This window comes from Rhamphochromis longiceps, linkage group LG6 (genome assembly GCF_057381845.1).
Source record: "Rhamphochromis longiceps isolate RC_006_pf linkage group LG6, R_longiceps_female_GT1.1, whole genome shotgun sequence".
NCBI lineage: Eukaryota > Metazoa > Chordata > Actinopteri > Cichliformes > Cichlidae > Rhamphochromis > Rhamphochromis longiceps.
Genome location: NC_140562.1, coordinates 6026705 through 6170883, shown reverse-complemented (window position 1 = coordinate 6170883; position 144179 = coordinate 6026705). Strand labels below are relative to the sequence as shown.

The 144179-nt window shown below is 43.0% G+C and overlaps 1 protein-coding gene and 2 long non-coding RNA genes across 6 annotated transcripts; 2 read left to right on the top strand and 1 right to left on the bottom strand.

Annotated features, from left to right (window-relative positions):
• The first annotated feature begins 15004 nt into the window (after positions 1 to 15004).
• Positions 15005 to 17932, top strand: LOC146667330 (uncharacterized). Of its 2 annotated transcripts, XR_014912042.1 has the most exons (5): positions 15005 to 15044; positions 15166 to 15781; positions 16139 to 16291; positions 16663 to 16748; positions 17353 to 17932. It is a non-coding gene; the product is annotated as an uncharacterized LOC146667330 (long non-coding RNA). The 2 variants fall into 2 exon arrangements; XR_014912041.1 differs by lacking the exon at positions 15005 to 15044 and having other exon boundaries at positions 15059 to 15781.
• A 9722-nt stretch (positions 17933 to 27654) lies between these two features.
• Positions 27655 to 29433, bottom strand: LOC146667329 (uncharacterized). Of its 2 annotated transcripts, XR_014912040.1 has the most exons (4): positions 29319 to 29433; positions 28509 to 28621; positions 28312 to 28423; positions 27655 to 28231 (listed from the first exon to the last, which is right to left on the bottom strand). It is a non-coding gene; the product is annotated as an uncharacterized LOC146667329 (long non-coding RNA). The 2 variants fall into 2 exon arrangements; XR_014912039.1 differs by having other exon boundaries at positions 28509 to 29355.
• A 136-nt stretch (positions 29434 to 29569) lies between these two features.
• vegfc (vascular endothelial growth factor c) lies at positions 29570 to 136961 on the top strand. 2 transcript variants are annotated; one of them, XM_085409017.1, is made up of 7 exons: positions 29570 to 29918; positions 65668 to 65908; positions 66272 to 66462; positions 91301 to 91440; positions 112744 to 112799; positions 120076 to 120382; positions 134063 to 136961. In XM_085409017.1, the coding sequence occupies exons 1-7, from the start codon at positions 29802 to 29804 to the stop codon at positions 134169 to 134171; spliced, it is 1161 nt and encodes a 386-aa protein (XP_085265143.1). In that variant the 5' UTR covers positions 29570 to 29801; the 3' UTR covers positions 134172 to 136961. The 2 variants fall into 2 exon arrangements, with proteins under 2 accessions (XP_085265143.1, XP_085265142.1); XM_085409016.1 differs by having other exon boundaries at positions 112744 to 112886; positions 134063 to 136957.
• Positions 136962 to 144179: the final 7218 nt, after the last annotated feature.

The window sequence follows — 144179 nt, the reverse complement described above, 5'->3', positions numbered from 1 at the left end:
AGCCACTCTTTCCATTCATTTGGCAAAGGTGAGTTGCCAAAATTTATGAGAAGGGGATCTAGCTCTCTCTGATCTTTCCCCTTTTTTGAACAGACTTCAACTGCTGCAGTTACAGTATCAACCGTACACAACTGACCCATAACGGTCCCTTCTGGGAGAACGATATCCCGGGAGGACTGGTTCTGCACTGCCACAACAAAATGGTCTACCTCCAACGCAGAGCTAGGCAACACCATGGGCTGCAGCAGCACGCCAGCTGGCAACGGAATGGTTGGGGATGCTTCCACCATTAATATGCCTTTGCTGAGTGGTTCTTCTAGCTCCACCCGGCATATAGCATGACAGCTTTGACCAGCTGGGAGTGACAGGGAGCTGGGAGTGACAGGGAGCTGGGCCCAACCCACTTCACCCAGCCTACTCCACCCTCATCCTCTACAGGGGTCTCCACAGGAGCTGGTGGGGTTAAAACTCCAGCTGTTTGGCTTACAGTCTGCACGCTACTCACGCCTACGGTGTCCTGGCACAAGGTGGCCAATCTCTGGAAAAGGGAGGCATTGCTGCCTATGATCATGGGGGTCTGGTCCGGACCTCTGGAGTTGGGACAGATCAAAGCTAAGACCGAAATGGTCTCGTGACGTCCTTTGACTTGCTCGGGAAATTCCACATCCACAACGACATAGCTGAGATAAGGGTAACTAGAATCACTCAAACCCCAGATGGCCAGACCTGAAACTGGGTAAATTGGGACACCTGACAAGTGCTCCTTATACCAGTTCTCAAAAATGATGGTTACTCTTGACCCACTGTCTAACAAAGCATTGCACGGTTCACCATTCACTCTGACTTGCTTTACATTAGATGGACCTATCAAACCTTTAGGGATCGCTCTGTCCTCTAGCATGACTACTTCACTCCTCTTAACTGAACACACGGTATCACCTGCATCAGGGGGTTTGGGATATGATTCCCGTCGTTTGGGCTTTTTCCGTGACTGAATGAACCTCTGGATAACCTTGGCCTTGTTTGCGGCATTTCCACACTTACTAGCAAAATGCCCATTTTCTCCGCAGCGGTAACAAAAGTTGCTTTCTTTATCACTGGTGCTACCTGTCCGTGCAGAGTTCAGACCAGACCTGGACGGCTCCACTCTCAAAACTGGAGAGGACACAACAGACCTTTGCTCTCTGGCGTCCAGCTTCTGCTGCAACCTTTTAACCCGTTTTCTCAGCGCAACCACTTCGCCATCTGCTGAACTCTCTACACCGTCAGTCTTGCTTGTTGGAACAGGCTCTGCAACTTCTCTTGGTGCGGGGCATGACTGGTATACCACGGATGAAACCATAGACTTCAGTTCTCGAATCTCAGTTTTCAGATTCTGAATTTCAATCTGTCTGTTATCCTGTTCTGATTGTGCTTGGACTTTGTGTGCTACCAGATGCAATTTAGCCCGGGAGGCTTCATACTCCTCCTCACTTCTGATCTCATTTAAGAGCTCTACAAAACTGGGTGGGGTTGCACTAACATCATGTCCGAGTACATGGCACCCCTAAGGAGCTGTTCTACTCTGGTCCTATCAACACGGTGGGCTTCAATTCCACCACAACTCACTACCCTGCTCAGCGACTGCTCTAATCGCCTCAGAAAGTCGGATAGTTTTTCCTGCGGTTGCTGTTGTAGTAACCGAAAAGCAAAGTACAAATCCTCACCCGTCTCAGCACTGCCAAAAGCTTTTGTAACAGCTTCTAGACATTGTTCTGGGCTAATATCAGGATCAGCTGTCCTCACAGCTTTCACCACCGCTAGTACTGGACCTTTAAGACTCTCAATGATTCTGCGCCTCTTTTCTTTAGCAGAACTGTCACTCTCCTCCACCATTAGGTGTGCTTGTTCAACCCACTGTTCGAATGTCTCTTCTCCAACCGGTGTTGGTACTGTGCCTGAGAACATTCTGAGTCTACGATAACTACTGCCTTCACTGGAGTGTCTCTCCATCTTTGCCAACAAATCGCCCACAGCATGGATTATCGACTCTGCAGAGTTACCATTCTCCTGTGCCTCTGCCCCACGTTTCGATTTACTCTGGGAAAAATCCTCACGAGGCGAAGCTTCAGCTGTCACTATGATGGACCACGGCTCACCAGCCCCCGTAGGATATACTTCAGGTGGGATTCTTGTGGCATCTACTTTCTCTTTGGTCTCACACAGGACAATTAGCCTATCAAGCGCTTTGTTGTATCTCCGGCCTCTCACCCGCACTCGACCCAAAGCTTTAACACTCTCCAGAGTGTGCTCTATTTGGTCTATCTCCACTCCTTCGGGAGTAAGCACCATCAGTGTGTGAGCCTCATCTAAGGTCTCTCCACAACTCCATTCCTGAAGCTCCTCGAACAACTCAGAGTGCATAGATTGAACATCCATGACCAAACAATATCAAAGTTACTGCTTTTATCTCAAAATACACGTGCTTGGGAACTTCAGACTGAAACAACAAAATATCCCAGCGGTGCCTCCATTTTATGTAGCGCCCCTGACTGTCTACTCCACTATAGCCGGGTACGCCCTGAGTTCTAGTTATCTTAAACTTACTTAGTTGCCCTCAGTGCAAGTTCCCCTGATTTACACACGTATAACACACAGATACACTTTTACCTTACTTTGAAATATAGATAAGAAACAGTACTAGACACAAGCTCTTATGTTTAAACCAAGCAGGTTTACTGAAGGAACTGGTAAACACCCAATAAATCAATAAGGTAAGAAGTCTCTTGCAATGACAAAATATAACAATAATAACAGTTACACAGTTCTTTACTGTAATGGGCCCCACACACACACACACTCTCACACCACCCAGTTTCCCAAGTCCCCTCGGTGCAGGCCTGGATCGATGCTAGGGTGCGTAGGAACCAACGGTCCTAAAAGAAAACAAAATGGTGCTCCTACCTGGAAACCTTAGTCTTTTGTCCACAATACACTCACGGCACGCCCTTAGGTCGCCGAGCTGCACGCTTACTCCTTTTAGGCAGCAAACCTGATCGGCCCGCCTTGGCAGTCAGTAGCCTCCCACTCTGTGCAGGTCAGGTGACATCCAGCGAAGTCCGCCTTCATGGCTAACTCCGATTAGCCAAGTTAGCACGCCGCTAACTAGGGATATTTCGAGGCAACAGTGCAAACCAGTCCGGGCTGCACCACCTCACAGTCACGCTCTGTTACTCAGCCGTGGGCGTGGGATGATTTATCCTCACTGTCCATTGGAAAAAAGTCTCTGTAGACCCTAGCCGCATCTCGCGCACGCTTTTCTCTCTCCTCTCTTCTCTCGTGGCTGGCTCCGCTCTCTCCTCTCTCCTTCCGCCCGCTCCCTTTCAAAGTAAAAGCACCTAAACACACTTCCTTATTACTACTACAACACAGTAGAACGAACAACAGAACTATTCAGATATATCCAGCTCACACTCTCATTACACATACATATAGGATCTTGGGGGTGGGCACGATACACGGAATCCAAAGTACCATCAGGGTGTACACCCCACCCCTGGCGTCGTTGCCCACCTCTCAATTTTAAATACACGTAGACATTGAGGGCTAGCAGGAGGGACCATGCGCTTACCTGCTGCTCTCTGGCAGGTAGCTCCATGCCCTCCTGGGTTTTAAATGCACCTTAGAACACACATGCATCAACACTACAATGAGCGGGTGGAGGGAGGTTTGGAGTCTTCTCTCACCCCCATTCTCTGCGACCTGCTGGAGCGGGGGGGCTAGGAGGAGGAGTTGGCCGTCTGACTGCGGTCTGGAGTGTGGGGCCTTCCTGCTGCTGCGGAGTCGGGGCGGTCTGCCTCCCCCCACCGCAGGGAAAAGGGTAACACCACCTGGGTCTGCAGTTCCCCCCTCCAGGGGCAAGGGTACCTAGACCCGGGGCTTAGAGTACACTTGGGGAGTGTGATCGTGTGTACAGCGTCTCTTTATGTCTGTCTCCACGTTGGTTGAGTGTGGAGTAAGTGCATATGAGAGCATGAGGGTGGGAATGGATGTTTGTATATGTGTGTGCCTGTATGTCTGTGTCTATATGTCAGGTTGGGTGTCAGGTGCCACCTCTCTGGGGACATCTCAGGCCCTCCAAGGTTTGGAGGCCTATCTCCCCCTACCACCACTTCCCCTGCCAGTGGCGGACTCCCTCAGACATCGGTGCGTTGGTGGTTCTTTGTATCCGGGGACGGGCGTCCAGGTACACACCGGCTCACTCCTTGGCGGCCGCTTATCGGGGCCTGGAGCCTGGGGCTCGCTCGGGCCACTTCGGAGGTGGGGTGCCCCCGGCCTCTCGGCCTGGGGCTCGGTCACTCAGGCACAGCTGGCTGCCGGCGGAGCTCACGGGCGCGTCACTGCAACTCCCCCTGGCTTCTGCTCCGCGGCTGCTGAGTGAGCCCTCATCTGGGACTCTCCTCAGCTCTTTCTGGGACAGTGGCGCGGCTGCCCCTCTGTTGGTCTTCCTTGGTCTCTTGTGTTCTGGGGGCCTCTGGATGTCTGGAGTTTTGATCTCCTCCATACCTGCTTCATGCTCTGGAGGACGGGGCTGTGGCCCCCCCACACCCTCTAGCAGATCATTACATGAAGGAACCTTTTAAAAAAGAAACAAGCGCGTCCATGCTCACAGGTGTACACACGGGTGATCACACCCACAAACGATACCCTTTTTGGCTCCTAACTCAAAGCACACTGTGTTCTGTTGATCTTATGTGCTTGCACAATAATGTTTAATATTTAGTATTTACTGTCATATTCCCATATATCATTGTGATGTTGTTTATTCTATTACTCTTGTTCTCTTCTGCTTGTTTTCTTTTTTCTTTCTCAGCAGGTGATCCAGGTGATTGATATATGCATTTTTTTTCCTTCTGCTCATTCTGTTGGTTTTTGTTTTTTGCCCTTCTCCCCCGTCCCTCTTCTCAGCTGTTTCTCTTTCCCTCTTTCTTTCTCCCCTTCTTTCCCCCAGTCAAGTCTGTCCCGTATTCAGTAAGTGAAAATAAAATAAACAATAAAAGGTGAATCAAATGGACCATTACGGCAAGGCTGGGATGGTCAATTTGGTAAAGTAAATCCGTTGGGCATCTTTGTTTGCCTTTAGACAACAATTCTGATGGTAAAAGAGCCAAACGGGACAGGCAAAAAAAAAAAGAAAAAAAAAAGATATATCCAACTGGAAATAAAACTTAGCCCCATAAAATATACCCGGGCTACAATTACCTTAGCTTTAGTAATAGTGTGAGTCACTTGGAGCATTTTTTGAACAAGATATGTCTTCCACTGTGCTTCGCTAGCATAGCTATAACCTTAGCTATTAGCTGAGGCTTCTAAAGTAGTGGTTTCTAAGCCACCTGTTTGGTGGTTGGTGGTTGTTTAAATATTTTTGAGACGTTTAAATTGAGATTCTGGTGTTTCTGGGAAAATACATGTATATTTAAAAATCAATTCAGGATTTTAATGAATCGATATCACCTTATTAAAGCTAAAATCTATTTTAATCAATAAATCAATATTGAAACCCACTCCTAACTCATAGTGAAATGTATCGCTGCATGTTCTCCTTACATTGCTGGCTATACCAGTAGTATCCAAGGAAATATGTGTTTTACAGATAATTCAGAAAATTTCTACCAAAATTGTGGTCATGTTAGGAGAGATGGCATCCATCGCACTTTAAAACAGGCACTGAAGATGGCGCCAGCAGTATGCACGGCGACACGTCTGTCAACTCTACTAGCTTTGCTTTGGCTTTTGCTAGCCTTATCCTTTTCTATTTTATATTAAATGCCCTCGCTCTGCGTGTGTACTATCGCCAGTTACTGTACTCTTAGAAATCAAAGCATCGTATGACCTGGCTCTTAAACAAACGGAGACAGGAGATGATTATGGGCCTCCTCCACCACTTTTTGAGCCCTGTATCCCGGTTTATCTGTGCCAACACTCCTACACCACTTCCTGGAAGAAGCGCCCGAGGAAACGAGGAAAGCGGGCTGGTACACTCATTAAAGTCCGAGCTCTTCTCCGTGCTTCTCGTGGAACTACTGGACCAGCAGAGTGCATCTTTAGATGGATCCTGCCTGTTGTCCCTGGAGCTCCCACGACACTTGATCTCCCGCTCTCAGCATTCTATTTCCCTAAGCGGCCCCGGACCCGTGGATGCAGTGTGGACCACAGAAATCTTCGCACACTTAACCGAGCTGGAACATCTGATGTTAGGATCTACACACATCAAATGGCTCTACTAAATGTAAGATCATTAGCAAACAAGATGTTTGTATTAAATGACTTCCTAAAGTCACAACAGTTGGATTTTCTGTTTCTGACAGAAACATGGCTTCAACCCGGTGAGTCTGTAGCTTTGTTAGAACTGGTTCCTCCTAATTTCTCATTCTTCAGCCTCCCTCGGTCCTCTGGTAGGGGGGGAGGCTTAGCCACCGTGTTCAATGCTCGATTTCATTGCCATCAAACATTACAGCACGACTCATTTTCTAGTTTTGAACTCCAGCTGTTTGAGTTACACCTGAACTCTGCTGCGCCTTTGCTGTGTGCCCTCATATACCGCCCTCCCAAGTTTAATAAGGATTTTATCAAAGAGTTTTCAGGTTTTATGGCTGGAATCGTTCTTAAATTCAACAGTTTTTTAATCCTTGGTGATTCTAACATCCATGTCTGCTGTGACTCTTAACTTTTGGTCAAGGACTTTTTAAATATTATTGACTCTTTTAACTTGACCCAGTGGGTTACCGGTCCCACGCATGAAAAAGGTCACACACTGGACTTGGTGCTCTCCCCCAGGCTGGATGTGTGCATCACGGAAATATCTGAGTTGCGCATCTCCGATCATCTTCCTGTGTTGTTCACTCTAACGCTGCGCTGCTCGGTAGATAAGCCGTACATCCCAGCGCGCAAAAAGCGAGCGCTTAATACTCTAACAGTGCCCGCTTTTTCTGCTGCCTTTATGGATTCTGGAATAATGATCTCCAACTGTAAAAGTGTTGAGGACCTTTCGGACATTCTTCATTCTACCTGCACTGATATCTTGGACTCTATTGCTCTGCTCAGGACTGTGTGCGCTAAGCATTTATCAGAGCCGTGGTTGAATGAACATACGTGCTCCCTCAGACGTGACTACAGACGTGCTGAAAGGAGATGGAAAAAGGACAGATTGCACGTTTCCCTACAGATTTTAAGGACTCGTCTTTCTGCTTACCAAGAAGCTTTAAAAACTGCAAAGACACAGTTTGTCTCAAACTTAGTGTCAGTAAACAGTCACAGGCCTCAGGTACTTTTTAACGTTCTTAATCGCTTTCTTAGTTCACGTGATAATGCTGGAGTCATTTCTTCACCAAGTATGTGCGATGATTTTTTAGCATTTTTTAATGACAAGATCCTATCGATTAGGGCCCTTGTCTCATTGTCTGCTGCCTCAGATCCGAGTCTTTCTCCTGTGTGCTCAGCTGTCTTAGAGCAGTTTGATCCAGTCTCACTTAATGACTTGACCGGGGTAGTTAGTAACCTAAGATCATCACACTGCCCCTCTGATTGTCTCCCCCCCGAGCTTGCTTAAAAGCACTTTTTTTTTTTTTTTTTTTTTTTTGAAGTGAAGCTTAAAAGCACTTTTAATACTGTTGGGCCTTTCATCCTGAGATTAATTAATGCTACAGGCTGCGTCCCATCATGCTTTAAACAAGCAATAGTTTAGCTCTTCTTAAAAAACAAAACCTGGACCCAACTAATCTGTCCAACTACAGGCCTATCTCAAAGCTTCCTTTTCTATCTAAAGTCTTGGAGAAAGTGGTCTACCTACAGTTGCAGGCCCACCTTGATTTTAATATGATCTCTGAAAAATTTCAATCTGGTTTTAAATCACTACATAGCACTGAGACGGCACTTTTAAGGATTTTTAACGATATTCTTTTAACTCTGGACTCTGGCAGCCCTGCTGCCCTTTTATTGCTGGACTTGTGAGCAGCTTTTGACACGGTTGACCATGACATCCTGTTATCACGGCTAGAATTTCATGCTGGCCTAAAAGGATCTGCCCTACAGTGGTTTCGGTCCTATTTGTCAGAAAGGTTTTTTCATGTCAATATGGGCCCCCACAACTCCAAAATAGCCCCTCTTAAATACGGTGTACCTCAAGGCTCTATTTTGGGTCCTGCCCTGTTCGCACTTTATTTGTTGCCATTGGGCTCCATCTTCTCGCGGTACAGCATTTCATTTCACTGTTTTGCTGATGATTTGCAGATTTATCTACCTTTAAAAGCAGGGTCAGACCATCCGCAGCTCCTATTACGCTGCCTTGATGATGTCAAACAGTTGTTGTCATTAAATTTTTTAAAGCTAAATGAAAATAAAACTGAGGTTGTCATTTTTGGCAACTTTAATCATATTGACACAACTCTGGGCGCCCTTTCCTCGTATTGTAAAACACATGTAAAAAACCTCAGTGTCTACATTGATGGTTCTTTTAAATTGAATAAGCAGGTGAGTGCAGTAGTTCAGTCCTGTTTTTTCAGTTAAGACAGCTAGCCAAGGTAAAGCCATACCTCTTTTTCTTACTTGCAGATTAGACTACTGCAAATCATTGTATTATGGTCTAGATCAGGCCACCATCCATCGTCTTCAGATGGTTCAAAATGCAGCTGCTCGCCTGCTAACTGGTACCAAATGGAGAGAGCATATAACCCCAGTTTTAGCTTCTTTACACTGGCTTCCTGTTTCCTACAGGATCCAATTTAAACTTTTACTTTTTGTTTTTAAGTCACTTAATGCCCTTCGAGCCCCTCCTTACCTGTCTGAGCTCCTCTCTGCCTATGCTCTTGGAAAAACCACGAGGTCTAGCTCAAGACTAATGCTGTGCATCCCACGGACTAATCTCAAATCTTGTGGTGATAGATCCTTCTCTGTGGCAGGTCCCAGACTTTGGAATAGTCTCCCCTTAAATATTAGATTTGCACAAACACTTGAGCAATTTAAATCATTACTAAAGACACATTTCTATGCCCTGACTTTTAACACACTATGACCCAAGCATTTTGGTCTTATTTGAATTAGTTTAGTTATTGTTTTAATTCTTTTATTGTCCTTTTATTGTTTTTTATTGTTATTATTGTATTACATTATTGCTTTTTAATACCATTTTTATATTGTTAAGCACTTTGTGCAGCATCGGCTGTTTGAAATGTGCTATATAAATAAATTTGACCTTGACCTTGACCTTGACTTTTAGCTAGAGCAGCATTCATTTCTAGAAATCTGGCCAAATTTATTAAATCCCCCAGTATGTGACAATGATAAGTGGAAGAGATTGGATGGATGGATGAACCAGGAAGGAGGCTTCCATTCTTTGCACACCAGGAGCCTAAAATCTGTGCAAATATTTCATGTGTTAAAAAAAATTTTTCAGAGTCAACTGTTTTTAATGCAGCTTTGATTTCACTGGATGAATATGTGGCATTTATTTATTTATTTTTTAACCTAGCCTGATTTTTCAGATCTGTGTAAACAGATCTGACTACACAGACGGCTGTATTTGGCAACATTTGCACTTGTAGCTCAAAACACACTCCAGTACTCAATACACATACCTCAGATGCACAGCTAGACACAGCTCTGGGTCAGTGGGGCTCTGAAATTATTTCTCTGTGTCCTCAGATGTGGTCCCAACACTTCCAAGAAGAGTTCAAAGTGCCCTCTGACATCGTAAAATATGTATGAAAGTGGTGGTGATACAGCTTGTCTCAAACCACCAGCTGCTGCCTTCTCCTGAGATTCAGATGAACTCAGACTCACAGTTTCTTCCTTTCTTGTTTAAACAGAACAGCAGGACCATCTCATCATTGCTTGATATCAACTTTATTTTTATTTTCCAGCTTATTTTTTATTTTTATTTCCCCCCCTAAAACCTCATGCCCTCAGGAACTGTGTCTGCTCCCAAATCACCAACAAAGAAACCAAAAATTTGCAAAAAATAATTAGGGAACAAAAGTTCACAAAAAAAGCAGTAAAGCATTCTCAGCTTCACCAAAGAGTAAAACTGTCCAGTCTGAATTACTAAATATTATGTCACACAGGACTGAACGGACTCAGGTGCAGACACAGCTTGGAAAACAAAAGTTCACAATTTATTTACACAATCATCCGGGTGCAAGAATATTTACAAGTGGGGTTCCAGGGCTCCGGGGAGGAATGGGGAAGGAAATCCACACACACAAATCTTCAGTAGTTGCTGATCTAATCTCTTCTCCGCTCAGACATGCTCCGTAACTCTCTCCTCAGACAGCACTCCTCTTCTGCCACTCACACCTTTCAGCTCTCACACTCCAGTCCACATTACTGCACAAGGGGTCCAGGGAAGGAAACACGAACAGGTCCAGGGAATCTACGCACAGAAGCGAGTGTTAACACTACACCAAGCAATCGCAAAAGGAAACTTACACTTAGCCGGGCTTTACGAACTCAGGGGGTTCAACATTCCATTGATGAGCTGCTCCAAGCTGTAACCTTAGATAGCCATCCATCCATCCATTTTCTTCTGATTTATCCGGGGCCGGGTCGCGGGGGCAGCAGCCTAAGCAGAGAAGCCCAGACCTCCCTCTCCCCAGCCACCTCCTCTAGCCTATCCGGGGGAACACCAAGGCATTCCCAGGCCAGCTGAGAGATATAATCTCTCCAGCATGTCCTGGGTCTGCCCCGAGGCCTTCTCGCGGTGGGACATGCCCGGGACACCTCACCCAGGAGGCGCACAGGAGGCATCCTTATCTGATGCCCGAACCACCTCAACTGGCTCCTTTCGATGTGGAGCAGCAGTGGCTCTACTCTGAGCCCCTCCCGGATGGCCGAACTTCTCACCCTATCTCTAAGGGAGAGGCCAGCCACCCTTCGGAGGAAGCTCATTTCTGCCGCTTGTATCCGTGATCTCGTTCTTTCGGTCACTACCCATATCTCGTGGCCATAGGTGAGGGTAGGGACGTAGATCGACCGGTAAATTGAGAGCTTCGCTTTTACACTTAGCTCTCTCTTCACCACGACGGACCGGACCTTGCGGAGCACATCACCCACCGGGAATGAGTCCGACTTATTGCCGGCAATGCAACGGTTGTACAGTGGGGCAAAAAAGTATTTAGTCAGCCACCGATTGTGCAAGTTCCCCCACTTAAAATGATGACAGAGGTCAGTAATTTGCACCAGAGGTACACTTCAACTGTGAGAGACAGAATGTGGAAAAAAAATCCATGAATCCACATGGTAGGATTTGTAAAGAATTTATTGGTAAATCAGGGTGGAAAATAAGTATTTGGTCAATAACAAAAATACAACTCAATACTTTGTAACATAACCTTTGTTGGCAATAACAGAGGTCAAACGTTTACTATAGGTCTTTACCAGGTTTGCACACACAGTAGCTGGTATTTTGGCCCATTCCTCCATGCAGATCTTCTCGAGAGCAGTGATGTTTTGGGGCTGTCGCCGAGCAACACGGACTTTCAACTCCCGCCACAGATTTTCTATGGGGTTGAGGTCTGGAGACTGGCTAGGCCACTCCAGGACTTTCAAATGCTTCTTACGGAGCCACTCCTTTGTTGCCCGGGCGGTGTGTTTTGGATCATTGTCATGTTGGAAGACCCAGCCTCGTTTCATCTTCAAAGTTCTCACTGATGGAAGGAGGTTTTGGCTCAAAATCTCACGATACATGGCCCCATTCATTCTGTCCTTAACACGGATCAGTCGTCCTGTCCCCTTGGCAGAAAAACAGCCCCATAGCATGATGTTTCCACCCCCATGCTTCACAGTAGGTATGGTGTTCTTGGGATGCAACTCAGTATTCTTCTTCCTCCAAACACGACGAGTTGAGTTTATACCAAAAAGTTCTACTTTGGTTTCATCTGACCACATGACATTCTCCCAATCCTCTGCTGTATCATCCATGTGCTCTCTGGCAAACTTCAGACGGGCCTGGACATGCACTGGCTTCAGCAGCGGAACACGTCTGGCACTGCGGGATTTGATTCCCTGCCGTTGTAGTGTGTTACTGATGGTGACCTTTGTTACTTTGGTCCCAGCTCTCTGCAGGTCATTCACCAGGTCCCCCCGTGTGGTTCTGGGATCTTTGCTCACCGTTCTCATGATCATTTTGACCCCACGGGATGAGATCTTGCGTGGAGCCCCAGATCGAGGGAGATTATCAGTGGTCTTGTATGTCTTCCATTTTCTGATGATTGCTCCTACAGTTGATTTCTTCACACCAAGCTGCTTGCCTATTGTAGATTCACTCTTCCCAGTCTGGTGCAGGTCTACAATACTTTTCCTGGTGTCCTTCGAAAGCTCTTTGGTCTTGGCCATGGCGGAGTTTGGAGTCTGACTGTTTGAGGCTGTGGACAGGTGTCTTTTATACAGATGATGAGTTCAAACAGGTGCCATTCATACAGGTAACGAGTGGGGGACAGAAAAGCTTCTTACAGAAGACGTTACAGGTCTGTGAGAGCCAGAGATTTTCCTTGTTTGAGGTGACCAAATACTTATTTTCCACCCTGATTTACGAATAAATTCTTTACAAATCCTACCATGTGGATTCATGGATTTTTTTTCACATTCTGTCTCTCACAGTTGAAGTGTACCTCTGGTGCAAATTACTGACCTCTGTCATCATTTTAAGTGGGGGAACTTGCACCATCGGTGGCTGACTAAATACTTTTTTGCCCCACTGTATAGGGATCGAATGGCCCATAGCAATGGGCCAGACACCCCATACTCCCGTAGCACCTCCCACAGGACACCCCGAGTGTCACAGTTGAATGCCTTCTCCAAGTCCACAAAACACATGTAGACTGGTTGGGCAAACTCCCATGCACCCTCAAGTATCCTTGAGAGGATAAAGAGCTGGTCCAGTGTTCTGCAACCAGGACGAAAACCGCATTGTTCCTCCTGTATCTGAGGTTTGACTAGCGGATGAACTCTCCTTTCCAGCACGCTGGCATAGACTTTCCCAGGGAGGCTGAGGAGTGTAATCCCCCTGTAGTTGGAACACACCCTCCGCTCCCCCTTCTTAAAGATAGGGACCACCACCCCGGTCTGCCAGACCAGGGGTACCGCCGGCGTGTCAACCAGGACAGCCCTACAACGTCCAGAACCTTCAGGAACTCAGGGTGGACCTCATTCATACCAAGGGCTCTGCCACCAAGGAGTTGTTTAACTGCCTCAGTGACCTCGCCCCCGGAAATTGGCTGGTCATTCCCCTCATCCCCAGACTCTGCTTCCTCCTCAGAAAACGTGTCAGTGGGATTAAGGAGGTCCTCGAAGTATTCCTTCCACCACCCGACAATTTTCTCAGTCAAAGTCAGCAGTGCTCCGCCAGCACTATACACAGTGCAGGCGGAGCACCGCTTTCCCCTCCTGAGACGCCTGACGCTTTACCAGAATCTCTTCGAGGCAGTCCAAAAGTCTTTTTCCATGGCCTCTCCAAACTCCTCCCACACCCGAGTTTTCGCTTCAGCCACTGCCCGAGCTGCATTCCGCTTGGCCTGTTGGTACCTGTCAGCTGCCTCCGAAGTCCCACAGGCTAACCAAACTCAATAGGATTCCTTCTTCAGCCTGGTGGCTCCCTTCACCTCTGGTGTCCACCATTTGGTTCGGGGATTACCACCACGACAGACACCAACCACCTTGCGGCCACAGCTCAATGCAGCAGCTTCGGCAATGGAGATGCTGAACATGGTCCATTCCCTCGGAATGCTGTTGAAGCTCTGCCGGAGGTGTGCATTGAAGATCTCATGGACTGGGGCCTCTGCTAGGCATTCCCAGCACACCCTCACTACGCGTTTAGGTGCACCGGGTCTGTCCAGCGTCCTCCCCCGCCACCTGATCCAACTCACCACCAGGTGGTGATCAGTTGACAGCTCAGCCCCTCTCTTTACCCGAGTGTCGAGAACATATGGTCGCAGGTCCGGTGATATGATTACAAAATCGATCATCGGCCTGCGGCCTAGAGCATCCTGGTGCCACCTGCACTTATGGACACTCTGTGGCACGTTATGGCCAAACTGTGATTTTGCACAGAAGTCCAATAACAAAACACCTCTCATCCACCAGGAAGAACCCCAAAGTACAGGCAGCAAGCCGAGGGGATATTTGAATACCCACCCCAGCCCGCCGCCTGTCACCAGGGGCAACTCCAGACTGAGAAAAAGTCCAGCCCCTCTCCAGGAGACTGGTTCCAGAGCCCAAGCCATACGTAGAGGTGAACCTGACTATATCTAACCGGTACCTCTCAACCTCACTCTCAACCTCACGCACTAACTCAGGTCTCCTTCCCGACGAGAGAGGTGACATTCCATGTTGCAGTTGCCAGTCTTGGTAGCCGGGGATCAGTCCGCCAGGGCCTCCGCTCCTGGCCGCTGCCCAGCACACAATGCACTCGACCCCTACAGCGCCTCCTGCGCGTGGTGGGCCTGTGGGAGGATGGGCCGATGTCCCCTTTTCGGGCTGTGCCCGGCCGGGCCCCATGGACTAAGGCCCGGCCAACAGACGCTCACCCTCGGGCACCCTCGACGGGCCTGTCTCCAGGGCAGGGCCCCGGTAACCCTATTCCAGGCAGGGTAAACTATTACCTTGATGTTTTCCTCATAAGGGTCTTCTGAATCGCTCTTTGTCTGGTCCCTTACCCAGGACCAATTTGCCATTGGAGACCCTACCAGGGGGCAAAAGCCCCCTGACAACATAGCCCCTGGGATCCCTGGGACACACAAACCCCTCCACCACGATAAGGTAGGAGAGGACCTTAAATAGCGGCCAGGGAAAACAGGAACTAATTAACGGCAGGTGCAGATCACCTGAGTTCTGCCCAGGCAGACAGAGAAGAGTGAAGGAAAGAGAGGAGGAGAGAGAGGTATGGAGAAACAACAAAAACAACACTGTGGCCTAACGTGAGCCAGCTGGAGAGACATGGGGACCATGACAGTACCCCCCCTTCAACATGAGCCTCCTGCACTGAAAAAAAGGGACTGGCCATCTCTTGGATTTATGTAAGCATCTTGCATGTATTTAACACAATTGCCTCATGTTTTAAAGTTAAATGTAACTATATAGTGTAAAAACTACATGATATGCAGAAAGGGTGTATTAAATTGTTCATATCATGTTCAGGTGAAGTAAGTCAATAAGATAGCAACGTTAAATCTCGTGAAACCACGCGTGATTTCATCTCGCGGGCTTTGGATCGTGGTTTAAAAAAGGCATCCATCTCAGTCAAGTCGAGCAGCCAACTCTACGTTTTTGGTATGTCTTGATTTTTTGAATTAATATTTACCATATTTCAGCCAAATGTAGTTAAACGTCTAGAGTGTCGCCATGTAACATGCTAAAAAAGAGCCGTTAGCTTATTTGCTGTTTTATCTGTTGTCAAAGAATTGGCGCTTTTTCATTTGAATTTGTCTTTGGCACAAGAGCCGTAATATCACATTAAACCTAATTACGAGGCACTCATAACATAATTTGGTTTTCTGTGTGAATAGATTTGCCAACTGACTCTTCAGTTACATTGTGTATTTACTGCACCGTGGTGTTAGTGAGATTTTGGACATTGAACAGCTTTAGCTAATATCATCAGCGGCATTATGCTAGCTTACATCCCTACCCCTCCTGCCCTCACCTGCTGTCCTTTTGTTTTTGTTTTTGTTTTTTTTGCTGCACATTGAGAGACGACCTCTATTCTGCATTTCACCAGGAGTCAGCTGATGGATTGTGGGTTCAAGGTGTTATGGTAAGAAAGTATATTCTATTTTCGTTTCTGTAACTTAATTATAATAGGTTTTTTATAATTATTAGGTGCATGCATACTCACCCTATTAATACAACTGAGAAATCCAAAATCTGCCATAGGTTTAACTTATACCTGTATGTATTGCCAGAAAGGTGATTACTGGACTCGCATTAATGCACACTTGAACTGAAATGAGGTTGTAACTTGTGGGTTGTTGGGTTGCAAATCAGAAACAAACATCTTTGGATATTTTTAATCCCATAAGATCTGGAAACACAGTTTTTATTCAACAAAACATTACTGATTAACCAAGCACAGTGCCTGCTGTTATTTCAAAATAATTTTATGTCATTTCAGATAAAATGCAGCATTCCAGTGCATCCCAACCATGCCTTTACAGTCAAGGTTTCTGACGGAGCTGAGTTTCTCTCTGACAGTCTGCTGAAAGTGTTTGCAAAGTGATCGGGGGAACAGGGCACAAAGCTAAAGGATGTAGCTGCCATTATGACAGTAAGAACTTTAAAATTCTTTAACTACAAAGTGTATATGTATTGCATTAGGTCAGTAAAAGATTTTTATGCTACATCCATTGAAACAGTCAACTATTACCTGTGAGTAATGATTCCACTAAAAGGATGCCATAATTTTCGTCATGCATTTACTGGCCCACTGAGAAAAAATTATCTTTTTTTAAAAATAAATGTTCTGGAAACTATATATCCATAAAGTTGATGTCAAACAGGAACTTTTGATATTGCTTTGTAGATGCTGGTGTTGCATGTTGACTGGTTTAAAAAGTCAAGAGTTTTTGTCTGGGATCATTTTCTTCTGTGCTACTGAAAAGTTCACAAATCTTTGTTTTCTTTGTTATAATACTCAAGGATGACATTAATGCTTGAAGTCCCTCATCAAAGTGCTCCGCATCTGTGTGAAAGACAATTGCAACATCTTGGTGCAGGAGTTCATGGTGAGTGTTTTATGAGTAGATTGTGGATTTGCAACATTTAAAAATGCATTTAGTTATCCACTTGATCCTCATTGGACTGGTTAGGACCAGTAGTCCTCTTTAATAATTTGAAGTTCACATGAGGCCTGGTAGTGAACTCGGCCGCCGGCCCTTGAGGCCCCACCCCCACCCCTGTATTAGGGGTCACATCAGTGTGAAAAAAACTTTAAATTTGTCATTCTAATGAACAAAGGAAAATCCCACCAGTATTTACATTAGCTTTTGTTTGAAAAAAAAAAAAAAAAGACCAACTGACCAACAGCTAACCAAATTGTGGGGCTGAAAGTCTAAATTCTAACATCTTCTGAGTGACATAACCTGGATTTCTGATGGGCCGGTGTCTTTCTAACAAAAACTAATGTAAAGCATTTGAAATTATTATGTTTTTCACCCTCTCTTAGAAACTCTGTTAGACCATGAATGGCAGCATGGCAGGCCACTCTTTGGCTATAGCTATTTACTATGTTGCTTGCATTGGTTTAAATTACTCTAACATTAGAACTGGTAGATTCAAAAGAGATGAGCTTAAAAAGGAATCTTAAAGAAATGTTTTGTGTTTAACCAGGACTTGCCTGAGGCCACTGCACAGATTGAGAAAACCACAATGAACATCTGTCTCCAGAGATGCGCCAGGCAATGACTTTTCTGATGTTGTTCTTCAAGATCTGGATAACGTGACCTTTGCAGTAGCCATGCTGTTTGGACCTTTTTTATTCCTTCAACATGAGTTACCCATCACAACTCTGCTACACTTTTGAGGTGATTCAAAGGGTGGTAATGGAGTTGGATGCAACTCAGCTCTCAAGAAAAGCTCACAACTAAGACAAAACTGCTCCTGCAACGAAGCTCACTGTTATGTATGTGAGGTGACCAGCTCTAGGTGAGAGGACATTTAAATCTCACACTTGTTCTGCTGCATTTTTGAAGCTCAATTCCAGGAACGGATCGCAGGGTTCATTTTTATATACTCTGCAACTGCCATGAGGACGAGCTGTTTTTTGTTGTTGTTTGTTTTTCCTTTTGCTCTGTACAAGTTCTGTTTGTCTGTTTGGCAGCATTTTTAAATTTCTCTTTGTATTTTTTCTTTCTTTTACTAGTGAAGAGATGTAGCGTGAACAGTTATACAGTCTAAATATCCCATATGGGTCGTGTGAAATGGTATTTTCAGTTTCATTCAGTTGAAGTAAAGAACGTTGAATATTTCTAAGTGTGCTGTTTTGAACCAAGATGTCACAGTATGATCAGTGCTGTATTTTTTGACAGTCACTGTATCAATGTTATTTTTGCGTCTCTTGAATAAAGGTTTTGACCTGCAAGTGCTAATTTCTTTAGTTATTGGGGTAAAATGGGTAGTGTTAATAGGAAGGTGTTTGCCAATTCAGTAACCTAATTTAATGCTAATGGAAACTAACATTACCTCAAATTGTTTAGTTATAATTGTTGTTTAACTGAATCTTGACGTCAGAGGCCTTAAATAGAATGTTTTGTATTGTTCTTTCCCAACATTTTTCAAAAGAAACAGTCTAATTTCTTTGCTGCGATTGATTCCAGAGAACACGGAAGAACTGACATTATTTAACTGTTGATTTATATAGATTCAGTAGAGGAGTAATGTCAGTTTAATTCTTTACCTACTGCAGTGAAATTAGACATGTTGTTTTGAAAGGTTACTGGTGGATGCCAGCAACCATCTTGGAAGAGAACAATACAATCTGTTATAAGGCCTCCATTTGAAAATTGTGTATTTGATACTAGAATATAATAGCAAAATGTAATTTGAAGATAACATGTAGTATTTAAGTGACCAAGTAGTATTGGGTAAAAGTTATTGAATGGTGTTGGGATAAAGTGAGAAAATTGTGAAGGATTAAAATATTTCAAGAGCTCAAATTACTTCATCAAAACATGTTTAAGTCACATTTTATCAACACAAATTGCACAGATTTATTGAACATGAATAAATTGTGTTAATTTAACTCAATTGTTTAAGTTGCTGCCAAAGCAAAACATCTGTGTGCAACAAATGTCCACCATTGAATTAAGTAAATCCAACAACATATTTTTTTCAGTGTGGTGACCCAGGATGGAGATGTGTTGCACCTTGTGAGGCAAATGGTGTGCAATGTGCAATCGGAAGGTTGCCGGTTCAAGCCCCGGCTCGGACAGTCTAGGTTGTTGTGTCCTTGGACAAGACACTTCATCTACCGCCTACTGGTGATGGCCAGAAGGGCCGATGGCACAATATTGCAGCCTCACTTCTGTCAGTCTGCCCCAGGACAGCTGTGGCTACAACTGTAGCTTGCCTCCACCAGTGTGTGAATGTGTGTGTGAATGGGTGGATGACTGGGTGTGTAAAGCGCTTTGGGGTCCCTAGGAGGGACTAGTACAGGCCATTCCATTTACCATGCAAATTGATTGTTGCTGCAGTTGTCCAGGTGGCTGGTCTCCACCTGGTCGACCATCCTGGAGGTGAACATGCTGGATGTGGGCGGTCTTGGGCTGGTGTGGTTACATGTGGTCTGCGATTGTGAGGCCAGTTGGATGTACTGCCAAATTCTCTGAAACGCCTTTGAAGATGGCTTATGGCAGAGAAATGAACATTCATTTCACAGGCAACAGCTCTGGTAGACAGCAAATTGCACGCTCCCTCAAAAACTGCGACATCTATAGCATTGTGCTGTGTGATCAAACTACATATTTCAGAGTGGCCTTTTATTGTGGTAGTCTAAGGCACACCTGTGCAATATTCATGCTGTCTAATCAGCACCTTGACATGCCACACCTGTGAGGTGGGATGGATTATCTCGGCAAACGAGAAGTTCTCACTAACACAGATTTAGACAGATTTGTGAACAATATTTGATAGTAATGGGTCCTTTGTATATGTAGATAATGTTTCAGATCTTTAAGTTCAGCTCATGAAAAATGGGAGCAAAAACAAAAGTGTTGTGTTTATAATTTTGTTCAGTGTATAGGGAGTGCAGAATTATTAGGCAAGTTGTATTTTTGAGGAATAATTTTATTATTGAACAACAACCATGTTCTCAATGAACCCAAAAAACTAATTGATATCAAAGCTGAATGTTTTTGGAAGTAGTTTTTAGTTTGTTTTTAGTTTTAGCTATTTTAGGGGGATATCTGTGTGTGCAGGTGACTATTACTGTGCATAATTATTAGGCAACTTAACAAAAAACAAATATATACCCATTTCAATTATTTATTTTTACCAGTGAAACCAATATAACATCTCCACATTCACAAATATACATTTCTGACATTCAAAAACAAAACAACAACAAATCAGCGACCAATATAGCCACCTTTCTTTGCAAGGACACTCAAAAGCCTGCCATCCATGGATTCTGTCAGTGTTTTGATCTGTTCACCATCAACATTGCGTGCAGCAGCAACCACAGCCTCCCAGACACTGTTCAGAGAGGTGTACTGTTTTCCCTCCTTGTAAATCTCACAGTTGATGATGGACTACAGGTTCTCAATGGGGTTCAGATCAGGTGAACAAGGTGGCCATGTCATTAGTTTTTCTTCTTTTATACCCTTTCTTGCCAGCCACGCTGTGGAGTACTTGGATGCGTGTGATGGAACATTGTCCTGCATGAAAATCATGTTTTTCTTGAAGGATGCAGACTTCTTCCTGTACCACTGCTTGAAGAAGGTGTCTTCCAGAAACTGGCAGTAGGACTGGGAGTTGAGCTTGACTCCATCCTCAACCCGAAAAGGCCCCACAAGCTCATCTTTGATGATACCAGCCCAAACCAGTACTCCACCTCCACCTTGCTGGCGTCTGAGTCGGACTGGAGCTCTCTGCCCTTTACCAATCCAGCCATGGGCCCATCCATCTGGCCCATCAAGACTCACTCTCATTTCATCAGTCCATGAAACCTTAGAAAAACCAGTCTTGAGATATTTCTTGGCCCAGTCTTGACGTTTCAGCTTGTGTGTCTTGTTCAGTGGTGGTCGTCTTTCAGCCTTTCTTACCTTGGCCATGTCTCTGAGTATTGCACACCTTGTGCTTTTGGGCACTCCAGTGATGTTGCAGCTCTGAAATATGGCCAAACTGGTGGCAAGTGGCATCTTGGCAGCTGCACGCTTGACTTTTCTCAGTTCACGGGCAGTTATTTTGCGTCTTGGTTTTTCCACATGCTTCTTGCGACCCTGTTGACTATTTTGAATGAAACGCTTGATTGTTCGATGATCATGCTTCAGAAGCTTTGCAATTTTGAGACTGCTGCATCCCTCTGCAAGATATCTCACTATTTTTGACTTTTCTGAGCCTGTCAAGTCCTTCTTTTGACCCATTTTGCCAAAGGAAAGGACGTTGCCTAATAATTATGCACACCTGATATAGGGTGTTGATGTCATTAGACCACACCCCTTCTCATTACAGAGATGCACATCACCTAATATGCTTAATTGGTAGTAGGCTTTCGAGGATGATGATGTGGACAAAATACTCATTTGCCTAATAATTCTGCACTCCCTGTATATAGTGCTTTCTACGCTACCTAAGCACACATGCTTCATTCACCCATTCACACTCGGTCATACAAGCTTTTTTTTTTCTTGGCAAGTGCTCTCTATCTAACATTCACACACATTCATACTCTAATGAATGCAGCAGAGAGCAATTTGGGGTTACCATCTTGCTCAAGAATATTTGGCATGTAGAATGGAATAGCCAGAGAAGCACAGTGTTGCAAGCCGTGTTTTTTTATTCACAGTGTTGCTTGGACTTCGAGTTTGCCCAGCTTTTCAGCTGCCCTCATCAACCCCTCACAACACACGGCTCTCCCATCAGGCTCCAGCATCCAACTTAAATGGGGAGATACAAACCACACACTGTCACAATGTCAAAGGCTGCAGGTTTGGGAGATTTGCTCCTTGCTGGCGCACATGTAGTGGGCCTTTATCCAAGCCAATGACAGGTACCAACCAGGAGTCCACAGAGACAGATGTGAGAAACCAATTCCTTTTGGGACAGGGAATCTTTGGGAGAGTGGGACAACCAGGCCTTTAGTTTCACTACCCACCCACCTCGCTTACCCCGGTATCTGTGAGACGTCCACCTGGTGAGAAGGAACATGACCCTGGACCTCGGTGGAGAAAGTTTTGCATGCATTGATCTAAAACAAAGCGTACTTATAAATATGCATATGCAGGAGTCTGTATTTCTGTCTCAGTCTTGACCCCAGCTAACTGTTGCTTCGTATGACTCTAGTCTGCGGTGTGTCTCGCAATACTTTGGAATGCTGGCCATGCTGAAGTATTTCATATCCCCTAAATGTCTGTAGAGTGGCCTCTCTCTCTCTCTCTCACACACACACACACGCACACGCACGCACGCACACACACACACACACACACACACACACACACACACACACACACACACACACACACACACACACACACACTATAAAAGAATCTTGGCTAGACTTCAACATGGAGACAGACCTCCTGCACAGTACTGCCTTTACCCTTCACCAGAGTTTTAAGTATGTGTGTATATGTGCTTCTGTGTCTCTGTGTATATGTCATTTTTGGGCCTAGAGCCTGAGGCCTGTATAATAAGTGTCACTCTATCTGTCAATGCTATTCGCCAAATTTGAAGCAGCTCATTTTGTTCACTGTGGACTCTACACTTCTGCAGATATAATCAATTATTTTTTAAATCAAGTAATTCATTGCATTACTTTTAACATAACTAACAACTAGGGTTATAAATTATTTTTTCCATAATGACCCAGCCACCTTAAGAGTTTGAGTTGGTTGATAAGTGCTTTTTGAAAAACAGTACATCAAAACTACAATGCCTGGCTCTATTTGCCTCATAAACTTTAAATACCTACTCACCTAAGAGGCACCCTATTCAGACACCTGACCCACCACAGCTAGGTCTTTTTGATGCTGAGGAGCAGTGGTTCTGTTATGAGCTTTTTTTAAGCCTTAATCCAGAAACCGTTCAGGAGAATCTTATTATCAACGCTTTGAAAATAGCTACTCGCCGCTTGTGGCCATAAATGAGGAAAAAATATCAACCACTAAATTGATAATGCACCAATCTATTAAAAGGTAGATCTGCATCTATTATAATGAAGCTAATTACACACCCAGTGACCAGACTCAGAAAGCAGTGGATAGATTTTAAATGTTTATTTACTGTGCGCTGGCTGAAAGTTAGTGGGCTGATACAGGGGATATTCCACAGCTCCAAAGAATGATGCACAGGAGCTCTGCCAAAAGACACAGAGAGTTAGCAAATATCCAGCGGTGATAAGGTGCAAACAGAGGCGGGGGGAATTTACTGAGTTGGTCTTTCTTAAATAGCTGGCTTACAAAGGCATGGAGAGAGTGCTTGTGCAGCTTTTGACTGAACACAAATCTATGAATGATCCAGAGTAAGAGTGGGCAGGTCAGGGAACAGGTGAGTGCTTACTTTGAGAGCGTGCAAAGTTTGGATTCAGTCAAACATTTACAGTCTTGACTGAATGACTGGAAGCAGGAAAATATGAAGCAGGTGTAGGAAGGATGACACCCACAGAAGATCCCACTCAGGGGTGGGGCCAGTGCATTGTTAAAGAGACACAGTTAAAGATACACAGAAAACCAGTCTTCAAGGGCCACCAGCCACACCACAACAGCAGCAAAGGAGACCACAGACCAGCATAAACACCAGCAACTAGTTTAATATAATGGGACTGTTGACCACTCAAGGCACATTTTTGAAGTCATTATACAATATTAAATGATATACGATATATCGACTTGCTTCCTAAATCATTTGGTGTCCATCATTGACAATAAGCAGAGAAGTCTTTGTCCTGCTAGGTTTTTGTGGCAGTAGTCTTACCATGGACCTACAGACTATTAAAAAGTTTGCAGATGAATGATTTTGTAGGTTTTGCATGCAGCTGTGATAGCACTGAGGCTCTGCCAAGCTCAACACACACAAGGAATAATAATTGCATCTTCATAAGTACCAACAGAATGCTGAGGTGTACAATTGTAAATGGCTTCATTAAATGCAACGCATGCATGAATTCACTCTAGAATGCCCGGAACAATGATACTCTGTTTTGTTCAGATGTGGGTGATGTAGGATTGAAGACATATATTGCATCAACATAATTGATGGCATAAATGACATATTAATGTAATATGTCATTTAGAAAAAAATAAGAAAAAAGTGTGATGATGAATGAGCCAGTTTAAAAGGTAGCTGGTTAGTTTGACAGGCCACCAGGGTCAATGACCTGCAGTCCAACAGTATATAATGTTTATGTGACCTTCAGTTTCAGTTCCTCATCAAAATGTGTTGTAGCATTAATAAGTTATGGCAGATATTTTTCCTTTGTTTTCTTTCAATCTAAGGGCAAAATGGTTAATAAGAGATAAGATAAACCTTTATTAACTCCTGGAAAGTGGGAAATTTTTTGGTCAAGGCAGAAAGTACAAGTTAAGAGCATTAAAAATGAATAGCCCTGAAAATGAAACATTAAAAAATTAGATCCCTGCCTCTGCTAAATTATTTATATCCCCACTGGGGATAGAAACATACCATAGAAACATTCCCACTTTGTGTTGACCACATACCTGATTGCTGAAGTTAGGTTATTCAAAACCCAACTTGTAAAATACATTCAAACCTGTGCTATCTCACTGTTATTGAATGCAGTGAAATTACCATAAATGCAACTTACTTTTTTGGTGTCATTTTGATTTTCCCACGAACAACTGCAAAATACTGCATTACTGCAGAAACCCATGCTTAAATTATAGAAAATATTGTCAAATCTTGAGACTAAATTAGTTATCAAAAGCTTGCAAAACAACTTTTTCCCATCAAATCATAATTGAGTTTAACCGTGATAGCACCACAACAACCATGAAAGAATGAATATGCTAATGTTTTATTTTTGGAGTAAGAGTTTCAGCTGTGACTCTGTCCATAATTTCGTCGTACACGTACAATAACAATAAAGGGCTGTTCTTCCGTTCTTCAGTACTATTCTACACATATAACTTATTTGTATTATATAGCATTCTACAAAAGAACTAAAAACCAAACAAAAACAAAAACAAACTGTTGATGCAGTTTCTGTCACCTGGGGCCCGTTCTTCGTACCTCGCTAAGTAAGTTAGCTGGATTAGATTGTTGACGATTTCGCGTGATCTTGGATCGTTCGGTTCCCCGAAACTCATCCGGGACTTGCTGTCATAGCAACAGAGCCGTAAGCGTAAACCTGCTCGGGAGCAGGTTTACTTTATGTAAACAGGATTAGATCGCGGCCACGCAGGTATGTCCGCTTCATTTATACGAAAGCAACAGCGATATTCCACCACTGTTTCACCATAAATAAATAACATCAATGTAACTAAAGATAATGCAGCACTTGATCCTTTTATTGATGTCACACAGATACATACAGGTCATTTCCTAAAAAAGGGAAATGTACTATTAACATTCTATTACATGTATGTGATTATTACAGATGTAATTCATATTTCAGAGTAGTAATTGCAAATCACTTCGTGTAATCAAGATGAGAGACCACGGCTATAAAAGCGAAGGTGGATTTGGGAAGTCTGTCGCAGCCATGTCCTGTCCGTTTACGCGAGCAGCCCATTGCGGAAGGTGCAAGATTGATAAGGAGAGTTTTCAGAATTCAGCGTATATTGCGGGACAGACAGGATCCTTTAGCTCAGCGCGACAGTGTGCTCATTGAGAGATATCGATATTCCCGTGAGGGTATTATTTACTTAACCAACTTGTTGACGAGGGGGTGCAGGACCACCACCTGTCTTTTTTTGCTCTGCCCTTTTCTTGGTTGCTGTTATAAACAAACAAACAGATTATTCCAGGGTCTCTTTCCAAGAGACGAAAAGCAATATAAGTGATAAATATTACCATTCTGTAGAATATTCTTATATTCCACTTTTACTTGTTCCCATGTTCTAGTGGGTCCTGTTGTGGCTCTAATGTGAAAGGGGATATAATATAACAATATAATATAATGTAATATAATATTGGATAATATAGTGTAATATAATAAATCTATGAATAAATAATAAAGTGACTGAATAGTGGTATTGTCATGCGCTTTGGGTGCCTTGAAAAGCGCTATATAAATCCACTCCATTATTATTGTTATTATTGAATTACTTACGAGTTTAATTTGTCAGCAACTTCCTGCCAGCCCTCTCTCCTTGCTTTTGCAGCCTTTGCAGTGTTCCCTTGCGTTTTGATTAAACTCTGAAACTCCTGAAATCCCTCAATCAAGAGTTCTTGCTCTGCTGCCGGAAAATACCGAGCGCGCCCCTTCGACATTTTCGCCGACCAATCAGCGGGTTGCCGATCAATGTTTCTACTATCGATGCGTAGCCCCTTTTACGACACCCAGTGATGTCACATTACTGCGTCCAGCTGTACTAATCGTCAACAACAGGTGTGTTCGGGGAACCGGATTAGCGAGCTCACGGTTAGCGCGATGGTTTGGTCTTGGATGTGTCATTTGATCTTGGATGTAGTGAGCGACGTACGAAGAACGGGCCCCTGGGCCCTATTTCAGGAAGCCGGTTTAGAAAACTCAGAGTGAAAAACGATACTCAGGGTTGAGTAACCCCGAACTGTCCAACTTGGAATATTCGGTTTCAGAAAGGCTGATAACAATTAGTTCAGTCAACGCGGAGTTGCTTTAACCCCAAGTTAAGCGCGCGGACGAGGACACATAAAGCCCTGATTAGTGGAGCACAGATTAAGCGAGTCACCATGGAGACGGAGGGAAAGAAGGCGCGGTCAATGTATTTTACAGCGCTTGACGCCGAAATACTGATGGCAGTATATGCCGATAACATGCAAATTCCGCGGAAAAAAAGTAACACAGCCTCAGCTGCAAAAGAAAGGGAGCATGCATGGCAAAACATAGCCGACAGAGTCAGTGCGTGAGTGTTAATTTAAACATTGATCTGGGGATTTCCACCCATTTAACACGTTATTTTATTATATTTTATTTTATTTTTTATTTTATACATTTTATTTTGTGACGTGATGTGAGCACAGGTGCAACCCAACAGGCCCCAAATGTTCCTGGCAGCAAGTACAAATGAAATATAAAAATATAGTCCAAACAGGTAAGGTGTAATTGTATTATGAGCCATAGTGCTTGGTCTGTTTGTCCGATGTAAATCAATTGCAGTTAGAGGCTACATTAATTTTCTTTCTGTAAGCACTTATTGAAATTATCTGAGCACATTACAAGTACATATTTGCTTACTCTGTATGCTCAAATGTGACCCGTTATAGCCAACAGAAAAAAAGCGGAGGCCCGAAAATCAGGTGGGGGTCCTCCACCACCACCACTCACAGAGGCTGAGCAGTTGGCCCTCAGCCAAAACAGTGGGCGCCCTGTGGCTGAAGGCATCTCTGCGGGGACATCCTCTGAGTCAATAACCCCGCAAGACACAAGTGCCTACATAGGGGGTAAATTCAAAATAATACATGATGTGCATACATCCTTTCTTCACAGTCACCTTTGCAGTGCTGCTCATTCATTTGATAAACTCTTTACCATAATGGATTATTTTGTAGTGAAGTTATTTTCCTATTGATTTTGCCTTCCCTCAGTCTTGGTTGTCTTTGAGAGCATAATGACAATGAAGTGTAAGGTGATTGGTATATGTTTGTTAATTGCCATTTGGTCCCTTGTAAGTTATAAGTGACCTGTATAAACCTCATATTCTATCAGTTGATGGTGATGGTGTACTGCATCTGGTGCAGCCTCCTGTTGAGCCAGACCAACATGCAGTTGTGAGTAATACTCCACAGATTATATGAGTTTACAGTAGAACAGCAATGTTGTTAATTTCTTTACTGCAGGAAAATAATGAAGAAACATTGACAGCTGTTACAGAGGAGGAAGCAACAGAGACACTTTATGAGGTTTACATCTTTTAATACTTTGTGTACAGGAAACACAGGCGACCAATAAAGCCAGTTGAACAAAACATCTGTTTATTCTTCTTTCAACATGTTGAGGTGATGGGTCAAAAGAAATGATTGTGACATATGGTGTCTCTGACTGCGCTTCCATCTTGTATGTCCGTGGGAGGGTCAGGATGTTCATGGTTTGGATCACTGCTGATGTCTGGTTCAGAAGGACAGTGTTCTCCTCTAATTGTGGCAATGTTGTGAAGAATCACACATGCCACAATAATGTCACATGCCCTTTCTGGGGTGACCCTGAGTCTTTGCAGGCACTGTAACCGGGCCTTAAGCATTCCGATAGTCATTTCAATTCTGGCTCTTGTCCTGCAATTAGCCAGATTATATCGCTGCTGTGGGCCCGGTTCAGGGTCAGGGTAAGGGGTAAGCAAATAGGGTAAACATGGATACCCCCTATCACCAAGCAAGTAGCCAGTGAACTCTCCTAAGACAGAAGGATACACTTCAGTTCAAATGTCCCTGAAGCAATTGGTCTTTATATATTTTAAAGTATTCTCAACTCACCATGTCCAAATTTTATGCTCAGTGTACATTCACGGAATATTTGTGAGTCATGGACAGAGCCTGGCCACTTGGCTTCCACATTTGTGATAATGTTGGCAGCATCATATATGATCTTCACAGTGCAGAAAACACAAATTAGCATCCATTACTATAATGAAATAATTTGTTAGTTTGAAATGCTACAGGGAACTATGTACCTGTACATTAATGCTGTGGAAAGACTTCCTGTTCACATAGTCTCCTTCATTTACTGAAGGAGCAATGATTGGAATGTGAGTGCCATCTGTACAGCCAATCACGCCTGGGAACCCTGAAAATAAATGTAAAATTTAAGTAGTAGTCCAAGCATCACCACATCATAAATTAAGTTTTGGTCATCCTGATACCTGCAATTTTGTGGCATCCCTCTTTGATAAATCTTGTGGGTCTATGACCGGGGAACACCACAGACGAGTACAGGAGACGTTTCAGTGCAACTGTAACATTCCTGACTGCCCGACAGACGGTAGCCTTGGAAACGTGCTCAGCGTCACCAATATTATACAGAAAGCTCCCGTTTGCAAAAAACCGAAGTGCAATACAAATAATATGTACAGAACTGAGAGCATGTCCGCGATGTGTCACATGCGTAATATATGGCCTGAGGATGTTATCCAAATAACTTATAGATTGTGCTGAGAAACGGTAACGTTCGCACAGAAAATCATCAGGTAATGATAAAATGTCCACACGCGCTCTGATCACACTCTCCCGGCGGAGAGCTCTGCGGAGAATTTGGGCTTCACGATCTACTGGCTCTTCAAGGACGGGGCACGCCATGTCCGACACTTCCTACTGTCAGGTTTCCGACAAAGGGGCGGAGACAGTCAGGGTTAGTTGTAGTAAACCTGCTAGGGGGCAGGTTAGCTTCACGGCGTGTGTCGTCATAGTGACTCACTCAGGCTGCAGCTGAACTCGCTTTGTGAAACCGAAAACCCAGAGTTTTCGTTAACTCACGGTATACTTACTCAGATTTTGCTCTAAACCGGCTTCCTGAAATAGGGCCCTGGTGACAGAGGTCAGTAGAAATGATCGATTACTGTTGCCATCCTCTGAGCTGTATTTTCAGAGACGTGGTTACTGGTATGCTCTTATTTTGAAGGCAGCCTATTTTCCTGTAATTGTGCGCCTTGGCGTTCTTAATTGCCGGGACAGCCTCTGTTGACCCTCCGGATTTATCAGTTTCCATGTGACCGGGCTTTCATCCACACACACACACACACACACACACACACACACACACACACACACACACACACACACACACAGGCCCTCCAAGGAGAAAGTACTGGACCTTGCCAAGAAGACAAAGGAGAGCGAGAGAGAGCGAGCGTGTGTTTTCAGCGACAGAAAGAGGGGAGCGCAGATACTGGGGAGCTTTCTTTTTTTTTTAATTCCACATTTTTTACGATTCTCGGATCATAAACACTTCAGGAGTTGCTCATATAAACATGCACTTACGAGGATTTTCTCTTTTACTGGCATACCTTCTCAACACCACGCTCGGCAGCGCATTGAGTCTCAACGACTATTATGAATACTACGAGCAGGAGCAGCTGGATGAGCCGGTGAGTGTGAAGCTGTTTGAAAGGAGCGCACGTCTCTGCTTACAGTAAAGTTTCAGCTGATGCAGTCACTGAGGACGTCCAGTGACTCAGAGATGGCGTTCCCACTGAATCACAGTATATTATCAACTTTGTTCACGCTGTGGATATTTAGGGATTAACGTGATCAGCTGAATATCTCATTCATTTTGCGTTCATGAAGGGATCAGGAATGAGGTGCAGGGTTCCCTATGTGACTCTGGTTCCTGTTGCTTAAGAATGCAGACAGTTGTCTTCACTGACATTTTGTTAGTTTAGAATAGACAGAACTCTACACAAGTGTCACTCATGCATGAAGATGTGTATCCGAACAATACAGCAATATCTAAAAAGTAAAATCGAGAGTGAATATAGAAAGAAAACCTTGTTGTTGCATTCTTTAACTGTGTTTTAAGCTAGGGTGGGAGTGGACTTCTAAAGACTATGAAATAATCCCGCTGTTGTCCAACTGAAAGTTAGTATGGATGAAAGATGGACTGGTGATCTCTCTCTGTCTTCTCTTGCCCCTGTTTTCTTAAAGATTCTGGGACCAAAAATCAGGAGAAAAGCAAGTTTATGATTTGCAGCCATTCAGACTTTGACTAGTTTAGTATTAGTATTTAAGAGACCTAGAATAAAGTGAAAGCTTAGAGGAGTCAATAATGTAAGTCTCACATGTAACTTTATTTACTGGTCTCTTAAAGGAAATAACTGCTCATCATAAGAGTTAACACCAATACTAACTATCCCAGCTGTTCACGCTGGTACAGCTGTTTTTCTGTTGACAACTATCTATATCCAACATAAACTTCTGCCAAATCCCAAACTCAGGGAGCAACCCACTGTGGTGACCTCTTGTGAGCAGCCAGAAGTAGCTTCTTCTCTTCTACGGTATGTGGGATATTGTTTGTTAGCCTAAAAGTTCACTTTTATTTTTAAATCAAGTTGAAGTCTTTGCATATTGCAGAGAATTTATTTGCACAAGTAACTGAATGGACAAGAATATTCAAGTTTTTTTGAAACACAAATGATCTCTTCATCTATTTGTGGGTGGGCTATGTTAATAATAATAATAATAATGGATACTTTATTGATCCTCATGGGGAAATTACTTGTTTTTCTCTGCATTTGACCCATTCACTCAGTGAAGCAGTGGGCAGCCCACTAAGCAGGCGCCCGGGGAGCAGTGTGTAGGGACGGTACCTTGCTCAGGGGTACCTCAGGGTAGCCGTTAAGTGGATTCGAACCGCCAACCTTCCGATCATGGGGCGACCACTTTACCTACTGAGCTATCCCTGCCCCGGGACAGTGGCAAACAGTAGTGAACCAGCGACAGGGACAAGGCTCATTGATTTCATGTGGGGGTGAAGGCTGGCTTGCGTGGGCCAGTCCAATTGATTTGACAAACTTCATGCTGGTTCTGATAGAAAGGTGTCAGAATACCCAGTGCATTGTAGTTTGTTGCGCATGGGACCGCACAGTGGCAGACCGGTCCCATGCTGACCTCTGTCCACAACCGAAAGCAACAGTGGAGGCAGTGTGATGTTTTGGGCTACGTTCAGCTGAGAAATCTTGGGTTTTGTGGCTGTTACTTTGAAATGTACCACCTACCTAAACATTGTTCCACACCATGGACACCCTTTCATGTAAACAGTATTTTCCGATGGCTATGGCCTCTTTCATCAGGATAGCGTGTCCTGCCACAAACCAAAAATTCCCCAGATTCCACAGATATCGATTGGATCCCATAGACATTTAATTGAGCATCCGTGGGATGTGCTGGAGAAACAAGTCCGATCAATGGGGGCCCCACCTGGCAGGAGTTCAATGATCTGTTGCTAACATCTTGGTCCCAGGTACCGCAGCACACCTTCAGACGTCTTGTGGAGTCCATACCTTAATGGGTCAGAGAGATTTTGCCAGCAAAACGGGGACCAACACAGTATTAGGCAGGTGGTCATAATGTGCGTGATCAGTGTATATAGTTCATTTCATCTTGATTCAACACTTTTTCCCCGCATCTCAGGTCAAGGAACACAGAAACACTTGATTTCAAGCATTGGTTCATGAACCAGCATCTTTTTTTTTTTACATAGAGGATCTTAACTGGCTTGTGTTAAATTTCTATTATAATAATAATGGATTGCATTTACAATTCCACTATTCATTCACTCTCACATTCACACACTGGTGGAGGCAGCTACAGGTGTAGCCACAGCTGCCCTGGGGCAGACTGACAGAAGCGAGGCTGCCATATCGCGCCATCGGCCCCTCTGACCATCACCACTAGGCGGCAGGTGAAGTGTCTTGTCCAAGGACACAACGATCGAAACTGTCCAAGCCGGGGCTCGAACCGGCAACTTTCCGATTATAAGACGAACTGCCAACTCTTGAGCCACGATCGCCCTTGATCATGCATACATACCTGTTGAGTGTTACAGCAATAGTTGGACTAATACACCACCAAAAAGCTGCCAGCAACACAGATTGAACTGAATGAACAGAGGAACTGGAGGAGAGGAAGGGAACATTTTTCAGGGCAGCAGGGGTGGGTAGCAGTAGGGATTAGGAAGAGGTATTTTCAAATTAGCCACAGAAAAGAGCCAATGGAGGCAGGTGTCACAGGGGTCAAGGGTGTTTGTGTGTGTGGGTCTGGGTGGGGGGCCTTTCACTGTGTCTGATGAGGGTGAGGTGGCAGAGATAAATGCTGAGCAGTGGCATGAAGTCATGTGATCTCAGGGTATTGTAAGCTGCAATGATGAGTTTCTCTTGTAGCTCTGGCTGTTACTCTGAGAAGTTTCACCAAGTCATCCCTGCTGTCAACCTTTTCAAGACAGACTGGCTTCTTGCGTTTTCTTTCCCTTGCTAGTTGCTGCTAAGCACCAAATTTAACATAATCAGATTTTTGATTGCTCAGACTTTAACTGAGCAATGTTGTCCAAGTAAATTACCCCAAGCTCTTCCTTTCTTCTGTTTCCTTGAGGCTGACAATGCTGCTCGGGTGGCAGTCCTTAAAGTCATTCAGCTGTTGTCAGTGAGGCAAACTCCAACTCCACAGTGCTGGACTGCAGCTGGCACTGCTATTTCTTATTATTTTCTGGAAACTTGCCATGGGTTACTTTAAGTTGAACCTTCACCAGATGGAGAACTAGTTCATGTTCACGTGCAACTTTGCAGTGCCCACTGAGCCTATAGAAGAAGGACTGCTGTTGTTTCCTACAGTTTTACACATTGCTTTGGAGCTCATCCATGGGATTTATATATTAAGCTATGAAGCGTAATGAATATTGGAGCCTCTATTGGAGCGCTCCCTACTAGGTATCTTTTCTTCTAAGACAGGGGTGTCAAACTCATTGTACACTGTGGGCCACATACAGCCCGATTTGATCTTAAGCAGACCAGACAAGTGAAACTCCTCTTATGTGAGTGTAAACAAATGGCCTATTTAACTGTTTTTCTACATGTTAAAGAAAAAGCTCTTAAAATTCTGGTAGGTCATTGCTCAAACTTTCAATTTTTTTGTTGATATTGTTCTTTTTTAGCTGTAGTCATAAAACAAACAGATTTCTGTTGTAGAAAGTGAAAAACATAAACTTTCCTGAGAGGTAGAGCCGTGAAGGAAGTGCAATTTTATCGTGGTGGCAGCAAGACAGCCAAAGTAAGATCTTTTTGCAGAATCTGTTTACCTGCTCTTTAATTGTTTGCTGTTTTTGCTGTTTGGTGGTCGTTGAAATGGCTTTATGAGCTTTTAGCTGAGATTCTGATGTTTCTGTGGATACCATACACATCTGTATTTTAAAAATCAGATCTGGCGGTACATCACGTCAAACTAGAAGTTCTCCCTCTTGCCCCTGCTACCGGGGGCATTAGGGTTCAAACAATCCAAATGCATTTTGGGAGATGTAGTTTATAGTCAGTGTGCGCTTTTAAACACCATATAGTAAACTTATTTTAAGACAATCATGCACATGCTCTCATGGGCCACATAAAATAACATGACGGGCCACATTTTGCTGGTGGGCCTTAAGTTTGACACGTGTTCTAATATGTGATCTAGAAGAAAAAACATGTTTAACTCCTTGCAAGGAATGTGCGCGTGTGCGTGTGCATGTGTGTGTGTGTTTGTGTGAGACATTATAATGCACACTTGTGTATCATCCTTCCCTGATTCATTTGACTTACTACATTTGGCTTGGTCTTGAAGGAAGGATTCCCAGTCAGCCTCTCCAGTGAATCTTGTTGTCATTTATCTTTACCAGTTTCCTGTTAGCTCCTCTTTGTTTTTACCTCTCCTCCACGTTTTCATTGGCCCACAAGATTTTAACTTTATTTTTTTTTGCTTGATAGCTTTATATGTATATTTTTAGTTAAACCCTATCAACCTACTGATCACAAAAACAATTTCAGAATATAAATAGTGTTGCAGGGTAATAATAACACATTACACAAACCCACTCCTGGAATAACAGATGAACGTTTGTTTTTCGTTTGTTTTTTTTTAACCACAAATTGAAATACTGCATGTGCTAGGGACTTTTAACAAACACATTAAAGGCCAAATTTGTTGTTACTGGCAGCATACTGGGCATTAATTTACAGCGTGCTAAATGTTAGCACATTGAAATGAGTTTTTACTGAGACTTTCAGTGGAACTACTCTCACTGTGTGGTTCTGGCTAGAAGGCATTCAGTTGCTTTTATATTAAGTAAGGGTGCAATTAAAGTTTAACTTGGTAGTCAACTAATCTGTCAATTATTTTTCTGACTGGTCAGTGAGGCGGTGATTAGGTCCGGAACGTGTTGACTTTCATTTTTTGGAGGTCATCTCCTTCCGCCGAGGCATACTCGTGGGCCCGGTGTGAACTGCAGTGACGCCAGCGACCAGCCTAAGCAACCAGACTGTCCAACACCTTTGTTCAGGGCTCATACTCCTGCAGCTGTTCAAACTGGTGGCAAACCACTGCAGCCTGCTCCTGCTGCATGTCAGCTCGGCCACCATCTGGGCCTGCGCCTCAGCTGGCTGATTGCAGGTCCACCACACTGCAGCTTGGGTTTTGGCACCAATGTGTCAATAAATTACCCATGCACACATGGGTCCTTTATTACATGTGGAGGTTTTTTTTATTTTTTTTATTTTTGAACAGTTTCTGCAGCAGCTGAGAAGACAGCTGGAAACCTGTTGCAGATGCTCAAATGGGGAGATGTGATCAGATGATAAAGGTCAACTATGTGTATTAGCCTCCCCTGACACCACACCCTGAACCCACTGCTCCACCCCTGCCACAGTGGACTTCAAAGGCCCTCTGATAAGAGGAGGCAGGCCAGAGACTGTTACAACTTTAACCACTCAAGTAGACAGTGGCACATTCAAAGACTCAGTGGATCCTACCAGAGGAACTGGCAAAAGCTCTTCGATTGTCTTGAGGTTTAGGTATTGTTACCATAAATCAGACAGAGTTTCAGTCAGTTGCCACCTCTGTTCCAACATCTTAGAATAGTTGCTGCTCTGCCTGGTAGAGGCTAGAGCTGTACTATAGCATATTGTCCACGATAATACTGATAAACTATTTTAAGTGTCATTGTGATATCATTGTTATAGCAACAATACGGGACAACCCCAGACATGTGTGACAGTCAGAGCCATAGGTTAACTTCCAGTGAAGATTTAATAATACAGGTAAGCAAAAAATCAGAGCCAAACTAAGATGCGGAGATTTTTAAGATACAGTAAAATGCTTTGTATTCATATGTACAATTAATCACGTCGTTAGAAGTTGAGCTACATTTGTGAAGAGATTTGTAATTCAAATCATTCTAACTGAAAAGGCTTTGACATGTGGGCACACTCATGCTTGTTTGCCTTTTTTGAATTCACATTAAATCTAAATCTGGTGGGTGTCTGAAGATCCTCTCCTTTATTTCTGTGTTTTGAAAGAAGGTGAAAGACCGCTGGTTTGGCAGCATTGCTAAGGTATAAGTCAGTCATCATCGAAGAGCTGACTATTATGAGCAGGGCCACAGATTGTGCGTAACTCTTGAAGTTGGAAAGATCAGTGTTTTCATAGATGTTGTAGTAATGTAGTTGTAAGTTTACATGAATGGCTATTCATACTGCCACTATGAATGCTGACAAGTTTGGCTAATATATCAATAAATAAAAAGATTTTTTTGTTAAATATTGAAAAAGTAACCACAGGATGAGCCCAGACAATGGCATTGTGGGTGTCAAAGTCATATGTTTGTGTTAGAGATGGGCCGATCCGATATTACGTATTGGTATCTGTCCGATACTGACCTAAATTACTGGATCTGATATAGGAGAGAAATAAAAAAATTAATCCGATCCATTAAATATCACTAAAGCACCTTAGAAAACTTGCGACATGGTGTAACTCAGCTCATAACCTTAGCATGTCGGAGCAGTATGCGTTAGTGATAGAGCGGCTGTGGCGTGTGAGACGTGTCTAATTGAGCATTTTGGAGCCTCGCTACCAAACTGGCATTTCATCTCAGAGAAAGTTATCCCATTATCCCAGAGAGAAGTAAAGCAAGTGTGTAAGTTCATCTCTGAATGTTTGTAAAGCATTCCAGCGTTAAGCTTAACAACTGATATATGGAGCGACTGCCTCTCTCTCTCTCCCTCTCCTGTTGCTACTTCAATCATGAAACTGATCACTGATCAGCTGATCGGCTTTTCATGACTCCGTCTCTTTTGTTTGTTTATTGCCCACTTTGTGCCTGAAAGAGGAAGCCAGCGGCTAAACAACAGCAGCACGTTTAAGCTTGATACGCTGTTGTTAGAAAGTAATATTAAATAAATTCTACACCAGGATCCTTTTCTACGTAGCTGATAGCTGGTAACTGTGCAGGGGCGGATCTAGCAAAGTTTTGCCAGGGGGGCAAAAGGGGGGCACAAAGAAATACTTTTCTTTCTTATTCTCATTTAAAATGTCTAGCTTTTAATAAATAATTATCTGAATCTTACACCCAAAGTTTTAATCTGATGTAAAATGTGTGTCCGTTACTGTATATAGTAACTATTAAGTCTAATATACCCTAGTCAGCTATAGTACTTTTTCCTTTGGGAACCATCTGTGCAGTCTGCAATTCTGTTGAAGAAAGATGTTGAATCTATGTAATTATTGTAGAAAAATAATTGATTTCTGTGCATTTTTATTTATTTATTTATTTATTAAATTTTTTTTACACGTGCATTAAATTAAAGTTGACTACGTCGATTAAGCATCACGAGGCGGGGGGTGGTTCCCTATTTTTTTTTTTTGCTGGGAGTTGGCAACCCTATTAGTTAGGTTGTTTAATATTTCTTTACTCTTTAAAATACCAGAATAGGGTGGAAGGTGTAGGGTTTAAGTTTATTAGCTCCGTATTAGGGCTGGGCGATATGGCCCAAGATTCATATCTCAATATTCTTTAGCTGGATGGTGATATACGATATATATCTCGATTTTTTTTTTTAGCCATAAAGTAAGAACAAAAAGAGAGTTCTTATCAAAGCTGTGTCCCAGATCTCACACATCTCTGTAGTAACATACAGTGTAGATGTACATGAAAGATTACTCAGAAATAAATTATCAGCATTTATTAAAATAATGATCCATAAATAAAAAAAAATGTTGTTTTTGTCCATAACAAAAAGCTCACAATTGTGCAGTCGAAATGTAAACTAAAGACGCTGAGCATAATAACAAAGACTACTGTGAAACTGACAGCCTCGAGTGACGCCATCCAGCCCCAGGCACGGGGCGATCCGTGGTAACTCGTTAACGGTGATTCGCCGCATTATGGCATTAACGTCATTTTAACAAGATTAATGCTAACAGCACTAAAATGGTAACCTCCAAATGTTTTCTTTTTACCGACCAGCTAATCTTTGATAGCTGCCGTGTCCATCTTGTCGTTGCCTGCAGGTGAAGCGATGGGGGAGGGGGAGTTGTGTTCAGTGCAAGAGAGAGGCGAGGTGGAGAGTAACGTTGCGTACAGACAAAAGTGGACGAAAGAGATGCAAACTAGCTTGCTTGCTGAACTATGAAATATTTTGGGTGCAGTGTATTTTTTGCATACAGGTTTAACAGAATAGCTTTAGTGTTTGTTTGCTTTTTTGTTTTTTTTTAAACTTGAGTATGAACTTATACAAAATGCAGCAAGATATAAAAAAAAACACTTTTATTGATTAAAAAATACACTATATCGGATTCATGTCAGTATCGGCAGATATCCAAATTTATGATATCGGTATTGGTATCGGACATAAAAAAAGTGGCATCGTCCCATCTCTAGTTTGTGTTAAAAGTGAAAAGGAGTGAGCTGAAAGATGCTGAAACACTGTAGAGCTGAGCTGAAAAGGAGATTGAGAATGGGAATTCTGTGTGGGTTTTATTCAAAAAAAACATATTTTAGCTACCACCCCGCATTTGGCCTTATATTTGCTACTGGCACATGTTTGCACATGTTTGCCAGAGCATTTTTGGCATATGCTGTCAAATTTTTCCATGCTGTTCTTATCTTTCCTCTTTGAACTACTTTATTTTTCCGTTTCTTGGCCTGTTTTTGCCTCTTTAGACCTCAGATGTTGGCATGGTGGAGCTTTGAAAAGTCCACATCACAATAACGCCTGTTTTTAAATCTGATGTCTTCAATTAATAATGTTTATCTTCTGTCTCCTCATGTGCTCAAGAAACATTTTCTTTAATTATGTATTTTTGACCTTCTGTGTGGACAGTTGACCAATTGTTTGATGTCTATACTAGAGGTAATAAGTGGTAACTTATCGGTTGCAGTAAGTGAAAAAGAATTATTAAAGTTGACACATGGTTTAAAAATTGGTTTGTATAATGAAACGTGAACATTTCTGTTAATTAGGTAGAAGTATAAAACTTGAAATGAACACTAATGCACATCCTGCTATTTTCATTAGTATTTTCTTCACCAATAGACTGATGAGTGGAGGTTTTGAAATTTAAATTTTCCAACCAAAGTCTAAAGCTGTGTTAACATGCCAGTTTTTTACATAACAAAGTGGTCTTACTCAGGAGTGTCTTTAGAGTATGTTTCCTGCAGAGGTCATTACACAACATCTCATGCTTATATTACTACACTTGTTCATGCTGAGCACTAGATTTTCCATCTGACTGAACAGAAACAGTGCAAGTTGTGTTTCTGGTATTAATTTTCACTCCAGGAAATCTTGACAAATTGAGAATAGAAGTAGGGATGAAAAAGCAAGTCAAATATTGCTGTTTCTGTTATCTTTTAAATGAGTTTATGGTTTACACTGATCTGTAACATAGAAACTGTAAATGACCCTAAATTCTGAAATAGATGTGGTGAATTAACAGTGTATTTCCCTCACTCTCTCACTGAATCTGTCTCAGTATCATCCTGTATGTGGGTTTATGTTGGTCCATCACTTACTTCATCTTATAGGACTAAGGATAGATTTTAAGCTTTTATCTTGAACCAGTTACCACAAAGTTTCTCTTTCATCTCTTAGTTTCTGTCTAGCCTCTACCAATCTCCCCCCTACTGCTGTCTGTCTGTATCTCTCACTCATATTTCACAAACCCCTGGAGTCTGCAGAAGAATGTAGTGTGTAATTAACATCCATTTTGAAGGAATGTTTTGTGATTTATCCAGCTTAGGCTTACTACTCTGCCTCAGTACAGAGATATGTACCCTTTGGTTCCACGTACTGCCTGCTGAAAATATACATAACCTTACCACTGTGAAAAAATAAAATGACTGTGGTCGATTTAAAAAAACACCCAGAAGACATTGTAGTCAGATGTAGTCATAAACAATACTTTGAGATACTTAAACTTCTCCAATTAGGGTAAACCTCCTTTCCAATTCTACACCTAGAAAAGATCTTGGGGACTGGGGCCTCTGCCAGGCATTCCTAGAGTAGTGTCACTATATACTTAGGTGTGCCAGGTCTGTCCAGCATCCTCCCACACCACCTGATCCAACTCACCATGTCCCAATCACTAGTTTTGGTAGTCAGGGATGTTCGCCAGGGCCTCTGCTCAACAAACATTGCACCTGACCCCCTGTGGGTGGTGGGCCTTCAGGATGGGACCCATGTCCCTTTAGGGCTGTGCCCACCAGCACCACACGCTTACCCTTTGGCACCCTCTCCTGTCCTGGCTCCAGGGCGAGGCCCTGATAACTCTATCCTGGCAGCGTGAACAGTTCCGTCAATGCATACTCATAGGGGTATTTTGAATTAGTCTTTGTCTGGTCCCTCACCCAGGATCAGTTTGCCATGGGTGACCCTACCAGGGTGCAAAAGCCCCCCGACAACATAGCTCCTGGGAACCCTGGGGCACACAAACCCCTCCACCAAGGTTTTGATTCATGGAGGGAATACATTTTTTTAAAATTTATATAGCACCAAATCACAACAGCTGAAATGTCAGTCCTATGTCACATAGAACAATGGTGTAAAAGAAGTAGGCATTATGCTAAACCAAATACTCTTAAGACACCCATTCTGTCCCGCCATATCACATAGTGACTCTAGGCAGCATTCAGGGACGTCACACTATCACATGCTATGACACACTGGGTCCATCTTTCATTATACTACATAGTACACTGAGCTAGTTACCCCAAGCACAGTTTGCCTCTGTCAGTGCGCCCCAGGGCAGCTGTGGCTACAATGTAGCTTGCTATCGCCAGTGTGTGAATGTGTGTGTGAATGGGTGGATGACTGAATGTAGTGTAAAGCGCTTTGGGGTCCTATGGACTAGAAAAGCGCTATACAAATGCAGGCCATTTACCATTTACCATTTCTTAACCCATGCCAGCTAAGATAGGCAGTGAAAAAAGAAAAAAAAAGGGGTCCTAGATAGCATGCAAATTCATATCAAGGTTGTGAGACTGCCTCATAATGTGGATCTCTGTAAGCCTATGTTGTTCATCATGTTAGAAATCAATGCTAAAAGGGGGAGGGTATGCCAGTGTGGCCAAGGAGTATCCTTGAGTTAAAACATGACAAGAGATTTCTGTCAACTCTTAACAAAGTTGCATCTGCTCTTATATAACTATCATTAGCTTACAATTTTAAGTGTTTAAGGTATGTGCTAACTAAAAATAAAGACAAGATGATAGTTTATTACATTTTAATAAAATTTGCAGATTGTTTTGGTGAAGTTTAATAAACTCCTTGCTATCTAAAATATAACAGGACACCGGAGTATATTCTCGAGCATCTCACACTTCTGATAATCAGCTGTCTGCTTGATGTTTATTCAGCTGTGTAAAAACTATAACTTTAATCTCAGCCAAGCAGATTTACTCAGGAACAAATAAAATACTACAAAAAGCCAAACAGTAACATTTTTAAGTTATCTACGTGACTTATATATCATGTTTAACCTGAGTAGCGAAAGACGGCGGTGGGTTTAAAAACGATTTGCCGGGAGTCCGGTGTTCTCACGGCTCTAGTGAGCCTTGCCCCCGGCTAGCTGTCGAGCTAGTGGGTAACAGACGTCTCCAAAAACATCGGAGCGCTTTTGAAAATATGTGGTGTCTTGATAAACTGAGCAGATATTTGAGGCTTACACAGCTACATTCTCGCTTGAAAATATGTTAAACGTTTATTTTGTGACCCAGAAAGAATAATAATGTCAGGGCTCTGTGTGCGGGCAGGCAGAGATGAGGATCCAAATGCAGGACTCAAACACAGAATTGAAACTCAAAAAACCTCAGCTTTATTGCTGGCAGAAAAACAAACATGGAGTGAGGATGGAACACTGAGACCAAGGACACACAGGCATAATTCTGAGGGTACGACGCGACACTGAGCATGGGAAAACACAGGGCTTATATACACAGGGTAGTAACGGGGGAATCGGCAACAGGAGGGAGACACAGCTGGGAGAGATCAGGGCTAACGAGACGGGGGAGCTAAGCTGCACACACTAACATAAGACAAAGACTTTCACAATAAAACAGGAAACATGAATTACAAAACAAGCATGCAGACTTTACACTGAGAGACAGAAAGAATGACACATGGAATCTGAACTAAACTAAACGTGAGATATAACTGAGAACATATCCTTAAGCACAGATAAACAGAAACAATAATAATCATCATCATCACTACGAGAAGAAAACAATCCATGAAGCAGAAATAAACCAAAACATAATAAACTCAAAATACTGGGTCCAACGGACCCAGAACCGTGACAAATAAGAGTAATATTAAAACTAACTAGCTGCCGCCATTGTTGGAAACTAAGCAGGGCTGCGCTATGAATTCTGGGACAGAGCTACTTCTTCTTCGGGGTTTAACGGCAGCTGGCATCCTTGTATATGCGGTGCTGCCATCTTCTGTTTCAGTCCATTATTACACTCTTAAATCTTGCTACTTCAAATCAAATTCAAATTTCAAATTTTATTTGTCACGTACACAGTCATACACAGTACGATATGTAGTGAAATGCTTGGACAACTGCTCGTGACCTAAAGAGAACAAAAAAGGAAAAGGCTATGAATAAGATAGGAAATAAATATGAAAAATTAAAAAGGGTAAATTTAACTAGGAAGGAATAAAATATAAATTAAGGTTAAAAATGAAATAACTGTACAACACAAATTAGAATGAAGGGTAAATTTAACTGGGAAGAATAAGATAAATATATAAATTAAAGTTGAAAATAAAATAACTGTACAACAAAATACACAATACACAATATAGAACTATATAAGAATGTATGAAGGAATCTAAATATAAATAAATATATACACAATAACAGCAGCTGTACAAGTATTAACCGGAAATGAAGAATATAGTGACCAGTGTTGTGCAAAAACAATGTCCAGAAAGTCCAGTGTGTGTGTAAGAACCATATGTGTGGGTCAGTACTGTGTGGTGGTGTGATTGAGAGACCGTATCGCCTGCGGGAAGAAGCTCCTCCTCAGTCTCTCTGTGTTGGTCTTCAGGGAGCGGAATCGCTTTCCTGACCTCAACAGAGAGAACAGTCTGTTGTTGGGATGGCTGAGGTCCTTCACGATCTTCCTGGCCTTGGTCCAGCACCGCCTGCTGTAGATTGAGTGCAGGTCAGGGAGCTCGGAGCGGATGGTGCGCTCAGCTGACCGCACAACCCTCTGTAGAGCTCGTCTGTCCTGCATGGTGCTGTTCCCGAACCAGGTTAAGATGTTTCCCGCCAGGATGCTCTCTATGGTGCACGAGTAAAAGTTCCTGAGCACCTTGGAGGGCAGTTGGAAGTCTCTCAAGCGTCTGAGGTGGTAGAGACGCTGTCGGGCCTTTTTCACCACGGTGTTGATGTGACAGGACCATGACAGGTCCTGCGTGATGTGAACTCCGAGGTATTTGAAGCTGTCCACTCTCTCCACTGGGCACTCGTTGATGACGGGGGTCTGGTAGTTCCTCTCCTGCTTAGTGCTGAAGTCCACTATCAGCTCCTTTGTCTTACTGACGTTTAGAAGGAGGTTGTTCCTCTGGCACCAGTTCTCCAGATTCCTAATCTCCTTCAGGTAGGCCGTCTCGTTGTTATCAGAGATCAGGCCCACCACGACGGTGTCGTCAGCAAACTTGATGATGGTGGTGGAGCTGGTAGTGGCCACACAGTCATATGTGTACAAAGAGTACAGCAGGGGGCTCAGAACACACCCCTGGGGGGCTCCAGTGCTGAGAGTGGTGGAGGCTGAGACATGTCCGCCCATCCTTACTGCCTGTGGTCTGCCAGTTAGGAAGTTGGAGATCCACTGACACATAGATGAGCTGAGTCCCAGATGCTCCAGCTTGGTGGTGAGTGTGGAGGGAATTATGGTGTTAAATGCAGAGCTGTAGTCTATGAAGAGCATTTTAACATAATTCCCCCTTCTAGTGTCCAAGTGAGTGAGTGATGTGTGGAGGAGATGAGAGATGGCATCGTCTGTGGAACGATTTGGACGGTAAGCGAACTGTAGTGGGTCCAGTGTGTCTGGTAGTGAAGAAATGATGAAGTCTCTGACCAGGCGTTCAAAGCACTTCATCACTACTGAGGTGAGGGCTACAGGGCGATAGTCATTGAGAGAAGCAGGGTGGGGTTTCTTCGGGACAGGAACAATGATGGACTCCTTGAAGCATGTGGGGATCACCGACTGAGATAAAGAGATGTTGAATATCTCAGTGAACACAGGAGCTAGCTGGTATGCGCAGTCTCTTAGGATACGACCTGGGATGCCGTCTGGTCCTGCTGCTTTCCTGGTGTTCACTCTCTTGAAGGCTCTCCTTACTTCATGCTCGGAGATGACGAGCACGTTTCCGGTGCTGGCAGTATCTTCCTGTCTGCAGCCGTTAGCGCCGCTAACACTAGCATTGTTGGAGACCTTAGCTGCAGCCTCGAAGCGAGCATAGAAAGTGTTCAGCTCGTCTGCCAGAGTCACGGCCGTGTTCGTCATACCGGTTGTTGGTGCTTTATAGTCCGTTATTGTCCTTAGTCCCCGCCACAGGCTCCTAGAGTCAGTCTGTTGGAGTTGTGACTCTAGTTTCCTCCCGTAGCGCTGCTTCGCCTCTTTCACCGCCCTCCGCACGTTATATGACGCGGCTTTGTACGGGTCCATGTCCCCCGTCATGAGTCCCGTGTTGTAGGCAGCGGTGCGGGATCTCAGAGCGTCGCGGATGGTTTTATCCACCCACGGCTTCTGGTTGGGAAACGTTGTGATAGTCTTTGTCTCCACGGTATCATCCGCTAGTTTCCCGATGAATCCCACAACCGCTTCCGTAAACACGTTGACGTCATCGTCGGAGCTGTTTCTGAACATGCCCCAGTCTGCGTCATCGAGTGCATCCTGTAACGCGGCCACCGATTGATCCGTCCAGCGCGCGACCTTCCTCTGAACCGGAACTTCCTGTTTCAGCCTTTGTTTGTATTTTGGCATGAGGAAGATGGCGGCGTGATCAGATTTGCCAAACGGGGGGCGGGATTGTGCCTTGTAGCCGTCCTTGACCGTAGTGTAGCAGTGGTCCAGTGTCCTTTCACCCCTGGTGGGGCAGGTGATGTGTTGATAAAAGTTCGGCGCTGCGCGTTTGAGGTTGGCGCTATTAAAGTCCCCCGTCACAATAAGCGCAGCGTCCCGGTGTTGTGTCTGGTGCTGTGTGAGTGACTCATGCAGCTCGCATAAGGCAGTGACCGTGTCCGCTTGTGGTGGAATATAAACGGCACTTACAATGACCGATGTAAATTCCCGAGGTAGATAAAAAGGACGACACATGATGGACAGTAGTTCCAGATTTGGTGTGCAGGAGCGTGTGAGAGGAACAACGTTCGCACTGTTGCACCAGTTGTTGTTCACCATTAAACACACGCCGCCTCCCCTTGACTTCCCCGAGTCCCGTGTCCTGTCCATGCGGTGAACCGAGAAGAACTCGGCCGGCTGGATGGCGTGGTCCGGCACCGCTGGGTTCAGCCATGTCTCGGTGAAGCAGAGGAGATTGCAGTCCCGAATGTCTCTCTGGAACTTTATCCTGGCCCTGAGGTCGTCAAGCTTGTTCTCCAGTGACTGGACGTTGGCGAGCAGGATGCTAGGCAGAGGTGTGCGGTGTGCACGAGCTTACTTAGTCCTGCGTCTTTTGGGATCTTACAAAGCTTCAAATGACGCGTCGACTATTAAATCAGTCATCGACGATTTTGATAGTCGACGTAATCGTGGCTAATATTTACAGTGTTGGGGAGTAACGGAATACATGTACCGCCGTTACGTATTTAAAATACAAAATATGAGTAACTGTATTCCGTTACAGTTACAGTTTAAAAAGGTGGTATTCAGAATACAGTTACTTTGTTGAAATAAATGGATTACACTGCGGTACTTTCCCGTTTCATTTTGTCGCGGGTCAGGACTGTTTGGGTTTTGTTTGACAGCTACGTTCTGTTGTTCCAGGCGGCAGCGTTATGGTTGCCATGGTTACAGGGCGACACTCTCTCTCTCTCTGCGACTGTGTGTTTCCTGGGTGAGAGAGCGCTTTTTTGTTGTTGTTGTTGTTGTGCTAAGCTAACAGGCAGAATGCTACAAGCATAGCTCTAAAGAATGTAGCATCATGGGCAGTGTAGTCCGTGCTGCAGGGAGAATGGACTGCCATACACGTTATGGGTCTGTGAGCGCGAGGAGGGAGAAAAAGGGGAGTGGAAAGGTACGAGTTGTCATCGAGGAAAAACGGGAGCTGGAAGCATGTAAATATAATAATAACCACTGCAGCCAAGAAGAGTGCCTGACGAGCCCAGTTGTAAGTAAGCTATTAAGACTCGACTGTACACTGTGTTCGTGTTTTCCTCCGAAAACAATAAGCTCTGTTGGAGCAGCCTTTCAACGCCTGCCTCTGTCTTTCGCAAGAAAAGTTGACCCACACAACAAAGTAAAGCTATTTTTCGGCTACGAGCTGACAGGCACCCCGCCATATTAGTCAGAGGTCCCTTTACTACAGTTCGGAGTCACGGACCTTCAGTAATAGTAATAAATCACACAGCAATAGTACATTCACGTTGTTGTAAAAACCACGATAATATATTAAGTAATCCAAAGTATTCAGAATACGTTACTGTCATTGAGTAACGTAACGGAATACGTCACAGAATAAATTTTGGGGCATGTATTCTGTATTCTGTAATGGAATACATTTTAAAAGTAACCTTCCCAACACTGAATATTTAGGTATACACACTTCTATCAAGCAAGCAAGTTTTGATTGTAACCCTTTTCTTTAGTATTTACTTTTAGCACATATTAATTAAACATCTGAAAAATCCCATTAACACAACATAAAAAACATAATGTCACTAGACAATCATTGTAGACATGAAGATAATTATTATCGAATTAAATTGCTCATATTCTTCATACCAACAAACTATCCAGAGTAAATGTGTGCTCAATAACAATGTTGATCCTTCAGATGAAAGTTAACAGGTGTTAGTTATACAAAATATTTGTTAGATACTGCTTTTGGTGTTTCAATGGGATTTGGTGACATTAAGAAAAAAAAAAAAACAACCCAAAAAACAGCCTTATCTTAAAGAATGCAGTCAGGGCATTTTCTAGTACTATATAACATGCTGCGTGCAACTCTCTGTGGCTATTTGAGTTTCATAGTACAGAAAGTGTACGAGTGTATGACATCTGACACAACTTGAACAATATCAGAATTGTGTGCTGGACATGGTTTAGTGAATAACTGTGAATAACTGTCTGGAACAACAGAAGTCTTTACTAACCGAATACCAGAGTAACTTCTCTGTGATCTCTGCATTATAAATATTATTATTCTTAGGTGATTTTCCCTGAAAAGTATCTGGAACTTGTTCTGTCAGTAAAAGTTCCAGCTTCAAGGTTTCTTGAGACTGCAAATTAGTAATTAATAAAGCAATGGCAGATAGACATAAAGCAATGGCAGCAGACACAATGCTACTGGACTTCGAAGATTAGGCATCACAAGAGATCTTAACAAACTGGAGTCGGAGACATCCACCTCCCCTATGAACAGCGTCGTCAGTTCAAGTTGAATGAGGCAAAACACAGTTTGCAGCTGTCAAACGCTTTTGGAGGCAGAGTTGTTCCAATGAAAAACAAGTTGGTCAATGGTAAGGCAATTTTATAGAAAACACACCGGCAGCAGCTTTTTCCTCCAAGTACAGGTTGATAGGCTGGTGCTGCATAAGCCGCTTGTTGCATTCCTCTGACTCACTTCCTCTAAGGCCATGTTCTCTGGGGGCAACCCATTCAGTTCTTAAAATGGTTTGACCTGATGATCCATGGTAGTTACAGTCTCTTCGTCTTCTATGCTTCCGCACGTTGTCATCCATTCTGATACACATAAAAACTAAGACAGGCCTTTGTCTGCCTGTGAGTACAGCTTTCAGCAGCTCAGCATTACATGTGTCACACATTGTTGCTGCTGTTTCACAGCTACTACCCGCTAAGAAAGCACCACATAAACTGCCACTCACCTGCTTTATTTCTACAGTCACTGGAAGGTTCACATAAAGCCCACGCTCCCTACTTTAATGACATTCAAATGCAAATGTAGTTAAAAGTAACACTGATGAGCTCTTTTTGACTGTCTGTGATATATTCAGATTTAACCTATACTTTACTAAAACTGTGGCTGCTGTGTTGTATTCTCTCTTTTCTTTTTTCAGCTAGAAAATCTTGAGCAGAAAAGCAGCATACTCAATCTGTAGCCACTGTGTGGGTTGATGAGTTTTGGAAAGCAGATGTTATCTGATTTATCTTTTTTATTTTTTATTTTTTTTAAATAGTGTGACAGACTTTTAAATGTGACATATTTTTTACGTTTGGGAAGAGAAATTACATGATTGTTAAAGTGAGATGTACTTTATCCCAGATTAGGGAAACTGTTCTGTTACAGCTGTTCAAGATAAATTAAACAATTAAATAATTAAATTAAACACAAAGAATAAATTTGAGAATTAAGCACACTTAAGAATAAATAGACAAATAGTGTAAATAAAAGCTTAAATGTATAAAAACACAATTTAAAATGGCTTACTAAATTAAAGTGAACAAACTTAAGTGTGTAAATTTAAGTCTAACTTGAAGTGATCCCCTGCTGAATATCAAAAAAGTGCAATAACATGTCTTAGTGTGCAGGGTGGGGAAAAAACTATTAAGATTTCAGTGTTGTGTGTGGTCAGGATTGTCCATGTTGGACAGAAATTTGTTCTGTGGCCTCCTTCTGTGAGCCAGCTTTCCTACCCAATTTATTTAGTCTGTTGATGTTACCAGCTCCCAAGCTGCTCCCTGGCACACCACAGCAAAGTACTTTGTGCTCAGGATTAGTGACTGAGAAAAGATCTTCATCTTTTTGCTGCACAAATTGAAGGATACTGGCTTCCTAGAGAAATAAAGCCTGCTTATCCCCTGTGTTTGTCCTCCTGTTGTCATTGAGGATGCCAAGTTACTCGTATTCCCATACCACATGAGAATCCTTTCTCAGAATAGACGCAGGCTGAAGTCAATCACCATCTCTCTGGTCTTATTTATATTGAGAATTTTCCCTTCCCAATCCACTCAACAAAAATCATACACTCAATGCTCTGTACCCCTCCTCCTGTCTGTGACTGATGCATCCAAGCCCTACAGAATCAGAGCATTTTTGTAAGTGGCATGACCCAGAGTTATACTAAAAGTCTGTGGCTTATAAGGTGAACAGGAATGGAGACAGCACAGTCCACACACTGCACAAGAGCAAATCAGAGCACTGCCAAGTCTCACGTACTACCTGACTTACGTAGTCAGTAATCCATAAGACAGTAGGGGAAAGTGGGGTGCCACCCACCATTTCTAGGGAACCAAAGAAGAAATTGGTCATGTGACCGCTCATTTTTGAAGAGTCAGCCACTTTACTCATCCTGCAAAGAAGAGAGCCTCTTTGAGAATTAAGCATACTTAAGTTCAAAAACTGATTTTTGCCTTTCAGTGTGGCAGTGGCACAACTCACCCCAACTTATGAATATTTTAAACACATTTTAATGTAATAATATGAAAAGAAAAATAATGAAACTAAAAATAGATCAGAGTTTTAATTGGGAGGACAGGCAGGGCTTCCACTCCTTTAGAGCACATGGAGAGCAGTGAATGAGGTGGAGAAGGGGAAGTCCATTCATCAGGTGGCAAGGAAAATGAACATATTCAGGATGACATTAAAACGATACATGGAGAAGAAAAAGCTAGTTGGAAAAGAAATAAGACTAAAAAGAATATAGCCTCATTTCTTTTCCAACTAGCAGAACTAAAAGAACTGGACTTGCCAATCAAGTCTTTGACAAAAATATGAAGAAAGCGCTGGCAGATCATTTAAAAGCACTAGCAGCTTTTATGTGTTCTTTACTTTGTGCATTCTCAAAAGCCAGTTCACAGTATTTGAGTATGCACAAAGAAATGATATTTTGATCCAGCTGGCAGAGATATCAGAGGCAAAATCAGGTTGGGTTAAGTGTGCATTTAAGAAAAAGTAGTAGAGAACATTAATAATTATTTACCCAGGAAATGCTCATTATCAGTTATCAAAATGCAGATAGTTCACAGAGAAGCAAAATTGGGTACTTGGAGCGTAGAGCTTCAACTTTTCTAAATCTGAAAGTAATTGTGATTATCATTGTGAACTTTGCAGGCAAAACCAAATCCTACAACCGCGTTGGATTAGTTGAGAAGGTTGATGGTGCCGACACTGGTGCAAAGTTTTTAAGGTGAAGTAGTAATAGGTTTGTGAATGGAAAGCCCATTTTCACTTTCAAAGAAAGTGATGGAGTCATCCCAAGAGAAGATGTGCATAAAAAAAACAAAACAAAAAATAAACAAACATAGGTGGCTGTGGCTCAGGTGGTAGAGCAGATCAGCTACTGATTGGAAGGTTGGTGGTTCAATCGTTGGCTTCCCCGTTCTGCATGTCAAATATCCTTGAGCAAGATACTAACCCCAAGTTGCCCTCCGATACGTTCATCGTAGTGTGAATGCAGATTAGTTTGCACTTGTGTTTAGAAGTGGGTGTGAATGGGTGAGTGTGGCATGTTGTATACAGCGCTTTGAGTACTCTGGGAGAGTGGAAAAGCGCTATATAAGAATCGGTCCATTTACCATTTACAAACAAAAAATAACCACACCACAAAAACTTTGCAGTACACCCAGAAGGGAGCAGTGGGTAGCATCAACAAGTGGGATGCTATGGAGCTGGCCAGATGTGTGAAGAGAATTCCAGTTAATTTTGTCTTCATTTGAATTTCATTTTGTTCTGAACATGTGTTCATGTGGTGCTAGGCCTTGTTTAAGAAAATTGACTTTTGATGTGCTCACGTGACACAGTTGGCCTTTGATGTTGTAAAATAACTTTAAATAAACCTTAAGTAATTTTGTGTTGATTTTGTCTAACTTTTATATAGCTAGACAGTTTCTGAGATCAAAATCTACAGTTTTACTTTCATAATCAATGGCACAATTTACCCAAAGGTATTCTCTTTGGGTAAATTGTGCATATGCAAATCACCGTGTGAAAGAAAGAAAGCAGTCCTACATATTTGTTAAATAATCACATTTTAGGACATGTTCTCATCAAAAATGACTCAAAGTGTTACAGGAGGCCAAGAAAGGCCATAAAATGATGATATTTACCAGAGGATGAGAAAATATAAACTGACTTTCTTTATTTTAAGTGAACTTTGCACTTTTTTGTTTAAGTAAATCATCAATTAGTTTCCATAGCTTGCTGTCCTTTGTTTTACTACATGCACATGTACTCAAGTCTATTTGGGATTGTTGAGTTGGAATATTTGACACAACTAAATGCATATACAAAAAGAAATTTTGTTATTTCATTTGGGATTTCTAATTGTACAGTTTTCAATTCTCTGACTTCTCTAAGTCTCATAATTACAAATATTACCTCAGGTCTCTGACACGCATGCAGGCCTCTGGCTTCTCAACTGATTCTTCTGTGTTTCTATTCGTATCAAAACTCCTGCTGTCTTCTGTTTCTGTTCCACAGGGTTCGGTGCTAGGACCAATTCTGTTTACATTGTACATGCTTCCCTTAGGCAGTATCATCAGAAGACATAGTATTCATTTTCACTGCTATGCAGATGACACCCAGCTCTATCTATCCATGAAGCCAGATAACACACACCAATTAGTTAAACTGCAGGAATATCTTGAAGACATAAAGACCTGGATGGCCGCTAACTTCTTAATTCAGATCAAACTGAGGTTATTGAACAAGGCCCTGAAAATCTTAGAAATATGGTATCTAAGCAGATTCTTACTCTGGATGGCATTACCTTAGAATACTCACAGAGACTAGCAAGGGCGTATTTCTCCTGTATTGGCTCCATTGACTCCTTGTTGAGAACCAAAATTGAATTTAAAATCATTCTCATCACAAACAAGTCTCGAATAGTTTGGATTCAGAAGACAGAGACACTCTCTACTAGTTATTATCAGTTATTATCGTTAGGTATTATTAGTCTTTGGCTCTCTTCTACATTGTCTCCTTGTTCTGCCTTGGGATGACTTTTGCCATAAATTGGATCTTGTGAATGAACTCTTGTTGTGAATAAACTACACTGAAATGCATTTCGAGGTCATTAATTTGAAAAACTACAGCTTATTCATAAGACATGTGCGTACTAAACACAGTCAATCACACAAGTTCTTTTACTTATTTTTCCCAGGGTAGTTGGTTTGCTTAAAATCTTGGAAACTGCATTGAACTCTTGGTTCAGCTTTAGGTCAACAAAGTGGAGTGTGATACTTCAAGGACATCTGGTGTAACAGAAATTTGGAACTTTTAGAAAATTTGAAAAAGCTTGCTGGTAAAAGCTAAAGAGCCCCTATCTGTAACAAAAATCCGTGCTGTGAGCTGTTCACTTTGCTGGATAATTAACCTCAAGGATCCAGTCAGATATGAATGATTGTGTTTTGATATCTGTCTAAGAATGTATTCCACACTCGGGAAAATTACAGCAGTTTACTACATGCACATTTAGAAGTTAATAGGCTAACACAAGTAAAATGATCAATAGGGTGCTTTAATATAATGCCAACCATATTAAAATGTTTGGCTGAATATGGCAGTGTCTGTGTTAATTTTCCAAAGTAGTTGCTAACCATCAAATGTTTAAATCTTCTAAAAAAAGTAAATAGCAGGAAAGGCCAAAATGGTGGCTGATTTGATGTCAGTTCTATTGAGTTCCCAGTCAGCTTTGTGATTCCTGCTCTGAAGTCAGAGCAGGAAACTGTGCCCTTTATCAGGTGACAAACAAGTCTTATTTAGGAGTATTTTGTTCTCAATTGTTTTGGCTTCCAGTCCTGCAACCCTGAACTGGGTAAAAGTAGGAAAATAGATGGATGGATGGAATTCATGCGACAGCTGGGAAAAGTTTTTCCCACGTAAAGGGTCAGAGTGTGTGTGTGTGTCTGTTTGTGTGTGTGTGGAGAGGGTGGGTGGTTTGGGGATTTAGACAAAAACAAAACAATAGTCAGACATATGGAGACATAAACATTAGGAGAAAGGAAAAAAAATCTGTACGGAGAAACTCCAGTAAGTATATAGAGACATGTAAGATAACATTACTACATTTTTCTAGTAGGAAAGTGTGTGCTCCACTTTCTGCTGTGTGTTCCTTCTAATTATTAAATGACAACATGTATAAATGCATGCATGTCTGTGTGTACAGTGTTGCTTGCACAAAACAGTTGTATTGTTACTGTCAGTCTGATTCTTTACATTGTGATCATTCATAAATATTATTCTAAACACACACACACACACACACACACATCAGAAAAATACCCCTCTTGCTCCTGTGGGCAGTCTATCCTTTAAGCTCAGGTCCTCTACCTGAGACTCTATTATATCTGTATATTATAGGTGGGAATCACCAGACACCTACCGTGTCCCACCTGGAGCAACAGGGGAGCTACACGTTGTGGAAGAGAGCTGGAGATTCATAATAATTAATAATTAAATGTAGAGTGGTGTAGGGCTGTTCAATATAATGATATATATCGGCTGACAATATAAAAAAGTCTATCGTTTCATTTTATGCTATCGTTTGTTTTGTGGTGCCGCAAAATAAACTGTTTATGGCAATATTTTTTCATCGTTTTGATGGTCACTGTAGTGGCTATATTAATTTCTTAAAGTTCTCTCTTTCTCTTATATTTAATATAACCACACTACAGACGGACAAGCGCCTGCTTTTATGCGTTGTCGTTAGCAACAATGACGGTAACACCATCGCGTGTCCGCTTGTTTATGTTCCACATAAACCTTTCACAATAAAGCTCAAGATCCTGTTGAGACTTTTCAAAATAAACTGAATCACGTGAAAGAGCAGATTAAATAATAAATACTCACAAGTAGTGGTAGATACAAAGCCCTGTACTGCCCTATAGATTACATTAGATTAGATAAAACTTTATTTATCCCTCGGGTGGGTTCCTCCGGGAAATTCAGTTTCCAGTAGCACAGCACCGACAGAAGTTGCAGAATGTGAGCAGAAATATACCATATATACACAAATATAAATACAGAGAATACAAAAGGGATAAATAGAATAAATAGGAATAAGAATACAAGGGAATGGCACATTTCAAGTATTGAAACTGTTGGATATGAACAAAAACTATTGCACAGTGAAAAGGCACTACAGCTTACTTGTTCCCCCCTCCTTTGTCCCTGTTTCCCCTCCAGCGAGGAGTTAAACAGTTAGATGGCTGGCATGTGGGACAAAGGACTTTTTAAGTCTACTGGTCCTTGACTTTGGGAGAAGCAACCTTTCACTGAACAGACTCCTCTGGTTGTTTATGGCTGTGTGCAGAGGATGCAGAGGATGCCCAGCATGGTCCATAATGTCCATATTGCACCTTAATTTGTTTTTATATAAGTGCCTGGAATGAGTCTTCAGTTGAATGTTTTTTAATAGGCAAAAAATATTTAAATAAGGAAATGGCGAGTCGAATTTTTGTCTTTTTTTTCTATTTTTGCTGATCCAAAAATTGATCCAATCAGTGACTTAAAACCGTGATCTGATCTGAACCGTGAGATTTTTGATCTGTTGCACAACTAATACATATGTATGCATATGTATACATATGTACTGCATATATATGCATACATATGTACTGTGATTGCATGATCTCTACCTTATAATATAAAGAGCTTGCTGTTGTAATTTAAAGCTATATAAATGAAATTGAATTGAATGAAATATGTATGCAGTACAATGTGTCTAAGACATTGTAGAAGTGAATTTGTGAACCCTCATGTTTTCTGATTCCTATGATTCCCGTCAAATATGAGCCTGATTTTACATATTTGTTGTCATCGCATCAGCAAACTATTAAAATTAGGAATAAAACTCCTGGAAGCCCTGATAAGTATGCCCAATAATAAGGCTCGAGGTCCAGATGGCTTTCCTGCAGAATTCTACAAAGAATTCTGGACGATTCTAGCCCCAATTTCTTACAGAACGTTGTTGGAAATCAAAGAAAAGGGCAGACTTCCATCAAATATGCTTTCTGCAAACATTAATCTACTGCTAAAACCAGGCAAAGACCCTCAAGCTATCGTCCAATATCCCTTATAAATGTAGACCTTAAAATAATCTGCAAAGCTCTCTCAAAGAGACTGGAGAAAATAACCCCCCTCTTAATTCATCCTGACCAAACTGGTTTCATAAAAGGTAGGCACTCATCAACAAATACACGTAGACTACTTAATTTGATAGACTACTCATACAGTAAAAACATCGAAACTACAATATTTTCTTTAGATGCAGAAAAAGCGTTTGACAGAGTTACTGGACATTTCTATTTGCAACTTTACACAAATTTGGTTTTGGATCCTCTTTCATAAACTGGTTAAAAATATTATATAATTCCCCAACAGCTTGTGTCAAAACAAATGACCAGACATCCTCCAGCTTCTGTCTCCTGAGGGGCACCAGGCAGGGATGCCCACTCTCCCCTTCACTGTTTGCAATTTTTATTGAGCCACTAGAAGCAGCAATTAGACAGAATACAGTAATTAAGGGCATAAAATGCAAGAATGTGGAACATAAAATCAGCCTTTATGCGGATGATGTGTTACTTTTTCTCCAAAACTCACAAACCAATATCTCTGGGGTAATTGCATTGATAAACTCTTTTGCAAGAATATCAGATTACTCAATTAACTGGTCAAAATCTACAGTCCTTCCGATTAATTGCTCCTTCCATAATTCTTTGTCACAGGCTGGGTCTCCGACCCAGCACTTTGAGCTTTCTTTGTATTGTTCTCATTTTTTGAGATGTTGTTAGTTTTGTGTTATTTCCTATTTGCCTTTAGTTTAGGCAGTTATTGTTCCTGGGTTTTCTATGTTTTGGGGTTTTCTATTTATTTCATCACGTATTAGGTCTGTTAAGTTGTGTTGTCATTTCCTGTTTTATTCTGACAATGTCATGTGTTCTTTGTTCATTGTATTTAGCTTTCCTCTCCTGGTCCTGTCATTAGGTTTATGTCTGTCAGCTGTTTTCCCCCATGTGTCGCCACTTCCCCTGATCACCTCATGTCTGTATTTAAGCCTTTTGTTTTCTTCATGCCATTGTCAGTTCGTCTGTTTATTCTCACCAGAATCATGGTCATAGTCATAGCCTGTTTATTTTCCACCTCGGTCATAGTTATAGTTTTTGGTCTTAGTACCTTTAGTGTTTTGTTTCTTAGTGTTTTGTCAGTTCAGTGTTTTGTTTCTTAGTGTTTTGCCTGTTTGCTTTGGTCTCTTGGTTTATTTCCTGCCGTCATCGCAATAAAGGTTCACTTTTCTGTTAATCATTACTATCCCTCGTCATCATCTGCTTTTGGGTCCTGCTTCCGCACACATCGGCGCACCCCGCCGTGACAGAACGAACTGACCAGTCATGGACCCAGCAGACTCTGCTCTCACCGAGTGTCTGGAGGAGATGGCTCAGATCCAAGCGATCCTCAACCGCGTCCTCACAGCGCCCGATTTGAAGAGCAAGCTGGTAATGATTAACACTGCTGAAGCTATTATGGAGAGGGATCCCCGCCTTCTCCAGCTCCCGGACTCACCTGCCATCGTTGATGCCTTTACGAGGATAAAGGAGATGCTGCAGGCCCAGGGACTGTCGAGTCAGGAAATGGCTTCCAGCACCCACCAGTCACAACAACCCCACAATCAGTCATCTCCATTGCTGCCTCCGGAACCTGAGTGTGTTCGTGTCGGTTCGCTGAGATTCGCCGCAGCGTCACCACCTCTCAGCTCACCAGTTTCCACGCCCTCATCACAGTCTCGCCATACTCCTGTCACAGTTCAGCGCGAGGAAGCGCCGCACACCATAGACTTGGACGACGACGAGCGCCAGTCTATATTCTGCGCTCTCTTGGAGGAGGAGCTCCGGTGGAAGCCGTGGCTCATTCCGGAGCACGAGCACTCTTTCCGGGGAACTCGACTGGCTCTCGGGGGACCTCGGAGTTACCAAGGACTTCCACCCATCGCTCCGCCGTCTTCCACTCCTAAGAAAAAGCGGCGTGCGCGCCACCGACGCTCCGTATCACAAACGCAAGTGAGTGATTACATTTTGGCTCCTCATGTTTTCTCTCAGGAAGTTGTTGAAATTGACACTACTTTTCCGGTTAATGAGCCCGGCTATACAGAGACTGTTTGCCCTGGAAAAGCTAGCCATCAGGCTCAGCCAAGCTGCTGTGGTACTGCTATCCAGGCCGGTTTGGAGCCGGAGACGGAGGTACAGCTGGTGCAGCCAATTTCAGTGTCAGCCGGAGGGCCCGGGGAGCCCGTCCGGCCTCATGTTTCGTCTGCTGGAGGTTCAGGAGAACCCAGCCAGCTTCATGCTTCATCTGCTGGAGGTTCAGGAGAACCCAGCCAGCCTCATGTTTCGTTTGCCGGAGGTTCAGGAGAACCCAGCCAGCTTCATGCTTCGTCTGCTGAAGGTTCAGGAGAACCACACCAGCCTCATGCCTTGTCAGCTGGAGGGCCCGAGGAGCCCATCCAGCCTCATGCCTCGTCAGCTGGAGGGCCCGGGGAGCCCATCCAGCCTCATGCCTCGTCAGCTGGAGGGCCCGAGGAGCCCATCCAGCCTCAAGCCTCGTCAGCTGGAGGGCCCAAGGAGCCCATCCAGCCTCAAGCCACGTCTGCTGGGGGGCCCGAGGAGCCCGTCCAGCCTCACGCCACGTCAGCTGGCGGGCCCGAGGAGCCCGTTCAGCCTCATGCTTCGTCAGCTGGAGGGCCTGAGGAGCCCGTCCAGCCACCTTCTGCTTCACCACCTGTGGCTGCCTCACTGTCACCTGGTTCTGCCTCTGCTACGCCCGGTCCAGCTCCGGCCTCGTCAGAGTCTTCAGCTCCGGCCTCGTCAGAGTCTTCAGCTACGCCTGGTCCGGCCTGTGCCTCTGCTTCGGCCTCGTCAGAGTCTTCTGCTACGCCTGGTCCGGCCTGTGCCTCGGCTTCGGCCTCGTCAGAGTCTTCTGCTACGCCTGGTCCGGCCTCGGCTTCGGCCTCAGAGTCTTCGTCCTCGCCTGGTCCGGCCTCGGCTTCGGCCTCAGAGTCTTCAGCCTCGCCTGGTCCGGCCTCGGCTTCGGCCTCAGAGTCTTCAGCCTCGCCTGGTCCGGCCTCAGAGTCTTCAGCCTCGCCTGGTCCGTCCTCGTCAGTCTTCAGCCTCGCCTGGTCCGTCCTCGTCAGAGTCTTCAGCCTCGCCTGGTCCGTCCTCGTCAGAGTCTTCAGCCTCGCCTGGTCCGGCCTCTGCCTGTGCTTCAGCCTCGCCTGGTCCGGCCTCTGCCTGTGCTTCAGCGTCGCCTGGTCCGGCCTCTGCCTGTGCTTCAGCGTCGCCTGGTCCGGCCTCAGCCTCTGCTTTAGCGTCGCCTGGTCCTGTGCCCTCCAAGCCTCGGCCGGTACGCCTGACACTTGGGCGCCGCCGCCGCCTTCCGCACGGTCGGCCGCCTGAACTGTCTCTACGCCGTTGCCGTCCGCACGGTCGGCCCCCTGAACGGTTTCCGTGTCGCCGCCGTTGCCGTCCGCACGGTCGGCCCCCTGAACCGTTTCCGTGTCGCCGCCGTTGCCGTCCGCACGGACGGCCCCCTGATCGCATGAACTATGACTTTCTGGACCGTCACCCTCCGGGTCGGCCCCCTGAGGAGTCATGAACTGTTCCCTGCGCTCCTGTGATTTTGATGGACTTTTTGTTTTTTTGGCCTTGTTTCTGGCCCTCCGACCTGGACCCCCGCCGCCCGCCCTTGGTGGGTTGTTTTTGGTTTTGTTTTTCGAGGTTTTGGGGCGTCTGGAATCCGCCCTTAAGGGGGGGGCTCTGTCACAGGCTGGGTCTCCGACCCAGCACTTTGAGCTTTCTTTGTATTGTTCTCATTTTTTGAGATGTTGTTAGTTTTGTGTTATTTCCTATTTGCCTTTAGTTTAGGCAGTTATTGTTCCTGGGTTTTCTATGTTTTGGGGTTTTCTATTTATTTCATCACGTATTAGGTCTGTTAAGTTGTGTTGTCATTTCCTGTTTTATTCTGACAATGTCATGTGTTCTTTGTTCATTGTATTTAGCTTTCCTCTCCTGGTCCTGTCATTAGGTTTATGTCTGTCAGCTGTTTTCCCCCATGTGTCGCCACTTCCCCTGATCACCTCATGTCTGTATTTAAGCCTTTTGTTTTCTTCATGCCATTGTCAGTTCGTCTGTTTATTCTCACCAGAATCATGGTCATAGTCATAGCCTGTTTATTTTCCACCTCGGTCATAGTTATAGTTTTTGGTCTTAGTACCTTTAGTGTTTTGTTTCTTAGTGTTTTGTCAGTTCAGTGTTTTGTTTCTTAGTGTTTTGCCTGTTTGCTTTGGTCTCTTGGTTTATTTCCTGCCGTCATCGCAATAAAGGTTCACTTTTCTGTTAATCATTACTATCCCTCGTCATCATCTGCTTTTGGGTCCTGCTTCCGCACACATCGGCGCACCCCGCCGTGACATTCTTCTTCTACACCACTGCAATCGGGAAATATAAAATATTTAGGTATTAATGTTTCTCCCAAGCTTGCAGATCTAACTAAATTAAACCATATCCCGCTTTTAAAGAAAGTAGAAGGTGATCTGGCTAGATGGAAATGTCTACCCATATCACTCATGTGAAGGGTTGCCACTATAAAAATGATGGGCTCGAAAGCCTACTAACAATTAAGCATATTAGGTGATGTGCATCTCTGTAATGAGAAGGGGTGTGGTCTAATGACATCAACACCCTATATCAGGTGTGCATAATTATTAGGTAACGTCTTTTCCTTTGGCAAAATGGGTCAAAAGAAGGACTTGACAGGCTCAGAAAAGTCAAAAATAGTGAGATATCTTGCAGAGGGATGCAGCAGTCTCAAAATTGCAAAGCTTCTGAAGCATGATCATCGAACAATCAAGCGTTTCATTCAAAATAGTCAACAGGGTCGCAAGAAGCATGTGGAAAAACCAAGACGCAAAATAACTGCCCATGAACTGAGAAAAGTCAAGCGTGCAGCTGCCAAGATGCCACTTGCCACCAGTTTGGCCATATTTCAGAGCTGCAACATCACTGGAGTGCCCAAAAGCACAAGGTGTGCAATACTCAGAGACATGGCCAAGGTAAGAAAGGCTGAAAGACGACCACCACTGAACAAGACACACAAGCTGAAACGTCAAGACTGGGCCAAGAAATATCTCAAGACTGGTTTTTCTAAGGTTTCATGGACTGATGAAATGAGAGTGAGTCTTGATGGGCCAGATGGATGGGCCCATGGCTGGATTGGTAAAGGGCAGAGAGCTCCAGTCCGACTCAGACGCCAGCAAGGTGGAGGTGGAGTACTGGTTTGGGCTGGTATCATCAAAGATGAGCTTGTGGGGCCTTTTCGGGTTGAGGATGGAGTCAAGCTCAACTCCCAGTCCTACTGCCAGTTTCTGGAAGACACCTTCTTCAAGCAGTGGTACAGGAAGAAGTCTGCATCCTTCAAGAAAAACATGATTTTCATGCAGGACAATGCTCCATCACACGCGTCCAAGTACTCCACAGCGTGGCTGGCAAGAAAGGGTATAAAAGAAGAAAAACTAATGACATGGCCTCCTTGTTCACCTGATCTGAACCCCATTGAGAACCTGTGGTCCATCATCAACTGTGAGATTTACAAGGAGGGAAAACAGTACACCTCTCTGAACAGTGTCTGGGAGGCTGTGGTTGCTGCTGCACGCAATGTTGATGGTGAACAGATCAAAACACTGACAGAATCCATGGATGGCAGGCTTTTGAGTGTCCTTGCAAAGAAAGGTGGCTATATTGGTCGCTGATTTGTTTTTGTTTTGTTTTTGAATGTCAGAAATGTATATTTGTGAATGTGGAGATGTTATATTGGTTTCACTGGTAAAAATAAATAATTGAAATGGGTATATATTTGTTTTTTGTTAAGTTGCCTAATAATTATGCACAGTAATAGTCACCTGCACACACAGATATCCCCCTAAAATAGCTAAAACTAAAAACAAACTAAGAACTACTTCCAAAAACATTCAGCTTTGATATTAATGAGTTTTTTTGGGTTCATTGAGAACATGGTTGTTGTTCAATAATAAAATTATTCCTCAAAAATACAACTTGCCTAATAATTCTGCACTCCCTGTATCACTTCCTATTGCAAAATGGGAAGCGGATTTATCAGTTAACTTAGACCAAAACTTCTGGTCTCAGATACGCTTAAAAACCTTTCATTTATTTAGAAATCCCAGTCTTAAAATAATTCAATACAAAATACTACATAGAGTACACTATACAGGTCATCGGATGTTCAAGATGGGCTTTACGTCTACCAACAACTGCTCACACTGTCAAACCAATACACCGGACAATTATATCCACGCTCTTTGGTTCTGTCCACCAGTTCAGAAGTTTTGGCGCGAGATATGTGAAGACTTATCAAAGTGTCTGAAGTGTAACGTTCCAACTTCCCCTTTAGTGTGTTTGTTGGGCAGCTTAGATTATGTCACTACAGAAAAAAATATAGCCCATATGGTTTTCAGTGCCCTATGCATAGCCAAGAAAACAGTCCTCGTGAACTGGAAAAATAAAAATAATCTTAATTCTAACCAATATAGAAATTATCTAATAGATTACATTAGTCTTGATACAGCCTCTACCACCACATCAGATCAATTGCTCTGGGCTCCTTTGATCAGCTCCATCACCTATTGGGGTAGGGGGTCATAGTTTGGTCCCACCTTCACTGTTGTGATTGGTGTGAGGGTGAGGACAGGCTTGGGGTGTCGGGGGATTCCCCAGAGGCGTCTTCCTTGGAGGGCTCAACCCGGGGTTGTGGTCATGGCCTGTTAAGGGCTCTGTTGGCTCTTAGGTGATGGTTTCCTCGTGGCTGCGTGCAGCGGGGCTAGGGGATGGTCTGTGCTGACGGACGTGGGTTACTGACCTGGGAGCCTGGCTGTCCCTGGGTGGGTCCGGGGCAGGTGGGGGGTTCTGGGGATGCTCCGTCTCCGGGCTGGGGCCCTGGCTGGGCCTCGGGGGCTTGGGAGCTTGGATCCTGGTTGGTGTGTCACCGGGGTTGTGGGCGGGTGGGTGTATGGGGGCTCAGCCCTGGTGCAGGATGCCACCGGTGCATCGAGCCACCTGGTGGGCCCTTCAACTAGTGGGGGAGGCTGTTACATCTTGCAGGAGGTCTCCTCTCTCCAAGAACTGACTCTGCAGGTGGAGAGAGATATAGGAGAGGTGGAGGAAGAACTCAGCCTGGGTGTCTATGGTCTTGTGTAGTCTGGAAGATAAGTGGATGATGGGGTGGGTGCAGTTTTCTCTGTGGTGGGGTCGGGTGGGCTGTCCTGGGCTCTGTGGGGCCGGGCGGCGCTGCTGAACTGGGCCCCGGTCCGGATGGGCCTGGGCCCCCTTTCCCTACTGGGGACAGCGGGGGAGCTGGCCCCAGGGAGGGGTCACCTGCCTCCCTCTCCCGCTCCACCACAATCACCCACACATGCAGGACCTTAGGGCAAAGGTGTGTCACCAGGGTGCAGGGGGACATCTGGGGGGGATGTCCCCCTCTGTCCCCTTCTGGCTGCCTGTGCCTTAATTTTATCCCACAACTTAGACATTCACATTACTCACACTCTCATAACACATACATATCGGACCTTGGGGGTGGGCATGCTACACGTCGTCCAGAAGACCATCAGGGTGTACAACCTCACCCCTGGCGTCGTTGCCCACCTCTCAATTTTAAATACATGTAGACATTGAGGGCTATCAGGAGGGGCTATGCGCTTACCTGCTGCTCTCTGGCAGGTAGCTCCATGCCCCCCTGGCTTTTAAATGCACCTTAGGACACACATGCATCAACACTACAGGGAGGTTTGGAGTCTTCACAGACCCCCGTTCTCTGTTGCCTGTTGGGGTGGGGGGGCTGGGAGGAGGAGTTGGTCATCCAATTGGGGTCTGGAGTGTGGTGCCTCCCTGCTGCTGCGGAGTCGGGGCCGTCTGCTTCTCTCCACCCCAGGGAAGAGGGTAACACTACCTGGGTCTGGTGCAGTTTCCCCCTCCAGGGGCAAGGGTACCTAGACCTGGGGTATAGAGTACGCTTGGGGAGTGTGATTGAGTGTACAGTGTCTATTTATTTCTGTCTCCACGTTGGGTGAGTGCTGAGTAATTGCATATGAGAGCATGGTGGGAATCGATGTTTGTATCTGTGTGTGCCTGTATGCCTGTGTCTATATGTCAGGTTGGGTATCAGACGCCACCTCTCTGGGGACATCTCAGACCCTCAATGGTATGGAGGCCTATCTCCCCCCACCACTCCCCCTGCCAGTGGCGGACTCCCTCAGACATCGGTGCATTGGTGGTTCTTTGTGTCCGGGTACGGGCGTCCAGGTACCCACCGTCTCACTCCTGGTGGCTGCTTGTCGGGGCCTGGAGCCTGGGGCTCGCTCGGGCTCCTTCGGGTGTGGGGTACCCTCGGCCTCTCGGCCTGGGGCTCGGTCACTCTGGCACAGCTGGCTGCCGGCGGAGCTCACGGGCACGTCACTGCAACCCCCCTGGCTTCTGCTCCGCAGCTGCTGAGCAACCCCTCATCTGGGGCTCTCCTCAGCTCTTTCCGGGATAGTGGCGCGGTTGCCCCTCTGTTGGTCTTCCTTGGTCTCCTTTGCTCTTGGGGCCTCTGATGGCCTTGATCTCCTCCATAACTGCTTCATGCCCAGAAGGACGGGGCTATGGCTCCCCACACCCTCTAGCAGATCATTACATGAAGGAACCTTTTAAATATAAGCTCGCTCACGCTCACAGGTGTACAGACGGGTTCTCACAGACACAAAGTACACCCTTTTTGGCTTCTACCTCAATGCACACTGTGCGCTGTCGATCTTACGTGCTGCACAATAATGTTTAATATTTAGTATTTACTGTTATATTCACATAGATCATTGCGATGATGTTATTTTTTATATTGCTCTCTTTTTTTGCTTGTTTTCTCTTTTTTCTTTTTCAACAGGTGATCCAGGTGATTGATATTTGTATTTTTTGTCTGTTTGTTTTGTTGGTCTTTGGTTTTTGCCCTTTATCACCGTCCCTCTTCCCCTCTCTTTTTCTTTCCCTCTTTCTTTCTCCCTTTTCTTTTCCCCAGTCAAGTCTGTCCCATGTTCAGCAAATGAAAATAAAATAAACAATAAAAGCAAAGGTGAATCAAATAGACCAATACGGCAAGGCTGGGATGGTCCATTTTGGTAAAGTAAATCCGTTGGGCATCTTTCTTTGCCTTTAGACAACAATTCTGATGGCAAAAGAACGAAACGGGACAGGCAAAAAAAAAAAAGAAAAAAAGACTAAAGACTGTTTCCAGTCTGTTTCCACCAATAGACTGGAAGTCTTTAGTACCCCACAGAGTAAATGAAAAATCAAAATATGTCATCCATAAACAGCATATTATCTGCAGTAGAAGATGGGATCTGCACAGACACCCAAGCTTGGAGAAGCAGCCAAAAGAATGAGTTAACCAAACACTTCTGAAAAGCTAAATGGAGTTTAGCCATTTAAAATGGGCTCACCTGTGGACTAATGCATTGATATGTCAAAGTCACCCAAAACGCACAAACTGACTGACGGAGTAATGGACTAGCAGCTCCAGTGTTATTTGAGGTAGAATTGATGTTCCAGTTCTCCGTTAATTATTATTATTATTATTTTTTTGCATTTTGTTTTGTATTGTTTCTTTTTTCAGTGGGCTTTTTTAAGTTGTTTTAAATATGTTGTATGGCTGCCTACGTTCACAGCAGTAAATTGCTTTATCTATTCAATAACTCCATCAGACTGGAAACCTTATAAGTGATGCATACTGTAATTCTTCCCACCCTCCTGCCCTTTGGTTAAGATCCTCGTCATACTGACAGACATTTGGCAGTGAGTAACCACTTGCACGTGTTCTTCATTTGTGATATCCAAAGCAAGTGTTTGCTCATGGTAAACCAATAAGATGAACTGCCTCACTGATCTTGCACAAACTTTATTTGTTGTTGATGCAACAAAAATGTCTTGTTACTTCAGATACTTTTGTAGTAGAAAAGAAAAGTGTTTTTTCCCAGTGTTCCTGTGGTTTCACCCTCGAGTCTTCCAACTGGCAGCAGTAAGAAAGCTGCAGTGCTGAAGAATGCTGAAGAATCCTTTTCTATATTCATAAAAGTCATAAAGTCAAAGCCATTTAAAGTGCTCCCACAAAAACAGGTGATATACAAAATGAATAAAGGTCCCCAGTATACATAGGTTACATAGGAAAAGGCTTTGAGTCATTAGGCTGATAGTCTTGTCAGAGTCATATTTCTGAGACTCTGATTAAAGATTTTGTTGTGAAGAATTTAGGGGTATTTAACATTGACATTAAAAAGTAGGAAAATTTTATTTGCGTTTAAGAAAATAACCTTTAAGTTTTAGGGCATGCTTTGGACAATTTGAAATGAATTAGTTTGGGATGTTTGCCTTAACTCCAATATTGATTTGAATTGTGTTGATCCAAACTTGAAACCAGTCTTTGGCCTTGACTGTTACCTCATTGAAATTTCTAGCTTGCAAAAATACAATTTTACGATCATTCATTTAGGTAGAAAAGTGTTTCTAGCCCTCTTCATTTGACTATTATAAAATATGTAATAATTCTCAGTGAAAGCAGTGTTCTGAGTAAAGGTGTCTGTTTTCACTTTTAGGACACTTCACCAACGCCAGACTTGGAACAGAGTTTGCGTTCAGCCTCCAGTGTAGATGAGCTGATGAGTCTCATCTATCCTTCATACTGGGCTGCTGTGAAGTGTAAATCCAAACTTTCTGCTGCTGCATCTTCATCCTCCAAACTCTCCCAGCAGTCACAGGTCCGTCAGCTTAGGCCACTGGGTGATACAGAAGAGCCAACATTTGCTGCTGTCTACCTCAACTTGGATATCCTGAAAAGTATGTTTATGTTTTGTTTATTATGTTCTTTCTTCAAATTCTACTTCTTAATTCTTTCAGTTTCATAAAGAGGAGAGTGAGTCTTCTTTGATTTTGGATCATCTAGAATTACTATAATTAAGCTTTAGTGAATGTATCCAGTTCTAAATCTAATCCAAGGCCCATGCTCATTTGAGATTGAATGAGTCAACTAGGATTTGACATCTTGCACAGAAATCATAGCCACTGTAATAAAACAAAATGTATCTATTCAAATGATTGTTATTAGGTCTGCTTTTCTCTCCACAATATACATGATAAATACTACATTAGGAAGAACAACAAGTCACCGTAACAGTGGTCTGACTGTCTCTCTGTGTGCAGGTATAGAGTCAGAATGGAGGAAGACTCAGTGTTCTCCCAGAGAAGTGTGTATTGATGTGGGGAGAGAGTTTGGTGCTCCTACCAACGTCTTCTATAAGCCACCATGTGTGTCCGTCTACAGATGTGGAGGATGCTGCCACTCTGAGGACAAACAATGCAGGAATATCTCCACTGGTTACCTCAGCAAAAATGTAAGCACATTGTTTTATATCTTTTAAAATGTTTCCTTCTATTATTATTATTGATAAGCATTAGTAGTCCCCAGTCAGCACACCTTAAGACCACTTTGTCAGTCCGCCCCAGGGCAGCTGTGGCTACAATGTAGCTTGCCATCACCAGTGTGTGAATGTGTGTGTGAATGGGTGGATGACTGAATGTGTAAAGCGCTTTGGGGTCCTTATGGACCAAGTAAAGTGCTATACAAATACAGGCCATTTACCTACAATGTTTGGACACAATAGACAGATTCAGGACACTGATAGTGATTTAAAAGCTTTATTGAGCACTAAGTTAATGGCCTTGGGAACCGGTGGGCAGCATGGAAGTGCTATCTGTGAGAGAAAAGAGGCAAGATTACTCAAGGTCAACGTTGGAATGAAAATGTTGTCAGAGGACAAGGAATGGAGTTATCCTCGGGGGGGTCCAGGTTTGAGTCAATGGGGGAGTCTGGTTGGCTGGTGGATTACTCTGCCTCTCACCCTGTGATAGACTAGAGCACCCCCAAGGATAAGCAGAAGAGAATGGATGAATGGCAAAGCATGTAGTGCCAGAGAGTGGGCAGTCAGGTGAGGGAGGTTGATGATGGCTACTGAGCTCTTCCGACAAGCAGGTAAATCAGAACAGCAGATGAGCTTGATTTCAGGAAACGAGGAGCTGTGGAACAGACTGAAACAAGGAGTTAAGGAAAGCTGTGAAGTGATAACAGGTTTTCATTGGGATCCACATAGTGCCAAAGGAGGTTAAATGATCTGATGGAATTCTGCCATCTACCCAGTAAAGTACTGTACTCAGATTCAGCAGAAGTGCAAAAGTCATCAGTGCGGTCACAGGGCAGGCTGAGATGACAGCTTCAGCCATGACTCTGCCTGCGGAGAACAAAAAAGATATGGAAGTACAAGTGTGGAAATAGACAAAAACAAAACCCAAATCCTTTGAACTGCTTGTGTAATGACAGTTTTCTTTGATACAAAAATAACTGAAAGTTAAGGTTTTATTATACTAATTTTATAATAAATCACAGATTATCCCGTATTGTAGTTTGTCGCTGCATTTTTGGTTTTTTACTTTAAACCTGCTTTCATAATGAAGAAATAAAGCCTGGTGAATCCAATTTTAACTGGTTCATTATTTGGTGGCATTTCTGTGTTAACATCAGGTACATCTTAACCTGCTTCTATGTTCTATGTTTGTGTATTGTCAAGGGGTAACTAGGCAGGAGGCACTCAATCGAAAGGTTTACTGAGGACAGAGTGAAGATAAACCAATAATTCAAACACAATAATAATATAGAAAAAGTCCTGATTCCACAGGGCCTCATGGCGACACTCCAACCTTGTTGGGATGCCTACGGTGGAATTCCCTGACTATCTGTGACACCCAGGAGTGTTCTTTTGGACCATAACCTTCCCAGTCAACCACATATTGGAAGCCTCTCCCATAGTGTCTGGGATTCGTGTTACAGGGAAGGCTGGCTGGCTGTCATTGAACTGGGCTCGTGGGGGGCCTAGACATAACAGAGTGGTTTTTACTGAGAGGCATGGAGAAATGTATGAATCGTCAAGTTACAAGGCAGTTTCAGGTGAGCAGACACTGGGTTGGTCATGGATTTAATTTCAAAAGATCCAACGAAGTTGAGAGATCATTTCTTTGACTCAGTATGCAATGAAACATTTTTTGGTAGAAAACCAATTTCTGACCTGGAGGATATGAAGGTGCGACTGTGGTGAAGGTGGTGCTGCATGGAAGGGACAGAGAGCTCACCTTTTGTAGTGGGGAATAGTGGAAGATAATGCCCAAGTGATGATTCAAATGGGGACCGTCCAGTAGCCGAAGTGACACAGCAAAAGCTGGCTTCCAGCTCCTGATTTACTCACTCAGTTTGACACTTACTCTGAGGATGAAAGACTGACCTGGCTGCAATTGCTGAACAGTGTTGTTTCTATACCTGCGAGGTGAACCAGGGCCAACAGTCAAAGATTATGTCCAAGGGGATGTCGTATAGCCAGAGTACATGATCAGTGAGCAAGTGGGCAGTGTTTCTTTCACTTAACAAACATCTCTAAACTGCGACATATGGTCTCGTCAGCTGAACTGGAAAAACTCATTCATGCATTTGTGTCATCGCGTTTAGATTACTGTAATTCCCTGTTTACCAGCTTGGATAAATCATCTCTCTCTCTCTCCTCCAGGCAATACAAAACGCAGCAGCCAGACTACTAACCCGTTCTAGCAAGCGTTGTTTTATCATACAGAGCATTAAACGGCCCCAGATTATTTATCCAAGCTTCTTACAAAATACACTGCTGCTCGTCGTCCCCGCTCACAGACTCAGAGTCTGTTGGTTGTTCCCCGAACACGACTGAAGACAAAAGGGGATAGAACCTTTCAGTCTGTTGCACCAAGGCTGTGGAACAGTCTACCACCAGTTACGTTTGGTTGACTCTGTGGATTCTTTTAAAAAGCAGTTAAAAACTTTTCTATTCAAACAAGCCTTTTGTTGATCTACGTATTTTATATTCTTCACATTATTTAACTTATATTTGACCTTTTACATTGTGCATAATGTCTATTGATTGTACTTTTTATTTTAATCTTTGTGTACAGCGCTTTGTGACTGCCTTTCTGTGAAAAGCACTCAATAAATAAACTTTACTTACTTATTTACAGTCTTGAAAGTAGAAAGAAGATTTGGAAGAGCAATAAAATGAGCAGCCTTCAAAAAGCAATCAGTTATGTAAGTACAACAGTATTAGGGTTGTTGAAAATGGAGGAACGCCGGTAACAAAGTCCAGGATAATGATGAGAGGTAAAATAATTTCTTTCTCATCACACAAAAAGAAAGAAGAAAACAAAAATATTCAGGAATTAGAAAAAAACACCAAATCACTAGAAGAAGCCTACGCGTGCGACCAAGATCAGGAAACATTGAACAAAATACGCAAGACAAAACTAGAATTAAATGAAACTATTAATAAAAAAAACACAATTCCTTATACAAAGACTTCGCTTGCAGAATTTTGAACACAGTAACAAATCAGGTCGATTTCTAGCTAACCAGTTAAAAATAAAGAAAGAAAAAACAACTATATGTGCTGCTAAAGATTTATCGGGGAACACAATATATAACCCTGGAAGAATAAACAACATTTTTAGGGATTTCTATGAAACTTTATACTCACCACAAATAAACCCATCTAAAAATGAAATTGATCTGTTTCTTGACAACGTAACTCTTCCAAAATTACTAGAGAGTCAAGCAATGGAACTGGATTCGCCACTGACGCCAAGTGAACTCCAGGAAGCCCTGATAAGTATGCCCAATAATAAGGCTCCAGGTCCAGACGGCTTCCCTGCAGAATTCTACAAAGAATTCTGGACAATTTTGGCACCAGTATTCCACGGCATGTTGCAGGAAATCGAGGAAAATGGCAGACTACCACCAAATATGAATTCTGCCAACATTAGTCTCCTGCTAAAACCAGGCAAAGACCCTTTATTTCCCTCAAGCTATCGTCCAATTTCTCTTTTAAATGTAGACCTTAAAATAATCTGCAAAGCTCTCTCAAAGAGATTAGAGAAAATAACCCCCCTCTTAATTCATCCTGACCAAACTGGTTTCATAAAAGGTCGGCACTCCTCAACAAACACTCGTAGATTACTTAATTTAATAGACTACTCATACAATAAAAACATCGAAACCATAATATTATATCTAGATGCAGAAAAAGCATTTGACAGAGTTAACTGGAAATTTTTGTTCGCAACTTTACACAAATTTGGTTTTGGAAACTCTTTCATAAACTGGATAAGAATATTATACAATTCCCCAACAGCTCGTATCAGAACAAATGACCAGACATCCTCCAGCTTGTCTCCTGAGGGGCACCAGACAGGGATGCCCACTCTCCCCTTCACTTTTTGCAATTTTTATCGAACCTCTAGCAGCAGCATTTAGACAGGCTACAACAATTAAGGGCATAAAATGTAAGAACATAGAACATAAAATTAGTCTCTATGCGGATGATGTGTTGCTTTTTCTGCAAAACACACAAACCAACCTCTCTGAGGTAATTACTCTAATAAACTGGTTTTCAAGAGTTTCAGATTATTCAATTAACTGGCCAAAATCTACAGTTCTCCCCATTAACTGCTCCTTCCATAATTCTTCCTCTGCCCCACTGCAATCCGGAAATATTAAATATTTAGGTATTAATGTTTCTCCTAAGCTTTCAGACTTAACTAAATTAAACCACATCCCACTTCTAAAGAAAGTAGAAGGCGATCTGACTAGATGGAAATCTTTACCCATATCACTCATGGAAAGGGTCGCCACTATAAAAATGATGATCTTGCCAAAAATAAATTACTTATTTTTGATTATCCCTAACAAACCATCACAAGATTGGTTCAGATCTCTGGATTCATATATTTCCAAATTCCTTTGGAAAGATAAACCCCCGCGTATCAGCTTAAAAATGCTACAAAGAACCAAGGATAGAGGAGGATTAGATCTGCTTAATTTTCACCAATACTTCTTAGCCAACAGGCTTCAGTTCATCTCAGAATGGTTAAAACATACCTTCTTAGATGAGCCCTGGCTAGATGTTGAACAGGCACTATGCAAGGATCTAGAGATTTCAGACCTACCATTTATTAGCTCAAACATCAAAAGACATGAATGCTTTAAAAGTATCAACATCAGCTTTTCTCTGACAGCATGGTGGGAGTTTCTAAAAATAACGGAGTCTTCATTAATCCCATGCAAACGTACACCTATCTGGAATAACCCTGACATATTACAAAACAATAATATGATTAATTTCCATACATAGAGTGCACTATACAGGTCATTGGATGTTCAAGATGGGCTTTACATCTTCCAACAACTGCTCACACTGTCAAGGCAATACACCAGACAATTACATTCACGCTCTTTGGTTCTGTCCACCAGTGCAGAAGTTTTGGCGCGAGATATGTGAAGACTTATCAAAGTGTCTGAAATGTAACATTCCAACTTCCCCCTTAGTGTGTCACTTCAGAAAATAATATAGCCCATATGGTTTTCACTGCCCTATGCATAGCCAAGAAAACTGTCCTCATGAACTGGAAAAATAAAAACAATCTTAATTCTAACCAATATAGAAATTATCTATTAGATTACATTAGTCTTGATACAGCCTCTACCACCACATCAGATCAATTGGTCTGGGCTCCTTTGATCAGCTCCATCACCTAGTGGGGGTGGGGGGTCATAGTTTGGTCCCGCCTTCATTGTTGTGATTGGTGTGGGGGTAGGGACAGGCTTAGGGCGTCGGGGGGTTCCCCGGAGGCATTTTCCTTGGGGGGCTCAACCCGGGGTAGCGGTCATGTCCGGTTGGGGGCTCTGTTGGCTCTCGGGTGACTGTTTCCTTGTGGCTGCGTGCAGCGGGGCTAGGGGAGGGTCTGTGCTGACGGACGTGGGTTACTGACCTGGTAGCCTGGCTGCCCCTGGGTGGGTCCGGGATGGGCGTGAGGTTCTGGGGGCGCTCCGTCTCTGGGCTGGGGCCCTGGCCGGGCCTCGGGGCCTTGGGTCCTGGTTGGTGTGTTGCCGGGGTTGTGGGCGGGTGGGTGCATGGGAGCCCATCCCTGGCGCAGGGTGCCGCCGGTGCGTCGAGCCACCTGGGGGGCTCTTCAACTAGTGGGGGAGATTGTCACATCTTGCAGGAGCTTTCGTCTCCTCAGGAACTCTCTGCAGGAGGGGGAGATACAGGAGAGGTGGAGGAAGATCTCAGCCTGGGCGTCTATTGTCTCATGTAGTCTGGAAGATGAGTGGATGGTGGGGTGGGTGCAGTTTTCTCTGTGGTGGGGTTGGGTGGACTGTCCCGGGCTCTGTGGGGCCGGGGGGCGCTGCTACACTGGGCCCCGGTGTGGATGGGCCTGGGCCCCCTTTCCCTGGCGGGTCGCGGAGTATGGGAGTGCCTACTGGGGTCAGCGGGGGAGTTGGCCTCAGGGAGGGGTCACCTGCCCCTCCCTTCCTTCCCTCCCCATCTCCAGCTGCCTCCCTCTTCCCGCTCCACCACAACCACCCACACATGCAGGGCCTTGGAGTAGGGGTATGTCACCAGGGTGCAGAGGAGGCTACCCCCCCCTCTGTCCCCTTCTGGCTGCCTCTGCCTCAATTTTATCCCACAACTTAGACATTCACATTACTCACACTCTTATTACACATACATATAGGATCTTGGGGGTGGGCACGATACACGGAGTCCAAATTACCATCAGGGTGTACACCTCACCCCTGGCGTCGTTGCCCACCTCTCAATTTTGAATACACGTAGACATTGAGGGCTAGCAGGAGGGACTATGCGCTTACCTGATGCTCTCTGGCAGGTAGCTCCATGTCCTCCTGGGTTTTAAATGCACCTTAGAACACACATGCATCAACACTACAATGAGCGGGTGGAGGGAGGTTTGGAGTCTTCTCTCACCCCCGTTCTCTGTGGCCTGCTGGAGCGGGGGGGGGGGGCTAGGAGGAGTTGGCCGTCCGACTGCGGTCTGGAGTGTGGGGCCTCCCTGCTGCTACGGGGTTGGGGCAGTCTGCCTCTCCCCACCGCAGGGAAAAGGGTAACACTACCTGGGTCTGGGTGCAGTTCCCCCCTCCAGGGGCAAGGGTACCTAGACCCGGTTCGTAGAGTACGCTTGGGGAGTGTGATCGTGTGTACAGCGTCTCTTTATGTCTGTCTCCACGTTGGTTGAGTGTGGAGTAAGTGCATATGAGAGCATGAGGGTGGGAATGGATGTTTGTGTCTGTGTGTGCCTGTATGTCTGTGTCTATATGTCAGGTTGGGTATCAGACGCCACCTCTCTGGGGACATTTCAGGCCCTCCACGGTTTGGAGGCCTATCTCCACCCACCACCACTTCCCCTGCCGGTGGCGGACTCCCTCAGACATCGGTGCGTTGGTGGTTCTTTGTGTCTGGGGGTGGGCGTCCGGGTACACACCGGCTCATTCCTTGGCGGCCGCTTATCGGGGCCTGGAGCCTGGGGCTCGCTCCGGCCACTTCGGAGGTGGGGTGCCCCCGGCCTCTCGGCCTGGGGCTCGGTCACTCAGGCACAGCTGGCTGCCGGCGGAGCTCACGGGCGCGTCACTGCAACTCCCCCTGGCTTCTGCTCGGTGGCTGCTGAGCGGCTGCCCCTCTGTTGGTCTTCCTTGGTCTCTTGTGTTCTGGGGGCCTCTGGATGTCTGGAGTTTTGATCTCCTCCATACCTGCTTCATGCCCTGGAGGACGGGGCTGTGGCTCCCCACACTCCCTAGCAGATCTTTACATGGAGAAACCTTTGGAATGCAAGCATGCTGATCCACACAGGTACTGTATGCACACAGGTGTACGCACGGGTATTCACAGACGCGGACTACAGCTTTCTTGGCTGCTGCCTCAAAGCACATTGTGCACTTTCTATCTTGCGTGCTGCACAATATCGTTTATTATTTAGTATCTACTGATATCTACTGCTAGCTAGTTTATTGTGATGGTGCTGTTTTTTTTTTATTATGTTGCTCTTTGTTGTTTGCTTTCTCTTCTGTTTTTTTTCTCCATACAGGTGACCCAGGTGTGTTGTTTGTTTTGTTTTGTTTTGTTTTTGTTTTTTTTCTTTCTTCCCCCCCTTCTCACCGTCCGCTTGGCATCTTTCTTGGCCTTAAGACAACAATTCTGATGGCTAAAGATCCAAACGGGACACAAAAAAAAAAAAAAAAAAAAAAAAAAAAAGCAATCAGTTATGTAAGTACAACAGTATTAGGGTTGTTGAAAATGGAGGAACGCCGGTAACAAAGTCCAGGATAATGTATGACCACAGGCAATCATGCATGAGAAAGGGTCTTAGCAGCCCTGCAGGAAGAGAGCTGGAGGATTTATTTCTGCACACACAGAGGCAGAAATATATTCTTGGACATGTTTAGCAAGAAATGGCCTCCAAATAGATGTTGCAGAAAAAAGATGGTGCGGTTTTTCTCAGGGTGACATGTAAATTTTACGTTTGTGTTAGCTCAGATTAGTGATCAGTCTGCCAAGTGAACAAACCAGTGATACAGGAGGATGGCAACATTGTCAGGAGTTGTCAAAGGTGTCGAATTTCCGGGACAGGACTTTGTGCTTGACATGACGGGAACTGGGTCTATAGGTTAAGATAAGGTTGAATCTGGTAAAAAATAGAGCTCACCTGATTCAATGGTAATGTGACTTTACTGAAATCACCAATGAAACAGCGCTAAAAGTTTGCAAAACCAAACCGTTTCCTGTTCAAGAGAACTAGCCACACAATCACTGCTTGCACCTTCACGGCATCTACTTTTAACTGGCATTTTTCAACAATGAAACCCAAGGAATGACACTGATTCGACATGAATTTCACATTTCTCACCTTTTACATACAGGCGGCTCTCCAGAAGCTGCTGAAGGCAGACATCACATTCATGTTCTGTAACTGACTTAGAAAAAAATCAGAACGTTATTATGGTACACAAAGAAGTGATTGATGAAGTCACACAGGACATCACTGACTAGGGTCTGAAAGACAACTGGTATTGTCCCAAACGGCAATACCAGTTACTTAAATGGACTGATGACACCTGAGACTCCAACTGGAGATACCGTTTGTGTTCCATCAATGTTCAGGTTATGTGTGCTGAGCCAAGGGTGTCTGAGAACCAGGGCAGTGTTGCCTGCCTCAGTGTTGGGTGATTGCCAGACAGAGAGAGAGAGAAACAGGTTGAGTTTTACGGGTTATTTGTGGGAGCCACGTGCCATTTATTGCAGAAATTTGTAATCCTTTGGGAAGTGTGATCAGGGGAATGACTGAATCATTACCCAGAGTCTGATCAATAAAAGTCTGTTCGGTGTCTGAGTCAACTAATGCTTCAAGTGAGTGGGTCTGAGAGTTGACAGTTAGCTTTGTTTATTTTACCCACCAATATCCCTACAGTTACTGACAGGCTCTGCTTTTTTGGTGGCACAGGTCAGGCATCAATGAAATGTTACAGAATTCCTCTGACTCATTTCTTGTACGGCCAAGCTTTTGCAGGGCAACCCCTTCAGTTCCAGAAATGGCTCGGCCGATGATCCATGGCAGTTGCAGTGTCTTCTCCTATGCTCCCATATATGGTCATCCATTCTGATACATTTACACAGAAAGTAAGGCATCAAGTGAGTCATTAAGATCCTTTGTAGCTAATTTGCCTTTTACCACACTCCTCGACTCCTTGATCAGGGTTCAATCCCTTGTCAGAAATTTTATACTCTGCGATGAAGTGCTCAAAAAAGAGTTTTCGATTAGACTTGAGGACAGCTTGAGCCCATCTCAGGGCTTGTAAATGGTAAATAAACTGGTTCTTATATAGTGCATTTATACTCTGCCTGAGCTCTCAAAACACTTGCAGGCAATAGCTCAACCATGCAGGCAATTTTACACAGCCTGAGGAAAAAGTTCTACTGCGTTCCCGAAAAGCTAAAAAACACTGTGTGAGATATCCACCACTATTTTCTAGCTCGCCAGAAAAAGTGGCTTCTGTGGAAGCTCCAAATGCAGTACCTGTGTGGAACTCAAAGATGGAGTAGGGTTAACATTTGGTTCAAAATTTGGAGGTTTCATCATATCTTTTAATTTGGCAAGCTTTTGAACAATTGTGCCCTGCTCTCCAGAGCATTTTCATGTTTTCTGAGCTAAGCTTTGTGAATTGAGAGGATCCTACAAACTAACTCTGATTCCATGTTGCTCTTCCTCTCTGGAATACCTTTTTATTCACTGCAAACCGTTTTACTCTCCGCGCTAGTTTGCTTCATTCATCTTGGCCGCTGTTTACATCCCGCCAGATGCGGATGTGCAGGCAGCTCAGTGCGCACTCGCGGAGCAGATACTGCACATGGAGCGGACATTCCCGGACTCTCTCATTATTGCTCTTGGGGACTTTAACAAAGCCAATCTGAGCCATGAGCTTCCCAAATACAAGCAGTATATTAAATGCCCGACCAGAGAGGAGAGGACATTAGACCACTGTTACAGCACGATCAGCGGGGCCTATCGTGCGGTGCCCCGCGCTTCACTCGGACTTTCTGACCACGTCATGATCCACCTAATCCCCGCGTACAGACAGAGGCTGAAGCTCTCCAAACCTGTTGTGAGGACCAAAAAACTGTGGAGCAACGAGGCTGAGGAGGAGCTTCGCACGTGTTTGGAGTCTACAGACTGGGACACAATGAAGGCTGCTTCTAAAAGCTTGGACGAGTTTACGGACACCGTCACCTCCTATATCCACTTCTGTGAGGACAGCATTGTGCCATCACGCACCAGGGTGAGTTATAATAATGACAAACCCTGGTTTACTCCTAAACTCAAAAAGCTGTGGCTGGAAAAGAGAAAGGCGTTCAGAAGCGGAGACAGGGACTGCTACAGAGAGGCCAAGTACAGGTTCACTAAAGAAGTGGACATTGCTAAACATCAGCACTCTGAGAAGATGCAGCAGCAGATCTCAGAGAATGACTCTGCCTCTGTGTGGAAAAGTTTTAGGAATATCACCAACTACAAGCCTAAAACCCCCCACTCCACTGATGACTTGCTCTTGGCCAACACCCTTAACGACTTTTACTGCCGTTTTGACGAGCCATCAGGCAGCCTTCACACCTCCAACGGCCCCAACAATAGAGACACTTTGGACACTCATTCCCCCACCTCTCCCCCCTCCATAGAGCCATCACCACCTTCAAACTGTTCACCTACAACACCCCCCTCCTCACCCCACACAAAAGAGGATTTCACACCACCTCCTCCCACCACAACTCTTCATATTCATGAAGCAGGTGTGAGGAAGCAGTTTAAGAGTCTGAATGCTCGAAAAGCTCCCGGCCCAGACGGTGTGTCTCCTGCCACCCTCAGACACTGTGCAAACGAGCTGGCCCCAGTGTTTTCTGGCATTTTCAACTCCTCACTGCAGGCATGTCATGTGCCTGCCTGCTTCAAGTCCTCTACCATAATCCCTGTCCCCAAGAAACCAAGGATCACTGGACTAAATGACTACAGACCCGTGGCTCTGACATCTGTGGTCATGAAGTCATTTGAGTGCCTGGTTCTCTCCTATCTCAAGACCCTCACGGCCCCCCTCCTGGACCCCCTGCAGTTTGCATACAGAGCCAACAGGTCTGTAGATGACGCCATCAACATGGCCCTACACTTCATCCTGCAGCATCTGGACTCCCCAGGAACCTACGCCAGGATCCTGTTTGTGGACTTCAGCTCTGCCTTCAACACCATCCTTCCAGACCAGCTCCGAGGCAAGCTTTCCCATATGAATGTGCCTGATCCCATCTGCCGGTGGATCACTGACTTCCTGACCGACAGGAAACAGCATGTGAGGCTGGGAAAGAATGTCTCGGACTCCCGGACCATCAGCACCGGCTCCCCTCAGGGCTGTGTTCTTTCTCCTCTGCTCTTCTCCCTGTACACCAAATGCTGCACCTCCACCCACCAGTCTGTCAAGCTAATCAAGTTTGCAGATGACACCACCGTTATTTGACTCATCTCGGACGGGGATGAGTCTGCCTACAGGAGGGAGGTTGAACGTCTGGTGTCCTGGTGCAGCCACAACAACCTGGTGCTGAATGCCCAGAAGACAGTGGAGATTATTGTGGACTTCAGGAAACACACAGCTCCACTCCCCCCCATCATCCTGACTGACACCCCCATCACCTCTGTGGACTCATTCCGCTTCCTGGGTACCACCATCACCCAGGACCTGAAGTGGGAGCCCACCATCACCTCCGTCATTAAGAAAGCCCAGCAGAGGATGTACTTCCTGAGGCAGCTGAAGAAATTCAACCTGCCAACACGGACGATGATGCAATTCTACACTGCAATCATCGAGTCCATCCTCACCTCCTCCATCACCGTGTGGTACGCTGGAGCCACTATCAGGGACAAACAGACTGCAGCGTGTTGTGCGCTCTGCTGAGAAGGTGATTGGCTGCAGACTTCCATCTCTGCAGGACCTGTACACCTCCAGGACACTGGGGCGTGCAGCTCGGATCTCAGCTGACCCTTCTCACCCTGGACACAGTCTGTTTGACCTGCTCCCCTCAGGCAGGAGGCTCCGGTCCATTCGCACCAGAACCTCTCGCCATAAGAACAGTTTCTTCCCCTCTGCTGTTGGACACATGAACAATAACCGTATGACTGTTCCCACCACTAACACATGACCCTACGCTGTGTTCACTGCATCATTCCATGTTTGGCACTGATCACCACCTGCACTCATGTATATATCATGTATATATCTATCTATCTACGTAGCACTTTTAATTCTTATTCTTATTTTTATTTTCATGTCTATTTAAGCGTAATTTATGACAGTATGTTTGCACTGAAGCACCGCAGCAATTTCCTAATGTTGTAAACCTGCTCAACATTTGGCAATAAAACCCTTTCTGATTCTGATTCAGATTCTGATGTTAATTGCTGATTTGTTCTATCAACGGACCACTAGGTCAACAGGACTCAATTGCAGAATGTTTATTTACAAGGTGAAGGTAAAGCACAATCCAAAACACAAGAACAATATCAGGGATGGTCCTGATTCCACAGGGCAAGGTTCTCCAAGGGTCCAGTCTCTCCACAGAATCTCTCTCACAAAAACAGATCCACTCACCACTCTCACTAACAGTTTTTGCCACAGGAATCTGTGCACAGGTAGACAGGGGTATTTATTCTAGAGAAAAAGACGACCAGAGTGATCACAGATGACAGAACGGGGGCCTCACTAACTGTTAGTTCTCCAATGATTCTCCAAAGATGGTGGAATCCCTTAAGTAGTGGCAGCCAGGCAAGGTTATCAGGAACAGGTGTGTGATCACTCCAAGCTGTGTGTAGATCGAGGGGGGGAACCTGGTATGAGTCCCTCCACTGTCTCTTCTTGCCATTTTACTCCAAAGGTGGCAAATGTCAAACTCCAACAGTCTCCTCAGTTCTCCTCAAATGTTCTTGTCACATGCACAGTGAAGGTGCAGCTTGTTGGAAACACAGTGCCATTCATCCAGTCAGGCAGGATGGTGGGTTTGCCCTTCTTCTCTGATGCTGTTTGTCCACACTGCTGCTGCTTGCTGGGTCTCTTTGCTCAGGACTTTGCTGCTGTCTCTTTATCTGCCATGTTATTGCTCTTTGGAGCTGCATTCCTTGTCTTCAGGGAGGAGTGAGAGCTCGCTTGTGAGGTTGAGGGACACATGGAGCTGTAAATAATAAACTTGGCCTGAACGTTTCCAGTGATGTTAAACTATAACTTTCTTCCGACCGCTGCATGTGGAAAATTGATTCAGGTCTGCTTTTCATCTGAAAGTGACAAACTAAGACATCACCGCTCTCACAATCGGAGGCAATTACTTTTACACAGTGCACAAAGACACTGTGACGTCAGACACATTCACAATTTTTTCATCTATCACTTCACCTCATATGTCATTGTACTGAATTTGAGCAACCCTAAGCTTAATGCAGATTACTTTTAACAACTGACACAGACGTACACAAACAACACAAATAGGCCTATAACTTTCCCCAGCCTGCGTGAATCCGCATGGCCGTTGAGCTCCTGGACTCGCGTGTACCCGCGCAGTCACTGAGCTGCACCTGCCTGCGTGAAACCGCACAGCATAGGCGTTGCTCTCTTTTGTTTATAAGCCTGCGATTAACCGCACGGCTCAGGTCCGCGTGAACCCGCGCAGCTACAGCGCTCTTCTTTGAACAGTACTTACTTGGTGCTGTTCTTGCATTAATCTCGAATCCCGTCAATCACCATCCAGCGAGGAGAAAAAACAGACAGCTAATCCACCGGCCCGATGACAAATTCTCATGTCTCGGGACTTTACTACAGGAACTTCTATACGTCTTGGCTGACGTCTTTCGGCATGTCTCCTTTTCCCCTCGGTGAATGTCAATTCTAGGGATCCGGCTTTGAAGGACCAATTAATGTTGGGTCTGTCTAGCACAGGCCCACCGCTGGAACGAGACAATTTAAAAACGCAGCAAAAGCATTGAACACCAAGTAGGCAAAGTTCTTCGTGTTACTCGTGCATGAGGGAGACCTGCCTGGAGCCAAGTGTCGTTCCACCACTTGACCTCCGTCAGACTCTCAGCCAGGTTCCCCATAGCGCTCCTTTTATTGTGGTTACATGAATATGCATAGGGTCATTAACATATAACATCTTACATAGGTATACATGTGAACAATACTAGTGTGTGTGTGTGTGTGTGTGTGTGTGTGTGTGTGTGTGTGTGTGTGTGTGTGTGTGTGTGTGGTCAGAGTGTGACCCCATAAAGACTTCCCTAAACCTGCTGGTCTGGAAGTCCAGCAGTTCATCTAAAGAAAAGCACTTAGACTAAAACAGATATAGCTACGTTTATCCTACCATAAAACAATAAGAGAAGGTACGACCTCTCCCATGCTCCCAGAGTGCTCTCTAATGCACACAAAGTTTGCAGACTATCAAGGATCAAACCTCTACCAATCTACAACTAATTATAAAACTCTAAGCATGTATAAGTAGATATTTATAAGCATAAATGACAATCAACAATACAAAACCTAACAGGCCTCTCACTAAAACACATTTGTTCCCATTTCTTTAATTGAATCTAGGAAAAATGCAAAACATAACACAGCTTGATAGGCATAAAATAGTCATATTCAAAGCGCTGTTACCCCAAACCTTGCCAGCATAGTATAAGGTGTGAATTTAAAAATAGTGAGGAAATTGAAAAAAATGCAAAAACGTGGTAGGCCTAAAAAATATCTAAAGTAGATGAATAGTATCTGAAAGTCATGGTCTTAGTAAAAAGGAAAAATTCCAGCAAAAACCTTACATAGGAACGGAGAAATCTGGGAATCTGAAACCGAGAATCTCATATTTACAGGAAAACAACAGGGAGAAGAAACTGAGGTATGCCAAAGAAGAACTGGACTTAAAATCAGTGGCAGCAGGTTGTATGGAGTAATGACTGAAAAATATTCCAGCCACTCACTTGTGGTTTAGGGCTGCATTTCAGCCAGCAGTGTTGGGGATCTTGTCAAAATTGAGTATTGTCATATTTGGATCCACTTCCATCTGGAAAGTGTGTGATTTGTTTTTTTTGTTCTTTTGTAACGTGACAGTGATCCCAAACATACTGCCAATACATTAAAAGCATATTGATGGACCTTAACGTTATTTAAGCAGTGCAGGATCATCCTGACAGGGATCGAAACCAAAAGTCAGCCAACATCCAAAGAAGAGCTTTCAAATGTCCCTCAAAAAGACTGGAGAACTGTTTTCATTGCATATGCCAGGAGCGCGTAGGAAACAAGCTTTCATAGCCAGCTGTTGCATCTCTCTCTCTATCTCTTGTGCGTAGCAGACAAATGTTTTCTATTCTGCATTTCCCCATCGAGGGCACTAAACCTGTGGATCTCATTTCTTCCATCTTCTTAGAATGACATCCAGAGTGGCTTGGGTCAGCATAAGATATTTTCTCAGATTAACCTGTTCTTATTGATTATTATAGAAATCGATTATGCATTGATTATGGTAGGGTAGGTGGAAGATGTCAACCAGCCTTTTGGGACATTTACAAAGTGACTTGCTTAATTATTCAGTACCACTGTTAAATTCCGGAAGTTCCAGTTCAGAGGAAGGTCGCGCGCTGGACTGATCAATCGGTGGCCGCGTTACAGGACGCACTCGATGACGCAGACTGGACATGTTCAGAAACAGCTCCGATGATGATGTCAACGTGTTTACGGAAGCGGTTGTGGGATTCATCGGGAAACTAGCGGATGATACCGTGGAGACAAAGACTATCACAACGTTTCCCAACCAGAAGCCGTGGGTGGATAAAACCATCCGCGACGCTCTGAGATCCCGCACCGCTGCCTACAACACGGGACTCACGACGGGGGACATGGACCCGTACAAAGCCACGTCATATAACGTGCGGAGGGCGGTGAAAGAGGCGAAGCAGCGCTACGGGAGGAAACTAGAGTCACAACTCCAACAGCGTGACTCTAGGAGCCTGTGGCGGGGACTAAGGACAATAACGGACTATAAAGCACCAACAACCGGTATGACGAACGCGGCCGTGACTCTGGCAGACGAGCTGAACACTTTCTATGCTCGCTTCGAGGCTGCAGCTAAGGACTCCAACAATGCTAGTGCTAGCGGCGCTAACGGCTGCAGACAAGAAGATACTGCCAGCACCGGAAACGTGCTCGTCATCTCCGAGCATGAAGTAAGGAGAGCCTTCAAGAGAGTGAACACCAGGAAAGCAGCAGGACCAGACGGCATCCCAGGTCGTATCCTAAGAGACTGCGCATACCAGCTAGCTCCTGTGTTCACTGAGATATTCAACATCTCTTTATCTCAGTCGGTGATCCCCACATGCTTCAAGGAGTCCATCATTGTTCCTGTCCCGAAGAAACCCCACCCTGCTTCTCTCAATGACTATCGCCCTGTAGCCCTCAGCTCAGTAGTGATGAAGTGCTTTGAACGCCTGGTCAGAGACTTCATCATTTCTTCACTACCAGACACACTGGACCCACTACAGTTCGCTTACCGTCCAAATCGTTCCACAGACGATGCCATCTCTCATCTCCTCCACACATCACTCACTCACTTGGACACTAGAAGGGGGAATTATGTTAAAATGCTCTTCATAGACTACAGCTCTGCATTTAACACCATAATTCCCTCCACACTCACCACCAAGCTGGAGCATCTGGGACTCAGCTCATCTATGTGTCAGTGGATCTCCAACTTCCTAACTGGCAGACCACAGGCAGTAAGGATGGGCGGACATGTCTCAGCCTCCACCACTCTCAGCACTGGAGCCCCCCAGGGGTGTGTCCTGAGCCCCCTGCTGTACTCTTTGTACACATATGACTGTGTGGCCACTACCAGCTCCACCACCATCATCAAGTTTGCTGACGACACCGTCGTGGTGGGCCTGATCTCTGATAACAACGAGACGGCCTACCTGAAGGAGATTAGGAATCTGGAGAACTGGTGCCAGAGGAACAACCTCCTTCTAAACGTCAGTAAGACAAAGGAGCTGATAGTGGACTTCAGCACTAAGCAGGAGAGGAACTACCAGACCCCCGTCATCAACGAGTGCCCAGTGGAGAGAGTGGACAGCTTCAAATACCTCGGAGTTCACATCACGCAGGACCTGTCATGGTCCTGTCACATCAACACCGTGGTGAAAAAGGCCCGACAGCGTCTCTACCACCTCAGACGCTTGAGAGACTTCCAACTGCCCTCCAAGGTGCTCAGGAACTTTTACTCGTGCACCATAGAGAGCATCCTGGCGGGAAACATCTTAACCTGGTTCGGGAACAGCACCATGCAGGACAGACGAGCTCTACAGAGGGTTGTGCGGTCAGCTGAGCGCACCATCCGCTCCGAGCTCCCTGACCTGCACTCAATCTACAGCAGGCGGTGCTGGACCAAGGCCAGGAAGATCGTGAAGGACCTCAGCCATCCCAACAACAGACTGTTCTCTCTGTTGAGGTCAGGAAAGCGATTCCGCTCCCTGAAGACCAACACAGAGAGACTGAGGAGGAGCTTCTTCCCGCAGGCGATACGGTCTCTCAATCACACCACCACACAGTCCTGACCCACACATATAGTTCTTACACACACACTGGACTTTCTGGACATTGTTTTCACTTCATTACTTAAATCACGCTGCTGTTATTGTGTATATGCTGCTGTTATTGTGTATATATTTATTTATATTTATTCATACATTCTTATATAGTTCTATATTGTGTATTTTGTTGTACAGTTTTTTTATTTTCAACTTTAATTTATATATTTTATCTTATTCTCCCAGTTAAATTTACCCTTCATTCTAATTTGTGTTGTACAGTTGTACATTTCATTTTTAACCTTAATTTATATTTTATTCCTTCCTAGTTAAATTTACCCTTTTTAATCTTTCATATTTATTTCTTATCTTATTCATAGCCTTTTCCTTTTTTGTTTTCTTTAGGTCACGAGCAGTTGTCCAAGCATTTCACTACATATCGTACTGTGTATGACTGTGTACGTGACAAATAAAATTTGAATTTGAAATTTGAATTTGAATTTGAATTTGAAATTAAAAGACACTCAGGACCAGATATGGGCAGCAACGGGTTACTGAGTTTTAGTCTGTAAAAAGTGACAAAACATTAGTGTCTGCTGTACACTCTGCGTGGGAATAAAACTTGTTTCCAAAGTGAAAAATTAAACTTCAAATCTGAGCGAGCACCCTGCACGCTGCCACGGGAATGTGACGTTCACAGAGAAACCCCCGGATCCCCCACTGACATGACCGCAAAGGGCAAACCTCCACCCACCGGCCCCACTCCTGCTAAACAGGTGACAATAGATTTAAGAGTGACAGGACTCAGTGCCGCTGAGTCTTTGATTTTATTTATTTTTTTGCTGTGTTTTACTTGCATCTATTTGAAAGAGTGAGTGTAAACAAAAAAACATTATTTTATTTTATATGCTGGAATATGCAGAACATAGGTTTAAATGTTAAACACATTTCTTCAAGTCAGAGACTGTTGCATATGAATTATTTTTTGCTTGATGCAATGTGCATAAAGTTAAAAGATTCAAATTAACATTTTTTTTTTAAAGAGGCTTTTTCATTTGATTCAGTTTTATATACTCAAATATGCAGAAAAAATAGAACTGGGTTGAAAGGTCTATTACTTTATTACCTATTCAGGTTTTGTATCATGCTTTTTAAAACTAACTAAGTAACTAGTTACTTTTGAAAATAAGAAATCAGCAATTAGTAACTAATTACTATTTTCAAGTAACTTGACCGACACTGCTCAGAACACAGACAGCTGTGACAGATAACAATGATGTTTCGCATGGAGAATGCACACAAGGAGCCGAGGCATGCAAGCAGTCGTTCGAGGCTGATGTCTCATATAACATGATAATGTTTCATTTGGAGTAAAGTAAATGTTACTGCTTGCTGCTGATCCAGGCCAGTGTTTCAAAAATGTGGAAGTTGTACAGATTAGATTATGTTGTCTTTAAACATTTCCTGAAGAGGCAGATCATGCAGTATGTAGTTCTCTAGCAGCTCGACAAGGAGCAGAGTGCAAAACATTAGAACACCATGAGGACATGCACAGCTAAGTACATGATGAGACTGTACAGGGTGGGCCATTTATATGGATACACCGTAATAACATGGGAATGGTTGGTGATATTAAAGTCCTGTTTGTGGCACATTAGTATATGTGAGTGGCAAACTCCTCAAGATGGGTGGTGACCATGGTGGCCATTTAGAAGTCGGCCATCTTGGATACAACTTTTGTTTTTTCAATAGGAAGAGGGCCATGTGACACATCACACTTATTGGTAATGTCACAAGAAAAACAATGGTACTTATGGTATTTATCATTCGAACTGATGTATTCAATCAACTTATTTAGGACTTCTGTTGTTCCTCCGTTGGGACTGAATTAATCACAACAAAAATTGGACTTTTGTATGATACTTAAATGTCCATTGATTAATTGCACTTTGCAAACTGAAAAAAGCATAGCATAAATATGTTTCTGATGTTGTAATTTTGAGGCGTTCCTTCCTTCAGATTCTAAGATTCTGAAAAGTCAAGAAGAGTTTTATATTTAAAAAATGTGCCAGAATTGCAAAAGTTTACCTGAACTTGTTTCTCCTTAACCATAGCAAAGTGGGTGCAGTGGGTTTGTATGCAGACATGGAAGGGCAAAAAACCCCAAATAAAACAGAGGGCTTGCAGCTGATCAAAAGTCACACAGTTTGTGTTAAAGCAGAGGCACCAAGTGGTTCATTGGATTTTCACTTACCTTGAAACAAAGAGTATATTCCCTCACCTTCTAATTGTCACATAGCTGTTTTTATGGACTCAGTTATGAATTGTAGGATGGCTTATTGTTTTAAGTTTTAAGTTTTAAGTCAGCTGTGTTATTCATTTCCTATTCATTACTGCTTGAATGAACGGGGGGTAGCATTCTGAGTCAGATGAACTGTTTTAGTGGATTCACTCAGCACAGGAAGTTAACTATTTAAGTTAACTATGTTAACTAAGTTAACTATGCCACAGAAGAATGTGAATGTAACTGTTGCTCACTGTATTTGGGTGTATATTGTATGCCATTTTTTCATGCAACTTTTCATTAGTTTATTTTAAGCCCAGATGAATGAATAGTTGTCATAAATATGAAAGTAAATTGCTTCTCTGTTATCACTGCAAGTATGATAAATTTCATGTTGACATAAATCATTTATTCATTCTCTTCCGCTTTTACTTATCAGGGTCTGAGAGGTGGAGTGGGGTGGAGCCTATCCCAGCTGTCATAGGGCGAGAGGGAGGGGGGTACACCCTGAACAGGTCTAGCACATAGAAACAAATAACAGTTTGCACTCACATTCACATCTATGGGCAATTTAGAATCATCATTTAACCTAACCCCATTTTTTAAAAAAATTGGGGTTAGGTTATATTGAAATAGATTTTTGGTTAAATTGATTAAACCAAAATTAATTTTATGTATATTATGGCTTTAACTATGGACATAAGGTCTGTTAATAAAGACTGATTGATGGATTGAATTGCATGTCTTTGGACTGTGGGAGAAAGCTAGAGTACCCAAAGAGAACCCACAAAAACACGAGGAAAACATGCAAACTCCACGCAGAAATGCCACAGCCAGATGGTGGAGTCAAAGTCAGGACCTTGTTGCTCTGAGGCAACGGTGCTAACCACCGTGCCACGGTGCTGCCAGTGTGCTAAATTTAATGCTGTCATAAATCACTAGAAGATATTTCAAAGAATCCCTATGCTTCAAATAAGACTTGTTTTTTCAGAACCTGTAAACATAATTTGATTTAAAATGTGACACAGAATCTACACTGGCAGGTTTTTAAAACTCATTCAAGACATTACCACTAACCATATAGAGAAACTGTGTTGTAGTTTCTGATGCATCAGATATGAGCACACATACTTTAAAACACTTAACCCTAGATTATACTCAGACATGGACACGGACACCTGGGGATTCAGTGACCGAGTAGTCGTTCCTGTTAAACGTCTTTGATATCTGCTTGAGCTCCAGCACCTGCGAGCATGTGCAGCTGATGCATGGTACTGTAAATTGGCCATGAATGAGTCAGGTCCACTGGACCCGTGGCTAGTGGAAGTGTGGAAATCATAGGTCCTGTGTACCCTCATTTCTCCTTCCTCCTCTCTGGGCTTGTGTGTGTGTGTGTGTGTGTGTGTGTGTGTGTGTGTGTGTGTGTGTGTGTGTGTGTGTGTGTGTGTGAGAGAGAAAGAGAGAGAGAGAGAGAGAAGGAGAAAGTAAAGCATTGTGAATTGACCCAGGTGTGACCCAGCAGTGCTGTTCCCGCACAAGGTTGCAAAATTGGAGCACCCAACACTGTCTGCACACACATTCCCACACGTTTCACCCTTTGTCTTGCAGGAATGAATATTGGGGACCTGACACTATAAATATCTCATTGTGGTTCCACACCTGATCAAGATGGCAAAGCGATTCTCTGTTCAGACTGCCTTACAGTTGCTATTGGAAGAGACAGAGGGTTTTGATGGCGATGCAGAGGAAAAAGTTTAAGAATGTGAGGATTGAAGAGGACGATGAGCATCGGCCAGCTCTAAAGTTTAGCAAGCTTCAAACCTCAGGACCAGCCTGCAAGCAGCCAGCCCCAAGACCAGCAGGGAGCAGCCAGCCCCAAGACCAGTGAGCAGACTGTTAGCAGCTTGCAAATAACACCGTATGGATGGTAAAAGATGGCAAAATTGAATGGTCTTCCTGCTTACGAAATGAACCAATGTGAACCAATGTGATTCGAATAATACCAGAACCTACACGCTGGGCAGTCATGCAAAAAACATCAAGTCTTCTTTTGACCTTTGCATGCAATACCCTATCAAGAAAATCATCCTGGATTGCACCAATTTAAAGGAAGCAGAGTTTTTGGAAAGACATGGAAAGTCTTGGACAAAACCGATTTGGATGCTCACTTTGGGGTTCTTATCCTTGCTGGTGTTTTCAGGTCCAAATGGGAGACCACAGAATCCCTGCAGGATGAAGAAACTGGCAGAGATCTTTTTTGGACCAGGATGTCTCTGAAAACTTTCAAAATAATTTCCAGGACCATCCGTTTTGATGACCATGATCATAGACCAGCTTGACGGCAGAGAGACAAGCTAGCTGCCATCAGGATGGTGTGGGGCAAATGAGCGGCCGGTCTCAACTGTTTTACAACCCTGGCCCCAATGTCATCATTGATGAGCAGCTGATGCCATTTCAGGGCTGCTGCCCAGTATATACCATCTAAGCCTGCCAAGCATGGTATAAAGATTTGGGCGCCTGTGATGCAGGTTCATCTTATGCATGTAACTTGCAGGTCTACACAGGGAAACGCAATGGAGGAGCCCCTGAAAAAAATCACCTTCTGACGCTGCCGGGTGCTGGGTGGTCCTTTCCAACTCGTACCAGGGTGGCTAGGCTCTAGCAGGGTTGACTGCCCATTGCCCCTGACTCTCTGGGATTCTCGCCCTTTGGCAGTGGGAAGCCCATCGGGGCCTCCCTCCTTCTTCTGCTGGAACGGGTGTGCGGTTGTCACCAAGATGTGTGGCCTTGAGTCTTCAGTACTCTTGGAGGCTGCGGATGGTGCAGTTGTCCTGGTTCCATGTCTGTCTGCCTCTGGCTTCCGGGGGGCATTGTTGAGGCTTCCCACCCTTGTTATTAAGTACATTTGTGACAAAGACAGGCATTCTAACACAAACTCTCTCCCACTCACACTACAACAAGACTCTTGATTTATGTATCTGTGTATTTTCTAATTTCTGTGGTCCTGGTGCTCTATCTTTCTTTGCTTTCTTTTCTTACAGGACCAGTTGGCAATATATTGTGTATTTCTATTTGCACTCTATCATTTTATTGTACCCCTACCCCTCTTTTCCCCTCCTTCTCCTGCCTTAGACATCATCAGATATATATATATATACATTATACTATATATAATGTAATAACTGAAATAACACAAATTCAGATTCCTTGCTTACATTGTCAGAGTCTGCAATCAAAAATACTTTTTTTGTGATTAAAGATGTATAAAAAATTCTATAATAATGCAAATGCTTTGTTAAACCTTTGAACTAAAGCTGAAATTCTGCACTTGTTTGCAGAATCTGCACATCTTTGATTGGATTAAAATCCACTGTTTTGATACAAAAGGCACAATTTAATAAAAAATGTCATTGTTCAAAAGCTGAGAGAACAAAATGTTTCCTTTACAGAAAACATTTTTTTGCTCTTTTTTGCTCTCTTGTAAAAAATTAAGAAGCCATTCCCGCTGTACAAATTGTGGCTGTGGAATTGGTATCTTAAAATTGTCCACTACGCCCTTCTCCACACATTGAGCTTTCATACTGCATAATCAGAGCAAATCTTATTTTAAAATGCCAGTATAATTTGCACTTGGCCCCTCTTTCAGCCAGTGAAAACTAACATCTTATTGCTGTTGTCTTCTCTCGGTCAAATTGCAACTTTGTGCATTGACCAGGCAAAAGATGTTATACAGATACTTCACTGTATTCACTGAATCATATTTTTTTAAAAAATTTTTTTACAACACTACAACTGGCAGTGTAGAAAAGTACTTACTGGTAACTGGGTATGCTGTACCAGAATGCTCACCAGATTGACTGTTTAGCAAAGTAAAGCTGGCTAAACTGCCTCACTCAGAATCACACAATGCCACAATGAAAGGAAGTTTAGAGGAGATTGGGGATAAGGTGATGCAAATGCAGTACCAGTCAAAGTTTGGACAGTTCTACTCATTTGTACTCTGTGATTTGATACATGATATATATGATATACTACTATATACTGAGAAAAAAGTGATCCAAACCAAAGTACTGGTAATGAATTGAAGCCAAATTTTTTTTGGTGATCTTTGTAGAAGCAGTAGAAGCACTGCTATAGGGAAATCCAAAGTGGCCAACCGCAGGTGTTACAGTCTAAATGTAATGTTCTTGATCTCTCTTGGCTGACTGAAATGTGTTTGTCTTACAGTGCCCAATGTGCTCAGCATTAATGCACTTGAAATCTGAGGTGTATGAAAAAAGAATTCAGTTAACTGTTATCTGCAACCTACTAGGATCTAGCTGTGATATTTTACACACTGAACCTTTGATGTGCAAGTTTAAGTGTGATGGAGCAGCTGAACAGACTATATTTGGGAGTGAAGGATGACACTGATTGACATTTGACTGGGTGGTAAATCCATTTGAGGGTTACCTACGCCACTGGAGCCTTGAATGTTCACTAGCTACCAAGTGATGTCTGGCAAGCAAATTATTTTATAAGTGTATGGGGCTTTAGACTTTTTCTCTTTCTTTTAATTCATTTTCAAAACACATAAACCATATGTAACACGGGCTAGTTATTCTCTAATTATATTGTGATCCCCAAACTAGTAAAAGAAAAATAAAGCTAATAGGTTTTAGGCCTTAGACTATGTTTCCATTCCTGAATAGTTGTTTAGAGAAGGCCCTTATCTTCTCAGTGAGTATAGACCATTACCATAGTAGCTATTTCACATTGTAATGTACCATTGTATTGACTTTTTTGAGATACTCTCCTTGACAAATTGATAGGATGTGCATTGCTATTTTTACAGTGCATATCAATATACATTCTTTTAATTCACGTTGCTTCTTTACAACTCTTTGCAGCTGTTTGAGATCAGAGTGCCAATCACCCAAGGGACGAAACCAGTGACCATCAGTGTAGCCAACCACACCCAGTGCAGCTGTCTGTCCAAACTGGATATCTACAAGCAAGTTCACAGCATCATCAGAAGAGCATTGCCTGAGTAAGTCTCTGTCAATGTACATACACAGATTAGCTGTATGTGCTAATTATCACAAGATCTGACTTAATAACCCGGCGCACGCGCATATGTGTGTGTGTGTGTGTTTGTGTGTGAAAAGGAATAAAACAGCCTTTGCTTTTCCAGTGGTGGTTTCATTCTATTATGACGATGGTTGGTTCCTGGACTGTGTGTATCTACAGCAGGTGTTGCAATTCAACACATTGCAAATTTTTCAATTCAATTCAATTCAACTTTATTTATATAGCGCCAAATCACAACAAAAGGCGCCTCAAGGAGCTTCATAGGTACAGAGAAAAACTCAACAATCATATGACCCCTTATGAGCAAGCACTTTGGCGACAGTGGGAAGGAAAAACTCCTATATAACAGGAAGAAACCTCCGGCAGAACCAGGCTCAGGGAGGGGCGGGGCCATCTGCTGCGACCGGTTGGGGTGAGAGAAGGAAAACAGGATGAAAGACATGCTGTGGAAGAGAAACAGAGGTTAATAACAGATATGATTCAATGCAGAGAGGTCTATTAACACATACTGAGTGAGAAAGGTGACGGGAAAGGAAAAACTCAATGCATCATGGGAATCTCCGGCAGCCTACGTCTATTGCAGCATAACTAAGGGAGGATTCAGGGTCACCTGGTCCAGCCCTAACTATATAGAATAGAATTAGAATAGAATTCAACTTTATTGTCATTGCACATGCACAGGTACAGGGCAACGAAATGCAGTTTGCATCCATCCAGAAGTGCTTTAGTGATATAGATATATTACAATATATATTAGCAATAGTATAGATATGTAAGTATATTACAGAATGGGTCTATTATGGTATGTTATAATGTACACGGTATGAAGTATGTTGTGAATATTCTATAACTATAGGTATGTACAGGCTGTAGTGAGTACAAGCTATGAACAGGATATAAATATGAAAAACTATACAGAATATGAAATAAATAACTTTACAGAAATCTGAGATATACACTTATACAGAAATGGGAACTATGCAAGTTGTAAACAGTTGTAGGGTTAAAAATTATCGTATGTACAGAATGATTATTTACAGAGCTATACAGTAGTGCAGTTAAGATAAGTGAGATATGTGGATAATTTCTACAGAGGCTATATAAAGTGCTATATGCTTTAGCAAAAAGGAAAGTTTTAAGCCTAATCTTGAAAGTAGAGATAGTGTCTGTCTCCCGAATCCAAACTGGAAGCTGGTTCCACAGAAGAGGGGCCTGAAAACTGAAGGCTCTGCCTCCCATTCTACTTTTAAATACTCTAGGAACAACAAGTAGGCCTGCAGAGCGAGAGCGAAGTGCTCTAATAGGGTGATATGGTACTACAAGGTCATTAAGATAAGATGGGGCCTGATTATTTAAGACCTTTAACCTTTTCTAGGTTAACTATGGCATTTGTATGTTCCTGTGCTTATACCTGCATGATACATGCTGGGATTTATGACCAGCTGACCCTTGGAATTCTCTTAGCAAGTTCTTCTTGCCAGTTTGTGTCCTCTGAAAACACTGCTGTTATAGAATGGAATAAAATGGCAAATAATTTAACACAAATCCGCATATTTACAGTGACAAATGTTTTTTACTTTGTTCAGCCAAGTGTGATCTACTTAGGTGCAGACAAAGTGGCTTACGCTGTGGAGCATTACCTGAAACAGAGGTGTACTTTTCATATTGGAAACGATTGACGGTGAGAACTAAGATTTCTTCCATCAATCCATCCATCTATTTTCTGCTGCTTATCCAGGGCTGGGTCGTGGGGGCAGCAGCCTAAGCAAGGACCTCCCTCTCCCCAGACACCTCCAGGCATTCCCAGGCCAGCTGAGAAAGGTAATCTCTTCAGCGTGTCGTGGGTCTGTCCCATGGCCTCCTTTGGTGGGGCATGCCTGAAGCACCTCATCCAGGAGGGATTCTAGTCAGATCCCTGAACCACCTTGACTGGCACCTTTCCATGTGTAGGAGTTGTGAATTTGCTCTAAACCACTCTTGGATGGCTGAATTCCTCACCTTCTTTAAGGGAGAGCCACCCTTCGGAGATAGCTTATTTACCACCGCTTGTATCCAGGATCTCATTTATTGTGTTCACCAGATCTCAGTACTCAGATCTTGTGATAATAAGCTAGGCTAGGGTAGGGTTTTGCTTTTTTACACTCATCTCTTCCCTTAATTACAATAACCTGATGCAATGTCCTCATCACTGCAGCCGTAGCCCCAATTCACCTGTCAATCTCCTCTTCCTTTCTCCCCTTAATCAGTGCGAGCTGGAGGCCACCAGCTGATGAACCCAGCAGAACCACATTATCTGCAAAATTAAAGACAATATTCTGAAGCCACTTGGCCATCTACCTGGATATGCCTAGAAATTCTCTATGAACAGAACTGGTGTCAAAGCGCAGCCCTCACTCGGTCCAACACCCACCAGAAATGAGTTATTGCTGACAATGTGGACCAAGCTCCTGCAACAATTACAGAGCTCAAATGGCTAATAGCAACAGGCCAGACACCCCATGCTTCCCATGCTCCTCCCACAGGATACTCCATGGGACCAAATTGAGTGCCTTCTCCAAATCAACAAAACACATGTAGAGTGGTTGGGCAAATTCACACACAGTCTTATATATCCTTGAGAGGATAAAGAACTAATCAAATGTTCAGCAACCAGAGAACAAAAATCGCATTGTTCCCCCTTTATTTGAGGTTCGAAAGATGGATTAACATTCCTCTACAGTACCCTGCCATAGACCGTCCCAGGGAGGCTGAAGAGTATAATTTCCCTGTAGTTAACCCTCCGATACCCCATCCTAAAGATGGTGACCACCACAGCAGTCTGATAATCCAGAGGAACCACTCCAGAGTGCCACATGATGGAGTAGAGTTGCGTCAACCAAGACAACCCTGCAACATTCTGGGCCTTCAGAAACACCAATGAGTTGTTTAACTGCCTCAATGATTTTGCCCTAGTGATGGGCAAGTCTTCCCCCTCATCCCCATACTCCCTTCCACCGCCCGACTGTCTTGTCAGTTGAAGTCAGCAACATCCCACCTACACTATACACCATGTGAGTAGAACACTTCTTTCCCATCCTGAGTCTCCTGATGGTTTGCCCAAAATTGTTTTGAGGCAGGCTGAAAGTCTTTTTCCTTGTCTCACCAAACTCCTCCCTCACCTGGGGTTTGGTTAAACTATTACTTTAGCTGCATTCCGCTTGGCCTGCTGGTCCACATCTCATTTAGGAATTACCACCACGACAGGCACCAACCACCTTGTAGCCCCAACTCCTTCGCAGCAGCCTCAAACAGAGGTGCAGAACATAGTTCATTTGGACTCAATGTCCCCAGCCTCCCTCAAAATCATTTTAAAGTTCTCCTAGAGAACATTATATCAGAATTTTTTATTTAATGTTCATTACATGTTGTTATTTGTTTACATATTATATTATATAATAAATTGGCTAAATGCACACATATAAGCCAAAATTATGACCACTAAAAGGTGGGGTAAGTTACTTGTGCAGTCTGCATATGTCCAGTCACATGCAAACTATCATTGTTCACTGAACAAACTGCTCTCCCTCATGGACAATTCATCTCAACCACTCCATTCAACACTACTGAGCCATCAGAAATCCTTCCCACTTGTGATTTAACCCTGCTACTAAAAAGAACACCTCAGGAAATCATTCCCACCATTCTCTGTAAAGCTGTAACATAATTCTTCTTTCTGTGACAGGCATGCCACAGAAACGTATGCCCGACAGAACACACCTGTTAGGCAAATGTTTTCACACATACTTTTTCATACATGTAATAATAATAATAATAATGTATACTTTATTAATCCCCATGGGGAAATTACTTGTTTTTCTCTGCATTTGACCCATTCACTCAGTGAAGCAGTGGGCAGCCACTAAGCAGGAACCCAGGGTGCAGTATGTAGGGACGGTACCTTGCTCAGGGGTCCCTCAGGGTAGCCGTTCAGTGGATTCGAACCCCCGACTTTCCAATCATGGGGCGACCACTCTACCTACTGAGGTATCCCTGCCCCCATGTATTTCTGCATTATACCCTTTTGCAGTTGTTTCTTCTTTATGGTATACATATTATGTGTTAATGCAATTTGCACTGCTCGGTTGCACTCCTACCTTTTACTCATCACTCAGGAAAAAATTGTCATAGTATAAGGCCTATAGCACTTGGAATGTGGCGTTTATTTATTGTACACTGTACCATTTTTATTCTTTATCATGCTACGGTAACAGAAAAATGTATCTATGATTGTCATGTGTATGTTTTTTAAAAGACAGTCACTTCTAGTCATAGAAGTGACTAGATGACAGAAACCAGCATGACAATTTACCTGCTAGGAAGCCTTTGGACAAAAGTTTGCCCCACTGACTACCTCCTGCCTCAAAATATGAACTCTAGCCTCTTGAATTCCATATCCTGCAACCACATTTCCTGTGCTAAAACAATACTTACAAATTTGTTTATTTAGAAGGAATAAATAGTAATTGTGTTAATGCCAGAATCTAAGACAATGAACCACCACAACAGAGGCTCTAATGTGCTACATGTAATGTGCAAAAATCTCAATGTATTTGCACCCATTCAAACAGCCCAAACAGTGGAGATTGGTGGACTGTTTCTTTTACAACCCCATAAAAACAAGATCACTCTCATAATCAGGAGAAAGAATCAGAATCAGAATACTTTATTAATCCCGAAGGAAATTAGGGGTATATTTTCAGACAAAACCTAAGCCATTGTTTATCTCTATCTAAAGACCAAAAGATAGTGTAGGATCAGTTTTTGGTACATTCCATGGTCATTTCACCTGTGTCTTTCTTCATCCGTTTGAATCTGTATTTTTACTTTGTCACATGACAAAGCCGAAAGAGAGATTGGCTCAAGACAGCCAACCGGAAAGCTTGGCTTATAAAAAATATTGCTAAGCTCCATGATCCACCATTGCTGTAAAAACAATGGTCCATTGGCGTAAAAAAATTTGATGAACTTTCAGCAGCTCTGGCTTAGAAATAAAGAAATGCCATTTCCTTAAATCCATTTGATTCCAAATTACAATGCAGAAATGAGAGAAAATCACCCAATTGCATTAACATAGCCTTACGAGGCTTTTTAAAATATGAGCTGGTAAATGACTATCTTGACTGTTTCTTTGTCTTGCCTGATTCTTGTTATAATGTGCTTATTTTTGTTGAAAAAAAAAAAAGAAAAGACACTCAGTAAAGCCGCTACTCCTCAATGTCAAACAGGAGCCAGTAGAGGTGGTTTAGGCATTTGAGACCTCCTGGAGACCTCCTGAGTAGTGATGATAAATTCGATTCTTTTTACTGAAACAAGTTTGAATAAGTCACTCACCAAAATGAATCGTGTTTTTTGAGTCACTTGAGTCACTGAGTCAGTTGCCCAGAGAGTGCAAAAAATTTACATTTTCACTCAAACTTAATTTGGTTCTCTTTTCATGTATATCCTACTGCTAAGATGATTGAAAAAGAAAAACAACTATTTTTATAGAGCAAAAAAGAGCAAAAAAATTTAGATTTCTACAGGGAAAATGTATTTTATTTATTTTTATTTTTATTTTATTAGTATTTTCCTCAAATGTGTCAAATATATATTTTGTCATCTAAATGTCCACTGAGCTGTGAGCCAGGGGGTGGTAATGCACCTTAACAACCAAGAAGAAGAAGCTGTGAGCAAAGGAGGGGGGTGGGGGGGGAGTGAGTGAGAGATTTGCTTATGCTACGATTCAGCACAGGAAAGGAGGGGGTGGGTGAGTGAGTGAGTGAGTGATTCGTTCATTCTACGATTCAGCACAGGAAAGGGGGAGGGGTGAGTGAGTGAGTGACTGAGTGATTCTTTCATGCTACGATTCAGCACAGCAAGGGAAGGGGGTGAGTGAGTGAGGGATTCGCTTATGCTACGATTCAGCACAGGAAAGGAGGGGGTGAGTAACTCAAATGTGCTGTTAGCAGAGCGATGCTACTGTGAACTGAGGAGCTAATTCAAATTCAAATTCAAATTTTATTTGTCACACACACACAACCATACACAGTATGACATGGGGGTGAAATGCTTGTAGCTGTACAATGCCCGACCATTAAATGACAGAAGAAAAGTTCTACAATATTTACAATTTACTACAAAAATTTACAAATTAACTTAGGAATTTACAGTAAAGAATGTGCAAATAGCAGAAGAGATTATAAAGATAAGGATTATAAATTATAGGAATTATAGGATTATAGGAAATGTGTGGTGGTGCGTGTGGTGACGTGTGTGAGAGTCCAGTCTTATAGTGACGTGTTTGGGAGAGTCCAGTCCTACACCTGGTTCAGGCCCCGAATAGCCTGGGGGAAGAAGCTCCTCTTCATTCTCTCTGTTTTGGCCTTAAGGGAGCGGAAGCGCTTCCCAGACCTCAACAGTAAGAAGAGTCCATTGTTGGGATGGGAGAGGTCCATCATAATCTTCCTAGCTTTGGACTTGCACCGCTTGGTGTAGATGGACAGCAGGTCAGGGAGCTCTGATTGAATGATGCGTTCTGCCGAGCGCACCACCCTTTGCAGATCTCGTCTATCCTGCTATTGTCTTGATGTGAACTTTCTACTCAGGGTTTTTTCTTCCAGTTCAGAGCAGAAATGTTTCTGTTAAGAAACTGGCTGTTGTTTTTTTCCGCACAATTTTAATTACAAGCTAGATATATTTCTACTATTGAAATTAGTTTGCTAACAGCAACAGGGATGAGTCAGTGAATGAGTCATTTGGGCTTGTGAATCATGATTCACGAGTCAGTAAAGTGATTCTCGAGTATTGAATGATATGATTCGCATATCACTACTCCTGAGCACCTAGTAGGTGAAGTGTTTCAGATATGCTCTGGAGGAGGAGGAGACCCAGGAAAGAGGGATTAAATCTCTTGGCTGGCTTGGGAGTGCCTCAGTATCCCTCCAGAACAACTGCAGGCGTGGCAAAGGTCTAGGTACCTCTATCCCAACCCAAGCCTGGATTGGGTGGATGGATAGATGAATGGATGGCACAGTTTTTCTAATATTTGCTCTAATGGTCTGAAAACTTGTTCTTCTTTCACTTTAACTTTAATGTTTCTTTTTCTTTCTTTTTTCCTTCAATTTTTTGAATTAGAATGATTATTGTTCAGAATCAGAATCAGAATCAGAATCAGAATACTTTATTGATCCCTGGGGGAAATTATTTTTTGTTACAGTGCTCCATTTTAAACCAACATTAAGACAAGACAGACAATACGCTAACTAAGAATAGTACAATATATACATATATATACATACATACATACATAAGTCACTTATAAATAAATATTTGGAAAAGAAACATGTGTAGCTGTAGCAGCAAACAGTGTGTTAAGTGGATGCGTTGTACAGGGAGATGGCCACAGGCAGGAATGATTTCCTGTGTCGTTCAGTGGTGCTTTTCGGTAATCTCAGTCTCTCACTGAACGAGCTCCTGTGACTGACCAACATGTCATGGAGTGGGTGGGAGGTGTTATCCAACATTGTCTTTATCTTGGACAGCATCCGCCTCTCCGACACCACCTTGAGGGAGTCCAGCTCCATCCCCACAACATTGCTGGCCTTACGGATCAGTTTATTAAGTCTGTTGGCATCTGCGACCCTCAGCCTGCTCCCCCAGCATGCAACAGCATAGAGGATCGCACTGGCCACCACAGACTCATAGAAAATCCTCAGCATTTTCTGGCAGATGTTGAAGGACCTCAGTCGCCTCAAAAAATAGAGACGACTCTGGCCCTTCCTGTAAAGTGCTGTGGTGTTTTTAGCCCAGTCCAGTTTATTGTCACTTATTCACTTATATTTATGAGGTCATAGGAACAGAACTGGCTTGCGTACACATTTTGTGATGGCCAACAGTTTTCCTGGGACTTGTGAGAATGAAATCGAAATAGGAAATGGAAGAAGCCCTCTTCAGGTGTGTGTCTGCTTGAAATACACTAATACACTACAAATTGGAGAGTAATGACTTGCTCAGATATGGAAGGCGAAGTTATATGTCTCCTATACCTCAAGACTAGATTTAAATTCGGGAAAGTAAGACAGTTAAGATTATGTTTGTAGGTAAAAAGTAGTAAGTGTATAATATGATGATCTGCCCAAAGATCTACTAACAAAATATAAATCACGTATATTTAGACTTCAAACCCATTAACCAACTTTTTACATTTAGTCCATAAATATTTGAACAGTAGATGGTGAATTTGTTTTCATGTCTGGAGGTTGTTGTAACTCTTCTGTACAAATATGGAGACACATATATGTGCACAAACGCAGACAGTGAAGTTAAACAGGTTATAGCTGCAAAAACTCATGCATCAACATGAAGCACACAGATATGTTTCACATTAGGTGAAGTCCCCTCTGCTCACGCCAGAAAGCTATCTCTCTCTTTCTATCACTCTCTTAAACTTTTCCTTTCCCTTTCCACTTCATCCTCTAATACTTTGTATGTGTGCTTGTGCATCCAAACCACTGCAGCTCTAATTGAAACCATGTTGGGTCTTTTTTCACTGCCAGACGCTTTCACGACTTCAAACAATTTCCCTGTCTGCAAACACACTGTTATCCATCTCTGTGTCTAAGTCAATGGTTCCCCTAAATATGGCATTTCAGATCAACAATTTTTACATTCAGGTGGTTTATAATTGATCATGTGTGTTTCTATGTACAATGTTTTCAAGGGTAATATATTTTTTTGTTGGCATTTTCTAAAAATCCAAACTAGGTATCTGATTTCCAGAGTAATTCACAGTTCAGTTTATTTTCAGTTACATAAATATTAAAAGATTAATAACAATATTTAGTTACTTATAACATAATGGCTTACAAGTGTTCTACATTATATGTAGGAGTAGCATCATTATAAATTGATACCTTCCCTTACAGCCAGAAAAGGGTTTTGCCACCAGTCTTAACGCCTCTGCATCTGTTTGCCATTTAGTCTCTTATTATACAATAATTTACAACCCCAATCCCAAAGAAATTGGGATGCTGTGTTAAAATGTAAATAAAAACAGAATGCATAGAGTTCTGAATGTCACGAACAAATGTTTTATTCACAATAGAACACAGAAAACATATCCAACAGTCAAACTGAGAAGAAGTACAATTTATTTTAATTATTATTTTGAATTTGATGAAATACTGTGATACAGGGTAATGTTTATTACTGTGGTATTGCAAACAAATGCAGAACCCAGGCAAAAAAATTAGGCACACGAATCAGTTAAAGACTTTATTCAATCATGATATGTTTACAAACAATGATACAAATGTTTACAGAGATGAACAAACAAACAAAAACTCATGAATGAGCCTTTACTTAGGCAAGAGTCAGAGATTGACTTAACACAAGGATTACATTAACTAGAACGAGAGAAAATGGAAACTGGCAGTGAGAAGCTGGGCAAGATCTGGGAGGGAGGAGAGGGAGGTGAGTTTAGCAACATTTTCCACAGGCTTCCTGTGAGAGCAGGAAGGCTGTGTGGAGTGGCTCCTAACTAAACATACAGTTTAGTTGGGATGCCAGGCAACAGGAGATAAATGGCATCCAGCAGAGGTTGGTGAATGCACATGGAAATAGTTTCTGAGGCAGGCAGGGTTAACACTGGAGACAAAAAAAGGTATGGTATCACACGGGAACAAGTAGCAAGGAAAGAGCAAACAAACTGGCCTGTTTACCACACAAGGTGAGCTGATAATCTGGTGGAGTCTGGATTGGCAGGGGAATAATGTGAGATCAGTCCTAGCAAGACTGGAGACAGAGCAATACTGGAAGAGCATATGGGACAAGGATGCAATCCATAACAACAGTGTTCAGTGGCTAGTGGTTCTGAGAGCTGACTACAGCAACCTCCCTGAACAGGATTCAGTAACCATCACAGTGGCAGACTGTGCCAAATGGAACAGCTGCTAGTAGATGAGACACACCTGGAATAGCTAACTGAAGGCCAGACAGTCCTAATACCCAAGGATCCCATCCCACTAGCAGCCAATAACCTGCCTCAGTACCACATGATCAGGCATCATAGCAGCTAAGATGAACAGGGACATGGCTCAATACATGAGCAGGCCACAGAAAGGAACTGGCAGGAACACCAGAAGGGGCCACCAGCTCCCGGTAGACAGAGCAGTCGCCTAAGACTGCAAGACCAGGCTCACCAACCTGTGCATCACCTGCATTGACTAGAAGAAGGCCTATGGCTCAATGCCCCACCCATGGATCCTGGAATGCCTAGAACTACACAAGATCAACAGGACGTTAAGAACCTTACTCAAGAACTCAATAGGTATGTGGCGAACAACACTCAAGGCCAACTTCAAGCCAACTGCACAAGTCACCATCAAGTGCTGGATTTACCAAGGAGGTGTTCTGTCCGTACTGCTGTTCTGCATAGGGATGAACCCCCTTAAGTGAGATCATTGACAAGACTGGCTACAGATACCGACTATGGAATTGAGCATGCGTCAGCCACCTCCTGTACATGGATGACCTCAAACTTTATGCCAGTCGTGGATGAGACATTGATTCACTGATTCAAACCACTAGGATCTATAGCAATGACATTGGAATGTCATTCAGACTGTTGAAGTGTAGTCGACTGGTAACAAAGAGAGGGAAAGTAGAACTTAGGGGATTGTACGACTTCGGGGACAGCTACAAGTACCTGGGAATCCCACAGGAAAATGAGAACCATGGCAAGGCTGATAGGAAAGCTGCAACCACCAAATACTTGCAAAGAGTAAGGCAAGTCCTGAAGAGTCAGCTGAACGGGAAGAACGAGATCTGGGCAATCAACACCTACGCCCTCCCAGTGATCAGATGGGATAATAAGATGAAGGTGCAGATTGTGTAAAGATGCCTCTGAGACAATCCAGCAGATAACAGTAAGGTGCAAGCAACCAGGGCATACATGGAATGCCATAATCAAGTGGCCACCATAGTATACAGGAACATTTATGTCAAGTATGGCCTGGAAGTCCCAAGGCCAAGGTGGGACATGCCCCCCAGAGTGGTGTAGAATGACTGAGCTAAGATCCTGTGGGACTTCCAGATACACATGGGCAAAGTGGTGATGGCTAACCTAGTGTTGGATAAGCAGAAGAAGATAGCCACAGTAATAGATGTAGCTATACCAAGTGAAAGCAACATGAGAAAAAAGGAAAGTAAGAAGCTCGAGAAGTACCAAGGGCTGAAAGAAGAGCTTTATAAAATGTTATCTCAGATTGTATTTTGACAAGTCTTTGAGCTTGATGGTTTGGGTTATGCTCTGACATCCACTGTCAACTATGGGACCTTTTAAAGACAGGTGTGTGCCTTTCCAAATCATGTGTAATTAACTGAATTTAGCACAGGTAGACTGAAATCAAGTTGTAGATGATCTGCGGAAACATAATGCTCAATTTTGAGAGTCATGGCAAAGACTGTTACCTATTTAAATCAAATCAAATCACTTTTATTGTCACATCACATGTGCAGGTACATTGGTACAGTACATGTGAGTGAAATTCTTGTGTGCAAGCTTCACAAGCAACAGAGTTGTGCAAAATACAATAACGTAAACAAGCAAAATACAAGAATGGCTACATCTGAAACTAATAAATATATGTACAATATATAATAGTATATGCATTTCTGGATGTGTATACTAAATATGTTTCTACGTGTGTGTGTGTGTGTGTGTGTGTGTGTGTGTGTACACATATTTTACTAATTAAATAGAGTAAACAATAAAATAAAATAAAATAAAATGGGGATCTAAGATGGCGCCGAGTATGGCAGCCTCGTCACGAGCTCCCCCAAGCAACAGCTTTTTTCTGTGTTTAATTTTACTTTTCCTTCATTTTTTCGCGAGTAGCACATGTCTCCTTGTGTACGACCGACAAACCTTACTGGACATAAAAGACGGTCTTTCTTATAACTTTCCGGAGTTCAAGGTTTGCAACACGGACGCTCCATTTTCAGACCCCCCATTCATCTCACCTGAGACGCCTTTGTTCTCTGTCCCTGGAGGCCGCAAACGCCGACGCAGAGGGAGAAGATCTGGCGTTCTGGTTCGACTGAGACGGCGCACTAACAGACCACCGTTACCCAGTTTATTACTGGCTAATGTGCAGTCTCTGGAGAACAAGCTGTGCGAGCTTCGGGCACGGATCTCATTCCAGTGAGAGATGCGGGACTGCTGCGTGATCTGCCTCACAGAAACCTGGCTATCGGACAAGGTACCGGACTCCGCAATACAACTACCGGGGTTCTCTGTGCACCGCGCGGACAGGTCACAGGATCTTACTGGGAAAAGCAGAGGCGGTGGTGTATGTTTCATGATCAAGAACAGCTGGTGTGATTATGCGAACGTGCACCCGGTCAAATCCTTCTGCTCACCGGACCTGGAGTACCTGATGATTAAGTGCCGGCCATTCTGGCTACCGAGGGAATTTACAGCAGTGATTATTACGGCTGTTTACATTCCCCCAGAAGCCGACACTGACCGAGCACTCAGGGAACTGTACAGCGCGATCAGCAGTGAGGAAACCGCACACCCAGAGGCGGCGTTTATCACAGCCGGGGACTTTAATAAGGGAAACCTGAAGAAAGTCTCACCAAAACTCCACCAACACATCCATTTCAACACTCGTGGAGACCGGCTACTTGACCACTGCTACACCTCTTTCCGGGATGCGTACAAAGCCCTCCCCCGCGCCCCATTCGGCCAATCAGATCACCGCTCCATCCTGCTCCTGCCCGCCTACAGGCAGAAGCTGAAACGGGAGGCTCCAACACGTAGGGCGGTGCACCGTTGGACGGACCAATCGGAGTCTGCGCTGCAGGACTGTTTTGATCACGCGGACTGGGAAATGTTTCACGTGGCTGCTAGGGACATTGATGAGTACACAGACTGAGTCTGCGGATTTATCAGGAAATGCGTGGAAGATGTCGTCCCATCCAGAACAGTTAAATCCTTCCCAAATCAAAAACCCTGGATTAACGGAGATGTTCGCGCGGCACAGAGCACCGCCTTTGCCTCCGCGAACACATCGGACTACAAACACGCACATTACCAACTCCGGAAGACGATCAAAGCAGCCAAACGTGAGTACAGGGACAGGGTGGAGCAACAGTTTGACAACCCTCGGAGGATGTGGCAGGGACTAAACACGATCGCAGACTTTAGAGGGGAAACCAGCACACCGCAGACCACGGCCTCTCTGTGTGAGGATCTAAACGTATTCTACGCTAGATTCGACACAGCGAACACCATGAGACCGGACAGTGTGCGCACCGCGGATGACGTCAGTGCGCACACTGTGTCTGAGGAGGATGTGCGGAAGTGCTTCAGGAAGGTGAACGCGCGCAAAGCTACTGGTCCGGACGGGATTCCCGGCCGCGTCCTCAAGTCATGCGCGGCTCAGCTGGCTGGAGTGTTCACGCACATCTTCAACCTTTCCCTCTCTCTGCCTGTAGTCCCAGCCTGCTTCAAAATAGCCACCGTCCTCCCTGTACCCAAATCCTCCACCATCTCCTCATTGAACGACTGGCGACCTGTAGCCCTGACCCCCATCGTAAGCAAATGCTTCGAGAAGCTGGTCAGGGACTTCATCTGCTCTGCACTACCCGACTCACTGGACCCTCTACAGTTTGCATACCGCCACAACAGGTCCACTGATGATGCCATAGCCCTGACACTACATACTGCCCTGTCACACCTGGAGAAGAGAGACACGTATGTGAGAATGCTGTTCGTAGATTACAGCTCAGCATTCAATACCATCGTTCCCTCGAAGCTGGACAGGAAACTGCAGGATCTAGGACTGAGCAGCTCCCTCTGCAGCTGGATCCTTAACTTCCTGTCTGACAGACGCCAAGTGGTCAGACTGGGCAGCATCACCTCATCCCCCGTCACACTGAACACTGGTGCTCCACAGGGGTGTGTACTGAGCCCTCTCCTATACTCACTCTACACCTACGACTGCACAGCCACTAACAACTCCAACATCATTGTGAAGTTTGCGGACGACACTACAGTGGTGGGTCTTATCATCAATGGTGATGAGACGGCCTACAGGGAGGAGGTCAGCACCCTGACCCACTGGTGTCAAGACAACCATCTCACCCTCAATGTCGCAAAGACAAAGGAGTTGATAGTGGACTTCCGGAGGTGCAGAGAAGTACACACCCCCATCACCATCAACGGCGCTGCTGTGGAGAGAGTGAGCAGCTTCCGGTTCCTTGGTGTACATCTGGCTGAGGATCTTACGTGGTCAGTACATATAAACAAAACAGTGAAGAAGGCGCAGTAGCGCCTCTTCTTTCTCAGGAGACTGAAAAGATTTGGCATGAGCCCCCGCATCCTCAGGACCTTCTATCACTGTGCCATTGAGAGCATCCTCACTGGATGCATCACCACCTGGTATGGCAACAGCACCACCTACAACTGCAAAGCTCTCCAGCGAGTAGTGCGGTGCTCTGAACGGATAATTGGAGGTGAGCTTCCCTCCCTCCAAGACATCTACAGGAAGCGCTGCCTGAGGAAAGCGGGGAGGATCATCAAGGACTCCAGTCACCCCAGCCATAAACTGTTCAGACTACTTCCCTCGGGAAGCAGGTTCTGCAGCATCCGGTCCCGAACCAGCAGACTGAGAGACAGCTTCTTCCACCAGGCCATCAGACTGCTGAACACGTCATAGACACCTCACCTTCACTACTGGAACTTCAACATTATGCACTACATACTGTACAGTAATGCCACTGTTTTGCACATGTCCCAACTCAACTATCCCTAATATTTATGATATATTTTGTTTTTATTTGTAATAACTTTGAAAGAAATTCAAGCAAGCTTTTTCCACATTGTCATTATGGAGTATTCTGTGTAGAATATTGAAATAAAAAATAGAAAAATTGGCATTTCCTGTGAAAATGCTGTGTAGATGCTGTAAAGCTGAAGCTGTTTGCTAAAACTAGCTGAAAAAGCTGAAAAGTTGCAAAAAGTGTAAAAACTTTGCAGAAGCATAAGAACTTTGCAAAAAATGTAATTACTTAGCAGAACTGCAATAACTTAAAAGAAACATGATTCTTGGCAGATATTCAATAAAAGAGCAGAAGTTATATTGTAAATATTGTAACTTAGCAGGAACATGGTAACTTCTCAGAAATACAAGAATTTAGGAGAAATACTATAAGATAACAGAAATACTATATTTAGCAAAAATACTTAAACATTACAGAAATACTATGATTTAGGAAAATACTACAATATAGCTGAAATACTCTGATTCAGCAGAAATACTGTGATTTAGCCGAAATGCTGCAATTTGGCAGACAAACTATGATTTGGCACAAATATTATAACATACCATGATTTAGCAGAAATACTATATTTAGTAAAAAAAAAACAACAACTATAATTTAGTAGAAACACTATGATTTGGCAGAAATACTATGATATAGCTGAATTAATATGATTTAGAACAAATACTATGATTTAGCAGAAAGTAATAACTCACTTGGAAATACTGGAAAAGCAAAATGACCAGCTGAAAAAAGCTGAACATGGTTAAGTTCCCTCAAAACTAATTGTTGTTCACCTGTGACAAATGAGCAGAAATAAAAAAAAAACAAAAAAACAAAAACAAGAAAGAACAGCCAACAAATACACACAATTACAAATATGGACACATATGGAAAAGCAAGTGCACAGACACACACACACACACACACACACACACACACACACACACACACACACACACACAGGATCTCTGCCAGTCACCCAGTCTGAATATATTCAATTTGAATCCTACAATGAGATTTTGCCAAGAAAGGGTCTCTCTCTCTCTCTCTCTCGCTCTCTCTCTCACACACACACACACACACACACACACACACACACACACACACACACACACACACACACACACACACACATTAACTTTGTGTTACACTATCTCATACCGTACATTACCAAATCTCCATTTGCACTATTTGCCTATTTGCACTACTCTGCCTGGTTTGCACTCAATGTCATTTACCCTTATATTGTATATTTAAATGTTCATTTTCTATTTTATCTAGGGATTGAGAGTAACGAAGTTTCTATTCTCTGTATGTCCTGTACATGTGGCAGAATTGACAATAAAGTTGACTTTGACTTTGACACACACACACAAACACAGTGCTTCTGTGAAGTTATTACAAGTTCAAAACCTTTTTCAAATACTGACATCAGCTTTTTTCAGCTTTATATTTTCAACTGTATCTATGACAGCTTGGATCTGCCCAATTTGAATCCACCAATCAGAGATGCTGCTTCTGTCTGCTTTGTCAGGCTGTGTAGTTGTTCCTGTCAATACAGCTGCACCCCTTCCTAACATAGACAGAGACATGGGCTTTCTGCAAAATATTTCTGACATGGAGCATTAACATAACATCTTAGTTCTTTTGCCCTTCTCCCCCGTCCCTCTTCTCAGCTGTTTCTCTTTCCCTCTTTCTTTCTCCCCTTCTTTCCCCCAGTCAAGTCTGTCCTGTATTCAGTAAGTGAAAATAAAATAAACAATAAAAGGTGAATCAAATGGACAATTACAGTAAGGCTGGGATGGTCAATTTGGTAAAGTAAATCTGTTGGGCATCTTTCTTTGCCTTTAGACAATAATTCTGATGGCAAAAGAGCCAAACGGGACAGGCAAGAAAAAAACCCCAAAAAAACCCCCCAAAAAACCCCCCAAACATAACATCTTAGCAAAAATATTGTGACTTAACAAAGACATGATATTTTAACAGAAAAACTATAATTTGGCAGAAATACTATGATTTGGCAGAAATATTATATTTATTAGAAATACTATATTTAGCAGAAATACTATGATTTAGAAAAAACACTATGATTTACCATAAATACTAAAAAATACCCGAAATACTATGTGATAGCAGAAATACTATGAGTTAGCAGAATATTAATAACTTAAATAGAAATATTGGAAAACAAATATTACCAGCTTAACAAGGTGGATTTTCCTCAAAACTACTTATTGTTTAACTAAAACAAATTTTCACAAACTTTAGAAAAACAGCCAGCAGATACGCAAAATTAGAGCTATGGGCACATATGGAAATACATGTACAGAGAGACACACACACATACAGGATCTATGCCAGTCAACCAGTCTGAATATATTTAATTTGAATCCACTAATGAGATGCGGCCTAAAAACGGTCTCTCTCTCTCTCACTCTCATACTCACACACACACACGCAAACACAGAGAGATAGAGAGGATGTGAATAGGGGTTGTTAATAGTGTTTCTTCTAATGTCGTGTCCAAATTCATGGGCTGCATCCTCCTGAGGCCGCATTTGTAAACCAACGTCACAGCGACGCGCCAAAGGCTGTCCAAATTCGTAGACTCCTCCGAATGCAGCCGACAAATGCGTCCTCCTTTTCCCCGAATTTGAAGGATGGTCGGGTGTGTCCTTTGTGGCCTACCATATCCCAGAATTCATAGCGCGGCCGAGCCAAACTCCAGTTTCCAACAATGGTGGTCACTACTAAGTTTTAAAATTACTCATACTACTATTTCTGGGTCACAAAATAAACTTTTAACATATTTTCAGGGTAGAAAGTAGCTGTGTAAACATCAAATATCTGCTCGGTTTATCAAGATATTGCATATTAGCAAAAGTGCTTCGACGTTTTCGGAGATGTCTGCTACCCACCAGCTCGATAGCTAGCCGGGAGCCCGAGAGTCACTGAAGCCGCCGAGAACGGCACAACTCCCAGCACATCATTTTCAGATCACTGCAGACTTTCGCTACTCGGGTTAAACGTAATATATAAGTCACTTAGACAACCTAAAAAATTTATTGTTGGGCTTTTTTCAGTGTTTTGTTTGTTTGTGAGTAAATCGGTTTGGCTGCGATTAAAGTTATTAGATTAGATTAGATAAAATAAAACTTTAGGTGGGTTCCTCCTTGGTTTTTACACAGCTGACTAAACGTCAAACAGAAAACTGATTAAACAGAAGTATGAGACGGTCGAGAATTTACGCCAGTGTCCTGTTATATTTTAGATAGCAAGGAGCAGACGACCGAGTTTATTAAACTCCGCCGAGACAGCGGTGACGCTAATCAGAAGGCTAGACCGTCCAATTTCGCCAGCCATTTACTTCCGGCCTACCCGACCTTCTGAGGACCCGGCCCACATAGACCGCGAAGGCCGGGTCCTCAGGAGGATGCAGCCCATGAATTTGGACACAACCTACGTTTCCAGGTCAGTCAAACAGCCTGGAGCTGCTCAATTTGAATCCACTGATCAGAGAGGCTGCCTGTTACCCCCCTAAACAGCTGCACCTGGTGCAGCCCTTTACACACACACACAGGCACAGAGAGAGTTCATGGCCAAATGATAAAAGGTTAATGAAAAATTCTTGAATTGTGAGTGTCTTCAGGAGTGTCTGAAGATATATTGGCACAAGACAAGCTTCATGTCTTAACTTTGCTTCATTAAGGAGATATGACGATTTGAAAATGCGTCTCATTAGAGAATTCCAGCGCTGATTTTGAACAAGCTCTCCATTGACTGTCTATGGAGAGTATTCAGACTTTGTGTTGCTCTGAGGAGATTTGCAAAAACCTGTAACTCCCACAACAATGATAGTGACATTTTCTGAAAGCCAGCAAAAATACCTACGTTTTGATGTATAATTTGTGGGGTTTGAGTAGAAATTGAGCGAGTAGCAAGAAGTTGTTCGGACATGAAGAGAAAATTCAAAAAGCTCAAGTGTCCACTCTAAGTTAATTGCATAGCAACCATAACGACGCATGTATTTTCTGAAAAATCACAAAGCTGCAACTGAAAACTTGAAGAGGCATTAAATTAAAACGGTAACAGATATGAAAAAGCTGAATCGTACATGGATAGCCCAATAATTTGAGAACGTTTTAAAGTTTGAATGGCGTTTCTACGTGAAAGTATGAGGATGTAGTTAAGTTTCAAAATCAAGCAAGTTTTAGCAGAATTTTGGAAGTTAAAAAGTTAAAAAAGTATAATAGTAATAAGTACCAAAAGTCATAGCAAGCATTAGCAGAAAGAGCAGAACAGTTGAGAGTTTGAACGGTGAAAAACGGCTGAAAACTGAGGGAGTAGTTAAGCGGCAAAGAAAGCAGCAACTTGAACAATAAAGGATAAAGAATAAAGAGAAACAGGAACTCAATAGTGTGGATGCCTTAAAGCATCCACACAACAACGACAACAACAACAACAACAACAACAACAACAACAACAATAATAATAATAATAATAATAATAATAATACATTTTATTTAAAAATAGCACCTTTCAAAGCACCCAAGGACACTGTACAACAAATAAAAACACAAAAACTGGAAATATACACAATAATAAGAATAACAGATAAAAGTTAAGAGCATACAGAGGTTTAAACATAAGCAATTTAAAACAGATGAGTTTTGAGGGTGGACTTAAAAAGAGGGAATGAACTAATATTTCTGAGGTCAGGGGGTAAGGAATTCCAAAGTCGAGGGGCAGAGCAACTAAAAGCCCTGCTCCCCATTGTAATCAGATGAGCGGAAGGAACAGATAGAGAAAGAGAAGATGAAGATGTGAGGCCGGTGCCTCACATCTTCATCTTCTCTTCTTTAGTACAGATGAACTTCACAGATGTGAAGTTCATCTGTACTAAATCAGAGAGGTATGGTGGAGAGAGAGAATGAATAGCCTTAAATGTATAAAGGATTATTTTAAAATGGATGCGAAACTTAGAGAGGTAAATCTGGGTGTCATCGGCATAGCAGTGGAACTGAATGTTATACTTATGAAAAATGTGTCCGAGTGGAAGAAGGTAAAGGATGAAAAGGAGGGGCCCGAGGACAGATCCCTGGGGCACCCTAGTAAATAGAGGAGAAGGCTGAGAAGTGAAGGATTTTAATTGAATGAACTGAGTGCGGTCAGACAAGTATGATTTAAAGCAGGCTAATGAAGTATGACAGAGACCAATAGAAGCTAATCTGCTAAGAAGAATGGGATGACAGATGGTGTCAAAGGCTTCACTCAGATCAAGGAGAATAAGGATGGAGAGGAGACCAGAATCAGCTGCCATAAGAAGATCATTTGTTATTTTTATAAGAGCAGTTTCGGTGCTATGCAGAGGACGGAAACCAGACTGGAACTGTTTGTAAAGGTTATTATCAGTTAGGTGTAGATGGACTTGTGAAGCAACTATTTTTTCAAGAATTTTGAGAGGAATGGTAGATTGGAGATAGGACAAAAATTGTTAAAGTTGTTGGGATCTAGACCTGTTTTTTTCAGGATTGGGGTAATGGCGGCAACTTTGAAAGAAGCAGGAACAGTTCCAGTGGTGAGTGAAGAGTGAATAATAGCAGATATGAGGGGAAGGAGAGAGGGTAAACAGGCTTTGACAAGGACAGTGGGGATAGGATCAAACTGGCAGGTAGAAGGCTTTGATTTGTGGATGAGATCAGCATATCAATTAAAGACAGAAGTTGAAAAACAGAGAGGAAGTGAGAAGGGGGTGGAATTACAACAGAGGAGCTACATTGAGCATTAGGGACCAAGTCAAGGTGTATTTCATCATTTACAAACTGTATTTCATATTTACTTGGGTTATCTCAATCTAATAGTAAGATGTTTTTGGTGATCTTACACATTTATTAGAGTGATAAATATACAAATACTTTTCCCCAGCACTGAAAAAGCATAAACCATCTATTAGGAGGAATGTATTTGTTATAATAATTAAATCCATGACGTTTCCATCATAATCTGTCTCTTCTCTGTCCATATATACACATAATGCGTGTCCAAATTATTATTTTCCTCTTGACCAATTACCCAGACTTGGGAGAACAAATAAACAAAGGCACTCTCATTAAAAATGTTTTAGGACTGCTCATCACTGATGATCATATAAAATACATAAGGTTGAATTAAGTCATTTAATATATTCAAGAAAATTAAATTCAGGATTTTCTTGCATATTGCTAGCACAAAGGTGCAGAAAGACCTTGCACAATGGTTTGTGTGATGGGCTTTTCTTTTGATGCTGCATTTTGCTGCATTCTGAGTGAACCAGTGAGCACATCTATATTGCCTAACACAGAAAAAAGGAAACAAAATGTCAGAACATGTGGATTAACTAAGTACTATCAATCTTTTTTGTCTCCGTCTATTGAAGGTGTCCATTAGCCAACAGGACGTGTCCTCTTGGTCAAACCTGGAGCAACAGGCAATGTAGGTGCATCAGTATCACTGCCAGTATGCATGTCAATCCTCTTCCTCCACTAGTGTTCCCTACAAAGCCCTCCCAGCAGCACACTGGTGAGTGTATCTTTTTTTTTTCATTTTTTAAGAAAATACTGCAAAGTTACAGTTGGTTATTTTACCCAAGCAATTTTGAAAAAAAAAAAAAAAGAGAGAGTAAGAAAAACAACAATTATAGCTGGTGACAGGCATGCAGTAGGCATAAGATTATCATCTGCTTCCACAAAGTTAAATCTGCAGTACTAAGCAGTGTTAATGGTACTGTGGGGTTCTTAATTTTGCATGTAGTTGCACTACTTAAAATCAAACCTCATCACCGAATTCATGTGAAATTAAAGTACTCTAATTAAATCAGCTACTGTTCAACAGTCCAGCCTAGAAGTAATAAATGCATAAACTAGTTTTTCATTATGGCTCTGAAGAAAATGTTTCTAATTTTAGAGATATGCATATTTGTTGTGTACATTGAAGGACATATGCTGGTCAAAAAAGACCGTAATGCCATCCAGAGTAAGAATCTAGTTAGATACCATGTTTTTAAAATGTTTAGTACCAAGTACAATAACCTAATTTTTATCTGAATTTAGAATTTATGTGTTAGGTTTTGTATTGTTGATTGTCATTTATGCTTAGAAATATTTAACCATATATGCTTAGAGGTGTATAATCAATTGTGTAGTGATAGTCTGCAAACTTTGTGTGTATTAGAGAGCACTCTGGGAGCACGAGAGAGGTCGTACCTTGTCTTATTGTTTTATGGTAGGATTAACGTAGCTACGTCTGTTCTAGTCTAAGTGCTTTAACTGCTGGACTTCCTCACCGTGTTATCTAGGGTGAGACTACCCTCTTTTGATGTGTAATTATATTGCCTTCAACGTTCCAGCGAATAGGTTCAAGCTACAAACCTATCATTATGTCTTTAACATGTACCTACAGTAAAACTAATTGTTGTGAGTCATCTGGCATCATGGATAGATAAAGCCTTGTTAGCCTTGATGTAGCCTTTTTCAAAAGGCTACAAGAGCTACATGCCCACAGTGGCTTAAGGGTATTTTCAAAAGTACAGCATGAACTGTTTAGGAATTACAGTTATTTACACATTGTTCCCATTTTAAAGGTTTTTAATAATAATAATGGATTTATATAGCGCTTTTCAAGGCACCCAAAGCACTTTACAATGCCACTATTCATTCACTCTCGCATTCATACACTGGTGGAGGCAGCTACAGTTGTAGCCACAGCTGCCCTGGGACAGACTGACAGAGGCGAGGCTGCCATATTGCGCCATCGGCCCCTCTGGCCAACACCAGTAGAGTAAAGTGTCTTGCCCAAGGACACAACGACCAGGACAGAAAGCCCAGGGATCGAACCGGCGACCTTCCGGTTACAGATACGCTTCCCAACCCCCTGAGCCACGATTCTTGGATGAAAATCTTTTTCATTCATTGTTTGACTGAAGTCTACAACCCTGTGCTATCATAAATGCGTATCTCCCCCGTTGAGATACTCTGCCAGGACTTTAAGATGAGATAGAAAATAATTCATTTATCAAATATTTGGGAAATTCTTTCATCACAATAACAAAAGTGTTATATGATATATAACATATATATATGATATATGTACGATATATATATGATGAAGATATGATAAATATATTGTAAAAAACTATTGAACATGATCTAAAAGAATCTGTCCTTGAGGAAACAGAGCCAGAACCTTTGGAAACATCTCCAAAGGTTTCCAGTTTGCAGCCAACAATAAAGTCTTCCTGATCAGTTTGTTTACTTTGTGGTATCACCAGCTCTGGTGTTGCTCCCACAGGACACCTCAGCCAAGTCGTCTGTGTAGCCTAGTGTAATTTCTGTGTCTCTCTGCCCAACATCCTCTGTGCCATTTCTGCTCTTCATCCCGTGTTTGTATGATTTTAGGTTTGTTCTTTAGCTGTTCCCAGTTTAGGTTATGTTTTAGTTTTGCCCTTGCTTTTGTTGTGTTCACCTTCTGCAATAAAGCTTACTCGCATCACAGCCAGTGCCAGCAGTTTGGGTCCTTCCTTCACTACACCACACGACTGCTGCCACAGCCGTGACAATAGTTGTTTCTGTGTGGCATGTACTTAAGTTACGGAGTGAATTTGTATCTGAACGGCAGTCTTGGAACTTTTTCTGAAAGCCAGGTCTCAGTGAAAATTAGAGCTCTCTTATTTCTCATTGTGTTGTAATCCTGGCTCTCAGCTTGTCCAGTTTATTTTGCGGAGACCTAGAAAAGGGTTTGGACCCCACTGGGTAGTACTTGACACTATGGCAGACTGCAAAGGCCTGGCAGTGTCTCAATGGAGGAGATACTGCATTTGTGATGGCACAGGGTTGTAGACTTCAGCCAAACAATAAGTGAAATAGATTTTCATCCAAGCATCAATAACAATCCTTACATTGAACAATATGTTGTGCAGTGACTGTTGAACCTTTAAAAATGGGAACAATATGTAAATACAGCTGTAATATCTAAACAGTTCATGCAGTACTTTTGAAAATACCTATTGAAAGCATGTATTTTAATCACATAATAATTGGACACAGGGTACGGAGCAAAATTACAAAAGTGGTGTCACTGACAAAACACTACATGTACAACAACACAAGCAAATTCAACTGAGACCAAAAAATTCAACAAAGTCAATAAACTGAAAAAAGGACAAATTAGCAGTTTCTATGAGACCAGTTGCAAAGTTCTAGAATCGAAAAGACAAGTTTCATTTTCATCTGCAGCCAGGTTCATGGCAGAAAGCTAGGCTTTATAGTGCAGGTAAACTACAACACCAAAATTCCTATACAACCTCTTTCATGTCATGTAAGTTATTGTGAGTTGACTGTATTGTAGCCTTGTTTAGAAATCTAATGACTATAATGAAGCCTTTGGGCTGTGAAATATTATTGTTGGTATTTAAGGTTAGAGTAGAGAGATTCAATTAGATTAGATAAAACTATTAGAGGAAATTCAGAGTAACCTTACATGATAACACTATTCACTCATAATAATGAGGATGTCTTTTTTTATGTATGTGTGCAGAGTGGTTTGCCCTGGTGCAGGTGTGCGCAGCGGTCAGTTGAAGAATCCGCATTTCCCATTACGTCGTTGCGCACTTTGTTCTTGTTTAGGGCTTTTTTTCGCTGTAAAAAGAAGTTTTCTTCCCACGCACAGCAGACGCTAATATTTTTTGTCACTTTTTATGGAATCAAACTCAAAGTAAGGTCAGTACTTCCGCGCTTTAAACGCTGCACGCTCATACTCTCTCCCAAAATCGATATGTGATCCATTGTTGATCTGCACACAGCTGTTGTCACCAACGTCGCACTCGCTTACGTCACTGTCATGAGACATTCTTGCAAAAAAATCACGGTTTTAGTAACGCAGTAACGCAGCGTTCCTACGGGAAAGTAACGGTAATCTAATTACCGTTTTTGCAATAGTAATCCCTTACTTTACGAGTTACTTGAAAAAAGTAATCAGATTACAGTAACGCATTACTGCCCATCTCTGGTGCTAAATCACAACAACAGTCATCTCAAGGTGCTTTATACTGTATAGTAAAGTGCTCTAATAGGATGGTATGGTACAAGGTTAAGGGCCTGATTGTTTTAAGACCTTGTATGTGAGGAGCAGAATGTTAAATTTGTTAAATAATTAACTTCAGTCTGTGAGGAGGACTCATCATTTACATGAACAAATTGGAGTCTATTAGGATAGATGTGATTCAAACCACTGCAGCTCAGTACCTTTAATTCCTAGTGTATGCTCTAATCTTTGTAATAAAATATTATGGTCAGCAGTATAGAACACTGCACTGAGGTCAGGTGAAGCACAGAGATGAGTTCATAGAGGCCATAAACAGATCATTTGTAACTTTCACTAATGCTGTCTCTGTACTGTGATGAGTACTGAAACCTTACTGAAACTGCAAATTAACCACTTTTCTGCAGATAATGAGTTAGCTGTTTTAGAGTCTATATGTTGACCTATAATTAGCTTAGATGGTTTTTAAGCAATGGTTTAATTACTGCAGCTTTTTTTCTTGTGGAGTAGCAAACTCATTTTCCAGGTTAAATGAAGATTTTCTAAATTAGTGAGACACCCTTTCCTCTCTAGCTTATAGTTCATCTGCTTTAAGGGGCATGTTTGAGAGTTATACTAGAGAGTCAAGTACTTTTGATTTTTTTAAGAGGTGTCACAGTATTCAGAGTCATACGCAATGACATGTAATACTATTAACAAAATAATCGACCTCGATGGGAGCACAGTTCAGGTAGTTGCTCTTCACTGTGTTGTCCCATGTGATGTAAAAGCTTCTGTCCCATTTCTGATTTGATAGTTTTTGTCTTCTTTCTTCTTTTTTTTTTTTTTGCATATATATCACATTTAAGTCATCATTAAACACAATTTATTATTTGATGCATGCTCAATCATCCAGGTAAGTAAATCTCCAAAAGTTGATTCTGTTCATCTGAACGTAGCGTTTTCAGTGGGAGAAACGTTTCGTCACTCATCCAAGTGACTTCTTCAGTCTCAGCTGACTGCAGGTTTCATCCAACCTTGTAAACAGTGCATTTGCATTATGACTGAAACTAGCACCACTGAAGGAACAATGGGCTGGGAAGTCAGTTCCTTCATCATTATGCAAATTCTCATGACCATTGATCAAAGACCACTGATCAATGGCCATGAGTACCATTCACAGAGAGTTGGAGAATGGCTGCAATCACAGCATTGTAAGATGGCGAAAGATGTAGTGATGTGTTGGTCGCGAACGGAATGGCTCTTAGAGCGGGACCTTTGACGTGAACGACGCAAGCCAGCTCCTCATTGCGAGCCGTGGGTTGTTGTTTTTTTTTCTTTCTTTCTCTCACCCTCCCTCTCGCACTTTTTTTCCGCTTCACTCTGCATGCGAGCCTTGTGCTTTGCGCTGGGAAGAGGGGGGAGGGGCGGTAGTTAAACTCGCAGTAGCACAGGAACAGAGCGGGAGGGAGAGAGAGAAAGAGAGCCAGGGACAACAACGTCACATTAGAAAGGTATAATAATCCACGTACTCATATGCGTGGGTTACATAGAGAGCAAACAGAAGCATTCTAGCTTTTTAAATGGAAACCTACAACACATACATTAAACCTAACAACTACCACACCCAGACTCATCCATTGGATAACCAGACAAGGAAGCGTGATCCATCACTACACTGCTCTAGAGTACGGTGTCGCCATGCTTCATGCCATGCAGCCGATGCTTTGCATTGCATTGGGTAAGAGTTAGATGCAGCTTCATGGCCATGGAAACCCATTCCATGAAGTTTTCAGTGCACTGTTCTATAACTAATTTGAAGGCCATATGAAGTTTGGAGGTCTGTTATGATTTGGTGTAAGAAAATTGGCCAGCACCTTAGCATCCCGCTCTGTGATTTTAACGAACCTATCACATCATGGCTGAGTTGCTGTTGTTGGCAGTTGCTTCCACTTTGCTATAATACCACTAACAATTGACTGAAATGTTTTGTAGCAAAGAAGTTTTACGACTGGACTTATGTTGCTGGTGGCATCTTATCACGAAACAACTCATGAATTCACTGAGCTCCTGAGAGCGATCCATTCTTTCAAAGATGTTTGTAGAAGCAGTCTACATGCCTAGGTGCTTGATTTTATGCACCTGTGGCCATGTAAGTGATTAGAACATCTGAATTCAATGATTTGTATGGGTGAGGAATAGTGATGTGTCGGTGGGAAAAGGGGGGAGGGGCAGTAGTTACACTGGCAGTAGCACAGGAACAGAGCGGGAGGGAGAGAGAGAGAGAAAGAGAGCCAGGGACAACAACGTCACATTATAAAGGTATAGTAATCATCCACAACTATTTTCAGTTGCAGATGATAAAGGATTCAGAAAGTTTATTCATGCAGGCCCATATGACAGAGAATGTGCATCTTCTTTTTGTTTTCATATTGTAATTTCTATTTAATTGTGTTGTGGTTTGCAGTGTTTTGTGTTGTTTCACTTTAAATTTGTAAAAGGAAAAAGCTGAAAATTTAAATATTTAAAAGCTGAAATGTGAATAGTTGGTTTTTGTATTATATGATTTCTTTATTACATTTTATGTGGAGTGAATAAATAAAAGTATATTTACGGTACCCTAGAGTCAAAACACGTAAAAACTCCAAAACATGTACAAAAGACAACAGAAGTGCTCCAGGATGCTAGAGCGCAGTGTTGAGCTTTTGTTACCTAGTGGCTACACAAGCCAGGACCTACCAACGACCGGATTTGGTGTGTGGTAGTAACAGGTAAATTAACATTTTTTTTTAAAATCATTTGAATATATATATGAGTGCTTGTGTATAAATACACAAACAATATACATATGCTTTCAATTGTATAGTAGCTCTGTTTTGGAAGTTCAGTTAACGCTAGAAATGTGTTTTGGAGTTTGTACGTGCTTTGTCTCTACGGGCCACTGCATATATTTATATTTAAGCATATATAAATAAAACCACTTTTTTTTACATCAGTAATTCCTTTTCCATATTTTTATATTATTGTTAATAATAAATTAATTAAAGCAACAAAACAACCTCAAGAGCCGGTTCGGAGCCGAAAGAGCTGGTTCTCTAAAAAGAGCCGGAAATCCCATCACTAGAAAGATGTACCCTTAAGCCCCCTCCTCGATTCAGAGATGGCTTTTCCCTTTTCTTGTAAAAATGGACAACCGTTGCCTAAGAGAAAATCTGTAGTGATCCCGTATGTGTCAGGAGTATCGGAACAGTTGAGACGCATTTTTTCTAAACACCAGGTCTCTGTGGCTTTTAAACCCCAAAGCACGCTGCGCCAAAAATTGGTCCACCCCAAGGATCGGGTCCCCCGACACAAACAGAGTAATATAGTGTACACTGTTAATTGCCAGGAGGATTGCCAGGATTTATACAGCGGGGAAACCAAACAACCTCTGGCGAAGCGGATGGCACAACACAGAAGAGCTACCTCGTCAGGCCAGGACCCTGCAGTGTATTTAATGGAAATCTATTAATGGAAAAAAAATTCTATTCAATCTATTCTATTCTACCTGGATCTGTGTGAGAAAGTAATTCTGCTCTGTACCAGAAAATCCTGAAGTAGAATGTTTGGCCATCAGTTTGTGCTGATCTATGTAGTTCATGCTAAGTTTAAGTAACCAACTTCATCAGTGTCTCTCTTTCTTCCAACTCTACAGACATATTCTCAGCAGATTTATGTGGCCCCAATAAGAAACTGGACGTGGAAAGTTGTCAGTGTGTGTGCCACCAAACTCAAGACTGTGGTCCTAACCATCACTTGAATCGCAATACCTGCCAGTGTGTTTGCAACTTGCCACCTAGCCTATCCTGCCATGTATTCAACAAGGAGACCTGTCAGTGCACATGCAGCAAGACATGCCCAAGACATCAGCCTCTCAACAAGACAAAGTGCTCCTGTGAATGCAATGAGTCGCCAAATAAGTGCTTCCTGAAAGGAAGGAGGTTCCACCAAGCCACATGCAGGTAAGGAAAGATGTCAGAAGTTCACTACCTTCCATCTGCCGTTTACTCATTTAAAATAACATTGTTGGCAAGAATAATGGGATTGGAATAGATAGAACCTTGTCTTCAATCAACAGCGTGAATATTAAATCTAAGCTTATACATAACCGATTAGATACACCAAAGACTGTTATCAGCCACGTTAAATCAACGTCTTTTAAAGTTTTAGACGCATAGATTTTGTCACAGTTTGCCGAGGCAAACTGCGTGGAGTGTGAAGAGTGGACCCAGGTACAGACATTCTAAAACTCAAACTTAACTGATGATTAGCTGTTTATTAAGGCAGACAGAACAGTACAAAATAAAAGGGCAAAAACAATGCAAACTAAGCAATAACCTAAACTGGGTAAACTAGAAAGGAAGCACGAACTATGAAAAACCCTGGCAAACAGAAAAACAAACAAAACTCTAAACATGGCAATGATGATGAGCATATATATATGAAAACCTGAACGCAGGACTTGGCATGGGAACAACACAGACGACCCGACAAAGACTGAATGAGAACGCACAGACTAAAGTCCAAACAAAGTCCAAAACAAAATGTCCACCAGAAGCACAGGGGACAGTCCAAAGCTCAGTTCAGTGGGCCAACCCGGAGAACAGCAGCACCAGAGTCTAAACAGTTCTGGCAGCCGACCGTGCGGATGGCAGCGGTGTGGAAACAGTTCTGGCAGCCGACCGTGCGGACGGCAGCGACGTCCAGCTGGTGGCCCGGAAAGTGGTTGGCGATTCCGAGGTGCAGAAGCTGGACCAGGCGGTGCAGAAGCTGGACCAGGCGACGGAGCCGCAGGTGGCGTGGCAGGTAGCTGGACGGGCTCCTCGGGCCTTGCAGGTGGCTAGACAGGCTCCTCGGGCCCTCCAGCTGACGCAGATGCAGGACCAGTAGGGGCAGAGACCACTGGCTGAACAGAAGGCTGAGCGGGTGGTGGAACAAATGACGGAGCTGAACACTGGGGAGATGGCTGAGCTAACGGAAACACAGGAAAATGAACTATGGACTGGGCTGCTAACAGAGCTAATGACTGAGCTATAGACTGAAATGCATGCAGTAGTAATGGTGGAGATGATGGTTGTGGACTGAACTCTCCTGAGCCTCTGGAACACAGGGAGGACTGCTGGGCGGGCATATATATATGAAAACCTGAACGCAGGACTTGGCATGGGAACAACACAGACGATCCGACAAAGACTGAATGAGAACGCACAGACTAAATACACACAGGAGGCTAATGAGAGAAGTGGGAACACATGGCTGACACACATGAACATAACGACGTCACAGTGGAACACAGGAACACCAGACCTCTTCAAAATAAAACAGGAAACATAAGACGCTGACATGACAACCTGAACTAGACAACGTAAGACACAGACATGAAACACATGAAGGGCAAGGGAGACTTAACATGGGTGGAAGACACAAGGGGAATCTAATAACAAAGAACTATAACAACCTAGGCATGATGAAAAATGAACTTAGAAAACCTGAAGGGCTTAAACATAAACTAAAACTCAAAATGCTGGGTCAAAAGACCCAGGATCATGACAGATTTGACTAAAAGAGATCACCAGATGCAAAATATTCAAAAATAGATAGAAAATAGATCATTTTGGAAAGGTTTGTAAAGTTAATATAAGCCTACAGGTTTTCCTAGATCAACATTCAGAGACTTTATATACATTTGGACAAGATTTATGTTCAGACAACCTAACAGTATGACAGAAAGCTCTTTTACATGAGGCATAAACCAAACACAGATGTCCAAAAATAGGATATTGTACCTATGGTCGAGGCTTGAGGTAGCAGTATAAGTTGGAATGATTTATTGCTTCAGGGACGGGTGATGCACACTGAAGAAGAAACCAACAGGGACCAAAATAACTTCAAAGAAAACATCAGTTTATTAGTTTTGATTCATGGTCAATAAACTAGGGAAGGGTTTCCTAGAAAGTTGTTTTTGTTGTTCTGGATGCAGTGTTTTCAGTTCAATTTGATTCAGTTTTATTTATATAGTGCCAAATCACAAAAAATCATTTGCATTTTCAGTAGGAAAAATGCCTGGATTTATACATGGTCCAGATGCACAATGACTAAAACTAGGATCAGATCACTAGCTAACAATGAGTTTCAAGCTCACTTTCATTATTATTAATATGACCATTGATCAATGACCATGAGTACTATTCACAGAGAGTTAGATAATGGCTACAATAAATTTATTTTCCATAAATGATCAAAAGTAAAAGTACTTATTTTCTATCTTTATTATTTTGCAGCAAGGTGTTACCATCAGTGTTATATGGATTAATATTACTGTTGCAGATGTTTAGATTGAGTTTATTTTAAGCACTTAATACTTGATTTAATCGACAGCATTGCATCATATTTTATAAAATCATAAGTTTTATAGTGGCTGTGTCATGGTCCTGAGTCTGGGGACCCAGTGTTTATGACAGTTTCTGATTTTGAATTATCTTTGATTTGGTATCATTTTTGGTACGGTCATTTGTATTTCGAGGTTCCTTAGTTATGCCCCGGTTATATTTGTTAGTTTTGTTACTGTGCCTCCCCTGTGTTCCATGTGTCATGTCAAGTTAGTTGTGTTCTCATGTCTGTTCTTCACTGATCACAGTGTAAAGTTTGCGTCTTACCCTCTGTCTCATGTTTCCTGTTTTATTTTGATAGAGCTGTGTCCTGTGTTAGTGTATTGCTTCTTCCCTGTCTTGTTATGTCAGATTAGGCCCAGCTGTGTTACCCTGTTGTCTGAGGAGCTTGGAAAGAAAACCGTCTGGACTTCTTTAAGTTGCTTGAAGACGTTTCACCTCTCATCCGAGAAGCTTCTTCAGTTCTAGGGTCAAATGATGGGGAGTCCCAGATTTAAGCCCTGTGGGATAATCCCCCTGAGAGGGACAAAAGGACCCCCTAATGATCCTCTACCTAATCACATGAGCCAAGGTGTGAAAACGGGTGTAGGTCACAGTCAGCCAAGGTTTCAGGTGAGCTCATTGTGAAACCTAGCCCCACCCTATCATGTGATTTCCTGAGGTCAGATGGCCCAGGATGTGAGTGGGCGTTAAGGCATCTGGGAAGGATCTCAAAACTGGATAGATGGCAGAAAGCTGGTGTTGTAAACCACCAAAGGTCAAGGTCAAGGTTCTTTATTTGTCACATGCATAGTTATACAAGTATAACACACAGTGAAATGTAGCCTGACACGCTCCTCGACATGTGCAAAAAAATTGGGGGGGGGGGGGGGGGGGGGTGTAGAGGAAAAACATTATATATATATATATATATATATATAAAAAAAAAAAAAACACCCAGCACGCCCCTGCGGGCGGTTTATCCTTCAAGCTCGGGTCCTCTACCAGAGGCCTGGGAGCTTGAGGGTCCTGCGCAGTATCTTAGCTGTTCCCAGGACTGCGCTCTTCTGGACAGAGATCTCCGATGTTGTTCCCGGGATCTGCTGGAGCCACTCGCCTAGCTTGGGAGTCACCGCACCTAGTGCTCCGATTACCATGGGGACCACCGTTACCTTCACCCTCCACATCCTCTCGAGCTCTTCTCTGAGCCCTTGGTATTTCTCCAGCTTCTCGTGTTCCTTCTTCCTGATGTTGCTGTCATTCGGAACCACTACATCGATCACTACGGCCGTCTTCTTCTGTTTGTCTACCACCACTATGTCCGGTTGGTTAGCCACCACCATTTTGTCCGTCTGTATCTGGAAGTCCCACAGGATCTTAGCTCGGTCATTCTCCACCACCCTTGGGGGCATCTCCCATTTTGACCTCGGGACTTCCAGGTTATACTCGGCACAGATGTTCCTGTACACTATGCCGGCCACTTGGTTATGGCGTTCCATGTATGCCTTGCCTGCTAGCATCTTGCACCCTGCTGTTATGTGCTGGATTGTCTCTGGGGCATCTTTACACAGCCTGCACCTGGGGTCTTGCCTGGTGTGGTAGACCCCAGCCTCTATGGATCTTGTGCTCAGAGCTTGTTCTTGTGCTGCCATGATTAGTGCCTCTGTGCTGTCTTTCAGTCCAGCTTTGTCCAGCCACTGGTAGGATTTCTGGATATCAGCCACCTCCTCTATCTGCCGGTGGTACATACCGTGCAGGGGCCTGTCCTTCCATGATGGTTCCTCGTCTCCCTCCTCTTTCTTGGGTTTCTGCTGCCTGAGGTATTCACTGAGCACTCGGTCAGTTGGGGCCATCTTCCCAATGTATTCTTGGATGTTCATTGTCTCATCCTGGACTGTGGTGCTGACACTCACCAGTCCCCGGCCCCCTTCCTTCCGCTTAGCGTACAGCCTCAGGGTGCTGGACTTGGGGTGAAACCCTCCATGCATGGTAAGGAGCTTTCTTGTCTTTATGTCAGTGGCTTCTATCTCCTCCTTTGGCCAGCCTATTACCCCAGCAGGGTACCTGATCACGGGTAGGGCGTACGTGTTGATGGCCCGGATCTTGTTCTTACCATTCAGCTGACTCCTCAGGACTTGCCTGACCCTCTGCAGGTACTTGGTGGTTGCAGCTTTTCTAGCGGCCTCTTCATGGTTCCCATTCGCCTGCAGGATCCCCAAGTACTTGTAACTGTCCTCTATGTCTGCAATGTTGCCTTCTGGTAGTTCAATCCCCTCAGTTCTGACTACCTTCCCTCTCTTTGATCTCACTGAGGGGGATCAGGCCTATGCAGAACAGCAGTGGGGACAGAGCATCTCCTTGGTAGATCCCGCACTTGATGGTGACTTGTGCTATGGGCTTGGAGTTGGCCTCTAGTGTTGTACGCCACATCCCCATTGAGTTCCTGATGAAGGCTCTTAGGGTCCCATTGATCTTGTACAATTCTAGGCATTCCAGTATCCAGCTGTGGGGCATTGAGTCATAGGCCTTCTTGTAATCAATCCAGGCAGTGCACAGGTTGGTCAGTCTGGTCTTGCAGTCTCGGCTGATTGTTCTGTCTACCAGTAGCTGGTGTTTTGCGCCTCTGGTATTCTTGCCAATTCCTTTCTGTGTCCCGCTCATGTATTGACCCATGTGCCTGTTCATCTTAGCTGATATGATGCCTGACAGGAGCTTCCATGTAGTACTGAGGCAGGTTATTGGTCGGTAGTTGGAGGGGACCGGTCCCTTCTTGGGGTCCTTGGGGATCAGGACCGTCCGGCCTTCAGTTAGCCATTCCGGGTGTCTCTCGTTAACTAGCAGCTGGTTCATTTGTGCTGCCAGACGCTCGTGGAGTGCAGTCAGCTTCTTCAGCCAGTAGGTGTGAACCATGTCGGGCCCTGGTGCTGTCCAACTCTTCATACTGGAGACCCTTTCTTGGATGTCTGCCACTGTGATGGTTACTGGACCCTGTTCGGGGAGGTCGCTGTGGTCTGCCCTCAGATCCTCTAGCCACTGAGCATTGCCGTTATGGGTTGCATCCTTCTCCCATATGCTCTTCCAGTATTGCTCCGTCTCCAGCCTTGGTGGTGCTGTTCTCTTATTGTTCCCTTGCCACTGAGAGTACACCTTTGCTGGTTCTGTGTAGAACAGCTGGTTTATTCTCCTGCCTTCTATCTCTCTAGCGGCTGGCCAAGGCTGTGAGTCTTTGCTTGGCAGTTTCCAAGGCCTCAGGTATGGACAGCTTGCTGTATTTCTTAGGCACCTTATTTGTCTTACCTTTCTGCAACTCCGTTAGTTGGCTAACCTCCCTCCGTGCTACTTTGATCTTGCCCTCTAGCCTCCTTCTCCATGGAGGGTACTGCCCCTTGTCGCTGTTCAACTTGTAGCCAAGCATCTCACTGATCACTGCTGCCGTATTGTAGATCAGCTTGTTAGTGTCGGTAATCGTGGTTGTAGGTATTGCCCGTAGTGCTGCATTAACATCATCTAGCAGACCTTCTGAGGGTACTTCACGTAATCTTGGTAACCGGCTACGGGGGATCCAGGTTTCAAGCTTGGCCATGATCCTATTTTAAAATTAAAGGAATTGAAATGTACATTGTGCCTTGGTTTAGTGTCTGGAAGAGTCCTGACTCAGTCAATTATAGATGATGTGAGAGGGCGGGTGTGTGTGTTTAGGGCACGGATGGCTTGGGGATAGGAGTCTCTCTGTCCTTGCCCGGAAGATGCGGAGCCTTCTACCAGATTGCAGAAGTTGGAACAGTTTGTTGCCAGGATGGGACGGGTCCTTCAGTATCTGCGCTGCTCTAGTCCGGCATCTCCTGGTGTAGGTGTCCTGAAACGGGGGGAGAGCAATCCTGCAGCAGCGTTCTGCTGTACGGATCACTCTCTGGAGAGCTTTTTGGTCCTTCACACAGCTGTTCCCAAACCACGATGTCATGTTCTGTGTGAGGATGCTCTCCACAGCGCCTGTATAGAAAATCCTGAGGATCTTTGGAGAGACCCTGAACTTCCTCAGTTGTCGTAGGTGATACAGGCGCTGCCTAGCCTTTTTGGTCTGGACCTGAATGTGGGCAGCCCATGTCAGGTCTGAGGAGATGTGGACACCAAGATACTTGAAGGACTGCACCCTCTCCACTGGAGCTCCATTGATGATAATGGGCTTGTAGTCTCTGTGCTGACCCCTTCTGAAGTCCACCACCAGCTCCTTGGTCTTGCTGACGTTCAGCTGGAGGTGGTTGTCCTGGCACCACGATGCCAGATTCTTCACTTCATCCATGTAGGCCGTCTCATCGTTGTTGGAGATGGCACCCAACACCACTGTGTCGTCAGCAAACTTCACAATGGTGTTGGAGCCATGGGTGGCCACACAGTCTGAAGTGTAGAGGGAGTAGAGCAGTGGCGAGAGGACACATCCCTGAGGTGCTCCTGTGTTGATGGTGATGCTGTTGGAGAAGCACCTGCCCACCCTCACCACCTGAGTTCTGCCAGTGAGGAAGTCCAACACCCATGCACACAGACGGCTGTTAAGTCCCAGATCCCTGAGCTTTGTGAACAGTCTGCAGGGCACTATTGTGTTAAACGCTGAACTGTAGTCAACAAACAGCATTCGCACATAGTTACCCTGTTTCTTGTCCACATGGCTGAGAGTGGTGTGTAGGACGTGGGCGATGGCATCCTCTGTGGATCTGTTGGATCTGTAGGCGAACTGCAGCGGATCTGTGGTGTCTGGGATGGAGGAGGAGATGATGTTCTTCAGCAGCCTCTCAAACACCTTCATTACTACCGAGGTCAGTGCAACTGGCCGGTAATCGTTCAGGGATGAGGGTTTGCTGTTCTTGGGCACAGGGATGATGGTGGATCTCTTGAAGCATGTGGGGACCACAGACTTCGCCAGGGACTCGTTGAAGATGTAAGTGAACACACCTGCTAGCTGGTCAGCACAGCAGCGCAGCAGACGGCCGGTGATGCCGTCTGGCCCCGCCGCTTTCCTTGTGTTCACTCTCCTCAGTGCCGCTCGGACGTCATGCTCCGCGATGCTGGTCACCGGTCTCTCGCTGATGACGTCACTGTCCTCGGTAGTCAGGCGGTAGATAGCATTAGCTGCCTGGCTAACCTCGAAACGGGCGTAGAACTGATTCAGCTCGTTGGTGAATGCAGAGTCCGCGTTGATCAGCGCAGTGTCCCTGGCTTTGTAGTCCGTAATGGTGCGTAGTCCATGCCACATACTCCGTGTGTCGCCCTGGTGGAAGTGGGACTCCACACGTTCCCGGTACCGGCGTTTGGCATCTCTCACCGCGCGCCGCGCGCCGTATGAGGCCGCTTTGTAGGCGCTCATATCGCCAGTGGCGAGACCCGCGTTGTAGGAGGCGGTCCTGGCGTTTACTGCAGTGCGGATCGATCTGTCCATCCACGGTTTCTGGTTTGGGAATGTGGTGAGAAGATGGTCGTTCACAGTGGACGTAAATGGCTTCTTTCACTCCTCTTTCAAACTCATCTGTCCTCTCTGTCCAAAATGTGAATATTGGCATCCTCGAAAGAGTGACCTTTGTCCTTTAGATGAAGATGGACTGAGTCTTGTCCTGTGGAGGTGGCTCTTCTATGTCTACATTGTTAAGTTTGTGTTTAGAAACTTAACAATGTAGTGTATGCTGTACAGTGTATGGCCAGCCCTCTACATGCAATAATAAAAGCTTTCTTTTCTATTTTCTGGTCAGTGTTTTGTGACTCCTCACTCCTTACCTTACTGACTTGGTAGGTGAAGCATGCTAGTATAAACATTTTAGCAAATTTACTGTATGTACCAAGTATTTTTTAACTAATGATGTACTTTGCAATTCATTTTTTTCACTTTCATGGAAAAGATCTCTACAGCTACACATAAATGCACACACTCAAACCTTCAGGATGTTAGTGGCACTGTGTAAGGCACTGATCCCACACCAGTATGTAGGGGTTTGTTGCAGTACAACGGTGTGTAACACAAGACCCTAGTGTGCTAATGACTTCTCCTAGCTGTCAGTTAACCATTTCCTCTATGGCACAGGAGGAAACGTGCACACATACACACATATCCTTCCATCTGGTCCACTTTCAACCCACTGTGACCCTGTCTGAGTGTGATTTATGAGTAGAACATAACAGTAGGAATCTAGTGTCTGGGATCTGATCATTATGCATATGTAACTATGAACATGCGTCTAAAAGAAATTATGCTTGTCCATTTGAACTCATCTGTGTATTTCAAAGGGGCTTTATTGGTCGTATTAAGTAACAGCAACTAAATATTCTGTCATTCACCACGTGAGACCCTGTGCAGCTGAAAAAGCATGGGCGATTGCAGAATTTATAATGATAAAGTATGTATAATAAAGGATTAAATCATTGTTTGTTCCTTAAACTTCCTTGGCTACAAGGCTTGTCTGTCTGTTTGGACAATGAGGCCTACGTTTTAGGTTATAGTCAACCAAACATGAGCTAGGACATATCATTTTAAGATATGTAAGCTCTTTTTCTGTTGCCAATTATGACTGAGAAATGAACATTTTTTTTATTTCCAAAATAGCTAAGTAGTCAGTTATTTGACTTTTTTCTTATTAGGCTAAAAAAAACTCCAGATAATTTCAAAGAAGATTAATTGCATCAAGATGGAAAGTAAGAAATTTAAACATTCACATTGTTCTGTTGTGTTGAAAGCTCTGGTAAATCTGGCATTGGCTATAAATCATTTGGTAACTCTAAAGGGAGTAGTTTGGGCTACTATTTGTAACCTTTGACCTTTTTAACATACAGGAAAGTGTTTGTCTTAAAGCCGTGTTGGCTGAAGTGAGAACTTGCAGGCTTCTGGGACACAGAACACAGAACATTTATTACACATATGTACAGGGATATATACAGTCCCAATCAAAAGTTTAAGACCACTTGAAAAAAGGCAAAAAAAAAAATCGTATGGTTGGATCTTAACCTGCAACAAGAAGAAATGGGAGTGCGACAAAACATTTTTTTGAGCATGCAATTTATTGAAAACAACGCTTAAACTGAAACAGGCTGATTAACAGCTGATCAAAAGTTTAGGACCACATACCTTTAAAATGTCAAATCTGTGCAAAAATGTGCCACTGAACTGACCGTTTGGACTTTGCAAGAGAGCACCAAAGATGGGACACTGAAAGGTGAAAGAAAGTTTTATTCTCTGATGAGAAAAAAATGTAACCTTGATGGTACTGATGGTTTCCAGTGTTACTGGCATGACATGCAGATCCCACCTGAGATGTTTTCCACACACCACAGTGGAGGTGTTTTCTCTTTCAGTGGAACAATAGAGCTTCAGGAGGTGCAGGAGCATCAAACAGCTGCTGATGTTGCAGATGTTGCAGAGAGCATCCGTCATGACTGTGTGGTAACAACTGGGTTTTTAAACAAGACAACGCTACAGTACACAATGCCTGCAGGACAAGGGACTTCTTCCAGGAGAATAATCACTCCTTTGGACCATTCTGCATGTTCCCCTGATGTAAATCCAATTGAGAACCTTAGGGGATGGATGACAATGGAAGTTTGCAAAAATAGACAACAGTTCCAGACAGTAAATGCCCTTCACGCGACTGTCTTCACCACTTGGAGAAATGTCCCCACTCACCTCATGGAAACGCTTGCATCAAGCATGCTGCAACAAATTTTTGAAGAGATCAACAATAACGGTGGAGCTACTCATTACTGAGGTCATGTTTGGAACTTTGATTTCTGTTTTGGGGGGGTTGTTAAAAATGTTTTGTCTCACTCCCATTTCTTCTTGTTGCATGTAGAAGCTCTACTTAAAACACTGTTAAGATGCAACCATGCAAAATATGATATTTTTTTTTGCCATTTTTCAAGTGGTCTTAAACTTTTGATTGGGACTGTATGAGCCCAAGTATATTTGTAGATATGCAGTATATTGTGAACTCCAAACATGGTGAGTATTATGGCATCCAAAGAGTTTAGCTTTGGTCACATCCTACCAGACTGTATTCTCCCAGTATTTCACAGGCCTATCTAAATGTTGTTCAGCTAAATTTAAACCCCCTTCCACATCCCTTTTGTTCTTTAGCAATGGAGCCTTGCATAGTGAGCGTGCATACAGGCCATAGCAACTAGCATATTACTTATTGTTTTCTTTGAAACAATTGTACCTGCTGATTCCAGGATTTTATGTTGCTCACCACAAGTGATCCTTAGTTCTTGGACAACTCTTCTGATAATTCCTTTTAAACCCTTTGTCTGAAATCTTGCAGTGAGTACCTGGTTGTTGCCGGTTTATAGTAAAATGATGTTCTTACCACTTCTGAATTATGGCTCTTTTAATAGTTTTATGGAAAGAGAAATTCTTGTGTAAACATTGCCATCAGTATGCAAAACTAAGGTTGAAAAGGTCTTGAGAGATGGCCTTGATTTTACCCATCATGAGCTGTTTCTTGTGTCTTGGTAAAGAGGCACTTTTTATAGGCCATTATTTGGAGGCCATTAGACAGAACCAGCTGATTTTAGTTCTGATAATAAATTTCAGCCGGTGCCATGATTTTCTGTGCTTTTTTGCACCTCCCTTTCTTTGTGTGTTCAGTACCTTTTCCCTATGTCATTTCTAATTATTACACATAATTTATGGACATCTATGGTTTGATTTTGTTATGTGCGGATTGGATGGGTTGTTATTGACATTAGGAAAAAATGTCATGTCAATAGAAAAAAGTTGACATGCTCATTTAGTTACTTTGAGCATGCCATACAGTTATTTAATTTTACCCACTATGTGTGTCACATATCTCCCCATCTGATTGGTTAACCATCACCATTTTGTCCATCTGTATCTGGAAGTCCCATAGGATCTTAGCACGGTCATTCTCAACCACCCGTTGGGGTGTCTCCCATTTTGACCTCGGGACTTTCAGGCCGTATTCGGCACAGATGTTATGCCAGCCACTTGGTTATGGCATTCCATGTATTTCCTGCCTGCAAGCATCTTGCGCCCTGCTGGGTGGATCCCAGTGTCGATGGATCTTGTGCTCAGAGCTTGTTCCTGTTCTACCATAGTTAGTCCCTACGCGCTATCTTTCAGTCCAGCTTTGTTCAGCCACTGGTAGGATTTCTGGATGTCAGTTATTTCCTATATCAGCTGGTGGTACATACCGTGCAAGGGCCTGTCCTTCTATGATGGTTCTTCTCCTTGCTTCTCTTATTTCTCAGGTTTCTGCTGCCTGAGGTATTTACTAAGCACACAGCCGATTGTGGATTATGGATGTTTGTTGTCTCATCCTGAACAGTGGTTCTGAGACTCACTAGTCCTTCCATTTCTTATGGGGTGACACTCTCCATGGGTGGTAAGGAACTTCCTTCTCTTGATGTCAGTGGCTTCTATCTCCTCCTTCGGCCAGGCTATCATCCCAGCAGGGTACCTGATCACCAGCAGGACGCAGGTGTTGATTGCCCAGATCTTTTTCTTCCCATTCAACTGACTCCTCAGGACTTGCCTAACCCTCTGCAGGTACTTGGTGGTTGTGGCTTTCTTAGTAGCCTCTTTGTGGTTCCCATTTGCCTGTGGTATTCCCAGGTACTTGTAGCTGTCCTCGATGTTTCCAATCCTTCAGTCTGGTAGTGCAATCCCCTCAGACTATGTTCCCTCTCTTCGTTACCATCTGACTACAATTCTTCAGTCCGACATTCCAATTTTATTGCTGTAGATCCTAGTAGGTTATATCACTGAATCGATGTTCACTCTTGGTATACAGCTCGATGTCATTCATGTAGAGGAGCTGGCTGACAACTGCTCCATTCTGTAGTCAGTATCCGTAGTCAGTAGGGCTGGGCTATATCATACAGTTCACGGTAATACCGGTATAATTTTGTGCAACGATAAGAAAATGAAATATCGAGAAATCGGGGGAAAACCAACAACACACTCGGCAGAACATTATGTTATTTACACGGGTGCACATAAGTGGTCCGCGTGTGCGCATTTGCTGTCAAAATAAAAGACGCGCACCAGATAAGAAGTTGCAACGCGAGTTTGCGTCCATATAAAAAGCACTGTTTTTGTCCGCTAGAGTGGGATTTTCAGGGCACATTCTGCACCAAATCTCTGTGCGTTCATCATTTGTTTGAAGCCAGCTCACCTCCTGCAACCACTTTTCCGAGAATACGCGCTTCTTTTGTGGTTCGGACTCCTGACATTTCTTTGGAGGTGGAGGAACATCACAGTAATTGCTTAAAGGAGCTTCTTCGACATCTTTAAGAGTTCTAAACAAATGTCTGTCCTCCTCCAGAAAATCCTATGTATGCAAACACGCGTTGCAACTTCTTATCTTGTGCGCGTTTTTTATTTTGACAGCGAATGCGCACCTGTGGACCACTTATGTGCAGCCCTGGTTATTTAGCTTGTCATATCGCAGCCACAGAAATTCTTTTGTCCATGAAACCATAAAGCTGCACTTTCTTTTTGCCTTATAGTCTGATTTGTCATAACTTCTCCGTTTTGTGGTAAGCTTTTCTTTGGCTGTCACTTCTTCACCCTGACCTGTCTTATTTGGCTCAGCAGAACTAAAATATATATGCTGCTGCTTTTACACACACGCACTCACATAATGCTCAGCGATTCTCTGCGCAATCAACCTCTCACATGTTTAAGCTGCGGGAGATTTCACTTGTCATGTTTGCATAGTAAGCTAACGATTGATAAGACGATGTCAGAGGAATTGGTGCGCAAATTATCATCACTCACAGATCAGTGCTGTCGCTCTCTATACACAGTTCGCGCGATTGCAAAGTGAAAGCAAAAAACAAGCGCAAATTCAAACGCGATTTCAATATGTCACATATTGACAGTGGCTCACCGATGCCAATGACATAATTACCCAGCTACATTTCCGAAAGAATGCAAAAGCATTGACATATATTTTTCCTTCCTATGATAGGCCGACGGGCAGGGCAGAGATAGATTTTGGTAGCCTGACTGGAAAAATCGCTAGCCCCGGGACGTCGGGCTAGCGATTTTGCGAGCCCTGTTGTATATATGTGTATATATACATATATCTATATATATATCTATATATATATATATATAGATATATATATATGTATCTGTATATATAGGCATGATATATGCCTATGAGTGTATGTAAACAGCTAACTAAAACTGTACAATACATATCCTGACCTACACTGGACTGTTAGTGGTTTTGAAGCTAATCCTGTCCTGTCTTTTTTTTTTTTTCATTGCAGTTGCGTCAGGCCTTCCTGTGAAGTAAGAAGGCGAAGGTGTGAACCAGATTTCTTCTTCAGCGATGAAATATGTCGCTGCGTTCCATCCCACTGGAGAAGGATAGACTAACCTCCATGCTATGGGACATTAACAAGATTATATTAAACTTAAAAAACAAAAAAACTATTTATCACCCATTCTCCTCAGATCTACTGGTCATAAGTATCCCTATTAGATGTGGGGGCAGCTACGTGTGTGGGCCCTAAAAAATGTGGCGAAACCTTAGTGATTAGGATGAAGATATGGGAAACTGATGAGTTGAAGGTGATAAATGCACTGATTTTGATATAAAGATATTTTTATGGGAGACTGATCTGAGATGAACATTGGAAGGAAAGACACTTTTTCTAAGATACTGTCTAAGTAATTTCTCTTAAAATATTTGAGGGGTTTTTGTATCAATTATGTCGCAGTATTCTTATGTCAGATATTGATTATATAATTTATTAAAGGTTATTTTTCAACTTTCTTGCAATTTCTGTATTTTTCATAAAAATACACCGATCAGTATTTTTGTATCATATAAAATATATATGTGAAATAAAGTATACTGAATGTTATATATTGTTAATTTAGGTTGTTATCCAGTCTGTTATCTCAGCTTTCACAGCAGAACAGATCACCAGTTTATTGCTGGGCTAACACAAACAGACAGACAGCCTTAAATGTTCATAGTAACTGGTAATTTTAAATTACATAGCATGAATGTCCTATGGGAGGATACCCGGAAGAAGTCCACACTGTTCCAGTGAGAACACTCAAACTCCACAAATAAGCTCTCTGGCAAACCATAGTGGCAGCGCTGTGTTATTGTTACAATGTCTAAACACAGACATTATGATCAAGAACCATGTTTTTCCAATTACAATAGCTGCAGCTAGTGACTCTGAGGATGCAAGGCATGTTTGATAGATATTATGTAGATATTTTACAGAGCAGTTGTTTGAGCCGTTTACACAGAAATGAAATGTAAACTGTATACTCTGGCAATGGCATTTATTCTGCCTGTATCTAATCAACGTACTCTGAGTAGATCTTGTGAGGAGGATCACACTTATCTCTGTCTTTTCTGTTATTTAGAAATCCAAATCCTCTTGATTCTATAAAAAATGAGCAGAGAAAAAGCCAATTTGCAGGTTCACAGTTTGGGCAGGGATTGCCTCTGGGGCTCGGCTTTCATTTCAAACTGTCAACATATTAGGTCCAATCGTCTGAAATGCTCATTTTACAGAAAATGAAGGGAAGAACCACTTATCTCTTCTGCACAAAGTTTTATACCTGGTCATCTTTTCTCCCTGCTTTCTAACTGGATGTCACATCCTCTGAGTTGACACCTCACCTATGATGACATCCAATCACATCTAATCACCTGATTTCCAGCCACACCTTATAATCTGACTATCTGACTTTTCCGCATGCATAATTTAAAACAAAGTTTACATTTTAAAATCACATAATCACATTTTCTTCTTTTCTATGTTTTTCTTAACATAGAAAATTCTGTTATCCGAACATTTAGTCACATAATATTATATTTTACTTCATGTTTCATTAAGCTCATACAATTTATCTTCAATTAGATCTATCCTCAGTTCATTCTCACATGAAAATCGATTTCTACATAATCTCCTTTTAATCTAGTTATATAACAATACTTTCTTTTACTTGTCTTTGAAACTGAGTTTGTTGATCACAATATGCTCAATACAATTTCTTTTATTAAAATACATACATTTAAAAAGTCATACATTGTTTTAGATTAGTGGCTCTTTGGTGTCGCTCAATCACCCCGCCCATCCTTCCAAGGCCGTCTTCACACAGACTCAGTGTGAGGCCTATCCTAGAGTCATTACTGTATTTCTCTTTTTTGTTATATCTGTTAAATCTATACCTGGTTATTCTCTGATCTAGATTAAGCAACTAAGCATCAATTAACTATGAGCAAAATCACATTTGAAGTATTGTTCTATGTTCAACAATTGCGACACTTAATACCATTTCTCTTGTCTTATCTTTCATATTCTTGCAGCATTACACATACACTAATCTACCTAGGTCAAAGCTGGATCATGTCTATGCACACGAAATCCAGAAAGAATACTTTTCATTACTCAGTTCATTTTTCATTTAACTTTTATTTTATCTTTGATTAAAAATAAAGTATAAATTATTTACTATTAGCAAAGGAACTTCCAAAAACCCAAGAGTTACATTAAAAAAAAAACGCAGACCTCAGTTAGCATATTAAATGTTGAAGTCAATTCAATTTTATTTATCCATCCATCCATCCATCCATCTTCTTCCCCTTATCCGGGGCTAGGTTCCGGGAGCACCCTAAGCAGAGAAGCCCAGACCTCCCTCTCCCCGGCCACGCAAACGAAGCCTACACATCATTGACGACGAATACCATTGGGTATACTGAATACTCTGCATCTTGGAGAAGATAATAACGCAATGCTGGCCTCTTCTAAGTTGCCAGACTAAGTATTGACTGGACCGGAGTTGAGTGTAAAGAAGCGAATTTGAACTTGAGAGAACAGACTTAAAGAACTTGTGTTATTACGTTTTTATTTGTATAAATCCTACCCATACCTACTTTGTAGTGGCATTTAAAAAAATTTTTACATTTGATTTGGTTTGGAATCACCGTTCATTTTTACCCAGTAAATGTAGTCTTTTAAGTTGTTTATTGTGCTCCTGCATTGCAAAATATAGTGAGTGTTACAAACACTGTCAAAGCCTCCAGTGATTTCCTTGTAATCTCACACCTTTAATGCCTACCTCTCGAACCTAAACACTGATCCATTCTTTTGTAGCAACACTGTACAACACTGTAGAAGAAAGTTTGAATAAAGTTAAAAAAGCAAAGCAACAAAGGATTTTTGAGTTCACTCCAGTAAGGGCTATAATGTTGTGTCGACTTAAGTTTAAAAAATAAAAAATGTGGCATAACATTATGACTGAACTATATATATATAGTATATATATATATATATATATATATATATATATATATATATATATATATATATATAGTATAGAAATTGACAACATGCGACAACAGCACTGCATATTTTTAGTTAAGAGAACATTACTTTTAACTTAAAGTATTTTGTTAGTTTAGCTTCACTGCTCGATAGTTAAGTATATTCAAAAATCTTTTGCTGTGTTGCCCTTATTTTTTAGTTAGAAACTGTACAGTTTTGCTGTGGACAAGCTGAAACAAAAGGACCATGAAAAGTTTTCCACAATGGGCTTTTAAATATCAAAATTTGCAAACTTTTCTGTAAACCAAAAATACCATTTCTATTAGGTCTACATACATCCTTAAAATGAGTTTTTCTAGCAATACAAAGTCCTGTGTCACCCCTAAAGTTCTGCCATGTAAAGTGAATAAAAAAAACCCCAACAACCTAAGAACACCTATTTGATAGTACATGAAAGCAAAACAACAACAAAAAACCCAACATTAAATTCTAATACATCCTGAACGCAGAACCAGACATATCGGCTAGCATGTTACAATAAGCAAATACACATCTACTAAAGAAGGGGTATGAATTAGGAACCTCCTCCTAGTTGTTGGATCTTTCATAAGTACTTCAATAATAACTTCAAAGTCAACAGTTACTTTTCTGTATTTTTCTGTGTTGGAATTACATTTAAGAAGAAAGAGACAATTATGAACAACTTATTACATAATAATTCAGGCCCAGTAACTATTTTGGACTTCCTGATTTATTTCACACTCGTTCTCTAGTAACTACATTCCATTGAAATGGTATCGTATGTCGTATATATTATCGCATCTAACTGTATCCTAACCCTGGATGATCTGACAACAAAACGAAGTTGCTCAAAGACCACAGGTAGCGTGACTGACCATTCCTGAATAAAACTTTAATATTTTACCCTTCAGTGTAGTGCACATGAAAAGCTCTGCAACAAAGTTAAAAAGATATTACCTCAACAAGAACTGCTAAGATACCAAATAAAAATGCCATTACCAATATGTTTTATCTTTACAATATCAAAATGGGACATTTCTGAAATATTAGTCAGATATTGCTTTTTTTCCATTCTAGAATGAACATAGAATAAATAACTGCAGTGTATGCACTAAGATTTCATCATTACTTTATTGACCAAGTCACAGTCAAATCATATCACTTGGTCAGTAAAACAAAAAGAAAAGAAAAAAATCCAGCATGAGAACAGGCTTTGTTATCATGAGCACTTTGCTGACAGGCTATTTCAGCAAATGATTCTTTAACGTCTTAACCCAGGCAGAGCAATGGGTACCAAGACCAATGAACACCCTTTGAATTACTTCAAAAGTCCTCTGGATAGTCCACATTAAGTGCATAGATGAGTCCAAACAAAAGGGCAAATACAGTTTGAAAGTCACAGACATCATCCAGGACAATCTGCTTTTCAATAACCAGGGCAATGCTTCATATTGTCCCATCATCTTGTCAGTATCCCGATTTCAGCTCTCTTGGCACACATATTTTGGTTCTGTATGGATGTATGCAGCTGCACAGCACTCTTAACTAATGCTCTGTGGGTTATTGTCGGGAACAGCAAGCAGCGCAGATGGTGCAGGAAGAGGAAACAAAAGTGAGGATGCAGAGCTGGCTATTGCATCCAGCTGCAAAAATAACAGCACAAATCCCTGCCTCCATCTTCCTCACCGACGCCAGAACCCTCGCAAACAAAACGAGGAGCTACAATTAGAGATTTAGTACAACCGCTTTGTGCTTTGTCTCGAAGTCTACTGATTGTAACTAAATTCAAAATCCATCCAAACATCCGCAGGCCATTAATGGAGTTACTGGGCTGGACATTACACTGCCAGGACTGCAACAAAGAAACCAGTAAGGGAAGGGGTGGTAGGCTCTGTGCTTATGTGCTTCAGGACTGGTGCCATAATAGAAGAAATATAGACAGTCACTGCTCACCTGACTTAAGCTCACCTGACTCAATCACCTCCAACTTATCATCAGCAAACAGCAAAGAGAGCACCCAGAGGGCATCCATATTGTTCCAGGGGATATATTAAGGTATGGTTAAAACCTGTACTCCCCAAATTCCACCAACATGTTAAGTGACATGTTGGTCGCTTCAGAGAGACACTCCTCCCCAACCTGGGACAACCTTACCACCTCTCACTGCTCCTCATCCCTGCCTACATCTCCCTCAGGAAACAAAATCCTCCAAGAAACAGGGTCATTAAAAGATGGCCAGATGATGCTCTCCTCCAACTACAGGACTGTTTCGATCTGACAGAATGGTCCGTCTGTGAACAGCAGGACCTGCAGACATTCACTCAGTCTGTCCTTTTCTACATTAAGTGTTGTGTAGAAAATGTAACACTGACAAAAACCATCTGGGTTTTTCCTAACCGAAAACCTTGGATGACGAGTGAAGTCCAGACAGTGATCAGAACTCGCAACTCAGCCTTCAGGCTGAGGAAAAGTTCTCTGCACAACATTTTGCCAAAGCCAATCTGAGTAAGAGCATCAAACAGGTGTGGAGAGGTATCCAAACTTTCACTAACTACAAAGGACAGAACCCCCCAAACCCCAACAGCAGCCTCAAACTCGCAACCAACTGGCAGGGAAGAAGACGGTCTCCACCTCTCTGAAGGCCTTCACCATCATTCCCAAAAAGACTGGCATAGACAGCCTTGATGACTACAGACCTATAGCCCTCATGTCTTTAGTCATGAAGTACCTTGAGCAGATAGTGTGTCAGCACCATCAGAGACTGTCTACCCTCCTCCCCTAACCCACAACAGTTTGCTTACAGAGCAAATCGGTGGAGGATGCCATTACCATCAGATAGCTATCTGATGGTAATGGCGAGAGAGAGAATTTCGACCCGCATGTATAGACTATGTGCACGTTAGCATATGCTACTTCCGGTGCGGAAACTCCTGTGGGGAGCTTTGTTTCCGGTGTCCTATTCGCGCCCTGTTTACGGTCCAAAACAAATTAAGCAAATGAATGAATCAAGCAGTGATTTACATTTCTATAGATGTCTCGGGCATTTATCCAATATCTCTGTAAATGATGTTCATCGACTTGTCGATATTTTTTCCCCCGCGCCTCAGAGCAAAAGAGAAAAGGGATTCAAATGTTATATTTCTCAGCTGTCCCTCGTGTATCGCGGGTGTTATGTCCTAAAAACAACCAGTGATAGGTGAAATCAAGTAGCCAATTTTATTTTTTGACGGTGCAAAACGTTTCATGGACATCGTGGACATACAGTACTGCACTTCAGAGTCACACTGCCAGAGATCGATGCAGCGATTCTGTACTGTACAGGAGAGACGTCACGGAGGAGATCGTCTGCAGCGATCAGGACGCAGGACGCAATGTGATGTAAAAAAAAATAAGCATGCAAACTTGCACTAAAAAATCTGCGAAACAGCGAGGTGAAAGGTGAACCGCTGTAATTTTGAAGGTAAGTCACAACATAGCCTTCGTAAATACTAACGTATAGAAACCGTTACCAGCAATCATTCATTTTTTTGTGTGGCTTTTTTTCAGGGTTTGTTAACATGCTGTGTAGGTGTGTACTTGACGAGCTGATCTCGACATAACGGGGGAAACATCTGGTTTGACTATTCTTCACCTGTAGTTTGAATGCTGAACATTTGCCTGTTTAAATCATGAGACCAGTCACTACACAGAGATGTGCTTCTGAATGTGGACGATGTGTCTTCTGCTGCAGTGATGCAGTTCTGCTTGTGTTGAGTGATGTAAACAACTGATCGATCTAAACGCTTTAAACGTCAAAACTGATCATTAGATTTTTTGACACAACAGTGGTGAGTGTTCCCACCTTCTGCTCTTTGCAACTTAACGCGATCTTTCCGTTTTCGAGTTTTGGACATGATTTTGGAGGATATCTTCGCAGTAGTGATTGACCGCAAAGTAAAGCTACCGAAAATGTACAACCCCACATCCGGTCTCAAACCAGGAAGTTAGCATTTTCTCGTGCACAGGGTCTATTTGCATACATTATAGGGCTTTGGAGCGTGATGTCACGGGGGTGGGCGTGGAAAGGATTTTGGCCCGATCCGCCATTTTGGGGGTCTAAACAAAGCGCAAGCGAAAAAGGAGTGAAGACACGCAACAGCCATGGTTTGTATTTGCTGTGTGGTCGGCTGCAATGTTCGATCGCACGACCAGCAAGAGAATAAGCTTGAAAAGGGTTTGTCTTTTCATTCTTTCCCAACCTGGAAGCAACATGACGCAGCTCGTGTATCGATGTTACCAAACGAAGGCGTCTAGCCTGGATAGCAGCTGTGAGACGAGCTGACGTGCAGTTCTCTTCCATCTCCAAATATCTGTTGGTGCTCCAGACATTTTCATTCCGGTAAGTTCTAAATATGTTCATATCACTGTTTATAGCCTATTAGTTTTATTTGTGATGCGCTCTGAGCTCATAGCAAATTAGAACAAACTGAGTGATTTTGCAGAACTACCTCCTATTTATAGAGTTGCTAATTATTTGGCATTATTGCAGCAAACCAGCCAATGAAATGTTAGTAGTGGGTGATATCATGTAAACACTGTCATGATTTTGTGTAAACATTTTGTCATTTGTAAACTATAAATGACATGGATTCTACACTGTAACTGATGTGATGTTCTATAAAATTGTTTTAATAAAAAAAAAAAAAAAAAAAGAGGCACACATTTGTTTGTTTCTTTATTCAACTTTTGAACAGTGGGACTCAGTCAGTACATATTCAGTAAATGCAAATTATTTACACGGCTTCTACATTAAACAGAAGAGCAGTGACATGGATGCAGGTCTCCGCGACTCCGGCCTTACAGGTGCAGTGGGCGGCTTCGACCTTCCCTGTGATGCTCACCATGACCCAAGGCTGCAATGCTGGTTCATTCAGTCTTTGAGAGTGCAGGACCTGAAACACACACAGACAAAGTTAATTTACAGACAAGAACTATGAGCCAAGGCCGACATAAATGTGTTTAATCTACTTTATCATAAATGTAACAAAGTGTTTAGAAAGTTAGCACATACATGTAATTTTTCATTTCTTTATGTGTCCATCTATAGAACGCTGCATGTTATAGTGTAAATCTGCCTGTTCTCTGTCAGAAACCTGCCTGCAGAAAATGAACCTAAAGTATGTAATGCAAGGATGTCATCACTTTAGAGATGGAGAAAGCATAAAGTGACAATTATGAATCACTTAATATGATGAGATTCTGCAGGTCATTAATCAATGTATAAAATCTAAATAAAATGTATATCAAACTGCACACAGTTTGTGTGTTTGCTGATGTTTGTTGACCTGATAAAAACCTTAAATTTGAAATCATCTGCCACAACATGTTACACCTTTATGCTTGCTCATCTTCTATATGGCTGGCTAGAGGCTGAAGTACCGCAACTGCAACTTTAACCTGGAGTCCAGTGCCGGTGTTGTGCCAAAGAAAAAAACAAAAACAAAACAAAAATACCGGCCCACTTTAACCCCTGACTATGGCACACACTGTTTAAAAATGTAGGGAGTAAAAGTAAAAAGTTGTCAGACAAAAAAAGACTAAAGGAAAGTACAGATACCTGAAAGTTCTATTTAAGTACAATAGTGAAGTATTTGTACTAATGATGTATTTCTTGCACAAACAAGAATTGTTGTATGCAACTAAAACATTAGATACATTAAAAAAAAAAAAAAACTCTTTACAGCCAAATCTTAGTCAAAAAACAGACATAAACAGAGAACCCAAATATTATTAGGAGTTTATGTATATTATACTTACTTCCATCATCACAAGTTAGAAAAGATTTAAATAAAATACATTTTGAAAATATCTCTTAATGACTACTATTGTTCTGGTCTCACTGCTATTTTTTTCATTGATAGACCCTGTTTTTCAGATAATTTGTGAAATCAAAAGGTAAATGGACTGCTTCTTATATAGCACTTTTCTACTTGAGTACCCAAAGTGCTTTATACAACGTACCTTATCCACACCCATTCATATAAGCACTTTTTTCTACACCTAAGGTTTTTCTAACATTCACACGCATTTATACTCTAATGAAAGCATCAGAGAGCAACTTGGAAGTCACTATCACTTAGACACTTAGGCATCCAGACTGGACACTGGAGCATCCAGGGATTAAACCACCAACCTTCCGATTAGTAAATGACCTGCCCTTAGCTAAAGTGATCACAAATCAAACAGCAAATAAAGCAGTAACCAGTGCTCAAAACACCTGCACAGATCCACTAATTTTGGTGTGAAAAAGGTGTGTGCGTTTGTCCCACCAAACTATGAACAGGTCTCAAAGTGCCTTCTGAGCAATGAATAAATTAAATAATAAATGAAAACGTGAAAAGTGGTCTATATGTTATGTTTTTCTTTTGGATATCTTAGGGATTAGATTCTGGTATTTTTGTTTTATAAATTTGCTTTTGTTGTAGTTTCCAGGAAGTAAAGGTGGGACAATTGTAGAGGCTCCAGCAAACAGCGCAGTGCACACAACTCATACACAAACGTAAACATGACTCTCCATAATAGCATAATAGGGAAGGAAGCTAATGGAACTACCCAGGTCTGCTGATGAAGCGATAAGATGTTGGCACACAGCATTTGTGATTGTGTATGTCTGTGTGTGTGCTTGTGTGCGCGCATTTGTGATTGTGTGTGTGTGTAGAGGGGAGTTAGACTTTCTGTACTTGGTGGAAGAGAAAGTTGTTCACACCATATATTACTGTAAAGTCCAGTATTAACAATCCCACTCCCTTCCTGCCATTGAAAATCCTCTTTGACTTATGACATTTGTGTGTTTGTCAGTGTGTGTTAATGACAGGGAGAGAGAGTGCTACCATGTAAGAGGGAAATGGGGGTACTGGGTGTGTCAGTTGCTTAGATAAACAATAGAATGAAACACTTCAAGTATGTATGTCCATGATATACATGCGCTTTTAAAAGTGAATGACCTCTTATAGTTTATGCTTACATAACATATATACCAAAAATTTCAATGGAGCCTGGACTCTTTGCTGTTGTTCCATTTCGAAAAGCA

What these genes read in the sequence shown, in the direction of transcription:
- vegfc (XM_085409016.1), top strand. Translation starts at nt 29,802, where the DNA reads ATGCACTTACGAGGATTTTCTCTTTTACTGGCATACCTTCTCAACACC. An exon ending in CAACTTGGATATCCTGAAAA is followed by an intron (nt 65,909 to 66,271) that starts GTATGTTTATGT and finishes CTCTGTGTGCAG; the next exon opens with GTATAGAGTCAGAATGGAGG. An exon ending in TTCCACCAAGCCACATGCAG is followed by an intron (nt 120,383 to 134,062) that starts GTAAGGAAAGAT and finishes TTTTCATTGCAG; the next exon opens with TTGCGTCAGGCCTTCCTGTG.